The following is a 144179-nucleotide window of genomic DNA, read 5'->3' as shown; positions in this document are numbered from 1 at the left end:
TGGTTGTGAAGTGTTTATACACGGTGCATAAGGATTTCCTTATGCACGGTAACTTTTGCCCTTGGATCACTTGAAGACAACATGTAAGGCGTTTTTTTTCTTCGCAAAACGTGGAAACACAAAATATCGAAAAGATGTGTAGTTAAAAATCATGGAATACAAGGGTAGGGAAATAAAACAACTAATTATGCATACATATCATATGACGATGGATGTACATGGTTATCATGTGTGGACATGTAAACATTATGACAAGAAAACTATAGAGGCATGTAATGCATGATGACATATTATCGACTAATAGTAGTTGGTCACTTTTACTATCTAGACCTCTGTTAGTATTGGCCAACACCTCTGTCTGTATCACTGGTGTACAATCTTGTTGGTACTGCTTATTGGATGAGTGGGACATACCAGTTCCCGATCATCTATAAGGAGGATACCTCGCCCTTTATGTCAAAATTGAAATTTCTATTGATCACATTTCAACCCTTTAATTGAATGATTGATCTAGTTATATCCATATGATAGACTTCTTAGTAGCATTTCTATCAAAGTACACATATTCTTCATGTGTCAAGCCAATCACTTGCATCTTATATCAAAGCTTCAATTTCACATTCATCATCTGATTCTAACAAAATTAAATTTGATCCCAGTAGAGTAACTTTGACAGAAAAATAACACTACATATAAAAAGCCTATTGAATTTTGTATGTGTTGGTCATGCATTTGAAACATTCCCTACGATTTCATGGAGAAATTTGACGGGGTATTTGCAAGAAGTTACAATTTCAATGAGAAATTTGGCTATTTACTCTTTTAGAAATAGTATATTAACTAACATTAACCTTTTTTTGAAGGAGTTAACACTAACCTTTTTTTCTGATGCAATCACGATCTCATGCATTGCATATTCACCAAATCAATGATTGTTGAATTGAGATTGAAAGATTTAAATTCTAGTGCATATAAGTATGAAAAAGAAAACTCTAAATATAGACCATCCAAATTGTATCAAACGGTCACCAAAAAATTTATATCCATCAAATACATTCACTATAAAATTCACCCACTAAACAATTTGTTTAATGGATTGGATTCAATCCATCCATTTAAAAATATGGATGGATCCAATTCATCTATTTAATTTAAAATTTCAATGGATCATCATCTCAAATATTTATAATAAGTCCATTTAATAAGAAATTTAAAGCCTGCATTTGTAAAAAAAAAAAAAAAAAAGTCACATGGACCTATGACTATTGGAGCTCCACTGCAAACCACTACAGGAAAACCATAACTCCGTCGTGCGATGTTGTCGGACCTCCACCGTGAGTCATCAGAAAATTAACTAAAGCTCAGTCGCATACCGCCATGTGGTCGTTGGAGCTCTGCCGCAGTCAACGTCAACGATGGCCGTTGACCACCAGTTGCCACCCTTTCACATTAATTGGACTTCTTGAATAAACATTGGGCTAAAAAAAATCACTAGGCTTTTTACATTAAATATCTTTGGGCTAAAGTCATGAAGAAGAAAAAAAAGATAATACACTTTAACATATAGTTCGGATGAACATCTATCCATTAAAATCTAATAATAGGTATATCATACGGATTTTATTCTTGATGAATTGGATTGGATGGATTTTTAAAAAAAAAATATATTAAAAATTTTAATAGACTAATGGATTATTTTGATCCATCTATTATGATCTAAATTCATATTCATCCAATCCATCGAGCCATAATTCCTTTCCTTGAATTAGAATTCAATAATGTGATCCCAATACACGTGAGATGTGCATTCTCGAAACATATATATATTATTATGAGGTTATGTAAGTCATGGTTTTAATTAATAAGTATTGATAATGTTTGATCATCTTCAATTCACACATCCATGTCCTTCACTTCAAATCAAAAGATTCTTATTTCATCATTAGAATACAAAAAATGAAGCATTTATTATATTCACGACTTGAACCACCATTTTATTAATTAAATTGAAAAACATAATCACTTTTGTGTACCTAATTAGAATAGGACAAATTGAAAAAGTTTCAGCTTGACATTTGGATGAGAAAGGTTTTAACAAACCTCATCTAAGCCAAAGGATATCTTGTATTGGGTGCAATGGCACAATCAAACTTGTCGGATTGTAGCTTATGATTTGTGTGAGTACAAAGGGCCATTATCACTGTGAAATGACATTAAATTTGTAAAGATTTTTGAATCTGATCGATATCACTGCATGTTGATAATTTGCATGAGAATTCAGTGGATGTTATCCATCCCTATAGCATGTTAGCAAGACTACCATTCATTTTGCACTGTCATAAATTTAGCACATGAATAAATTGTGTAGTACTAAATTCCAATACATCATTTTTTTGTTGTTGAAAGAAACCAATACTAATCAATTATCTCCTTAAATTGTAACAAAAACAAAATTAATTTGACTTCTTCAAAAATAAAATTTAGAAATATCTTGTAAAAAGCGACAACGAAAAAACTCAAGAGTGACTTATATTCAGAGACGAAAATATATTCAACTAATTGATGAAGGTTATTTTAGGCAAATGCTAGTTATGAGAGGATAAAATGTTACTAAACTCCTACATATAAGTAACTTATTTGGTGTTCCAACTTATAAATGGATTTTCTCCATTGAAATACTCTCATTTGTTCTTATATATTACATCCCAGCCATCAAACATAAGAGAGAGAGAGAGAGAAAAAAAAATTAGAAAGTAGGAAATCGAGTTTGTAGTTGAGATATAACAATTGAGAAAAATGAAAAGAACTCTAATGGAGAGAATCTATTTCTCTAGGATACTTCTTTTGAAAACGTAATCAATGATGGTTAGTCTAGCTGGTAAGAATGGACTCATATGTCATAAGTTAATGTGTTTAGTTCTACTATGATAAAAATTGATTTTGAATGAACTTGAAAATAAGTTGACATGTTTAGAGCAACTTCAATTAAGAATCAATTTATGAAGACAAACTCAGTTCTATAATCAAAAACTTCAAATTCTATCTTAAAATTAAGAATCAATTTTAATCAAAAGCTGTCGAACATGTCGAAGTTAATTCTACAACTATCTAATCAATTTTTGACTGCTTAAAAATGGCCAGGGAACACTCTTCAAACCTTTAAACTATATTTTGTCTAGTGAGCCTATGACATTCAATTCAACTCTAGAATCAGTATATTATATGCAATAATTCATACCTGATCTCTATTAATTAAATAAACTTGCACAATAAATATATTATTTTTTTTCAAATAAATTTATTATTTTCTGCTATGCCTATGGCCCTATAATATTTAATCCATTTCTTCAATAATTGTTATTCTTTTCTATATATCAACATTGAGAAAACTCTAAGCTTTTAAAGAACAATACATTAGGGAGCATGATATAGTTATTATGCTAATACAAACCCAAAATCATAGCCATATTCTTATCTCTTAAAACAATTATTGCTAATTAGTTAGCCAAAGATTGATCCATACACTTTTTTAAAATATATCAATGAAAAAAAGTCTATGCAAATTGTTATAGAAAACTCAAAATGGCAAAACCTGCATTCGTAAGCAAGTTCCACTTTAGTTCCTATCCTGCATAAAGACAAAACAGTGAAGATTCTCAAATGCAATTACAGTCTTGTAGTCTTCTCTTGTCACTTCTCTGATATCATATTCGTCATCAAGAAGCAAAAGCCAAAGGCCGTGAGAAATAAAATATTTTCTGATGAATGTGTGATTGATATTATAAAACGTAATAAACTAATTTTAAAAAAAAAAATTAGTTTGATGACGTTTTAAGGAGTCAACTTAATCTACTTATATCAAATTGACTAACAAAGTCTTTTTCAATGTAAATAATCACGTTATTTCGAAGAAACTCATCATCTAACTCAATTTTAGTCTTCCTTTGATAATTTTTATTGTTAATAAAGTTCTTGATCCTCTTTAAAAAAAAAAAAAACTAAAGTTTTTATCCAGTCGGACCTGAGATCCTTGAGTTAACGGCGTTGAATGACCTTTGGATAGGACACGTTCGACAGTTGATGCCTTCTTCTTCGCTTCGACCTTCTTCTCCAAGGAAATGAGAGTTGTGTACTTGCACGTGCTTTGATGTTCAAGTCAGTGTGTAACGATAGGTGTATATATGAATAGTGAGTGTACCTGACCTCGGGTATATGAGCCAATACATAGTGGAGGTTTATGCTTCTGGCCTTGTATCTTTACATGGACAACCGTTCTTGAAGGACAGTTTTAGTCCTATAAGGGATAACTGTGGATGTTTTTACCCATTGTATATTTGTCCCTCTGACCCTGCTAGTTGTGCACCATTGGCTCGGACCTTGCTGGATGTGCAGCATCGGTCCATCTATCCTTGTGCCGTAGACCTTGCTGGTTGTGCATTGTCGGTCCGCGTACGCTTATGCCAAGGTCCCTGCTGGTGGTGCACTGTCGGTTAGTGAACTCATTTGTCACAGGTCTCTTTCGACGTTCCTTTGGATTTGTTCGCTCTTATACCACGACCCTGTGTACTCTTTCAATGAGAAGCCATTTTGAACTTATTAGTCGTTGTGCGGCAACCCTTACTAGAACAATTGCCCCCAAGCTATTAGTTGAGGGACTTAAGTGATTTCTTGTGCATAAAGCTGAATAAAAAGCCTTCGTGGTTGAAGTTCGTTTGCACATCGTTACATTTCTCAAACCATCTGATCTGTTAATGCGAGTTGGGCCTCCAGTCTTGTGGTTTCACGAGGGCGTGGTTTCCATTATGGTTCCCTTCGGTTCGGCCAGCTTGTGGAGGATTTTATATGTGATTGTTAAACACATGCCCCAAGACGTATGGGTTTGTCGCATGTGATACGATGTTTGTTTTAAGCAGGGGCGGAGCCAGAAAAAAAAATATGGAGGGTGGCGGAAATATAACATATGATGATAAACAATATCAACAAAAACTAATTATTAATAATTTTATAAAATTTAGTTTAATGATAAATAAAAAAATATATATCTTACAAAAGTTACAATAGAAGTAAAGTTTCACGGTATGATTATGTGGCGGTGTTGCCAATGGTATGGGAAATCGGAAATGTGATTGTGCTTGTTTTAGATTTGAAAATTACTCTCTCCATCTCATAATCGTCGTATTTGATTATTTACACAATTATTTTTTAAAAAAAACAGAGAATGATAATATTACTAAATTATCCTTATTAGTTATTGATGCATTTCATCATATTATTATGGATTATGTTAACCGGGGATACTAGTTAAGAAAACCAAAAAAAAAAAATTTTAAATTAAAAGAAATACTTTTTAAATTTTTAATGAAATGACTGCACAAGTTTCAACGGTGCCCCGGGGCACCGGTTAACATTACCCTACTATTATTTAGAGGGTACAATAGAAAGAATCAATTAAAATTACACTGGGAACTAAATATTTAATATTTTTTGGGACAAATATTTTGAAAAAAATGTGATAATTATTATGAGACAAAGAAAAAGCCTTATTGTAGTTAAATGCTATATTTAAGTGAGTAAGTCAATTATTTTTTCTGGATACGAAGCAAGTGATTTTTTTTTCTCCACAAAAAAATATATTATACTTTAGTTACTAAAAAAAAAAATATATATATAATCCCTTCAAAAAGATATTATATATTAGTTTATTATTTTAGTATATTCGTTTATTGTTTTATATTATATAGGTGAGTGATGTACTTAATTACACTGGGCGGTGAACACTGTATAGAAATATGGGTGAGTGATTCATCTATTAAGGGTGGCGGCTGCCCCAATTTAGATATACTTAGCTCCGTCCCTGATTCGGATGTCTCGTTCGACTCTCCGAAAGGGTGGACCATTGAAGCGCCTCGTAAAGGGACCATATATGTGGATCTTTTGGTTGTGCATTCGCCATGTACAATTATGCCCTTCATCATTTAAAAGCATGTCTCTATTTCTCTCAGTTTGATATAGGGGTCCTGAATTGGTTGCAAGTGGCCCATCACAGCTTCATCCCTAATCAGGGCCGTTCCGGACAATTCGGAGGCCCGAATACAGATTTGACAATTTTCATTTAAAAAGACCTTCATCGGAGCTTGTGAATGTTTCAGGGTGGACGACCATCTAGCAACATTCTTCCTATATGATATTTATCTTAATTTTTTGTGTTAATCCTTTGGGTTTCAATAGAATAAGACTCTGTAGTTCAGAGTTCGGTCGAGAGGTAAGTAAAATCTGATCAATAATATTCATCATTTGGTAGAGCTCATTATCCACTTGAGGCAAATTGCTTGGTTATTTATTTATTTATTTTATTTGGAAAAGAAGGAAATTTTTATTAATTAAAATATCACTAAATATCAATGACCATTTTACAAGTTTCAATTGAGCCTAAAATCATTTGAACTAAAAACATTTGAAATTCATATACCGAAGTTGTAAGATTAAACTCTTTCTTACCATTGAACTAACACTCAATTATTAGTTTATAAAAGTTATGACATGAATCTTTAGGTTGATAATTTTTCTAGTTAAATTATTACTATCAAGATATTTTCAACTTTTTTACTATTATAATTTTTTTTAAATTTAGTTTGTAAATTATTACATGATTTCTTAGGTTGATATTTGTGTCTATATGTTAAGTGTGAGTTCGGATCGGCCCAATAATTTTTATTTGTAGATGAGGTCTAAATCAAATTTTAATACATGGTATTTTTTATTTTTTTTTACAAATTGAGAGATTACATCATTCAACACCGCTAAAAACGTAAAGGATGAATCTGCAAACAAACTCACACTATCCAAGTTAATAACATATAACGACATAATGCCTACAAAAGTAGATGATAAAATTAAAGTGACCGGAATATTCATGCTTCCGGATCTGCCCAAATCTTTGATTGAATATAATTTATCCTTCAATATGAATCAAATGAACACCGCAAAAAAACGAAAAATCAAACAACGTCGTACAAGACGACGAACAACAAACCACCATATTTAGATGATGAAATCACGAAGAAAAAACCTAAATCTATGTGAAAATCACTTATTTATATTGAAATAGAGAGAAAAAGATGAAGATGAGTGATTTCAGATCAAAGATTGACCCAAAACCACCCCCTCAATGAAGAAACTAGAAGAGAAAACCTAGAGAGAGAAAACTATAGGGCCAATTTATTGGAGAGTGAATACATGGTGTTGTTTTATTTGTAAAAGAACCATTTTTGTTTATAAAATCTAGTGAAATATATTTTTTGTCAATCGACCTAAAACAAGGGTTCAATAAAATCTTACCTTTGAGTTGGTCCTGTATGAGTTCGAAGTCACACATTATATAAACAATTGTACTCCATCTCATATTTATTATAAGAAAAAAAATTATTTTTTAGTTTCATTGAAGAATTGATGTATCTGGTTTATATTATAGACGAGACACATGTTAATCAATGAATCCAAAAAGTGGAAAAATTTCTTATAAAAGGGATCGAGGGAGTAAAGTATATATAAATAAATGAAAGAACCATATATTTAATGTCTTCAATTTTTTGATGAACAATTCACCTAAGTATTTAAATCTCCAACTAAATTTTCCAGTTAGATCATTACCATCTTATCTTAATTCCTTAAAGTTGAGAATCTAACTAGAGCAACTAAATCACTATTGTACCGATAATTTCACTCATTGATTTTTTATGATAGACAAACTAACATGGTATATGAAAATATGCAGAGAGAGCTTCTTGTTTTCCGACCAAAATGGTTCACATTCAGCACACCATGGACTCCCAACATTTTACCTAAGAAAAACTTGTCTGCCTCAACTTTTCAGCAGAGTCCATTAAAGGGGCTGTCTGCCTCATACAAAAAATTTATATCTACAAGGGTATTGCTGGCTAATTAATATTCGAGTCAGTTGAACAATGAATTAAGCTTTCTTTTAAAATAAATGTGCATGTATAATGTAGTATATATTATAATCTAGAATACATTTTTTTCTTTTCATAATCTAGAATACAATTCTATGAATTGACAATTATTTTGCTCCATAGCCATAAATCATGGAAACAGTGCTGCGAAACATAAGGCTTATGTATTACTTGTAATATGGACAACAAGTTGCGTAGCTTAATTGTTTACTTTTATTTTAATTAAAAAAATAAATAAATACGTATGTAATATATATGGTACTAATTAGGCTTAATAATAACAACAATAATCCTTGTCAAAAAAAAAAAAAATAACAACAATAATCATCCTTTAAAAAATTAACAACAATAATCTTGATCAAGATGATGATAATAATAATAAATAAGCTAGAAAATCAAGGGATTGATCTAGTGAGAGAAGTTGGCTCCGTCGATGTGGCGAACCAAACTTTAAATCCTCGTTTGAAGAGGTGGCTACAATTTAGTGTCTGATAGCGACTCAAATAAGATTTTTTTTCCATCGAAAGGAACACTATGAAGAAAAACGATATTCAAGCTTAAAATTTAGGTGAGTTTTTGGTTCCAGATAATGCAGCGGCGAAACTTACACACTAAATTAACCATAAATAAGTGTAGAACTATATGTTCGACACCACGTCGCAACATATCAAATGTCCCTACAATCTTTTACTACATGAATTACACTCATAAGAAACTTGACTATTGTATAAACAATAATATCTTATATGTATTTATTTATCAAACAAAACAATTCTCTTATACTAGCTTTCTATCCTAGCCAAGGAGTGTTACTCATATAATAACCATCTTTGTATGTGCAATTCAAAAATATTTGAGCAATCAATTTGTTCCTTCATACCATGTGAATCTGTCTGAAAATAAGGATGTACTTTCCTATGTCAAAGCAAAATCTTCTTTAGTTCATGAACTACGAATTTTTCTTCTTAACTTGGCTTGTGCATTGTAATGGTGACTTAGAGAAGTTGCCGACAGTTTCAAGATAAAAAAATGGCACTTGATGGCAATTTGTCAACACACTTAAAAATATATATAACTGTCTTTATCAATTTTTGCTAACTACTTTGAGGCAGGTTTTCTTTGAAGTTTTTTAGAGAGACTTATAATTAAATTTCCAAGTTGTTGAGATTTTATGGTTGCTTTTCTAAATCAACCCAAGATTAAGTTCCGTTATAATAAAAGAAAATTACTTGCTATGAGAGAAGTTTGACAAAAAAAAGCTCTAAATTCTATTGTAACAATCAAGATTTATATTATAAACCTCACTAATTTAAGGTATTAGTTTTGACTCGTTCAAAGATTCACACAAAATGAGTGGTTTTTAATCCTTTGATGCCATATTCTTTTTGTTAACATTGCTTTAAAAACACAAACAAAATATGAAGTTATGGTTCGAATGTTCAATACAAAATTTCTAAGGTCTTTGTTCTTGGGGGACACAAACAATAAAGTTGCTGAATTAAATTATGACCATGCAAGTATATATTCCTAATATAAAAAAAAGTCAAAAACATGCAAAGCAGAAAGTCATCACCAATTCAATATTTATGAAATATGAATCCCTCCTCTACAAGTTGCTAATTGTTGACTAAAACCTTGATCTACTACCAATTATATAACTAAACTTTTTTTCTTGCGTTAACCCTCCGGTTCATAAGAGATATAGACTATAGTAATTCGAAGTTCGGCTGTGAAGTAAGGATAGTTTGATCAAGAATTATTCCATCCAGAAATCGAATTTGAATTTTTTTGAACAATTCGTCTTTGATGAAACTCATTTACCATTTAAGTTTAGTTGCTTGGTTATCATAACTAACCTTTATATATAGAGAAAATCAGTTTACTAGTAGTAAATAATGTTTTACATTTAAATAAAGTAAGCACTTTTTTATGTTGGTGTTTTGAAATCCTAATGATATTCGGTTATAACTAACCCTCACCAATAACTTTTGGCAAGAGAATCTGCCTTAATCACTTCCTGGCAGGAAACCAAAAAAAATAATTTCATTTTTGTATACTTTAATATCACCAGTATATCGTGTTTGTTTTTAAAAACAATTTTGAGAAGGAAAAAATTATTATTAATTAAATATCATTAATAATTATTTTATAATTGACTTCAAGGATATTTCAACGATATCTCTTAAAGTTACAATGTCAAACTTATCTTAATATTGAAATTGTGCCTCTTACGCAACATATTGTGTGACACACATGATAGATTCTTAAATACTTTAACAATTTGATTAAGCCGTTTGATATCAACCTCTTCAATAAATTTCAATTATCTCGAGAAATTAGTCTATGCAATTGTGTACATTGATACCTAAGTTTATGCAAAAATAAATGAATTACTTTGGTATCACCAAACAAAGCTTGATTGTATAGTTGCATGAAGAAATTGTGAGAAAGCAGCACAACAAAATTCTCATTATTACAAAGTTATCCTTTCCCTTCACATTTCCCAAAGAAAAACATGGAGATATGTACATCTAGTTGCTCACGTTTTTATCATCAATATATACCTTTGTCTAAATGTTAATAATAATGATTATGATGTTCAAAGATTTGGTAAGGGCAACCATACATCGAAATTTATTCCTTTACCCCCTAATTTGATATCGTCATAGGTGACCAAATCAATATCATTCCTTCTCCATGTTTAACCATCTAAATGATGTATATTAAGTTTACCAAAACAAGTATTTACTTGATAAAGGAAGTTCCATCCCTTGAAGTAAATAAAAGTAAAAAGTCCACACGATAACTTGAACTATTTCCCACATGGTTTACTTTAGAAAAGAATGTGATAAATTTAACCAGGTGATCAATAAAGTTGGGTCTAGCGGAAAGAGTTAGACTTCCACAACGTGACGAACTATTGTTCGAATCTCAGCTAGGAGACGGGCTGACGTTTTATGTCGATAATATCTCGAATAAGATTATCTAAACTGAAATTGAATTCAAATTGTTAATGAGTTCTAATTATGGATAATCATTTGGGAGAGCCTTTCTTGAATGTAACGATCTATTATCAGAATTTACTTACCTCGTGACGAAACTCGTAATTATCAGAACTCTAGAAAACCGATGTTTAACAAAGAAAAAAAAAAACAATGTGATAAAGTTGTCCAAGTGTGTAACTCCACAATCAACTAACTTATCACCTTTTTTGGTAATGTAGGGCCACAAAATCCTTCTATATATCCAACTGTGTAGCCATACTCTAACATGAATCAACTATAACCTCTCTTATCCTCTACCCCTACCCTGCATTTCAAGCAGAGTCCTCTGTTTAGTATTCACTACTACAATGCCATTATCATCACAATCCTTTAATTTCTTCCATATGGTTCCTATCTTCACTTTTGTTGTACTTTCACTCACAATATTTGGTTCTAATGCTCAGGGTCCACCTTCACCTGGCTACTATCCTAGTTCCAAAATTAGTCCTATATCCTTTAGTCAAGGCTTTAGAAACCTTTGGGGACCTCAACATCAAAGATTGGACCAAAGCTCTTTAACAATATGGCTTGACTCTAACTCAGGTATGTAAACTAATAAAGCTCAAAGCAGACAATATCTCAGACTGAGATATTGTCTGCTTTGAGCTTTATTATCCGACTCTAACTCGGTATGTAAACTTGTCTCACTAATATATAGTTTAACTTTAAATTTGAAACTTTTGAAACATAGGTAGTGGATTCAAGTCACTTCATTCTTATAAATCCGGATACTTTGGTGCTGCAATTAAGCTTCATCCTGGCTATACTGCTGGAGTTATTACTTCTCTCTATGTGAGTTTGACTAATGTTGAAAATCACCACTTCTCCGTCTCACGATATACGTCATTTTAGTAAACAAAAACGTCGTCTCATTTTATGTCATTTCAGCGGGAAAAATTTCCGCAAAAAATATTTAATTTTATCTATCTCTTAATTCGTATAAAATTTAATAAAACGACTTATATTGTGAGAACGAGTTATTAAATCTATTTCTTGAAATGAAAATTTGATTTTTTATTTTATTTTATATTATTTGTATTTTGTAATTGCAGCTTTCAAATAACCAAGACCATCCAGGAAACCATGATGAAATTGACATTGAGTTTCTTGGAACTACACCTGGTAAGCCATATGTGTTACAAACAAATGTATATATGAGAGGAAGTGGAGATGGGAACATTATAGGAAGAGAGATGCAATTTCATCTTTGGTTTGATCCAACTCAAGATTTTCACAACTATGCTATTCTATGGAAACCCAGTGAGATAATGTAATTAATTTTTTTCATTCATTTTCATGCTCATTATTGATCATTTTCACCAGCATCTCTGTCACAATAATTCGGTTGAAAAAGACCATTTTGTTTCACAAATATAAATATGATGTAAAAATCATATATTCTGCATGACTTTTAGCCTAATAAAAAAACTTTTAGAAATATCAATTCATTGAGTGAAAACAAATAATATATCAATTCATGTCATGTTATTTGAAATGAATTTGTGCATAGTTAAACCTATTCATGTGTCTTTATCAATCTATTTGAGCTTCTGTAAGAGTTTTTTTTTTTTTTTTAAAGGAAGCTTTTGTAAGATTTGTTTATGACAAATAAAAGTTGAAAGAGAAAAAAAGAGAAGCGAGAAATACAGTTGGAAAGAAGAGGAAATAAAAATGACAAGATAGAAAGAAAAAAAAAGTTGATAAAATAAATTTTATGTGGGGTGGATCTGAGAGCTCATCAGAGTAGACTTCAAAATTCTAAAGAACATTGAAAAAAATGATTACATGTTATCCACAAACAAAATTCTGACGCCAGTAGTAGAAATTGAACACATATTTTTATGAGATGTGAATCAACTACTTATCAATCGGGTCAAACCTCCCATGCAGAGGAAAAAAAAACTTTAAACATTAAAATTTAACTTCTATTTAATGACACAATAAAAAAAAGCTTTACATACAAAAATAACTCCTTTTTATGTTATTTATCATTTAAATAACAGTACACTTAATCTAGAGAATAAAATAAAATAATATAGTAAAATATAATTGGACTTTTGTAGAAAGAAGATATTAACCTACTATAGCATGAAAAATGCAATAGATCCACAATTGGATCTCTTTTTTAGGGGCATATTAGGGACACATACCTCTATTGACTATGATTTTTCACCTGCACTAATCATTAAAACAATTTATAATCTTGCTTGTAAATCTAGTTTTGTTGTTTCCTAACTAGTTTGTCTTATAATGGAAAAACAACAAATGCAGATTTTTAGTAGATGATGTGCCCATAAGAAGGTATCCTAGGAAAAGTGATGCCACCTACCCTACAAGACCAATGTATCTCTATGGATCAATTTGGGATGCATCTTCTTGGGCAACAGAAGATGGAAAATATAAAGCTGATTATAAATACCAACCCTTTGTTGGAAGGTACACTAACTTCAAATTACAAGGTTGTACCATTCAAAGTCCTGCCTCATGCCAATCACCATCTGTCTCTCCATCTGGATATGGTAGTCTTAGCCCTCAACAATATATGGCCATGCAATGGGTCCAAAGCAAGTACATGGTGTATAATTATTGTCATGACCCTAGAAGAAACCACAATCTTATCCCTGAGTGTTAAGGGTATTGCTCGAGCCTCGAGGTGTCAAATTTCTATTTGAAAACAAACCCTCTCTTACGCATTTTTCATCAGACTCTCGATGATTGAAATATATACTGGTCTCATATAAATTTCAATATGTAGAAAGAAGTCAGTTGAAAAATGTGTGTTAAAGAGCGATATTGTTATTATTGATTCTCTCTACACATAATATTTTAGTTGTGAGAGTTTGTTTTATTTATTTTAAGGGTGGTTTTTTGTGATGGTCCCGCTTGCAAGTGTAAAAGGAAGAGCGGTTGAACGTCCAAACCCTCCTATGATTGGAATGTTTTTGTTGTATTTGTGTGTGTTGATGTGATGCTATTGTTTGGGTCCAATATATTTCATGTTGAAATAAATTGATTCAGATGCTTTTCTAAATCTATATATACGTGTGCGGGTGTGAAAAGAAAGAAAGGACATGATGTACTATATGAAAATCCTTTTGAAATAAAGTTTTGGATTTTTGTTGCTTGCATTGGACCACCATAATAATCATTGTTTACTCTATAATCTTCATTCCTAATTGAAAAATATAGCATTTAGGCTACTTGAAATTGAGTAGGTAAAGAAATTGAGTTTATGTAGCTACCAAAATAATTTATGCATGAGTTGGGGTTCGAATCCTAAATTCCCCAATTCTTCACATATAACATGTGTGAATCTAGCCAGTAGACTATTTGACAAAAAAAAAAATTGAGTTTAATTATAAATTAAAAATTTAGTTAAAAGTAGGGTGAATATAAAGTATATGATGTTTACATACATTAGACAATAAAAGTGTAATTTTATAATAAACTTTCAAATCTATTGAAAAATTATTTATGATAGCTCAAAGTTAAAATTTATCTTTTCATGAAAGTCAAACTTTTTATCTCATAATCTGTGTACCTTAGGATTTTTGAGAGAACTTTCTTGAAAAATCACTTAACACTCTTAACTTCTTCTATCATGTGATTTTGTATTTTCTCAATTAAATTTGAGTGGGGTTGGGTTTCTCAATAGGTTCACCTTATGACTATCTTTTTATTCAATCAATCAATCATGTGATTATTTATTTTCTCAATTAAGGTACTGAGTGGGTTTTACTCTTTAAGATAATGAAAGAGATTATATTTTAACGACCCCTGTTTTAATTAGTTTTGTTGTGGGGAGATCATATCAGGCTATTTGATTTATGTCATTGGACAATCTCTCATGACGTGTTGCCAAAATAATTAACGATGAATTGGTGATTTAGTTAATGAATGTGTTCATGATTAGTGTTTTATTAATGTTGATGATATTGTTGATCACATGATTAGATGTGTTTACAATGTTATATTGATGATTGTTGTTGTTGATCTGGATGATTAATTTAGAGAGGATTATATTATGTTTCTAATTTATGTGGCTATTATAGGCTTTGGACCACTTAGGTAACATATGTTAATCGACTAGATGCGGGGAAAAAATGAGGGGAAAAGACGGAGATTGATCGATTAGGAAGGAGTACAGTCCAATTGATTAGGCACTAAAAGAAATTTGTCGATGGTGAATAAAATTGTTGGTATAGATGGCATATTTTTTTTAGGCTAAATAGAAAATATATTAAAGAAAAATAAATAGATACACTACACGCATAAATTGGATGGACATTAGACCTGACCCAGGAATAATCAAACGAGGAATACATCGTGAAAGAAGAGTCTAATGGATCAACTCTAATCTATCCTAACAAAAAATCATTAATCACATGCGCAATCCAGCGAACCCGCTTATGCGCGCGAAACCAAGTTACAAAAAGTATGAAGAGTGAAGATCTACACAGAGCAGTTAGAGTGTAAGTATGGCGAATGGATCGACCGCCAACACGGTAACAAATCCAAGTGTCATCGGCTCCCTGATCAACAACAAGCATAAAAAGCTATTTCTAGCAATACAATGCGTAAGAACTCATATCAAGGGATGAGACCAATACGTCAGTAACTAGACCCTTTCGAGTTTAGGAAATGAATATATCCATATATTTCAGACTTATATTTTTTTAAATAATAAAAATGGCAGTTATTTATGTTCAAGCTAGTTTCAACAATACCATTGTGACTGTTACAGATGTACGAGGTCGGGTGATTTCTTGGTCCTCCAAAACTCCCCAAAACTCTCATCCAATACAATTTTTAAGTTACCCCAAATGAGGAGGGTTTTGTTTTATGAAGAAAAATGAACCCTCCAAAACATTCCCCTCTCAATGTCATCTATTTCTTCCACTTGCTCCTTCCTTCTTTTTTTTTCAAACCCCTCCCCTCTCTTCCCCTCCAAACTCGCAAACAAAGCCTAAGTGAATCATCAAATATGTGAAGGTTACTTGCAACTATGGTATGATATACACTAAGAATCACAACAATCAAAACTATGAAGTGTTTGGCTACTCTGGTTATGATTGGAGTGGAGACAAAGATGACAGGAAATGCACCGTGGCATATGTGTTTAAGTATGGTAATGCAGCGGTATCATGGAGTTCTAAGAAGGAAGAATAGTTGCCCTATCTTCCAGTGAGGCTTAGTATATAGCAGTCTCAATGGCTGCTTGACAAGCTCAATGGATCAGCATGCTTATGCTAGAGATGAATATGAAGGAAGATAAGAAAATGGAATTGTTGATTGACAACAAGTATGTAATTGAAATGGCTAAGCATATAGTGGCTCATGGCAGAACCAACACACTGAGACACATTTTCATTTTCTTAGGGATCAAGTCAACAATGGTAAGCTTTTAATACTTGAGGAACAAGTTAGGCATGGTTGAAGTCACTAACTAATGAATTAGGAGGTGTGTTAGGGTGTTATAATTCAGTTGGTTAGTTAGTTAGTTCAAGATTAGAAGTTAAGGGAGTTACTTGTTGAACAAGTAAACTCAGTTAGTTAGAAATTTTGTTGAAGTTTGTTAAGCATTTGTTTGTAGTATAAATATAGATCACTATGAGGTAGTTACATGTAATGAAATTCATTCAATTAATAAACAAATACTTTGATTCTCTTCAATTCTCTCTCAAACCCTTTCTTCTATGATATTCCCAATCTCTCTCTTTGTTCGATCACAAAATGGTTAGCAAAAATACTCAGAATGGTGACAATGCTATCACATGTCTTGCTTAAATTGTAAAAAGCTATCTGAATCGCCATGCGACACAACCTGCTTACTCTACTTTTGCTTAGTTCGAAAGGAGTTTCTTTGCATCTTTTAAGGGTTCCTTTGATCCTGAAGGAGATCTAAGATGGATGAAGATGATGTAGATGATGTCCATACATATTAGTCATGATTGTCCATAAGGGAAAATTGAAAAAGCTAATGTTGTTGTGTGAGTGAAGAAGAAGCCAGAAGCCAATTTCCTGAAGATAATTGGTGATGCTTGCTTTGACTAGAGCTGGAACATCTAAGTATGAGGATCTTATTCAAGGTACATGTCTTTTACAGGGATAAATACTTGATCAAATTTATTTTTTTAACAAAACAAAATGGAGAATATTACTTACGAAATAAGCATTGTGAGATGCACAAGAAGTGTCAAAATTACATAACACAAAATGTTCAGAGTATGATTACAATGTTTTTGTTTTTCTCTCACTAAACCAGGAGAAAGGACATGCATCAAGGGGAAATTACAACGACATCCCAACTAGGTTGGCACCCCGATGAAGCCCCATCCTCTACCGTCAATCTCAAAATATTATTAAAAAAAGGGGAAAATACAAGAGGGGGAATTAGGCCAAAACCCTTGAAGAAAAACAAGAAACAAAAACAGAAAAGAAATAGAAATAGAAATAGAAAAAAAATAAAAAATAAAAAAATAACAACAACCGCCTACGGAAATCTCAACATAGGCAAACCACAGCGGTCCGAACAAAAATCCGGCTGAAAATCAGAAGGTAAAATAGACAACCAAGCTGCACCATCAACCGAGTGACCCCTAGAAGCCAACCTGTCAGCATAAGCGTTAGCTTCACGGAAAACGTGAGAGGATATAACCTAAATACCAAGAGAGCGTGCATTGTGCCACTGATTGCGAAGTAAAACCGGGACCAGCGACGCATATGCCAACACCATGAAGGAACTTGCAAAAACTAATCATCGTTTTAGCCAAAAAAATAATCACAAGCCTATGAGACAAATAATATTTTTTAAGGCAATTCTAGTGTCCGAGTTACCAAAACCACGGATATTCCAGTACAAAACAATCATTGATCAGAAGAAGAATTACCACCCGTAGAACGGGTTTTGTACGGCTTACCCACAGTGGTCTTTTAGAATTATTGTGAACCTCTGTCAAAACCAGCTAGGCAAAGGAAAAAAAAACTACATACCAAAACCCAAGCAAACTAAAGGTTTGAGCTAACAATTGTCAAGTTCTATGATTTAGGTTTAACACATTCAGAACAACGTTGCAAGTGATCAAACGAACAAGAACATGTTTGTTAAAATATCGAAGTACGAGTAAGTTTCCTCGGCCATGTGATTTTAAAAGGGGGAATTGTAGTTGATTTGTCGAAAGTAGATATTCAACTAGGTGTGGCAAACTCATCGACCAGTCATGTTTAGCTTAATATTTTAAGCGGATCGAATTGAAGTTTTGAGCTCGACCAATCAAGTTGGTCTATCTTATGCAACCCAGTTTAAAAAAAAAAAAAAAAAAAAAAAAAAAAAAAAACGGTGGTCGGGTGGGACGGGTTTACTGCCGGGTCAGTTTGAAATATTTTCCCCCTATACATCCTAGTTTAATTCGCCAATGAAATTTAAAATATTTTGAAACTATGTTGAATTTCATTCAGCCTTTACATTTTGAGCTTGTTGTTCGAGTTTATTTTCATGATATTATTTTTAATTATTGATTGAGGCGTATATGGTATCATGTTTAGTTATTTGGTAACTAGTGTGCATGTATGTTTATGTTTCCGGTGTCATTTTTTTGGTTAAAATTTATTATAGTTGATTATTGGTGTTATTTTATTTATTGGTAGAAGTTTTAGTTTGACAGAATGAAGGGCTGGAGCTATTTTGTGAAATTCTCACACACAAATGAGCATATATAACGAGTCATAAAGGAGAAAGGCTGTTAAGGTCAAATACATTTTTTTTATGAATATGGAAGCATTAAGGTCAAAGAAATTGTCACAATGATAATTATGATAAGCAAGAATATACACATTCTTATAACTTATTAGTATTGGTGTTTGAATGGGTGATTAGAGGAATTTATTTGAAAGTAATTAAAAGTGGTTGCAGAGTTTTAATAATCTTGCCTAATGCGAGATTAGGTTTTGTGATTTAAAAGTATAACAGCGGTTAAGAAATCCTTGAATACCCTCTTCCGTCTTTGTTGGAATTAACTCGATTGATTATTAGTTTATGACATGTATTTCGGAATTAAGAAAGTAAAACATGACATAGTGATGAACCATATGAAGTTTTATTATAATATCGTCACAATTCAACCAACTACAATTGCGCCATTCCCTTAAGATGAGTCATAGCCCTAAATTCATACTTAGATTCGATTAAAAGAATTTAAATTAGAAACTAAGCACTTTACAACTGTCTTGCTCATACGGAATTAGGGTTGTCAATCCTAATATGCTCCATCTAAGATATGGTATAGAAACGAACATATACAAATTAAATTAGACTCTAGAAACAGCCATCTAAGAAGAGCATGGAGATCCTATGTCTTGAAGCTCTGATGATTGACCCTTACCTTGTATCGCTAGCTTTTTGAATGAATAAGATAGTGGACAAGGGTCTCTATTTATAGTAGATCATTACTTAGGGGTTAAGAGAAGAAAATTGGGCATTTTCCATAAAAACAACTTGAATAACAAGAAATCCACACTCATTGCTCGTATACCATGCGCAAGGCGCATGAACTGGGGCGCAGGGGTGCATGAGGCAGCAATGAATGTTGTTTCCTGCGTAGGGGCGCATAACCTGGGCGCAGGGGCCCATCAAGCAGCAGCTCTTGTGCGAATTTTGCAGTTTTCGTACCTTTTTGAGTATTCTTCCATCTTTCAATGCCTTGGAACTTGAAATGAATTTTATTCAATTTGTATTGTCTTCGATTACCTTCTAAGAACCATTGATATTCAATCCTCATAACTTCGATCCTCCACTTGGTGTCTTGTTTTGCCAATTTACATGATTTTTCACTAAAAAGACCAAAAACACCTATGGAATTTGATGATTTGTGATAAAATTGAACTACAACGACTCGAATAAAAATAATACAAAAGGTTTCTCAAACCATTGACAACTCCTCTAAATGACTTCTAATTTGCCTTCAAATGCAAAGAAAATAACTAAAAACTTATAAATAAATAAAAGGGTTAATATGTATTTACCCCCCTGTAATTTGGGCGAGTTCCGGTTTACTCCCCTGTAAAAATAAAAGTTTAGATTCCATATAATATGAAGATTCTTTACAAAACACCCCTATAATATTAAGATTCTCCACAAAACACCTATGATCCCATCTAGACGCTGATGTGGCACGTCACTGCGTAATTATTTTAATTTTAATTTTTTTTGAAACCTGACACATCTGTAATGGACGCTGACTGTATAATTATTTTTATTTTTTATTTTTTTTTAAAGGGTACACGTGGCATTTGTGATTTTTAAAAAAAACATAAAAAATTAAATAAATTCTAGAAAAATTAATAAAAATGAAAAATATTCTGAAACATAAAAAAATGACGAAAAAATTAATTAAAATAAAAAATAATCTGAAAATTCTAATAAAAATGAAAAAGAATCTGGTAAAATGAAAAATAATGAAAAAAATTTGGAAAAAGTAATAAAAATTTTAAAAGTTCTAGAAAATTTTAAAAAATAATAAAAAAATCTGAAAAAAGTTAAAAATATGAGAAAAATATATATATTTCAAAAAATTTATATTTCTGGAAAATTCAGGAACTTAATATATTTCGAAATTCATGAATATAATAAGAAAATACATTTTATTTTTTTAAAAAAAAGTTCAGATTTTTCTTTCGAAATTAAAAAGTTTGTTTTTTTTATTTTTTATACAAAAAATAAAAATATTGGAAAATATTTCAATAATTAAAAAAAAAATAACATTAGATCATGAAGAATAGAATTAAGGGCTTGTTATTCAATAGTATAACATGACTTATATACCGGTGTCAATCAAAATTAGGATGGCAATTGGACCCAGACCCAATGGGTACCCGCAAAAAATATCCACAATGGATAGGGTAAAACCCCGCTTTTATGGGTCTGGGCACGGGTACGGGTAATACCCACAAAATTAAATGGGTATGGGCACGGGTAAGGATACTATATTGCCCAGACCCGCAACCCCGCATATACATATTTATATAATATCATAAATTATTTATTTATATTTTATGTATAATTAATTAATTTATTTAGCTATTTAAGCCTAAACCCAAATTTAAACCAACAATTGCTTAATACAATAACAACTCCATCATGCCGGTGTATAATTTTTTAGGGATATTTTGGATGTTATCTATTTGACTAAATACCACGATTCATATTATTTTATGAGTTAATTTTAAAAAATTGGGATCGTAGTTTTATTTCTTTTGTGATATTTTTTTTTTTTCATAGTTAAAGTGCGGGTAATGGATGCGGGTATGGGCACTTAGGTACCCATAGGGTATGGGGAAGGGGACTAAAAATGTTGCCCACGAGGGTACGGGCACGGGTACAAGTATTTTTTATAAATGCGGGTATGGGGACGGGCACTGTAGTACCCTATCCATTGGGTACCCATTGCCATCCCTAAAAATCCATTGTATCTTGTTATTCATCTAGATTATATTTTCGAATGAAATAAAATTCTAGAAATAAATTTTCATAATCAAAATAACTATATAATATTATATTTTCGATTTTTTTATAATTTTAATTTAATTCAGAATTTTTTTATATTTTTTGAAAATTTTGATATATATAAATTTTTACCAGAATTTTTAATTTTTTTTAACTTTTTCCAAATTTTTTTCAGATTTTTTTTTATTAAATTTTCTATATTTTTCATAATTGTTTTTTCATTTTAATTATTTTTTTCATTATTTTTTATTTTTAATAATTTTTCCATAATTTATTTTTATCTTTTTTAAAAAAATACAAATGCCACGTGTACCCTTTAAAAAAAATACAGTCATCACGCCACATAATCAGATATGCACAGTCAGCATGTCAAATCAGCTCGCCACGTCAGCAATTCTGCACAGTCACATAGGTCAGCGACTAAAATCAAAGAATCTTATTTTACAAGGTTGGAATCTAAACTTTTTTTTTTACAGGGGATAAACCGGAACTCGCCTAAATTACAGGGGGTAAATACATATTAACCCTAAATAAAAATATCATATGATATTCCATCATCACAACCCCAAACATGTTTAGTTAAAACATTCTTATATATTTTGTATGAGATTCTTTTAATATTCAAAACATTCCTGAAAATAACTTATTCAAAATTTTGAATCATACACAAGAGTTGATTTAAAAATATAGACCAACAGCGATGAAGAAAAAAATTTGAATGACTAAAAGTAGAAGAAATTTTTTAAAAGACTAAAACAGAAAGTTAAAATATTTACGATGATAAAAAGAATGTGAACTTATTTTAAGTGACTATAAAATACCACCTTAATACTCTATAAAAAAAAAATGTATCATTTAGGTACAATAAATGTTATTTTATAACTAAACAATTGAGCTCAATTAGTTAACGAGGTTCGTCAATGAAGAATTGTTCAGAAGAATCCGAATTCAATTCCTAAATCGAACAATTATTAGTAAGACTTTATTTACTTCCGGTCGAACTCCAAATTATCAAGGTCATTTTCCCTTGAGAATCATATGGTTGACACTATGTGTGTGTTGCTAACTTACTCCCACTTGCTTTTGCCAAAAACTCAACGAGTGCTGCAAGTCACTCTTTAAGGAATTCAAATTATAAAATTATTTGTTAAAAAAGTCAAATATTTCAATTTTCAATGTACTGAATACACAATTTTTTATAAAAAAAATTATCATTTTCGTTAGTATTTCTGAAAACTCAATTATCCGTTTTACAAAACCACTTAAATGCATAGGAAAAAAAATGTCATTTACAACTTTAATTAAAGGAAAAAAAAATGGCAAAAGGATATAATTGTTTTTTCACTAACTAACTAAATCGTTTTTTTACGCAACTACTCTCTCTGTTTCAAAATAAAATACATATCGTAGTTAACATTTTCACATATGTCAATGTATAACTTTGACTGATTCAAAGTAATTGTTTTAATAAGTGAGATATCTATATTAAATCGTATAAATCGGCCCGAATCCAAATCATTCTCTTGGCCCATGATGTCCAATCCATTCTGGCATTTTCCCTTAAAAAAAACTATGGCATTTTTCTCTTCAATTGAAAAGCCAAAAACGTAGTTGAAAAGACAATAATTTTCTCTATGTACGGAACTATGTTTTGATTTGTTGATTTCAATTTGTTTGATTTGCTAATTTCAGTTGTGTATTATTCTCCGGTGTTATTATTGTTGTTTCATGCGCTTTTAGTTTGCTAGTTTGTTCTCATGTTATGTATTCATATTATTGTTCTAAGGTACTATAATGTTATTAAGAAACTAGCTAGTGCAATTGGAAATACACTAATACAATACAACAATTTCTCCATGTTGCAGTCGTCTTTAATTTTTTATTTTTTTTGTCTCATATTATGCATAAGTATAATTAAACTTCGATTTTTTTTAACTAAAATTTTATTATTTTTTTATCCTTTTTTTTTAAGTTTGAGTGTTACAATATAACAATTTGGGATACATGTTTTAAATTTATTTAGAAAAATATTAATGCAAGCATATAGAAATCAACAACTATGAAAAACATTGAAAATATTTGGTATATCACTGTCAAAAACACGAAAACGAAAAGAAAATTGACAAGAAATAAAATGAAGATTAAACGACATGATGAAAACATGTAATGGTGACACAAAAATTTCAGCTATTAATCTTTTTTCAAATAAGACATAACAGAAATTTTGTTCATTTATTCAAACATTAAAAAGACCTGAAAATTACGATGTGAAACACAGTTCATTTATTTCAATATTAAAAAGACTCGAAAAATTATGATGACGAACAATCAAGTGCTAGGGGAGATATCCCAATGCATGCCATTCACATCAGTAGGAAGAGGGAGCATTTGCTGATTCCGGTGAGCCGAATCAGGACCCATGACACCAACATTTGGCGCAAAATCATCAATGGTTCGGGTGACACCGCCATTGAAAACAGCCACCCTATGAAACTCTGGATTTTTCAAAAGAGCGGCTGTAATGAAAACAGCACCAGCAGCCTTGACCTTCCCCGCAACGATTCCACCAAACACGTAATTGCCATAATTGGCCTTCATATAAATGGAAAAAGAGGAAAATGTTGGCTCAGCAATTAATTGGGGAGGAACGCGGCCATGAGTGGCTTTCAGGTAAGTGCCATGTAAAGATGTCATTTGGTATGTTCCTTCAATTGGAAAATTAGGGACACCGAAAATCGGATTCAGAATCGTCACATTAGAAACAAGACCATAAGCACTTAACACGGTGATTCCAGCTTGACGATACAGAGACAAATTTATGAGAGTCTCCACAACATCATTCCCCTTAGGGATCTTAATGGAAATCAATTCCATGAGGTTGTCAATGTTTTCGTTGACAATGATGGGTGCTTTGGCCCTGTTCTTTGAGCCAATGGGTCTACCCCTTGGCTTTTTCGAGGAGGTTGCTTGATGGACACTTTCCATTCTCTTATCTCCTCCCATGACAGAGGAGATACCTGGGAGTGTGGCCGCTATTTTGTTGTGAACAGGTAAATTCATGGATTTTGGAGAGAGTGATGACGATATTTGTTTGTTGTTCATCATAATTGAGGACATGTATATTTTATGAAGTTATTAACGATGTCACCTAGTATTTATAATATTTTCCTTAAAATTTGTACTTTTTTCCTATAAAATATAAATATGTATTAATACCATCTAATACATTTTTTGTAATAAAAAATTGTTACGGTCAAGAAATCAAAGTCTTCGGTCGTCGGTCAACATAAAATGAATCATATTTTAATCTTTTCAAATCGTATTTAAAAAATCAAACCAATTAATAATTTACCTCGGTCACCACCTAAAAAAAACAAATTTGATTTTATGACTACTTATTTTTATTTTATTTTATACTACTTAGATTTCATAATAATTTTTAGGCTTATTACACAAATAGTCCCTTAACTAATTATGAGATTTCATGTTGGTCCCCTTATTAATTTTCGCTCCATTATGGTCCTATAATTTACCTCCGTCCACCACTTAAATTTGTTCCGTCGGTTTTAAATGAAAAAATGTTAAGACTCTAACATGGACGCTGAGTGGCAATATGGGTTGGAGATAAGGTTCTGAGGTGGCATATTTGATCTTTTAGAGAGATTTGTAGAGAGAGGATTAACTTCGTCGGCGTCTCTCTGATGAGGCTAATTCTTGATTCCTCCATTTCCCATTTGATCTCTCCTCTGAACAATCCTCGCCGACCCAACATTCCTTTTCGCCAAGGACTGCTCCGACCTTCTCGCTCGCGACTTTTCCCGTCAAATACTCTATTCTCTGAAGCCTCTAACTATAAGTGGTTTTTGATGATGTTATTCTAAGTCTTGATCAAATAAGATTTATTAGTTTAGCATGTTGATTCTTTGATAGGTTGTCTTAGAATTTATTAAAGCACCCAAGAAATGTATGTGTCCTTGCACTAAATGATTCATTGTGTTCCTCCTTGCTTGTGACCCAAGAAAATTTCATTCCTACTGTCTAAACTGTGTTTTCTTCTATTTGAATCGACTCAGTTTTATCTGAATTGTATCACACACAGTCTCTAACTTTGTGTGAATCGTTTCATAAAATTCTGAATCGATTCATTTTTGAATCGCCTCAAATATGTTTGAATCTGACTTGCCATGAATCGTTTCAAACTATTTTGAGTCATATCAACCTTCTTTCTGGGTATTTTGAATTGACACAAAACCATAGTTATAAAAACCGGATCGGCCGATTCAACCGGTCGGACCACGAACTAGTGGGGTGTCCGGTTCAAGTTATTCATTGGATCGGCCATGTGATTAGACCGGTGTAAACTAGCACAGCTCGGCAAAAACCGGTCAAATCCGATGACTCAGACGGTTTACAAAACCGGACCGGTCCAATACTTAGCATTTAAAAAAACCGAGAAAAGAACGAAGGTTTAGGGACTTGAATCTGAAACACGCAGTGGAAAGGGAGAAGGATCTTGCAACTGCATCACATTATATAGGAAGAGGAAGAAGTAGTAAGAGAGAAACTGAGAAAGAGAAAGAAAGTTGAACCCTTGTGCGGCTGCAGCAGCTGATGTTGTTGGAACTATTAGATATAGGGTTTGTGATAAGCCCAACATTAACACCCGTGTCCAAAAAAAACACAAAGCAATGTTTTTATTTTTTCAATTACAAAGCAAATTTTTTTGTTGTTGATAAAATTACAAAAGCAACAATGTTATGTGCGATGTTATATTTTTTCTAAAGAATGAGCAATGTTATATTTTTAATAAAAACACAATTTTAGTACTTATAATTTTTTTTTTTTATAAAGATCGGGTCATATTATCGAGTCAACCAGTAACTTAGTAGGTCAATCAATGACCCAGTGACCCAACGCCCTTGTCGAGTCAACGTCCGGTCCAATTTTTAAAACTATGCTCAAAACTCATATGATACGTATTAATCTTCATAACTTTCCTCTTCTTTTCAATCTTGTATTTTAGCTACTGAATCGATTCAGTCATTTAGTGAATCGATTCACATAGTTGTTTTTGGACGAAAAATTGCACTTACCCTCCTTTTCTATATATATTCACTTTCCCATAACTTCCAAAATATTGAATCATTTGCATCTATTCTCCCTAGGTCTCAAAAACTCATTGTTCATTAATTCTTTAAAATTAAACACTTTTTCTTAAAATCACTTTGTACATTGAGTCACATTGATTTGCGAGAATGTTGATGGAGGGTCTTAAGCATTAAAACCCATCAGGTGTGGAAAATATGGTAAAGGGCAGTACACTAACCAGTGCAAGGAGGTTGAGATTATCTGCTTTAAGAGTGCCAAGTCCATACATATTAATCATGATTGTCCATAAGGGAAAATTGAAAAAGCTAATGTTGTTGTGTAAGTGAAGAAGAAGCCAGAAGCCAATTTCCTGAAGATAATTGGTGATGCTTGCATATTTGATCATTTGGTTTCTTCCATTTGGGTGTTTTTGACAACACTTCCTTCGTTGTTTCTTCTTCAACAAGAACATAAGGTGGTGCTCTGTTTTCGAAACCTTTCACTTGTGAAATGCTAGATCTTGATGGCTGAAAATATATTGCTTTTTGTTGGTGGTGATGAAGATTTGTTACTACTAGCACAACAATCCCTTTTGTGTTGGCAAAATCATTGCTTCTTCTCTCCATTCTCGCAAGTTCGCAGAGAGGAAGAAGAAGATAATTGTTTCTCTCTCTACGTAACTCTCTAAAATCAAATATGCCACATCACAGCCTTATCTCCAACCCCCACACTTTCCAACTCAACGTCCATGTAAGCAACTTGATGTTTTTTTTCATTTAAAATTGTCGGAATGGTTTTAAGTGGTAGACGGAGGTAAATTATAGGACTATAATGGAACAAAAACTAATAAGGGGGCCAACATGAAATCCCATAATTAGTTAAGGGGCCTTTGATGTGATTAGGGGTGTTCAAAACCGAATCAATCCAATAGAAAAACCACAAACCGAATCAATCCAAACCGAAATCGCATTTAGTTTGGATGTATTCGGATCAATTTTTTACTCAACCGCATGGTTTTGTTCGGTTTGCGTTTTGATTTTACCAACCGAACCAAACCAAACCAAACCGCGATATAAGAAAAACACTAATTAAATATATGTCACTTACACCAATACTCGTATAAACTTAATGAAAACTTTAATAAAATGACATATGTTTTTTCTCTTGTTAAGTTTCTTCTTTGCTTTTTGTTTCAAAAATGTATTTATGTACTACTTGAACTCTTAGAGAATGATAAAAAATTTAGTCTTTTGCATTTCTTACATAATATGATTACTTTTTGTCCACATTTTAATTTGGTCTACGTAGTTGGGGACACTGTTGGATGAAAATAAAATTGTAATGTTGGATTAAATTTAAAAACATTGTTGAAAATATGTAGTGTTTTAGCTTTTTAATTTGATTTTAATGTTGAAAACAAAAAATAAATATTCTATAAAAAAAACCGCACCAACCAATCCAATCCAAACCGCATTGGTTTGAGTTGGTTTGGTTCGAATTTAATTTTAAAAGTCAACCAAACCGAACCAAACTGCATATTTATTTATTTTGCAGTTCGAATGACTTTTAACCTCAAAATCGAACTAAACCGCACCGCAAACATCCTAGATGTGATTAAGCCTAATTTTTATCAACCGTAAATTTGGGTTTCCTCTTTATACCCATTATGTGCTCATGTGATGCGAAAAACAAAGAAATTATATATGAGAGGGGGCGGAGGAGGGATAGAGTGACAGAGACATAGATGTAAAATGGATATAGAATATTAAGAGTAAGAATTTAGAATAAGAAATTTTTCAAAGAACACTTAAAATAATAATTGATAACAAAATTAATCTTTAACATCGTCGTAATAGAGTACATGTACATGTATTACAACTGTTAAAATTTTAAAATACATCTTTGTTAATTTTATTTCGTACTCAAAGATGGTTAATTTAGCAATTAGATTAAATTTCCGTCAAATAGTAAAACTTATAAGTTTGTCTCTACAAGCGTTGTTTCTATTTCAATAAAACAAATTATTTATACTTCAGATGTGTGAGTTGGCAGGATGTACAAGGCATTAAATTGGTTGACAAAAGTATAAGATTGATAAGGTTAGTTTCGATTCATTCCTCTTTCATCACTTGAAATAATGGGGTCCACCTACTACAATTGTTCGCTTAGAATATCGACGAATTAACAAAATAGTTATGAGAAATTATTTGTCGCATAAGTTTATTCTCTAATCATAACATCCTAATTTCTTAGAGGAGTTCATGATAATTGAAAGTTTGATCGTACATTAATACTTAGTATGCTATGGTGATAGAATATCCCTAAAGTTACTACCATTTGAATAGCTAATATTAGGTCGAGCCTCAAAAGCTAGGGTCAACAATAATTCAAAACCTAAATAAGTTTATGATATTCATAAACATATACAATGTACTAAGAATAAATACTAACTGAATAAACTAATCTTAGAACTGTATTCAAAGATACTTAACAATTACATGTTCAAGTACGTAAAGAGAAGATCTTCTTCTTCACCTAATCTAAAAGAACTTGTTTCCAAGTGAATTCCTGTAACATCCCAGATGACTTTAAGCATTGCCGACTAAGCCTACAAACCAACACGAATTTTTTCAGTGTGTTTTGTCCTCACTCGCACGTTTACCGGTAAACTTCCCGGTAGGTCACCCATCCAAAGACTACTTCAAGTCAAGCACGCTTAACTGTGAAGTTCTTATGGAATGGACTACCAAAAAAATGTATCTTGTTGATATAGGTAGCACCAAACAATTCTTATAAGTCTTCCTTCAACCATGCAGTCCCATACCTGCACGGCCTCGGGATTTCCATTCTGGTGTGATTCGGTTCGTCTATAATTTGTCGGGAGCCGCTCATTGTCGTGCCTTCTGCACCGGCGACCACTCCCCGCCCTCATCAACTTGGGTGTTACATGCCGACTAGCTTCCACTAGGTTCATCCCCGAACCACACAGTACTGGGAGAGGTCTGCTCTGATACCATTTGTAACATCCCAGACGACTTTAAGCATTGTGGACTGACCCAACAAACTAACACGAGTCTTTTCAGTGTGTTTTGTCCCCACTCGCACGCTTACCGAGAAACTTTCCGGTAGGTCACCCCTCCAAAGACTACTCCAAGTCAAGCACGCTTAATTGTGGAGTACTTTTAGAATGAGCTACCGGAAAGAAGATGCATCTTGTTGATATATGTAGTACCAAATAATTATTATTAGTCTTCCTTCAACCATGCAGTCTCATACATGCACGACCTCGGGATCCCTCTCATTCCGGTGTGATTCGATTCGTCTATAAGTTGTCGGGAGCCGCTCATTATCGTGCCTTGTGCATCGGCGACCACTCTCCGTTCTCATCAGCCTGGGTGCTACAATTCCACAACCTCCACCTTTCAATATCACCTTCTACGTCTTTTCCGTAAAAAAAATAAATAAATAAATAAATCCAACCCAATTATGTTACGGGTGCTGGTTATTAAAATGAATTGTGATCCACAATTTCAATAATAGCCTAGGGCGACGCCATTCCCTAGTGTGTAATACACATGAGACAGTGGATCCTTATCATGCGTTACAGGTAGGCTTCTCTTGTGTAACGTGCATGAGGCAAAAACTTGCTCTTTTGGTTTTCTTTGTTCCTTGTCTCATTTCTTTTAGTGAAATGTTTGTAATGACTGTACCTCAAGAGTCACTTGACATGTCTTGTAAAATATAATACTTGACCGTAAAGTTGTCTGTTTAAGGTTATTTTGCATGGTTTCAAGGTCTTTTTCACAATATTAGCTCTTGAGAATGAATTGTTCATTTTGTTACCGAAAAGCCTCAAAAAGTGTCTAAAAATATTATATAACTGAGTGTCATAACAACCCTAAATTTGAACTGTTGCTTGTTCTCAAGGCTCTTAGTTTCAAAATAAAATTATGTAGTACAATAAAAAAAGTTTCTTTAATGATAAAAATTCCAAAAATCTTTTACCTCACCCTACAATCGAACTACCGGTTTAACCTCCATAGTCATGTCCATAAAATACCTTCTCTCTTACAACTTTAATCCATATAGATCCAAGAAAATGATTATAGAGATGCTAACTAAACATAATTTTTTTTCGCTCAAGTTCACATATTCTTTCATTATTGAATAGGGATACCATTTGGTCAACTTGTACATGTCATTTAACCAGAGGTTTGAAAACATTCTAAACAACTATTCAAAGTTGGTAAAAAATATACAATTTTAAAGACTTTATGGGTTATAACGTGACTTAAGAACAGGTGAGACATTTTAAGAAAAGTAGGCTAAATTCGAGTTGTATACTACTACTTTTTCCTTCTTAGGAAACCAACAATTACTAAAAGATCCTGCCATTCTAATCTGGCACTAAGAGAAATATTTTATTTTTATTTCTCTTAATTTTTTGTTTAAAGAAGTCATGCTTTGTGAGATTAATGGCTCTTTGTTTTAGTTTTATAAGAGACATTTTTTTATGTGTGTTTTATTTCTCTAGTACGTCTACCCCAATCTTAGAATGTTACTAATTTTAGAAGCAACCCCAAATTTAATATCAAATCATGACAAGGAAATTAATGCTTCTACCTAACTCTAAAGAAGGTTAATATGATATAAAAAAAAAAAGTCCAGGTTAATTAGGCTCAAATGGATTTAGCAAAGGAAAATAATATACAAAGGTGACTTGAAAAGGCCAAGAGTGCCGATAAAAAAGCCTCAGTCTGTATGAATGTAAAAACAAATAAGCTAATAGGGAATGGTAGCAATTTCTAGAAAATAATAGAGAATTGATAAATATTTATAGTCTCAAATTCTCCCTATTCGTGATTTAAGTGATAGTTGTGTTAGCTAGGTCATGCACTTCATCTCTCTTTCGTGTCCTTTTTATTTTGTTGCTGAATTAAGAGCAAAATGACATGTAAGGAATATATACTGTTGGTTTGGTTCTATGGGCAGGTCTTGATTAGAGTTCCACTTTTGTTTAATAACTTTGGTTTAACTGGTAGGTCGTGGTTAGCGTCAAATTCCTTGCATTTTTTTAAGACGATTCTAATTGGTCATTTATCAGTTCAGATCAAAGTTTCGGCTCTTGAAATTAAATGTTATCTATCTTAGATTATCTTATTTTGCTCTAAAAAAATCAGTTCAGAAAACTAAATATAAACAAAAAAACAAAAGATAAAAAAAAAAACTTCAGAAGAAAAAAAATTGGGTAAAAAGCAAAGGTATTCATCCATTTCTTTCATTATTCCAATCCTTGAAGCTTTATTACTACTTTATTTTAATTCACCAATATATTTCCTTGTTGTTCATTCACCAAAGTTCCTTTCATTGTTCAAACACATGAATTCAACGAATCCATTTCCCTGAATTTGGATCCAGTTTTAGAAATTATATATTTTCATCTCATTTTATTAATTATTTACCTATCGTTCCTTGTTGTTTCTTTCCCCAAAGTTATTAATCAACCCTTGATGCGTCTAGTTGTGTAGAATCAATCCAAAGAATCTTACTTAAAAGTCACTCCCTCCGTTTCATAATACTTGTTCATTTTAGAGAATAATTTTGTTTCACAATACTTATCGCTTTCAAATTTCAATGCAACATTAATTATTGTCTTGACAATAATACTCTTACATATTTATTGTAGAGAGAAAAAAAAAATAGAATGAAATAATAAATAGTTAAGAGTATTATAAAAAACACACATAATTTCATCAAAAATAGTCAAAGACATTCAAGTTCAAAATAAGAGGAGTATTCAGATGGAAAGAGTAATGATAGGATGCATAGAGTTGGATCAAGAAGATATAACCATTTCGGAAGCATTAAGATGACGATTCCCGCATTCAAAGGTAAGAATGATTTTGAGTTATATTTAGGGTGTGAGAAAAAGCTTGAACATGTGTTTGATTGTCATAATTATTATGATGAAAATAAGGTTAAATTAGTTGTTGTTGAAGTCACTGATTATGCAATAGCGAGAGGCAAATTGGTACATGGGATGAGATGTAAACTATCATGAAATTATTTTGTGACAACAAGGCTGCAATAAGTATAGTCCATAATCCAGTTTAACATGATCGAATAAAGTATATTGAAATCTATCGTCACTTTATAAAAGAGAAAATAGATTTTGGAATACTATGTCTACATTTTGTGAATTTTTTTTTGACCCCCCTGTATGCCAAAAAAAAGTCCAAATCTGACCCTATCAGATTTATTTCCCAAAATGAAAATAGATTTTGGAATACTATGTCTACATTTTGTGAAATTTTTGTTGACCCTGTATATCAAAAAAAATCCAAATCTGACCTATCATATTTATTTCCCAAAATGACCCACTTTCTATTTTGTCCATTTTTTTCTTGTCGTTTTTCTCATTCCCGCTGTTTCAGCCCCCTCCCTGACACATGTCAAATCATGACTGGCCATACAGGTTTAACTTATTTTTAATTTTTTTTTCATTAACGCCGTTTGAATTGGCGGGAATGAATATTTGATTTTTTCCGTTTTTTTGTTTTTTATTTGACAACATTTGTTTATTTAAAGCACAAATAATAATAAATAAATAATGATAATCAATATTAATTTAAAAAAACACTAATTATTTTATTCAAACGAAATAAAAACAAAAATTACTTTCTCCACATCATCCATTTACGCCAATGTAAATTATGACCTCCCGTAGCACATAATTTATCTTTTTTAGTTCGTACAGGTCGTTGATTTTGCTCTTCCTCTTCCTCGTGCTCTTCCTGTTCCACATCCTCGTCAGGAATTTCAGCATCATCATTAGTTTTTATAGTGACTTCATTTTGCACTTGTTGAGCTGAGTTGGTCCAGATTTCATTAAAGAAGTCATCGTCATTAAACCCTGCTGCCAGATTTTGTATGGTATTAGTTCGTGAATTTGGTCATTGAGGTGCGTAGTTTGTTTGAGGATAGTTTACGATGTGTGGAGGGGTGGGTAGGTTGAACGAGGAGTATTGTGATTGGTCTGGGTAACTAGTTTGTGTGGTGTACTGAGTTGGATTAAAGTCATCAAATGAATAGTTTGATGTTCAGGAGCTTTCTCCATGATGACTTTGTTGAGAATAGCTTGGATATGGGATTGGGGTGTTATGTAAGATTTGGTTTGTGGGTTGTGGCAGTGATTGGTATGTTTGGTTGTAGTTGTAGTTGGTGGATGGGTTAAAGCTTTGGTCAAAGTTAGTGGGTGGAGGTGTCATGAATTTGTTGTAGGGTGGAGGTGTATTTGACCACACATTTTCATCTGGCACCGTATAGGTTTCTGGCGCTGCAGGATAGTCACGCGACAATCGTGGTAAAATTCTTGCACATGCTTGCCTTGGGTTTGTCAATAATACTTCTCTAGAAAGCCACAAATGATTTCGGAAAAATTATCAATACCATGCAAAATATTGACGATTTGGATAAACCTCATGGTTATACCGAACGTCGTGAAGTACTAATTGATGATGTTGGTTCCAATTTTTGGACTTGACGATGATGCTTATTGTAATGCCCTATTTAATTATTTGATTATTTTATTGGATTTAGAGTCTGTTTATATGATTTATGTGATTTAAATGATTATGTGGTGTGTTGTTGTTTTTATTAAGTGACTTATTTTATTATTAATAGAATAAGATTTGAAAATATAATAATATTAAGTTGTGGGGGGCTGTTTTGGAATTTAGAAGAGTTTAGTGGAATAAGTGGAAATAAGATAAAGAGGGTTGGGGAAATAAATAAGAGAAACAAACGTCAAAATAGTTTTCACGTAAAACAAGTTTTTGGAGAAAAAGGGAGAAACCAAGAGAAGAGAAGAACCAAGGAGGAGAAGCTTTTGATCGATTAGCCTAAGGTAAGGGTGGGACTAACTTTCTCTAATTCTAAGTGTTATAACTATGAAAATTGGATTTAACAAGTGGTAGGTTGTAGTTTTGAGGATTTGAGAATTATGTTAAAAGTTGGAGAATTGATTAATTAAGGGTAGGAACCTGTTGAATTGATGTAGAAATAGTGTCCAGACCTTAGACTATTCATAGAACAATGATTAGAATTAGTGTTAAGGTTAGAACCATGGATTTGGGTGAGTTTTTGAGAAAAACTGCATTCTTCCCGTGCTGACATTCATCACTCGCCTTAGCGAGTAGCTATTCTCGCCTCACGAGTGATGAAACTCATCGCTCGCCTTGCGAGTAATTCCCCTCGCCTCGCGAGTGAGCCCAGATGTCGCTCGCCATTGCGAGTGAATCGCTCGCCATAGCGAGTTACCTAGTGAGAAAAACATGATTTTGTGAATTAACGTTTTGGGTCAAGTTTTAGATGGTTTTGAGAGCCTTATCATGTTTAGAAATGATTAGGCAAGTTTTTGGATTAAGTTTGGACTTAGGGAAGTTAAAAATGGAATTTTTGAGTGAAAAATGTCAAACTCCCGAGAGCCATCAGTTTTAGCTCGCCATGGCGAGTAGCTTACTTGCCATAGCGAGTACCCCTTTTTCCTGAGCTCGCCATAGCGAGTAGAGTGTCTCGTCTCGCGAGTACTCAGTGGCAGTCAGCCTTGTTTAGGATTATTACGATCTTTGTCGCACATGATGTTATGAGTTGGTCTTTGGGGTAGGAGTGGAAGTTGTTTACAAAGGTATTGCCTTTCAGAGAGTCTGAATTTAAATGATCAATGTTGTTGGTTATTTTCAATTACATTTATTATGTGGAAAATGTTTGATATAGAAAATATTGATGTTTATATCATTCAAGTTGTTGTTATTAATGTTGCTATGTTGCAAGTTGTTTTATGTTGTTGTCTCTACTGTTATTGATTATTAATATCGTTAAGTTGCAAGTGTTGGTCTAAGTTGCAAAGTTGTAAGTTGTTGTTTCAAAATATTGGATTCATATAAGTTGTTGAAGTTGTCTAAGTTGTAAGTTGCTAAGTCCATGCATACTCTTTTAAAGTTGAAGGCTTGATGTCCGGTGAGCCTTTGCTCTTTATGTTGAGGGCTTGATGCCCTGTGAGCCTATTTGCTCTTTAAGTTGAGGGTTTGATGCTCTATGTGTATATTTATGCTCTATATGTTGGGGGCTTGATGCCCTGGTTGGTACCACATGCATGATTAAGAAGTTGTAGTTGCATTGTCGAGTTGAAGTGGTTGATGTCGCATTGTCGTTGTCGTTAAGTTGTCATTTTTCAATGAGTTGTTAATGAAGTATTATATGAAGAATTATTATTATTAATTGATGATCTCGATGTTGTTAAATGCATTTGATGAAATATATGCTTATTATTATTGAATGTGAAATCTCACCCCTTCTGTTTGAATGTTCCTACTACGTGGGAACGTGCAGATTAATCAAGGATAGCTGTTGAAGTGAGTGACTCTCTCACGTGTCGTCTTAGGGTCGCTCTGATACGTAACGGGGTGAGAATCTTTACTTGTTTTCCATGTGTTACGTAATTGTTATGGTTTATGTTGAAGATTTGCCAAGACTGGATTTTAATAAGTTGTTTAAGTTGAGGTTGTTGTGCCATTCCGATGTTTAAATTAAAAGTTTTCCGTTGCATTGAGATTTAAATTGATGACATGAGATGATTGAAATAAATAGCAATTTTACTATATTTATGTTTGAAAGAAGTGTAACATCCTGTTTTAAATGTTTACTCTGATTTATGCAAAAAAAATCAAGTTGGGAAAACGGAGTGTTACACTTATCTCTCCACGAGCCTTTATTTATTATTATTTGTGTTTTAAATAAACAAATGTTGTCCAAAAAAAACAAAAAACGGAAAGAAAAAAAAATCAAATATTCATTCCCGCCAATTCAAACTACGGTAAAAAAAATAAAAAAAAGGTCAAATCTGCATGGTCAGGGAGGGACTCATTCCCGCCGTTTCAAAAGGCATGAATGAGGAAAACGACAAAAAACAAATGGACAAAAATAAAAAGTGGGTCATTTCGAAAAATAAATCTGATAGGGGTCATATTTAAAATTTTTTTGGCATACAAGGTAAAAAAAAATCATCTTTTGTGCCATCAAATCAACAAACAACATATATGCACCAACTTGATTGAGAGTGTTGATATATATATATATATATATATATATATATATATATATTATTTCCTTTTATTATTATTTTATTTTAATGGTCGTTTATTTTTCATTATATCACTTCTTAAATTAAAGAGGTTATTAGTTGTATTCTCTCCTATAAAAGGAGCACCACTCTCATTGAAATAAAATAAAAAAAAACTCTCAAGTTATAGAGTAATTTCTACTCTATATCATATGCAAAATACATACATTTGGAAGTTATCTCTTGGATGTGTTATGTAAGTACATCCAAAACTAAAGTAAAAGGATAAGTGCTTATGATTAACCTTTGGTGTAATCCTACTCTTATGGAAATAGTCATTAGCCCCATCTTGCATCCTCATATTAGTTGAAACTCATTCATGCACTCAAATATTAGTTGGAACTCATTCATAACTCAAATATAAGAAATCCTAAATGTTTTCTTCTGTGGAGCTTTCCACAAAATCTCGCTAAGCATTCTATCATACGATTTCTCTAAATTAAGGAAAACTAAATGCAAATATATTTTATCCATCTGATATCACTATATCACACGTCGTAGTAAATAGATTGCTTCCATCATCAACCTCTCAGACATAACACCAAATTAGTTATCAATAATTCGAATCTCTTTTCTGTGTATCAGTTCAATCTATTTTCCCCATAATTCCATGATATCACTCATAAGTATAGTTCCACTCAAATTTGCACAATTTTGCATATCACCTTATTGATATAGATCAGAATAAAATTACTTTTTACTGCTCATTCGACATTTGTTTTGAACTCGTAATTTCATTAAAAAGTTCAACAAGTCAAAAGATAAAAAAAAAATGACATGACAAAAATAAGGAATCAAATTGTCATCTAAAATGAATGAAGTTAAGCAATCATATTGTAATTTTGTAAAAATAAAAATAAATAATGAAGTTAATAAAGTGTAAATTTTTGTTTTTAATTTGACCTCGTTAGTGGTATTGTACTATTCTTCATATAATAAGTAGTGTAAAACTTACGAAGTCCATATACATAATACGAATAGAAACTGATACGTTGATATGGGAAAATTTTAAAATTTAAGATACAATACGGCTGGGATACTTCAATAAAAAATTAAATTTAAACTACATATTAAAACTCAAAATACAAAATATGGACTAAAACTCAAAAGCAAAAAAATTGGCACAAAATCTAGACCAAATAGACATAGAAAAACGATAAGGCACAACAATGAATTTGCCTTCACACAACAATCAACAATAGCATCATTCTCAAACAAACAAAGAGACACAAAACAGACAGCGAAAACAATAGAAATATAAATGTAAGTAATGTTGATAATAAAGAAAGCAACAATTAGTCAATTATATATATATATATATATATATATATATATATATATATATATATATATATATATATCCTAAATAGAAAACATCAGGTAGCCCGCACATATCGGTTTTCCACCGTATATCGCTTGTATCCCATATGTATCTGAAAAAGTATCGGATAATTGTTTTTAAAAAAAATAAATAATTTAATCTTTGGATACTCTCCAGATACGTATCGGGAAATATCAGACATGTATCGGTGCAGGATACACAGTGGATACGCTACGTCATTCATTTTAAAGTATATGGGTTTTCCCGTGTAAAACCAACCTACGATTAGAATTTTGCTCTTCACCCAGCACAAAACGATCGCGCCCTGCAGCATTGTCCAAATTACCCTTGCGCAAGTTAAGTCACGCTGCGTGACTTAACATGCGCACGTTGAGTCCTATGCGTGACTTAAGTAGCACTCCGTGAGTTAACTTGCGCAGGTTAATTGAGTCATATTTCAGCAAAACAGAAACACATTTCCCTCATTTCCTAAACTTCCCAACTTCGAATTTTTCCCCCATATCCGATTTTCACCATTTTTGCGCCATTCAAAGCCAATTTCTTCTAAAATATCAAGTAAGTGATAATTACCCTACTTAATTTCACTTTATTTGTAGAAATTTTAGTTTTTTTGAAGAAATTTTAGCATTACACATGTGTTACTTAAATAGCGCAGAGTTAATTGACTAACACATTAATTTACACTTACGTTGGTTAACTAACACATGAATATTTTGGATAAGTCTACAGGATGCAAGCGAAAAGTGTAGGAAAAAGAGCAAAATTTCTACTATTTCTACTATTATCATGCAGAACTAACAAGAAAGAGTGTGATAACACCATAGCATGGTTGGATTCTCCCCAAGGCAACATTGATTTTGACACCCCATACCGTATCCGTGACCACTGACATCCCATTACCTTTCAATGATACTCATTCAAATTAAACTACCATAATAAAGTTCCTGACACAACCACACCCCCACTTCCCATATTTCCCTCTTCTTCCCCTATCTATCTTCCATTCTCATTAATCATTTCACTCACCCCTTTCCCCACATTTATATTCATTTTCCCAAGACTTTTTCTCACCCATCTGACACAATTTACCTTTACCCACTTTCGAGCTACTGTAACAAATTAAAATCTATAAAATAGTAATGTCCAAAAATATAACTTCATCTAGCATGTACAAATGACCTTGTAATATACCCACAATTCTTATTTTTTTTATCGATCCAAAATATAACATCAAAGCATATGATTTCAAAAAATGTATATGTATATTCATAGCACTATAGTATATTTATTTACAACAAAAATGATTTTACAAAATCTACCATACATTAGATTTGCATGATGATTACTCAAACTATTCAGTTCATAGTTCCTTTTCCTTTTCCTTTTCCAAACCGCACGGACATCGAATCAATGCTAGCCATGTCACCATTAATATACTTCGAAGTACTCCTGTGGGTCCCATTAATGTCATCACCCACAAAATTTCCAGCTGTAAACCACTAATAATTTTCCTAATTTTTCATTTATTCTTCTCCATGCAATAATCACAATGTGTGTGAAAATCTACTGTGTGAAGAATCAAAATAATACCAAATACATACCCATTACGTGTCAAATTCTAATTGGCGTGAAACCCTTGAACTCCTATAAGACCTATCCACCTTTTCACTCAAAGAATGTAGGACCTGCCACGTGGCATCTCCTTCATGGACCCTACTATTGAAAAGTAGTGCTTTCCTTGTACGTGGGTCCCACAAATTTCTTTGAATAATGCTAAGATTTGTAGCAGCCACTTTTTCTAATATCTCACCCAGCCTCCAAACATCTTTCTCCGCCACCGTGACTGAAATCTCCGGCCAGTTCACGGCGGAGGAAAATGGTAACCGGATACTGTCTGCTATGATTACCGGCACACAACCTAATGCAACGGATTCAACCAGTCTAGGACTCCATGGGGCCCACCCTAAAGGACATAGACAAAACACCGAACGTGCAATTTCTGACTGGTAACCGGCAAACCTATGTCTCCGTAGGTAAAACCTCCGGTCACCGTTGAATTTTTTCCATATCACTGTCCTCACTTTCCTTCAAGGGCAAAACATGCATTCATTAGAAAATCACTAAAAACAATAATAAACAGAAAAACTTAAAGTTATCTTAACATTTTATATCTTCAAAAAAAAAAAAAAAATTTGTCTCTAATATGAAAATTAGTTCATTGGCTACATGACAGAAAAAATTGGTCCTATATTAATTTTGTCTCATATAAAAAAGGTATAAATAATAATATCGATATTTTTTTTTTTGTCAAATAGTTTAGCAGCTGCGGGTGTGCGGGTTCGAACTTCCGCCTCCTCCGCATATTTTAAGCATGTAAATTAAGATATTAATTAGAGAGATTAAAGATTAAAGTGTGATTACTTGCTGTAAAACCTTCCACTAACGTTCTTAGGATGAACCTCCATTTTCCCACGAAAGAAAACCCAAATATCTCGCCGTCCGTTCACCGGAAAATTCTCCAACGTATTCCGTACACTTTCCGGCGAAACAAACGGTGGTATCACAACATGTTCAACTTTCTGACAAGGATGATCATAAGTAACACCAAAAGTTTGTAACACAATTGAATTCTTCATAATTTCAGGTACCCCATCTTTCATTGCCACGTCCTCCTTCAAAACCCAAAAACAAAAACAAAAAATCATCATTAGAAAAACTCAAAAAAAACATTTGTAACATGAAGTTGTTGGTTTTTTAGTTTTTAGTTTTTACCAGGGTGTGGAAACAAGAACCGAAATCATGTGAAGCTACGAAGACATGGTCTGATCCTGTGCTACGGTTCCAGAAAGGGTACTCGGTGGAGATGAGTTTCACTGCTGAAGAAATCAATGAACGTGCATGACCAATTGCTGGGAAGCCATTAACGGTGCTGAAGTTACAAGAAACGTAAACTGGTACAAAGAAAAAATCAGCTTCATATGGGTCAAAAGTTCTTACATCACTTGTTAATAAAGCTCTATGAATAGCAACTTCTGAAGCAAATAAATGAGTTTTGCATCTTGGGTTTTTAAGCCAGTTTTTGTTGTATTTTGGTGGAAGATCATACACAAATATTTTCAAGTTTTTCAAACTAGTTTTTTGAAGTGTTTGAGGTGATGATGTTGTTTTTTTGATGGATAAGGATTGAGAAAGTGATTTTATTGTTGATGTTATTTGATGATGTTTTATGTTGTTGTTGTGGTTGTGATTGTTGTTGTTGCTAATGAGGTAAGAAGTGAAGAAATAGAGAGAAAGAGAAAGCCAAAGAATCCATTTGTAATATTTATGAAAATGGTTTTTTTCTTGTTGTTGAGGTCTAATACCATGTTTATGCATGAGTTTCATTTTAACATAGTATCCTTTGTTTTTTGAGGGTTTTTTCTTGTGATTCTGATCCATTTCATTGATTGAAAAAAAAAACTATAAGAAGGTGAAGGGAAAGAGATTGAAGGTGAAGGATGTTGAGAGGTTGAGAAGGTGTTTTCTTGGTCTGGTATGGCTTAGAAGTAGAAGCTAAGAAACAGTGACAGGAAGGAAATGAAGGGAAAGGTGTGGGTTAGAACTTCGTTATTGCATAGAGGATAAACAAATAGGGTACTATTTTTGTATTTTATTTTGGACAAAATGGGGTTTGGTTAAATTAATGTTTTGAAAACTAAGTTGTTTGAGCTACAGGGGCAGGAAGTTCATTTCAAAGATGTATCTGGAGAATATCGGATTCGATTTTCAGAGAGAATAATATTTGATCCGTGCGCATGTCTCTATGCATGAACTGGATTAATCGTACATCTTTGGTGGATCGAAAACTGATGTGAAAGAAGAAGAAAAATTAATGTTTTGGAAGGAAAATCGTTATGGCTTTTGAAATTTTATATTTTATTTTCTTATTACAGGGTGTATGAACTGTACTATAGTCTGTAGTATTCCGAATTTCGATTATTCTTTAATTATTGAGTGGACATTTTAATAAGAAAAGGAAAAGAAAGGGAAAATAATACAGATACATAGAGGGGTGAATTATTTTGGAGGTCACATGGATGATGATGATTAATGAGGTAGTGATGGATCGGAAATGAGCTTGGTGAATGGTGTGGCTCTCGGTAATATGCAGCTTTAGCTTTGTTTGTAGATTACTTCAACGATTTTTACTTTCATTCTTTTGCTTAAAATTGGCTGGTTATATTATTTTTAGTGTTAAATATACCAACTTAATACTTTTAAATATACCAACTTTTATTTATAATCGGTACATATATCCGGCATTGGTCAGATTAATTATTATAAACAAAGTTTTGTGCATCGAAATATATATATTTGAATATTCTATTAACCACACAAGCATACATAACATTCAAATTAGCAAAAGATTATCATAGATGGTCTAATCATATAACAAATATTGTAATTCACGTTATCCGCAACAACCTAAACACAATTTAATGGTCATGCAAATTAGGGATCATGAAACCTCCATATTTAATAAACTTGTCACCAATTGACCCCGCTCTCCTATAACTGGACGGTGGAATTTGACTCTGCGAATTAGTTGGTCCCTTGAGCCGAATATAAAGTTGAAAAAAATTAGATTCTCAAGATTAATTTCTATTCATAAAAAAATACAAGATGTGATATCATCGTACCATGTCTATTTTGATAGATAAAAATGTATCATCTGTCTTTAACTCTAAAGACTAACATTCTGAAGATAATTAAAATTCATTTAAAGAATTAACATCTTTTCGTGAATATTTTTCAATACACACCGGCTCAAGAATAAATTAAACCAAGCAATTAAGAGACTTAAATATTATCACACTATGTTGGTTCATACTATGTCGGGATATATGATATGATAAGATTCTATCAAACTTATGAAATAGAGATATATTTCTTTGAACTATCTCTATTTAATATTTATATTTATGTCGAGATTATATTTTTGTTATATTGTTGATACTATTGAAATAAATAATCATGATTAGTTTGGTTTGTTTTAACTTGAAAGCAACAAACATTTATATTTTAATTTTAATCAAAATCAAAATTTCATAAAAAAAAAAAATTGTTCATAATTTTCGCTAGTATTTATAATATTAATGAAAATATTGTTTTTTTTACATAATTAAAAAATGTACTGTAATTGATTATCTAAAAAAATTAAAATACATTATTGTAAATCATTTTTTATCAAATTGATCAATTTATCACTGTTACAAATCAAATCTGTAGACTGGTAAACTGAAATAATTTTTCTAAGCTTTTTAGAAACAATCAATCACTTATTTTGGTTAACCCACCTGATCATTAAAATCTTTGACATCCAATAGAAGTCTCAAGGTTCCAACCGTATTTGGTACCAATCAATCTCCCTAATACTATCATTCATATAATTAAGGCAAAATTACACAATTAGTCCCTTAACTTTATTTTAGGTAACACTTTCATCCTTTATCTTTTTTTTGTTACGATTTAGTCCTTTATATTATAAAATGACAATATCTTATCATTTTTTATGAGATTTTTTTCAAAGAAATTTGATTTTCTAGGCTTGTATGATGAAGATTTACGTTTGCCTACGAGTTTGATGAATTTTTTGGAGTTTTTGATTATTTTTTTCATAAAAAATGATAACTGTGTTGTTATTTTATAACATAAAGGACTAAATCGTGACAAAAAAAAGATAAAGGACCAAAATGTTACCTAAAATCGTGACTAATTGTGTAATTTTGCCTATAACTAAAGAAAACACTTTGCCAAACAAACAAAAAAACAAGAACACACAATTCATGTGCGCAGTGTTGGAGTTGTTGTGAGCTCTTACATCAACCAAATTTTCTGGTGTTATTATCATATCATCACACATTGAAGATAAGGTTGTCTTAAATAGGGTTAACAATCAGCATCAAACTATAAGTTATGACATCAAGACCAAAATTACAACCATTGTCTGGCGATAATTCTTGAGGAAGATAAACTCTCAATAAATTCAACTAATGAGATTGGGTCAAGTATTCCAAAAAAAAATATTAGTTTTAGAAATCTAAAAGGCGAAAATCACATAAATTAAGTGCGAATTGCAAAGAGTAGGGAACGGATCCTAATAGACTTTTCAATTAAAAGAAATAAAAGCAATATCATTCAATTACTTCAATTTGGAGGGGTCCATGTCTGCATGGACCGGTAGGAAATCCGTGGCTCAGATCTGACATGACTCTTCAATCACAAAAGATAATCTGGTTGGATGTTTAAACTCGCACTTCAATATATTAAATTATTAAATATTATCTTACCATATGAGTTGTAAGTACAAGTTGGTTGTTTCAAACCCGAACTAAAGGTAATTTTTTCTTTGTTTTAAAATAAATAATATCTATCTGAAATTCCCTCCTCTAGTAAATATAATTTCTGATTGTCCTCGTGAGTTTAGCTCAGTTGGTATGGATAATACATAATATATGCAAGGTATGAGGTTCGAATCCCGGAAAAAGAATGGAGTTTCTAATTAAATAAACTAAGAGTAGTACTTAGGCATTTTTTTTATTGATACAAAATACTAAATTTGTATTATGGCATCCCACTACATCACTAACCACCCCTTGTTGAGCATGTTTAGACCCCTTAATTAACTATTTCTAAAGGAACCGGTGACATCACTTTTTTAATCATTTCTTGACCTATTCAAAACACAATTATTAATTACTATCTAATATTTTGATTATTTTTGATTGTATTCTAACAAAAATTTAATACCAAACAAAAATCTCATCAAATTTTGAAAAAACCAATTATATAAAGGTGAGCACTCAATTCTTAAGCTAGTTTACTCTAAAAAAATCGTAAGATCAACATATTCGAAGCAAGGACAAATTCTATTTTGACGTAACTAAAAGTGTCCTTGAGAATCATAAAAGAAATTATCAAAGAAATCAGTTTCTGATACAATTCGAAAATTCAAATCACTTTCATTCAAAGTAATTACCAGATTAAAAACATGCATGCAAAAGAAGTTTTAAAAGCTGGTTACAATGAATGTAGTAATAAGAGGACACCTAATACCAAAATTCAAAGATTAGAAGAAACTTACATAAATACTTTACGAATTTATAACTTATGAGTTTGTTCTATTTAACTCAACTTTTTTTTTTGAAGGATTTATTTAACTCAACTTAACTAGTTAGATACATATTTTTTATATATTAAATATAAAATATAATAATAAAAACAATTATATCCGATGTTATAATTAGAGCTTAAGCTTGGATTGATGATCTATTTTGTATGTGTAAATTTCGAATGACTATTATTATTTCGTGAATCTATATAAAAAGAAAAAGATTAAATTGCATTTTTGGTCCCTTAATTAAAATTAGATTTATTTTGGTCCCTTAACTTCTCTTTATTACACATTTTGGTCATTTCCATTAGTTTTAATTCAAAAACGTTAGGTTTTCTTCATCTTTTTCATCTTCATGTCATCTCCATCAACCTTCAACAACACGAATCCCAAAAAAATCCAGAAAAAAATGAAGAAAACCTAACGTTTTTGAATTAAATTTAACGGAAATGACCAAAATGTGTAACGGATAGAAGTTAATGGACCAAAATAAATCAAATTTTAGTTAAGAGATCAAAGCGATGCTACCTAAATAATTAAGGGACAAAAAATGTAATTTAGCAAAAGAAAAAAGTTAAAGGTAGTAGCCACAATGAAAAGTGGCCGTAGCTTTTGTGATACGTGAGTGTTGGAAAAAAGAAATTAAAGGAGAAGCATAGAGCTAGATTTTATGTATGATATTAACAAGTCTCGTGTATACTAGTATTTATCTGTTTTACGAACACATAAAAATGGGGAAAATAAAATAGGTATTGGTGGAATTTCTCAAATTGAATTATTAAGATAAGATCAATTATTTGAACCGATCAAAGAAACTATATGATAAAAAGTTGGTACACGGGGACACATATTTATTCAGCAGCCAAGTGGGTTTATACATGTTTGTTACGTATTCATAAAGAATAATAATAAATGGTTGATGAAAAAAAAATCAATTTGGTTGTATCTTGAGGTCAAAGGCAATAGGATTAGTATGGGGTCACCTGAAATGAAATCAAACAAAGACATTCTATGTGAAAACTGAAATATATGATGTCATTGGAGGAATTATTTGGTAGGAGTTTTGGTCAGATAAGCATTCAAAATACGTTTAGATTACTTGATTAAGAAGCTACTACATGACCCAATCCTAGTCACAAAAACTACCCAAAAATGCGTCTAGCCTACGTTCCCATCATTAATTGCTTAATCATTAAACTTTCCCAATGTCGTGGATGTCATTAATTAGCAAAGCAATATTAAAGTCGACCGCCATATAAACATGCTTCATTTTTTAGAGAGGGTATGCTTCAAAAAAAATCTCTTTCATTTTTCAAATTTGTTTTGGTTTTAAAAGGATCTCTTGCAAGTAGACGGTGAGATTAATTTCACTGGATTAATCGGTTTTTAAGCAAAATTTTGAAAACAAAAATATTTATATGTACTATTAAATTAAATATTTTTTACATCATCACTGTATTTTCAGTTGGTTTGGTTTCTATACTACGTTCAATGGTCGGGTGTTAGAGCATATCAATTTGGTAGTTTAAGGGTTTTCAGTAGAGTTTAATGCTTTTTAAATGTAATTTGGCTTTCGGTTGTTTGAGTCATCCGGAAGGAACGTAACAGATGTGTATTTTAACGGAAGGAGAAAAATCTGCAGATTCTATGTGAAAGAGTAAATCTTCGGTTTTATTGGTGGTTTAAGTCGAAATATGTTTTACTCGATTTTGAATATCAATTATGGAGGCAAAATCCTATTTACTGTTTAAGTGCAGCTACCTAGCTAGTTTAAGTTTGATTTTTTTCCTAATTTTTTTATGTGTTGTACTCTGCTTCTTTGTTAGGCTTCTTGTGGCACATCTTGTGTTGAAGCTTCTTGATTTTGATTGTTAATATATATGTTTTCTTTGTCCTTCTCAAAAATAAAAATTCGACCACTTTAATGAAACTTTTTACTTTAAAAATTATACAAAATGATGACTAGGTGATTGAATTTAAGTTTTTAATAGAGAAGAATCTGAATTTTATTTATAAATGTAAATCTTTTGATCAAATTTTACTTACATTTCATTCGACAACTAATTACCAACCCTTTTCTCGAAAAGTGGAGGATTAAAACTAAAAATAAATTATACAAATGTTAAGTTTGAGTAGTTTATGTGTAAAAACTTTTACAACAACATTATATCGTGAAAAAGTTTTGTTCTTTTCAATTTTTTTCTTCTTCTATTGATCTTTACATGACAATTCTTTTTCCCTTATCGATTAAGTAAACAACCAACGGCCAAAAAAGTAATTCATGAATTGTGTTAAAGGTGAGACTTATTTTTGGGTGATTTAAAAAGTTTAAATAAAGGTGAGAGTTATTTTTGGGTGATTTAAAAAGTTTAAATAAGTGACCATAAATTAAAAGTTATTTAAACACGTATCTGTATATTAGTGTCAAAATTGAACACTCATTTCCTCTTTTTATTGGTGGCATCTAGATTGCACGGTGAATCATATTATTTCGGCACAGTGGATAAACATAAGATATAGAAATAACACAATTTTGTATCCAAAAAAAGAAGAATAGGAACACGATTTCAATAATGATTTTGAAGGGGTCGATGTGGTGCTTAGGTTATAAATGGCCAAATCTCATGATGCATTACTCATTGTTGTGTTCTCTTTGCTACTTGGAGTGGGTGCTCATGTCACTAGTTCACGTGAGATTATACTTCCTAATTCTATATATCATAAGTTTCAATGTAACATCATTTTTAAACAAATCCTTCTTTTTGGTTTTTGAGCATCACTACAATAAAATTAAAGTAATCTTTTTTTTTTTTTTTAAGAAATATACATTGTGGTTTATCTTAATGAAAATTTCAGAGGGTATTATATTTATAATAAGATTGATCTTTCATGTAAAGAACAAATACGAATCCATCTCCCCTAAAAAATCAAATTCTCATTTTCGTGTTGTGATAAGATCGCTACATTTTACCTCATGTATGCGTGTTCAATTATTCTCATCGTTTTTTATTTTATTTTTAAACTATAATAAGTATATTCTTCTATAGGTAATTAAAAAAAGGAGAAGTACAATTCCCTTTTCGTATGGTTCTTAACTAAAAATACATATTTTTTGATATAACAAACTTCGAGAAAATTATGGATTTGAGGAAATCATGGTGAATTTAGTTAAGAACCATACGAAAAGCATCTAACGAATTGTACCTAAGTTTTCTCCTTAAAAAAAACCAGAAAATAAGAGAGATACATGAGATGTAGAGAGAGGCGGCGGCCATAGGAATTACATAGGGCAATCACACGGGCAATCACCATCGGCCATAAGGATAAAGTTTCAACTATGGTGGCACAAATCGGGTGGATAGGGATGATTCACAAATCGGGCGGATAGGGATGATTGGACTGTGGTTGGCTCAAGATGTCGGAAAGCGATGAACTGTGATTGGACTGATGTTCGAAGAGATGAACGGAATTCGCATGTGCACCAAATCGTACGCAAATAATAAAAAGGTAAGTTATCGTCTTCACAAGGATTGTTGTTCAACTTGGTAATTAGCGGAATTTATTAGAAATAAAAGAATTTAAAGAGATGAAGTGGTTGGCATGGTTTTAATCGTCATGCATAATGCGAGATTAGGTTTTGTGATTCAGAAGTTTAACAGCGATTAAGAATCCTTGAATTCCCTTCCATCTTTGTTGAAATTAACTCGGTTATTTATTAGTTGATGACCTCTCTTTGGATTTAAGAAAGTAGAACATGACCCGATGATATATAAGTGAAAGTTTTATTTTAATATCGTCGCAATTCAACGAGTTACGATTGTGGTGTTCCTTAAAGATGAAGCATAACTCTAAATTCATACTTAGATTCGATTACAAGAATTTAATTTAGAAACTAAGCAATTGACTACTATCTTGATCAGACATAATTACGGTTGTCAATTCTAGTATTCTTCATCTAAGATATAGTATAGAAACGAACATATATAAATTAAATAAGACACTTCAATCAGAAACTGAATAAACAAAACTTTATTTATTGAATTAACAGATAAGAATGAGTTCATCTTGAAACCCTAATCAAAGAGGTTTAGTTGCACATGGCAACCAACATCATTACAAAACAATAAAAAAAAACACACCTTATAGAGAATAAGAGAATGATGGAGAATTTTGGGTGTTAAAAGAGTTATTGTTGGGATCTATTTCACTAAAAAGATGTTTAGAGCTACAAATAAGAGTTTATTTGAGGCTAAATAAAAAAAAATAGAGGGAAAAATGTTGTTTTTTCTGTGTCCAAATCAAATGAACCAAATCTCTATTTATAGACAAAAAAAAAAGAATTTTGGTGAAAAAAAAATAAAAATTAATTTACTATGAAATAATTGACCTCAGATAATTATGATGAGATAAAAATCTGATAATCAGAACAACCATTTTGCCAGATGTATTAAATTAACCAATATGAAATAATTAGACCCCACACCCTCCCCCACTATCTCCTCATTCAACGGTTGAAAAAATTCAACCTCAAATAATCCATATACTTTTCAATATGTCATTGCACCAATTCAATAGTTGATATTTTTTTCAACAACTCCATTGTAAATGGTCTAAGATGATCTTTTATGTGGAGACTATTTTGCACCAACCTCCACACAGAGAAAGACCTTCAAGAGAGTATTTTCACATGAGACATTCTTGTGCGCGGATATGACAATAACATCTATTGAGCCCCTTTGAATGAAAAATTGTCACAGAGATTATTTCTCTAACTCCATTTTTTTTTTGTTTTTTTCTTAGATAAGGTCAGAGCATAAAAACATCAAGAAAGAGAATAGGTGATTAATCAGCTACACCTTTAATCTTGTGTCTAGTGCTCATATATATTATTAAAAAAAAAAGAAAAAAACATGGGGGGACATAGACCTAACCAAGTAAAAAAACACAGTGCAGGACAACCCAAACATGCATTACAAACATATTAAACCACACAAATGATACCTCCAATGGTTAATCCTGATTAAACAAAGGTCAGCCATCAGGAGTATGAACTAACTGTCAACACAACATAGTTCAAGAACCAACAACTCCATGCAGCAAGGCAACAAGCACACCAACTCTTTCAAGTCCAATTAGTCCAATGTCAATTATACGAATGACTAGGATTCCAAAACAGTCTGAAGTCAGTCACAACAACTGCGACAAATATTCAAATAGCATCGACGTGTCACCATATCTTTGAAACCTGCAGAACTCAACAACTCTGGATCATAATTAGCGAAATCAAAGAAATGACCACATGGACGACACCAAAAGTAACCAAGATAGGCATGCCTATAATCAAACCAAACTTTTTTTGAAGAATAGTGTATGAATCAACTGCCAACACAGAAGGATTCACGAACTAATATCCCCTGCAATAACACAATAGTTGTACCAGCCCTTTCGAGCCCAAAACCATCCGAATCTTCTGACACATGAAGCTCATTACCCATAAACTAGCACCTGCACCACCACGAATTGAAGAAGGCCAAGAGAGCTACCGAAGGACATACCGGATTTGAAATCAATAATGGTGGTGAACCCGATCGCCAACGCGATAACAAATCCAAAACCAAACAACTCATGTTGATCAACAACAACAAGCTAACAACGCCATTTATGGCTTAACCATCTGAATCTTTAAACGCATGAAACAAACACCACTGAACCTGCTCCACCACGAAATCATGAAAGCGGCCAAGAGAGTCGTCGAAGGACCAACCAGATCTGAGAACAGAGCTAAAACCGAATATAAGTACCGTTTTAGCCGTCGGCGGCGACGACCATAACATACCCAATTAAACATAAACACAGACGAACGGATCTCCAAATGAAAATCACGCATGTTTACAGAACCATCTCTCTTCATAGAGTACGTGTGAGAGTTCAGAGCACCCACAACGGCGGGGCCGGCGGTGTGCAGGTGGTGCTTCTAAGGCAGAGTACACCACTTAGGTCAAGGGCTACATCAGATCGGATCAGATTTGTTTGGATGTAAGTGGAGAAAGGACGGAGGTGGAACAAAAGGGTTTCAAAAAGGAGCGCATCAGGAAAAAGCTCTCAATCAGATTTGTTTGGATGTAAGTGAAGAGTGGACAGTGGCGTCTCTAACTCCACTTGTCCATTGTGTTTTTTTTTTCAAAAAAATAAGATTATCAAACAATAAAGAATACTCGATTCATCTTTCCATCAAAACAACTTATATAATGATGAATCAACAAAGACATGCAGTTCTGTCCGCAAGCATTTCAGATTTTATAATCCACACTACATTTAAATTATTAAATTTAAAGGGTATTTTTAGAATAAAATAGAGCGCACGAGTAACACATAGGATGGGATAAATAATACTTACTCCGTTCCATTTTAAACGACTTACTTTAAAAATATGCACTATTCACCTCATATTTTGACCATATTTTTCCTACAAGGACAAATTATGGCATATAAGATGTTGAATTTGTGTCGACAAATACTATTAAAATATCAAATTTTCATAATTTTTCTAATATACTATTTCCGTTTCAAAATGAGTGTCGCTTTAGGCTTTGACACAGATTAAGGAATGGAATGAAATAATCATTGGATATAAGGCTTTTATTAAACTGCCCTTACTTTATAAGAAAAAGACAAAATTAAAGTTGCATTGAAAATTGTGTGAGAGAAAAGTTGGAAGAAAAAAAATTAAAGTTGTATTGAAAATGTAAAGTGACATTCATTTTGAAACAAATTTTTTTGGCTCAATGACACTCATTTTGAAACGGAGGAAGTATTATTCAAAATATTCAAGCTCAAAATTATGTATTGACATGCGTAATAGAGTCAACTGTATTATATATACTATATAAGATGGAAGAATTAGCAAAAAAAATACTCCCTCAGTTCCTTTTTAAGTGTCACTTTTTGAGAAAATTTTTGTTCCTATTTAACTGTCACTTTCAAAGTTCAATGCAACATTAAATGTTGTTTTACCAATATTATCTTTAGTTATTTATTGCGGAGAGAGAAATATATGCAATGAGATATTAAATAAATAAGGTCATTATAGTAAAAGTATAGCTTATTGCATCAAAAATAGTATCAATTGTTGATTGTCTTGGTTTGTGTAAAATGTCAAAATGTGATAATAAAAAGGAACGGAGGTAGTAATTTATATTTATATTTTATCAAAGTTCATTTTTACCATGAAAACCGGGCTCCATGAAATAAAGGATTGAATTGTGGAGAAGATTTTCCCTCCAACAAAACACGTTAAGACACATTTTGGTGCTTTTCTCTTCTCTCACACGATTCAACTTTCGAAACCTCCATACACAGTTACCAAAACTCTCCTCTCATGGATGACCCTTTGGATTTCGAGCTACAAGATGACCTTCTCGTACCACTTCCTATCAACAAGAAGCGGTACTCCTTCAACTTTCAATTTTTACCGTTATTTTTCCCTTTTTCGGATTTAGGGTTTCCCAAAATTTAAACTTTTATGCAAAATCTATGTTTTTTTCACATGGGTTTCACTTCATTTAATTAAAAGAATGAGTTCTAACTTATGTAGTAGCGCGGATATTTCAAATTGAATGTGTGTCTGGTGTCCGACATGTGTTGAATCTATGTTTTTTCGTTAAATGGGCTTCCCTTTATTTGATTTAAATAAGTGATTCAAATAACAAGTTTTAATTTATGTAGCAATGACATTTCAGATTGAAAGCGTTTGACACTTGTGAGTGATTTTGAGTGTCTTGTATATGCGTCTGTGTCAGTGCTTCGTAGGTTCTAACGAGTAATTAAAATTTATGTGAACCAGGAAGAAGGTTATTGGGTTGGATGATCTTCTTAATGAACACTACAAAGAACAGGAGAAGCTTGCAGAGAAGCAGAAGAAGCAGGCAAAGAAAAAGGCTAAGGCAAATGAAAAGAAGAAATACGATGATGAAGATCGTAAGGAAGCTCATTTGAATAGGCTAGTTGAGAAATGTCACAATCAGGTATAATATTTTCTTTCTTTTTACCCTTTCTTACATTTGTTTTTTATTTTTGTAATTGACATTGTTACTGATTACCTTTCCATTCTTATCCAGTTGAAAGCCTTTGGAGAAGAAAATGAAATTCCAGTTTGGGGGGTAGAAGTTTTTGGTGAACAGGTCATTATACTAAATCAAATGCTCAGTAGTTCTCTATGTATACGGTTGTTTTTATCTCTTAATCGTTTGTATACTTCATATTAGTAATGTTTTCATTTTGTGTGCTGCAGAAACCCTTTCCCCGTTTGGACTTTCCTGACCTCGGAAGTTGTAACTTTATACAATCTTTTTTGAACAACAGACTAAATTCTGTGGTCGAGTTGGCTGCTGACAAAGGTTGCTATGATGTTTTTGATTTTTGAAGCTATAATGTCATTTTTCTGTGTTTTTCAATTTATAATAAACCATCTATCTTTAATATTGCAAAAAGTGCACTAAATTAAGCCATATTTAATCCCTTTTTGGGTAAACAACTTAATGAAGTGCTTATAGCATAGACGCTTATCATTCAAGTGTTTGTGTATAAGTTATTTCTATTAACAAAAGATAAATTATAGTTAAACTGTTTTCATAAGCTATCCTGAAGAGCATATGAAAATACACTGAAAACAGCTTATGAACGTGTCATAAGCTGTTTCCATAACCTCTCCCAAACAGTCTCACAAGTTTCATGCCTGTAGGTAAACTCAAATAAGTCAATCCAAACATTCTATTATATCAGGACACTGCTTATATACCCTATCGGATGAAACCAACTTATTTGTTGTAAGTTGTTATTCACTTGATACCGTGTGTCCTTTCAGGTGATAGCTTTCTTGAAGGGTTACTAGTCAATGGTTGGCTTTCAAAATTAGCTTTTCTTTCCGGCCATGTTGAGAAACCTGTAGCTTTATGGGCCTTTAACTCAAGTAAGTAAAAGCACGGTTTCTTTCATGTTTATATTGACATTAGCTGTGAGCATGAGAGCATGATTGTCATACATCTGTTTTGCTTTGTTATTTCAGTGTTATATTCATCAAAAGAAGAGCTCCAGAACTCTTCCAGCGACTTTTGGTGTGAAATTCTCTCTTCTGGAAATGAGGTAAACTTGTTTGTAATGTTAAACTTAGAGCAAATTTACTGTATATAAATGATGATCTGGCATGTTTATCTCGACGCCTTTATTCTCTAATAATATTAATTTGTTACTACTCATGTTCATTCTTTACCAGGCTGATCAATTTTCTGTCAAAGTTGATTGGTTTCCTGAGTACAAAGATTTGAGAAGTGCTCTTGACACTTACGGGTTTCTCTTTAAGTTTTCATCCAGTGCTGCGCATGAAAGTTCAGGTATCTTTCCATAAGAGATTTGAATACATTAAGTTTCAGTACTCTAGAGCTGATATGTTGCTATGTTTTCACTAATATATTCCATTTCATGAATATCTTTTTTTTCTTTTCAATTACACTTAATTTAGAGATGTTCGCATTATTTTTCATTTGGAATGCAAATATCTTGCTATATCTACTACTGTGCTTCTAAGAACAATATATGTCATTGTCTTTAGATTCTAACAATGGAGGTCCACCCCAAAATATTAGAGCCTGGATCAGATTTGTCACTTACTGTTGCCGGATAAAGTAAGCAGCAGCACAGAGTCTACACCATATATAACCCAAATGATTTTTCTGTCATGTTTATCTTTTGTCTGTTATCATTTGAGTTATAAAGTTGCATCAATAAGATTACTCATCAAGTGCAGAATGTTGAAAGTATGATATTGGTAACTCATACCTCTTGATTCTAATCACAGGAGTAAAAAAGCTATCCTCTCTACTATTGAAGCTGAAGAGATAGTTGAAATTATTATATGTATGTTCCTAGATCGCCGGTTCCAGGGGTTGTTGGTGCTTTTATATGACTGCTTGCAAGCAGTTGTTGATTATTTTACTGACCAAGAATGGTGCTCAAGCTGCGAGAACGTAGCGAAGTTCATTGCTTGCAGGTTATTACTTCTATTGATTGTTCTTGCTATAAGCTACCTTTGCTTCATTTCTCTTATTCTTGTTGTCTTGGATCTGCAGAGTCTCGGAGGATTTGAATTGCATCCGGACTGTTGAATGTGTTTCAGAAGATAGTTCTCGTTGTAGGCAACTTAGGAGCGCCATTGCCTATCAAACCATGCTTTTTTGTTTTGACGGAGTATGATACTTTCCCCTTCCATCAAGTTTATTTATTGTTGTGCACATATGAAGTTAAATGAAGGTCTGGTTTGTGTTGAAAGTTACTTAGCATGCATGTGATAAAATCAAAAAATTTAACACCGAAAATCCACTGTTAGGACTTAGTATGAGAGGGTATTTTAAGTAATTAGTAGGTACTTAATTAGGTTCAAGTAGATTATTAGCAGATGGCCCATTGGATCTTGGAGAGGCTCTAATACTATCTTAGAATTTGTGGTTGTGCCTAACATAACTTCGCAAAACCGGTTTGTGAGGTGAGGATTTTCCCCACTTATAAACACATGTTTTGGCCATCTTTTGTCCGATGTGGGACTCTTTAAAATATATAACCCTAATGGGCCTCTTATTATTAAATCCTAATGGGCCTCTTGCTATAAATCTACTTAAACCTAATTAACTACCTACTGATAACACCCTCTCATACGAAGTCCTAACATCCACTCTCAAATTTTTATTGATGAAAATCCAAGCATTCTTCATTTGTAATGTTTGAAAAGTACTCTTGTTCAAAAAAAAAGTTTGAAAAGTACTTTATTTCAATTCATCAGTGTGTTAAATGTAGTTGTTATTCTTATTTTAAAAAGGGCTGCTTTGTTGCTGAAATTTTTCTGACCTATATGCGGAATGTTGTCAGCTCTTTTTTCGCAGTTCAATTCTTGGCATCGACAAAGAACACTAAATTATATTTGGTGTTGAAACTTTTGTATCACATGATATTTCTAATAAGTCCTTAATTTCAACCATAGTGTTCAAGCACAGTGGATGAGATATTAATTTTGTATCACATGATGTTTCTAATAAGCCCTTAATATCAACCATAGGATTCAAGCACAGTGGATGAGATATTAAAATGCTTCGGTTGTGATCTGATTTGTGATAGAAAAGTACCGCTTTCATAGCTATAAGACTTACGATGTTGTATGAGCCAGCAAGAAATTTAGTGTTGTAGAGATCAAATGCTGTGATGAATGAGTAACTATACAAAATAGTATTTAGAATGAAGTCATTAGAGATAGTCTCATCTCAGGTAATTTTAAAATGTGTGGAGATAATGCTTACATGTTTGGAGAAGACCTGGAAAAGCAAGCACTAGTAAGAATTGTAAAGGATAGTCCATTACTTCAAGATTGAGGGGAGATCGAGGAAACTACAGGTTAAATCACCATGACAACTTACGATTTATATAATCTATCGGTACGTAGACATTCTTGAAAGGACATTACAATGTTGTTTGATCCCTGTAGTCAACTCCATCTTGTGAGAGAAGACTTCAGCTGCTTTTATTATATTCCTTGGAGAATCCAAAGAGCGAAAAAGGTGTTTCACTGCAAGGATCAAGTTGAGGGTGTGTTTATTAGGAGGACTTGAAGTTGAACATCTGAAATGTGTTTCTGCTCGTCAAGAAACTCGGGGCAAGAGTCATGTCACTAGTAAGGGAGAAGCCAGCAAGGAAGAGGATGACATTGTCTGCTCACAGAAGAAAAAAAAATCGAGTGCAGAGCGTACACAGTATCACTATAAAATGTAGATCTAAGGGCAGTGTTATCGAAAATCGGTCGCCACAATGGTAAATATCGGCCGATATTGCGGTTTTTTTTGCCACAATCCGTTATGACGGCACCACAAAGCGGCCGGTATGGCGGGATTTTGGCTCTCCGCCATGGACCACACTGTCTAAGGGTTAATATTGCTTGTGCACCTTGGACCACTTATAAAAGTGGTCCATATTTAATAGCCTTTGCCTCTTAATATTTTTATGGTCGTTAGTTCTATGTATTATGCTATTTAGAATATAGTCCTGTTTTAGTGCCCTATAATATAGATATATTCTTTAATGACAAAATGCCGTGAGAAAATTCTTTCAAACAAGTTAGCTATGAACACCAAATTTAATTGCAGTAGTATCTGTGATTGCTATCGTGATTTGCTTAAGTAAGTTACATAGATATTGTTTTCCTCAGGCTTAAATAAGTTACATTTATATCATTTTCTTCAGGCCAACAATGGAGAAGAGATCCTCAAATCACTTGATGCAATTAACTTGAAACACAAAAGCTGTGATTTCTTCAAACTCTACATTCACTTGGTCTTGGCAAAGAATTGGATTTTGTCCAACAACTCTGTTGAAGACAATGAAGTAATCCATGAGATGTTCTGTTCTTTTCTTAGAAATTGTTCTACCTTTATTTCACCAACTGACCTACGATCTTATGCGTCAGAGGTGAATGGAATTCTTTTCTTATTTTTAATCAGTTATTATTTGGTTACAATGTGATTTGACATAGAGCTATAATCTGTTTCAGGTTCGTCATAAGGCTTCATATCTTCTGAATTTCTCCGTCTGAAAATGATTATGGTACAAGGTATCTTCAGTATCATGGCGAATGTCAAGTTGTTGCTACTTGTTGACTGACATGAATCAAGATATCTTGCACAGCATTGTAGGATATAATTGTAACATCACGGAAAAATTCGCTGGCTTGTCTGTGTACATTAAGGTCCAGGTGCATCTTAGGTTAAAATTGAAGTGTGCTTTCTCTGGTGTCTTTTGTGCCCTCTACTTCTATTCTGGACAACTCTCCCAAGTTTATAATAGACTACAATGAGGAAGGTTTGAGTTTTGAAGGGGAAAAATACTCTGATTGGACTCATCTTTGTTGATTCTAAGTTTTAACTTCAGGATTTGTATTCTTGTTGGATTTTAAACCCGTATTTAGATTCATTATGATACTGTCTGTTTCTTTTGGAGAGTCAGACTTTGTTTATCTAATTGCCATATGATTAGTCGGATATTCTTGCATTTCTTGCTGTTTCAATTTTTGTTTGTTGGTCATTGTTGTTGAGGAAAGTAGAGGAAGTGAAGTTGAAGAAAAATGTTATGCTTTACTAGCGAAAAGACCGGCATTAATGTGTCTGTTATTCCACACTTTTTATTGTGTTAATGTTTGTAAATTATGAATTATGTTTTTTATGAAATTTTGATTTTGATTAAAATGTAAGTATAGATGTTTGTGACTTTTAAATTATAACAAGCATAAAACCCAGGATTATGTATTTCAATGCAACAAATATAATATAAATTTTTATCTTTTCTAATGACAACAATAAACATTATTATGAAAGTTTGTTTAGAAGGATAATTGAGATAATAAATAAGGCAACCCAAAATCTCATATCCCCTTTAATATTAGGTTTAATTAATGATGTGATCCCTTAAGTTATTTGCTGGTTACATTTTAGTCCTAAGTTATTAACGTTATAATTTAGTCCATTTAAGTCATCTTCCGTCAACCAAATAAATCTCCACCGTCAAAACCGTTAAGCCAATGTCTATGGTGGATATACATTGCAAGTTGTCGCGTCACTGTTCTCATGTGCATATTTAACATTTTGGCAAAAGATTGATGGTGATGATTTATTTGGCTAACATATACTAACTTAAAGGACCAAATTGTAACGTTAATAACTTATTGAACCAAAATATAATCAACAAACAACTTAAGGACCAAATCATTAATTATCCTTAATATTATTAGCATTCTGAAGTATTTATTGCAAACAGTAAATATTGGGCCAATGGGTATAAAGAGGAAACCCAAATATACTGTTGTTAAAAATTAGAGTAAATTACACTTCCCGATGCTTGAATTATTTTCTCCTCACTTATGTTAAAATATATACTCCCCTCCCCTTTTATTTAAAATATATTAGAATTTTTTTCACTCCCCTCCCCTAAGAGAAGCTTGAATTACATTTTTCTTCCCTCTTATGTTAAAATCTACACTTTACTCCCTCAATATTTTTTTATTTCTAATAATCTAGCAAAAAAATAAAAATCTAACACACTTCGGGAAAAAATAGTATTGCGGGTCTATTTTAATATAATCAAAATTTAAATACGTATTGCGGGTCTATTTCATTAACGTGTAGTTTTAAACCTATAATAAAATATGAAATAACCCATAATAAAATTAAAATATGTGAAAAATTACTAAAAATAATAAAGCATGGTTATTTAAAATTTAATTTTATACTCTAAATTATAAAATTAATAGCAAAATATTTAAATTTAATTATCATTGCCATTTAAATTATAAAGAAATGAATTTTTTTTCTTAAATGGTAGTTCAAAATTAGTATATATCATAAAAATATTTATTTATGTTAAAATAAATTAAAGTGTAGTGCATATTTAATTATTAAGGGAGGGAGTTGTAATTCAAGAATCTTATAATGGAGGGGAGTATAAATTTTACTTTTCAAGGGAGGAAAGTGTATATTTTAACATAAGAGAGGAGGGGAGTGTAATTCAAGCTTCTCTTAAAGAAGAGGAGTATAATTTACTCTAAAAATTATTACGCAATATATGTAGTTATAATATAAAATAAATATGAAGTAGTCATTGTACCAAAAAAAAATTATTAAGTAGTCATAAAATCAAATTTGTTAAAGTAACATAACACAATTCTTGTATATTTCATTAAAAAAGTAATCTCGTATTAATTGGTTTGATTTTTTAAATCCAATTTGACGAGATTAAAATATGATTCATTTGATTTTTATTTTTTTTGACAAAATATGATTCATTTGATGTTGACCGACGACTAACGACTTTGATTTCTTGACTATAATAATTTTTATTACAAAAAAACATATTAGTGGGTATTAATACAAATTTCAAGACAAATATTATAAATACTAGGTCACATTGTTAATCTCTTCATAAAAATACATATCCTCCATTATGACGAACAATAAACAAGTATCGTCATCACTCTTCCCAAACTCCAAAAATTTATCTGTTCACAACAAATTAGTGTCCACACTCTCAGGTAGCTCCTCTATCATGAGAGGAGATAAGAGACTAGACATGGTCTCTCAACCAACCTCCTCGAAAAAGCCTAAGGGTAGACCCATTGGCTCAAAGAACAAGGCCAAAGCACCCATCATTGTTAAGGAAAACACTGACAACCTCATGGAATTGATTGTCATTGAGATCCCTAAGGGCAATGATGTTGTGGAGACTCTCATCAATTTGTCTCTGTATCGTCAAGCTGGAATCACAGTGTTAAGTGCTTCTGGTCTTGTTTCGAATGTCACATTTTTGCACCCGATATTACGTACACCTAATTTTCCAACTAAAGGAACATACAAAATGACATCCTTATTTGGAACTTACATGAATGCGACATATGGTCGTGTTCCTCCCCAATTAATAGCTGAGCCAGCATGTTCCTCCTTTTCTATTTATGTGAAGGCCAATTATGGCAATTACGTGTTTGGTGGAATCGTTGGGGGTAAGGTCAAGGCTGCCGGTGCTGTTTTCATTACAGCCACTCTTTTGAAAAATCCAGAGTTTCATAGGGTGGCTGTCATCAATGGAATTTATCAGGAAATTGAAGATGAGAACACAAGATGTGTTGGTGGTGTCACCCCAATTGCTGAAGATTTTGCGCCAAATTTTGGTGTCATGGGTGTTGATTCGGCTCACCTGAATCAGCAAATGCTTCCTCTTCCAACTGATGTGAATGGCATGCATTGGGATATCTCCCCTAGCACTTGAGTGTTCGTCATCTTAATTTTTCGAGTCTTTTTAATATTTGAATAAATGAACTATGTGTTTCACATCGTAATTTTCAGATCTTTTTTATGTTTAAATAAATGAACAAAATTTCAGTTATGTCTCATTTAAAAAGAGACTAATAGTTGAAATTTTTGTGTCACCATTGCATGTTTTCATCATGCTGTTTAATCTTCATTTTATTTCTTGTCTATTTTCTTTTCGTTTTCGTGTTTTTGACAATGATATATACCAAATATTTTAAATGTTTTTCATAGTTGTTTTTTTTTTTTTGAATTAATAGTTTTCTAAATAAATTTAAAATATGTCTCCCACATTGGTATATTGTAACACTCAAACTAAAAAAAAAAAGATGAACAATAAAATTTGAGTTTAAAAAAATTAAAATTTAATTAAACTTTAAATATTTACGTATTTTGATACAAGCAATGTCGTTCCTAGTGTTTTATAGGTTTTAGTTATAATATGAGAAAAGTGCTCCTTATACAATGCATCATAAAAGTAGACTGGAATTTTAACACTCGAGAAAAATAGCACAAAAAAAGGAGAAATTATTGTATCAATGTATTTTCGATTACACCAGTTTCTAAATATCATTTTGGTACATGAGATCAATAATTGGAATACATAACATGAGAACAAATCAGCAAAGCAAAAGTGCCTGAGAAGAACAATAATTGAACCTGAGAACAATACACAACCGAAATCAGCAAGTTAAATAAACCGAAATCAACAAATCAAAATACCATACCGTACAAAGAGAAAAATGTTGTCTTTTCAGTTACGTTTTTGTCTTTTCAATTGAAGAGAAAAATGTCACAAATAGTTTTTTTTTTTTTTGTTTTTTGAGAGAAAAGTCCAGAATGTACATCATGGGCCAAGAGAAAGGTTTGAATTTGGGCCCATTTAAATGATTTAATAGATGCATCCTAGTTATAAAAAACATTATTTTGAAACCGTCAAAGTTGTAAATTGACATGTATGAAGATGTTGAATGCGACGTGTATTTTGAAATAGAGAGAGTAGTTGTGTAAAACTCAATTTAGCTAGTTAGTAAAAAATCAATTATATCGTTTTGCCGAAGAAAAAAAATCTTTAGTTAAATTGTAAATGACATTTTTTGTCCATGCATTTAAGTAGTTTCATAAAAGCTGATATTGAGTTTTGGGAAATGGTAACGAGTTTTTAAGACAATTTTTTTTGTGTATCCAGTGCATTGGAAATTTAAATATTTGAGTTTTTAAAAAAATAACTACACAATTTGAAAATTTTAAGGCTTAATTACAATTTTGGTCCTTGCATTTTGACCAACTCACGAAATTGGTCCTATCTCTTTTAAATCGAACAAAATCGTCCCTGAACTATATTTTTTTTTGCAGTTTTAGTTCTATCTCCCTATTTCCAACTCCAGAAACACACAAAAATGACAGTTTTAGTCCAACCACCTATGCTCAACCATGAAATGAACAAGGAATAAATCATGTGGGTACAAGGAATCTACTTTGTTCGGCACACAAACCAAGAAAAACCCTAATTTCTAAGACATATTTCAGATATGTAACATGTCTCGGAAATTAGGTTAGTGTGCTAAATAAAGTAGATTTCTTGTACCCACATATTTTATTCTTTGTTTATTTGATGGTTGAACGTAGGTGGTTGGACTAAAACTGTCATTTATGTGCGTTTATGGAGTTGGAAATAGGGAGATATGACTAAAACTGTAAAAAAACATATAGTTTAAGGACGATTTTGTTCGATTTAAAAAAGATAGGACCATTTTCGTGAGTTGGTCAAAATGGTAGGACCAAAAGTGTAATTAAGCCAATTTTTAAAGAGTGACCTGAAACACTCGTTGAGTTTTTGGTTAAAAGTAAGTAGAAGTAAGTTAACAAAACACACGCACACATATATATAAGTCAGGATCCGTTGACATCATTGTAAATCTAAAACACTTATATCAAATCTGACTTAACACATACATGTGTTCCTTAGAAAAGTACTAATTAGTTGTACTATCTATTTTAAAAAGACAATTATCTACAATACAACATTATCCGTCTGTTTTTCTATTGAACTATTGTGAGTAAGAAAAATATCAATTATATGACTTGTCAAATATGTTTTTTTTTTCTCAAAAAGAATACTTATCAAATTCTTTTGGCTTCACTTCAAAAAAAAAATTGGCTAATTAAGTTTTTTTTTGACAAGTGGCTAATTAAGTTAAAATTAGCTTATTAGTGTCCAATTCTTTTTTATTGCAGTTGTGTTGTTACTATTTCAATGTGATTTAACTATATTTTAATTCCTTAAAAAAACTATTTTAATTAATAATTAAAATTCTTTTTTTTTATTTGATAAAGAATAAAAGTTTCAATTCTTATTGCAGTGGTGTTGTCCTATTTTAATGGGATTCAACTTATTTTTAATTAATAATTTAAATAATGTTATAAAAAGAATACGATTGAAAGAACGTTTTTGTCTCATCTCCAGCAACCCTCAATAAATTGTCATCAAACCATCTCCCAATCGTGAACCCATCACCCCTACAAATTTCTCCCATCTGCCTCCACCAAACTTATCATAATCGTCTGCCTTCTCTAATACAATCCCCATTCGCCCTATACTTTTGTTTCGAGCACCTTAACCCATAAACTATCCCTATCACATACAACCTTCAACACCTAACAATGACAAGTTGAATTCCTGAATCATCTAAACCTCTAATCCTCCTTTTCTAAGCAAACAATTTCACATTTAGTTCAAGGTATTTTTCTAATTTTCTCCCCCGCAAAAAAAAACAAAAAACAATAGATTTAATAGAAGAGAAGATACATGTGGAAACCTTGCAGAAGGAAAGAAAATAGAGGGATAGAGAAGACAATGCAAACTTCAAGAGAACCAGACGACCCTCCATTGATAAATAGTGAGTTGTCCATCCTAAAAGCCATTCTTTAATTCGGTCAAGCAAAGGGCTCGAAAACCGTAAACGACGAAAATCTCCCCAAATCGTCAAGTCTAAATACATAAAATGGCATGTTTCCCACTTTTGCAGTTCACCAAAACTGCCTAATTTAACCACAACTCAGAAACATTTACCTCAACCAACATACTTTTATGGAAGTTAACTTTCAAACTCAATATTACTTCAAACATAATAAGAACCTCTTTTAGAGTTCTAAAATCTTGTGTGTTTTAAGAAAACAAATCATACAAATGTTTTTGTAATTTTTTTTTGGTACCTGTGCAATCTTACACATAATCTTTATTAGTTCTTTTTTGTTAATCCTTCGATTCACAAGAATCGTAATCGGATTCTCTTGTAAGGAAGTTCATTAACCACTTGAGTTCCATTAATTCGTTAATTTTTTTATTGGTTTTAGTATAAAGACAAAAGTACATCACCTGTTTCAATTTGTTTGAACAATAAGTGCGTGGTTCTGCTATGGTGAAGGTTGAAGTTGTAACTTCAAGTTCATCTTATTTTTACAAGTTCACTTAAGGTGGTTTCAAATACAAAGAAGTGGGTTTATTTACAATATATAACTACTGCATTAATAGAGAACAATTAACAAAATAGCTTGCAAATTGTATTGCTTGAGTAATAACTAGAATATCATTAAAATTGAGTAAGTTATAAAGTAGTGAATTAAATGGAAGGATGTTGCACAAAAAATATAGTGAATTAAATTTTATTGCTTAAGTGTCATTTTTAGTTTTACATGGTTATTTAGAAAATAACTAGTACGTTGATTTTAAGTAAATTGTGTTTTATTTATTGAAACACTTTTTTATTTTGTGTTAATATTTGATTTTTAATAATTCGAAGTTCGATTTGAAGGTAAGTCTGACAAAAAAATTGTTCAATCTAAGAATTGAACTTAGATTTCCTTTAATGATTGTCTTTAGGTAGAACTTATTAACCACTTTATTTTCAAATTACTTATACATATTTTATAAAAATACTCTTAAATAAATGGGTGGGTTTTCTTAAACTTTGATATCCGTTTTGATAACTTAATTGTCTAGTTTAAGTGTCATTATTTAACTTGCTTATAAAATGTGTTATTATTTAACTAAAACATTAATTAATTTTAGAATAGCAGCAATTGAAAAAGTAAATAGATTTAATATGATATCTAATATTTTAGTAAAACATATTTGAAATCATCCAAAAATTTATAAAAGATGGTTGGAGGCAATAGATAATATTCAAAATGGGGCTGAAAATTTGTTATAAAGAAAAGTTTTTATATATTTTTGACGAATATGAAGAAAAGCAAAAAAAGTGAAAATTAAGGAATCACTTTTTTAATTTCATTTAATTTGAACCGTTGTATCGGATAAAAAGACACTGAAATATTTGAAATTTAGCTTCGAACAACACAACGGTTACTTTATTTATATTCACTTTTCTTTCCTTTCCTTTCCTTTGCTTCCTCTTCACTCCTTCTTTTCTTCGCACTCTGTTGAAACAAACAGTTGAATTTACAGTTACAACGGTACTAACTAACATGCCAACGGAGAATCAGAAAATGGCGAAGAAATCGATCGGAAACTTAATGCGAAAAAGACTTTCTGATATTACAAATTCTTCTCAGACAATTCAACAAGAAAATCATAACAACTACAACACACTCTCACTTGATAATGATTCCATTCAACAACTTCTCAAGGTGACAATAACATACATTACATTACTCTATAACACTTTTTCTCTCTCTCATTTTTCTGTTGTTGAATTTTGTTACAGGAACGAGCGAATTTAATCAACCTTCTTTCAGATAGAAAGTATCCTTTGTTAATAATACGAAACTTTTGTTATTTTAAATTGAAATTGCCTGTACTCGTTGTTACAGTCTAGTGGTTTGACTCCGAGGACATTTTATAGGTAATCTCAGGTTCTAACCCGGGTCACCACATCTGGTATGTCTTGGCGTTGTGGCCTTTGACATTGTAAACTTTGGTTATGTTTAAGGGGGAAATGTGACTAATTTTTGTTTGATAGGGAAAAAGTGTTTTTTTTTTTTTTTTTTTTGTTTCCTTGATTTAGTTTGAACAGTAAAATGATAGAAAGGAGTGGAGCTGAATTGCAGAGACTGAGAGCTGATATGAAGAAGTTGCAAATGCAAAATTGGAATCTTGCTCAGTCCAATAGTCTCATGTTGGCAGTAAGTTTTTTCATCATCTAACAAATCGTGAATTTAGTGGATTACTGATGATTATTCGACAGTGGGTAAAATATGTGTTTAGCTACATAGCACCGACACTTCTTATCAAAGACGTGTCTGGTCAGACATGTGTGAGTGTAAATATTCCAGTATTTGTGTCGTGTTCGGAGTCTGTACTTTATAGGCTTTCAGTCCTTATAATAATGTTTTTAATTCTTCTATACCCGCTTTTGGGTCCTGCATCTTACAAAATTGCATGTTTTAGTACTCTTTTTAGAGATTAAAAGCATATAGTTTTGTAATTTATACACTAAAAGTGGATATAAATTCGACAAATATGTTATATCATATTGACATTGAGGGTGACGATAGTGATTTTATGTTTCTTATGGTTAATTTTGCAGGAGCTTAACTTGGGGAGGGATAAAGTGAGTTCATTCCTCCAAATTTCTTTTTCTCACCCCTTTTGAGCTCGAATTGGTTATCTCATTGAAGACTTTTTTTAATTTGATTTTAACGGTACTCGTGTTTCAGATAAAAACACTGCAGCATGAACTTTTGTGGAGAGCTGCTTTGATTAATGGCAACACCTTCAAAATGCAGGTGTGCTTTTAAGCCTGATTTTTAGTTACTAAGTTTGTGTGTTTAGTTATGCATGACAATAATCACGTTTGGAGGTAAAAGCAATTAGTTTTTAAAGCAAAAATAACTCTATTTATTAACCTCCAAACATATTAAAATCAATTTTATATTTCTAATAGATGAACTTCAATAATTGGAAGTTTATGTGCTGTGTAAGAAGTTGTGTTTGGGAAGAAAATGTGTAGAAAGTTTGTCTCTTGGACTAAATATTCTTGTCCTCTTTTTTATTGCTGCACTGCTTAAGGAAAATGTGAAGAAAAAGTATATCTATTCTTTTCCCTTCTTTATGGAAAGATTAACCGCCAATTTATTTTAAATTATGATTCAATAAGCATTGAAGAGTGTTGCTTTTTATTAATGTATCTTTCAGTGGTCTGTGTATTTGTTCTTATGAAGTTTACCAATGTGGTCATTCTATGTACAAACAGCATAGGAGCCGTTTTAGATCGAGTAAAATGATCCAAATTCAGTGTATCAATGTGGTCTAAAACACTCCCCTACAATGTGCAATATAGGCCTAAAACAACGGTCTCCGTTCGCTATTTTTGGCCGTCTTCTAACAACCCGTTTTTGCAGGAAAAAGTGGAGATAGACACTGAAAAAGTGGAGATAGACACTGAAAAGAATGCATCATTATCACAATTACAGGTACCTGATCTATAAACCCTTCACTTATATTTCTCATATTGGAGGTATTGATGGATGGTATTCCTCATTTTTTCTTTGTTGTATAATTTGGTTGGCTCAAGGAAGAAGATGAAAAAGAAGTACAGCAATCCCCGAGAATTAGCAATGATGATGAAAAACAATGTTGTTTAACCAGGAGACGCGTTAGGAGTAGATGTAAGTGCTAGGACTTTACCTTCTTCATTAACTTATTTTGCTCACATTTTCTTAATTCTGCTTAACTTTGTTATGGAACTTTGCAGCTATTGGTTCTTCTACTGCTTCCAGAAAGAATAAAAGCAAAGAAAAGGTTAAAGACAATAGGTTAGTTCTTATGCTCATTGGATAACTTAGCATAGCTCATTGAACGAAGCACCTAAATATAGTTCTGATGAGTGATTGAAATTAATTACATCCATGAGATTCCAGAGTTCCAAAATAATAATCTAATATGAAAAATTGCTGTGTGAATAAACATTAGTAGAAACTAGTAAAATAGTCAAAATAGTCCTTGAATTGTGAATCAGCAAATACTTATGTGGCACATAAAATTCATGCATTTCATATCAACTATAAGGCTGCTACGTCACGCGATTCAAACATGTTAAATAATTTTTACCTCGTAAGTTTCTTATGCAATTTAATCCCTAGTAATGTAACATCGACAATAGGTTTCACGTGGAAGGCTACATGTTCATTTGGCACCTCTCTACGTGTAACGTCATAGCCTAGAAGTTAACCGAGAGACCATTTTGACTAACACGCAGTAACTTTAGGGATGTATTTTCTATTTCATAAAATTCAGCGACTATTTTGATGGATGTACGCAATTTAGAGGAACGATCGACTAATAGCTCTAAAATTTCACTGTGATAAGTTCCTGCTTTTTTGTTGGTACAGGAGAAGTTTGAGGAGACATTCTGCGGCGTCAAAGGTCCATGTACACGAACCTCTAGAAAACTTGTTTGAGATAGAGGATGCTCAATATGCTATCACTCAATCTGGACATAATATCAAGCTGAGTACTCCATCTGTGAAAACTGAAAGAGGAGAAAGCTCTAGTTTAAGAAATGAAGCACCAAGACATTCTTTTGGAAGACCGTTGCGAAGGGCAGCTGAGAAGGTTCCATCCTACAAAGAGGTTCCTCTTAATGTCAAGATGAGAAGGCTAGCATAAACCAAATATTGTAGGAAAATATTCTTCCTTTAGCCATTTCTGATTTTACATCATAAACTGATGTTGATCTATGCATGTTGTATGTATCCTATGTTGTCATTTGTTTGTTAAGTTTTCATTCATGAAGTTTATACAACTTCATTGTATTTTTCATGAAATGAAAATAGTTGACACACATTAGACAAGTTTTACTATTTTCTATAGTTTGATTTATGTTTTTTTATGTTTTACTAATCAGTTTTTTAATACAGAAACGGATCAGAATGGGCCCAATGTGAAACACACCCATCTTATCTTATTATAAAGAAAGATTATTGGTTTAAGCGAGCTTCTTTTCCCACCCCTTGTGATTCTTAAAAACCACCATCATGCGGATAAAAGCAAAACAATACCGTTTTTATTTTCCGTCCAATTTTTAGGCTCAATTCTGTTGGGAAATGACTCTTCTCCCATCTGTTTTTGCTCATTCCTGTCAAAATAGCCAAGCGTGTGACGCAGATGTTGAAGTTAACTCTCAGCGGGGATGAACAAAAACAGATGGGAGAAGAGTAATTTCCATTCTGTTGAAGTTTCATTTGCAACTCAAATTTTAATCCTAAGCTAAATCCAAATCAGAATTATTTAAATTTTACCATAAAGAAGTTGGTCCCAAATTTAAAATCAAAAAGTAAACAAAACATTAAATTAAAGAAAATGACACAAGATATAATTTTCAGCTTTAAGGTCTTAAAGCCATGCTAACTTTTTCTTGACAAGTGATTTCTCACCAAATCGAAATTGTGCAACCATGTGACACTAGACTTATAGTCAATAATTCCACAATTCTTTGGTACTTTGTGTGTGAGTAATATCATCCATGTTCTTCCAAGAATCAAAACTTTATATAGAAACCGTGTGGGGCCTACTATTGGTCGTTTTTCTTTCCATTTTTATGCATAATTACAATAGTAATCGTTTTCTTTTGGTGTTTCTACAGAAAATGATGATGTGCATCGTATTATATTATTATAATTTTCAAAGCTCTTGATCACTGTCTTTATGATGGATTACTTTATCTATAAGAATCAGAATTCACCTGAATTTTCATATGCTTTTCCCCCCACTAGTCTATTACAATATTAGAAATCAAATATAAACTTGTTGGATGAGATGACTTAGTAAAAATGTGTTCATGAATGAGTGATAATGTTTAAGATAAGTTGAGTCATCGCTATTGATCTATTTGAGTCACGCTTCATATATTCAATCACAAATATGAGGGATAATGTTTTGAAAACCAAACATTAGATAAAATAAGATATTAAAATGTATTTGTAAGTGAAAATACAAGATGTATAAAAGATGAGTTATGTCGGGTTGTATATGACCTAATTCGATCCTTGCATTAAAGTGGATCAATTTTTGAACTCGACCAAATATGGTGAGGTTCAGAACCAACAAAGACAGGACAATACAAAGACAATATCAATTGGTCCAAGACAAGTCACAAATATATACATTTTTTTGGAAAAAGAATCAATAAAAATTCAATACACATACTACAATCCCGAGGCAGAAACACTCTCTTTTCTTTTTGATTGTTGGTTTGGAAATCAAATTGGGCCATGAGACACACGAGGCAGCATCTAAGCAAAACTCTTTTTTTATTGTTCTAACAACAGTTTTTTTGTCGGTATCTTAAAAAAACTGTTTAACTATTTAATTATATATAGTTTTGAGATTTTAATATTAAATTTAAGTTATAATATTTTTGATTTTCTATTTTTGTTGTTACTATGTGGTTCTTAGAGAAATAAAACACTGATAATTTGAAGTTCGACAATGAAATATCTATATTCTAATAAAAAATTGCTTTATGCAATGATCGAACTTGAATTCTCCCAAACAATTTATATTGTTGATTGTTTTTCTAAAATTGTATTTTATACATGGAACAAGTGATATGGAGTAATTATTTGGTGAAATAAGTTCACGTATGTTATTTATTTACTAAACAATATTGACTTAAACAACCTCTCAAATAATATTAACTTAAACAAGATCTACCTATGTTAGTTTCTAATGATCGAATTCATGACCTCCTTCAAAATCATTTAACTCACCAACCAAACTACATGCACGAGGTTGTTTACCACTTGCTTTATAAAACAAACAAAAAAAGGTTTACTTAGCTCTTACACTAATCATAAGTTATTTAGTAATATTTTTAAATAAATTGTGAAACGAAAAATTATTATTAATAACGTGACACCAATGATTATTTTACAAGTGTCCAATATTATATTTGAACTATCTCCTTTAAAATTACAAAATCAAATTGTTATCTTGTCAAAAAAAATCAAATTGTTATAAAAGAAGTGATATATTGAATTTTTTTAATCGTGTCCCTTTAATTATTTAGTAATTGATTTAAAGCTCTTGTTAACATAAACACTCTTTAAATATTTTAAATTAAATAGCTATTCTTTATAATGGTAAAAAAAATCAATTTTCAATACATCGAATATACTATCTATCATAAAAATTTACATATTACAAATCCTTAAAAAAATGTTCCGAGGTTAATATTTTCTTTGATTTAACTGTGCTGTAAAAAAATATATGAGTTGATTTAATTTAGAGGTGTGTTATTTGAACAATCAATTGAGTGACAACTTTTGTGACAACCACTAATTTACAAAGAAAAGTAGATAGTTATACGGAAACCAAAGCAATAGAGAGAGAAAGTAAAAAAATAATGTGAGTAAGAGAGATAAAGTTGTCACATAAATTGTCACAAAATGGTTGTCAAAATATCATTTCTCTTTAATTTAATGTTAACTTTAGTTCCTAGGCCCTCATTTTTGGTGTTGATGACTGCCTGGGATTCCAAAGATCAGCAAAACACGAAATGATTGGTGATGCAATTGATGACCAACCAAAAGACTTTAAATAAATAAATAAAGGTTTTGGCTTTTTTTATTAGTTTTCTACCTGATCTTAATTTCTTTGATTTAATGGAGTCGACACGGTTTAATCAAAGTTGGCATCCATGATTCTCTAGGGTTCCTCTCCCGACAGTTATTAACCGTTAGGGACCCTACACATGGAGGACTGAGTACCCCTCTTTACCCTATTGCTAGATGGGTTAATATATTCCTACTTAATCAAAAGGTATATTTGATTTGATGTAATTTCAAGCTCATGTAAACTAGCTCTTGTTTGTTTATTACTTGGCAATAAAAATATTGGTTTCTTTTAATAAATCAAAGAATAATTTTGAAAATAGAACATACATTATTGACAAATTTGATATAACAACTATTTTTTTATTCGAATTTCATTTGGCATTCAGGCATCCGATTAAATGTGTCTTTATTTGTTTAGCGTCATCTCGACAATAAGTTGTCCATCAAAGATAATTTATTTAGACTAGATGACATCCCTCATGATTCACAGCTTTGCGTGAGTTGATGTGGTAGTCATGAATCAACATATCATTTGTTTTCAGCATGTGATAATTTCGGTTTTATAATGTATTTAATTTGACTCTCATGTACTTGTTATTTGGAATGAAAGGAACAACCGAATATTTCACAATAAGAAAAACTCAATTGATCAGTTTCTGGATAAAACTAAGTTGCTTTCTTTTTTGTGGTTGAAAGCAAAATATGTTGATGCTTTTGGTTATCAAAGTTGGCGCCCGTGTCCCTTTTCTTGTTCAGACATTGGTTAATTCTCTTTAATTTTTGTTTATTGTCGCCTTGTATGTGTTGTTAAAGTTTGATGTTCTACTCCAATATGTCTTATGCTAGGGAGAATACATTTTTCAATAATAATATATTTCATTTTGGTTTGTTAAAAAAAAAAACAACTATTTCTTCTACATAACCGGTAGATATTAGTACTATCTATCTATGTAATTTTCTCGTATTAGTACTATCTATGTATATAAGCTTCTCATTTAAGCTATGTGTGTGATTTTTAATAAAATAATCAACTATGTTGTTTTTGATAATAAAATAAATTTCATTTATTAAATATATTTTATTAATTATAGTTAGTGAAGAAGTCTGATAAATTAAAATACTATAAATAAGAGTATAAGTACCGGAGAAAAATTAATAATATTTTAAAGTGATAATTAATTTGAGATAAAGACTCTTAAAAAAAAATTGAGATAAAGAAATAATACAAATGAAACATTCATGGAGTAAATTGGTAACACAATAACTCCAAAGACTTGATCTAGTGGTAAAAAGATATATCTTGAATCTTAGATGTTTCAGATTCGAATCCCACTAGTATCTATAGAGAAATGTAGCATATAAATATCTTTGTAAGTATTTTTTAAACCTGAATGTCTTATCTATCTTGGACTAAGGCACCATCCCCTCATTCTAAATTACTATATTAGCCGGCCGGCAAAGTACTGCTCCTAATATCTGAAAATTGTGACCCAATGGTGGCCCCTAAATTCGTATTTGGATGAATATTGGATATCTTGTAGGCTTTTCAAGGGATCAAACTTATGACCTCTCATCAACACCACTAGAATTATGCACTCCTTATTTCCAACCGGATCATAGCCTTTGATAGCTTATATACATTACAAGTATATATGTGCTCAAAGAAGGGGGCACCATAATACACTAATGTGGGGGCCAATGATATGAATGGGTCTCGCACCCACCATGCTCGATATTGTAAATCTAATACTTGTAGAATTATATAACAATTTTATTTACTTTACGTATTAAAGTATTGATAATGTATTGTTGTTTGAGTGGGCAACTTTCTTAAAGATTTCTTCTACTATATTCTTCAAAGGTTAACAAAAGATTAGGCTCAATTTTCTTTTCATTTCTTTTAGATTTGAAGAACTATTCCGTAATTAAGAAAATAAAATTGAAGAATTATATATAATGGTACATGTAATCATAAATAACCTATTAATAAAAACTATACTAATTGTCCCCGCGATCATAGCTCAGTTGGCAGAAACATGCATTGTTATATCCGGGGTTGGGGTTCGAACCCCCGACACCCCACTTATTCACCTTGAAAAAGGTGAATTCTAACCACTAGGATAAGAAAGTGTTGTTAAAAAGCGGACTTACGTGTTAAGTTCGAAATATTTTATTGAATGTTAATGTAAAACCATTAGAACAACAATCAATTTTGAAAGAGAAAAGAAACGGTAATTGTAAACTATAGACAAGCAAAGTTGGGTTAACGGTGTTTTATCCCTTTGTAATATATGACACTTTTGGTTTTGTTCTGTGTAAAAAACTTAGTTGGGTTAATAGTGTTTTACCCCCTGCAATTGTAAACTATGACATTTTACAAGGACGGAATCCAAAACTTTTATTTTACAAGGGGCAAAACCAAAAGTGCCTGAGAATTGCTGTTCCCACATTTGGTTTGGCTGTGCCACACGAGTAAATTACTCAAATGCCCCTCGGCAGTTAACTGCCGAAGTTTTAGAAATACGGCTGCAGTTAACTGCCGAGGAAAACCTCGGTAGTTAACTGCCGAGGAAATCTGAACTAAACCAGAACGCAAAACCAGAACTTCCCATTTCCAAAACAATTTCTAAATTCTCAATTGCTCTCCAATCTTCACCAAATCCATTTTCACGAATTGCAAGCAAATCAAGTGCACATTATCACAAGTAAGTTGTGTCAATCATTTTAATGTTAATGTTAATTTGTTTAGGTTGATTTTTTTTAAAAAAATTGAGTAGTTTGTATGTGGTTAGGGTTGATTTCAAAATTGACAATTTGATGATTGCATGTGTAGTTTAGGAATTGATAAATGAATGTAGTTGTTGTCTATGTTGTTTAAATCATAATGTGGCTTTGAATGGTGGCAAATGAACACAATTTGAATATGTTTTATACTTTGCACACAAAGTGTTTGATAAAATGCCTCAATGACAATTTTATTGATTATTTAGTTAGTTTAGTTATGGAAATGATAGAAATGATGTTAATTATAGTTTGGTTAAGTGTATATTGATTTTTTAGTTAGTTTAGGTTACGAGAATTATGATGGACACAAATGATTTAGTTGTATAGAAATGATTAAGTGTATGTTAATTATTGAATGATGTTTAGGTTATTATCGAAATGATGGACATAAATTTTATTGTAATGATGATTATATTAAATGATTTTAGGTTATAGAAATGATGTTCATTGTTGTACTTTTAATGAGTTTGATTTTGTTTATGTTTAGTTTAGGTTTAATGTGTTTGATTAGGTTATGGAAATGATGTTAATTTTTTTTTTTTTTTTTTTTTTGTAGATATGGCCGATCAGGACCCCATTGATCCATCTAAGATGATTGGTGGTAGGCGTGCGATGACTCAGAGCCACCGGAGGGAGAGGCAGAGCGGCCACATCCCAAAGAGGGGTAGAGGTCGGAGGGGAGATGGTTCAGGAAGCTCTCAGACTACACAGCCTGAGGAGACACAGTTTGTTGACCCGTCACAACTTGTTGACCAGTCTGGGGTGGAGTACCTGAACTATCAGGATCAGGTACATCATGATGTGACTGATGGTGGATATGACCAGGATCATATACCACAGCAGCAGGATGTAGGAGACGATGATGACATTGCAGCAGCTGCTGCACCAGATGTGTTACCTGTGGACCCTCCCTTTCCTGGTGGACTGGCGGACTTATCTTTGCTCCACTCTTATGCCGGTCATGTGGCGTTGCCACTTTGGTATAATTCAAATAATGTAAGTGTAATTTTTTTTAAATGTTTTTTCTTTATGTTTAATTATTTTCTTTAATTTAAATGTGTGTTTGTTTAATTATTATATCCACTTTTATATGTGTGTTTTTTTAATTCTATTTTTTATGTTTAATTGTTTTCTTTATATGTGTTTTTGTTTAATTATTATATCCACTTTTATATGTTTTTTTTTAATTCTTTTTCTTTATGTTTAATTATTTTCTTTAAATGTGTGTTTGTTTAATTATTATATTCACTTTTATATGTGTTTTTTTTTTTAATTCTTTTTCTTTATGTTTAATTATTTTCGTTAAATGTGTGTTTGTTTAATTATTATATACACTTTTATATGTGTTTTTGTTTTTAATTCTATTTTTTATGTTTAATTGTTTTCTTTATAGGGTTAATATGTTTTTACCCCCCTGTAATTTGGGCGAGTTCCGGTTTACCCCCCTGTAAAAAAAAAAGTTTAGATTCCAACCCTATAATATAAAGATTCTCCACAAAACACCCCTGTAATATGAAGATTCTCCACAAAACACCCCTGACCCCATCCAGACGCTGATGTGGCACGCCACTGTGTAATTATTTTAATTTTAATTTTTTTTAAATCTGACATGTGTGTAATGGTTTAATAAATTATTTTTAAAAAGATAAAAAAAAACTGAAAATTAATTTTCAAAAATTTAAAATCAAGAAAAAAAATCAATTTTTTTAAAAAACAAAAAAAAAATTGGATTTTTTTTTTCAAAAAATAAAAAATTTAAGAAAAAAAATATTAATTTGGATTTTTTTCGAGTATTTTTAAATTTTTTATTTAATTTTTCGAAAGTTTCAAAATATAGTAAGTGTATGAATTTTTTTATATAATATTTTTGGAAATATATATATAAAGAAAACAACCCCTTTCAGCTTTTGGGCTGGCTGTTTCTTTTAAAAAATGCCCACAATTTTTAATACAAATAACACATGTAACAAATAGATAAGAATAAATTTAAATATTAAAAAAACTTCCAGATTTTTTTTATCCTCCATTTTTAAATATTAAAAAATATTCTCAAATCTGTAACACATCGTAATAAAAATTTCTAAAAAAAATCTAAATTTTCCTAAATTTTTAAATAAATTTGTATCCAGATTTTTTTTTGTTGAGAAAATTTAAAAAACTTTTTTTCGAAAAAAAATCTGTTTTAAACTTCAAAAAATATATATTCCAAATTTTCGAAAATAATTTGATATTTTTTTTTAAATATATATTTCAACATTTTCGAAAATAATTTTAAAAAATTTTGAAATATATATTTTTCTTAAATTATAAATTTTGGAATTTTTGAAAAATATATATTTCAGAAAATATTTTTTGTAATAAAAAAAAAAATCCTGATTTTTTTTAAAATTTATATATATATTTTAAATAAATTAAAAAAATTAATTATACAGTCAGCACGCCACATAATCAGATATGCACAGTCAGCATGCCACTCAGCTCGCCACGTCAGCAATTATGTACAGTCACATGGGTCAGGGGCTAAAACCAAAGAATCTTATTTTACAGGGTTGTCATCTAAACTTTTTTTTTTACAGGGGGGAAAACCAGAACTCGCCCTAATTACAGGGGGGTAAAAACATATTAACCCTTCTTTATATGTGTTTTTGTTTAAACCATATTTATTTTTCTATTATTTCAGGTTCGTAAGCTCCGTGTGCTTAAACTGATTAATCATGGGGCCAAGATTCTCACTCTATGACGCCCAAACGGGAATGAGAATTGGTTTTTGGATCCGCTTAAGCAGAGCGGGTTACATGACTTGGTTTACTTGGGGTACTCCACCGTGCCTCGTGCCTCATGCCCTGCTGATGACTTTATGCGAGAGGTGGCATCCTGAGACCAGCACCTTTCACATGCCCATGGGGGAGATGACTGTGACATTGGATGATGTCGCATGTCTCACGCATCTTCCGATTGAGGGGCGGATGTTGAGTCATGGGAAGAAGATGCCGAAACATGAGGGAGCGGCACTGCTTATGAGGTATCTGGGTGTGTCGCAGCATGAGGCGGAAAAGATTTGCGGGCAAGAGTACGGTGGGTACATTAGCTACCCGAGGCTGAGGGACTTTTATACCACGTACCTTGGTAGGGCCAACTAATTGGCTGGTACGGAGGATCCAGAGGAGCTTTAGGAGTTGGCGAGGGTTAGGACTTACTGCGTCCGGTGTTACCTTCTCTACTTGGTCGGATGCTTGTTGTTTGGCGATAGAAGCAACAAGCGCATCGAGTTGATATATCTGACGATCATGGAGGACGGCTACGCAGGGATGCGTAATTATTCCTGGGGAGGGATGACCCTCGCTTACCTATACGGCGAGTTAGCTGATGCATGTAGGCCTGGACTGCTCACTGTAAGAAAACTTATATTTTATATTTATGTTAATTTTATTTTTTTGTTAACTTTTATTTTTTTTGTTATATTTTTCCGTGCGTAATAATTTATAAATGTTATTTGTTTGGTTTGTGCAGGCATGGTTTTTGGCGCATTTTCCTGGGTTTTACAGTGTTGATCCCAACACTGACTACATGGAAAACTATCTGGTTGCAGCGAGGTGGAAGCTCCAGAAGGGTCATGGGGAGGGGATCACGTATCGGTCATTGCTTGATCGTATACAGTTAGATGATGTATGCTGGAGGCCGTACGAGGAGCATAGAGAGATCCAGGACTTAGAGGAGGTTTTCTGGTATTCTGGCTGGATTATGTGCGGTGTCTGTAGCGTGTACCGTCACTTTCCCGAGAAGGTTTTGAGGCAGTACGGATACGTGCAGACCATCCCCAGACATCCGACTGATGTTAGGGACCTCCCACCGCCTTTCATTATGCAGGTGTTCGTCGACTTCCGCACTCACACGCTTAAGGCGGACGATCGGGGTGAGCAGGCAGGAGAGGAGACATGGCGGATGGCGGATGGCTATGTCCTATGGTACACTAGGGTGTCTCACCCTAAGATCTTGCCACCTCTTCCAGGAGATCTTCCGAGGCCTGCAAATGAAGAGCAGATCATTGCAGAGTAGTGGGAGCGGTATGAGGCGAGAAGCTCGCCTGACACCTATGACATGGTTAATGGCGCTGTTGCCTACGCTGATGCGCAGTTAGGCCAGGAGGAGGTCATGAGCATGACCCCTCAGCAGTGGTTTGAGGCCATGACCCATATGAGGGAGCAGATCGCGCCGATTTTGACCAGGAGGCGAGCCCAGAGGCCGAGGAGGAGGCACCATCAGCAGGATCAGGACCAGTAGTAGTATTTTCATTTTTAGGACTTGTTTTTTAGTTTTCGTTTTTTGATGACACTGATTTGTATATTTCTACTTTGATGACATTATTTTTAATTTCATGGGCTCTTTTTACTTTGTTTAATGTAGAAAAATGTTGCATTAATTAAGTTGTGCACTTGCACCAATATTTTTTTGTTATTTGAACCGTTATGATGAATTTTAAACGTTTGTGTAAAAATTCGGCTTTCAAAATAATTTAGAATGATTTTGAAATGTTTTAGAATGATGCAGAATTCCTCGGCAGTTAACTACCGAGGTTTTCTTCGGCAGTTAACTGCTGAAATTTTGAAAAATCCGGCTGCAATTAACTGCCGAGGAAAACCTCGGCAGTTAACTGCCGATGATCTTCTGAGCTACAAATCTGGCAGAATCTCCTCTCATCTATTATTCATCTTATCTTTCAAATAATTTCTTCAAATTTCTCTCAAAATCTCTCTAAAAAAAACAACCAAATCCAACCAACTTTATTCAACAAAATCACAAGTAAGTAATTATAATGCTATTAACTTACATTTTAGTTGTTATAAATGTTATTATTTTTTAGTTTTTGAGTACATTTATTATTTTTTAGTAGATTTACATGTTATAGTTAATTTTTAGGGTAGATGTTAGTTGATTAATGTTGTTAAAATATTTGCATGATGTTTATGTTATATGATTAATTTTTTTATTTTAGTAAGAGTATATGATTTATAATTTTAGGGTTATTTTTATGAATTTTAGAGTCTATGTATAATGTGCACATCAAGTGTTCGATGAAATGTTTGAATGAGTTTTTCATTGATTGTTTTTAGTTTCTTATTGTGTAGATTTAAAACAATGGCCGGGTGGATCGACGTTCATGCGCAATTCAACGGCGGAGAACCTCAGAGGTTGAAGGTTCGGTGCCTTGGTGTAACGTTAAGAGGTATCAAGGATAAACTGACTGAATTCAACCAAGGAGTCAACCCCAGAGACACAAGGATGGTGGAACATGTTTGGTATAAACGTCCAACGCTCGACGAGGGGAGAGTATCATTCACTTGGGTGGAATTAACGAACGACGAAAACGTGACGAGCATGTTTTGGGAGCACAGCATGTTCCAGTGGATCGATATGCGGGTGAAGTTGCTTAGATCAACTGAAGATATCATCAAAAGTTTGATTCCGCCAGAAGATTTTCATTAGTTAGGGTAAGGTGCATTCCAACTACAACAATTGTCTTCCTTTGAATGGGGTAATTCAAACTTGTCAAACAACATGACTCAAGCATTTCGCGAGCACCTCATGTTTCTCCTTTGAAAATATTAAATTCTTGTTATGCTGGTTTAGATGAAGGTATTAAGTGTCAAGGATTGAACCTCAATTCGGTGGCACTTGAATACCATCATCTAAAGCAAGCCTCACAAAAATTTATTCTTTTCAAAGGGAAAACATGAAGTGCTTGGCGAAATGCTTGAGTCCTGTTGTTTTGCAGGTTTGAATTTAACCCATTCAAAGGTAACACAATTGTTGCGGTTGGAATGCACATTCCAACTGCAACAATTGTCTTACTCTGGATGGGGCAATTCAAACTTGTTAATCGGCAGGACTCCAGCATTCGATGAGCATCTTGAACAATGGTATTCAAGTGTCAAGGAATGCACCTCATTCTTTTGACACTTGAATACCAGCGTACAAGATGCTAATCGAATACTGGTGTCCTGCTGCTTAGCAAGTTTGAATTTGCCTCATTCAGTGGTAAGATGATTGTTGCAGCTGGAAGGTAAATTTCGGAATGTAATGTGTAATGCAATGTAATGTGATAACATATATTTTGTTTTGAATGGAACAATAATTATCTTATTTTGTTTTCAAATTTATTTATTCCCAATGCAATTTATTCTAACTACCATAATGTCAAACAAAATGTGTGCGACACAAAAATAAAACATAAAAAAATCCAAAACAATTAGGCATTAAAAGCCATTACATTCATTCTTCCTCGTCACACAAATCAATCGGCTTGCCCGGTACAGTCCCTGCGGTACCTTGTTTTGGTTGAGGACCGAAATAGCATGTCCTCCCGCTCCTCCTCAACATCGAGTGATTGTACACCAGCACCTTCGAACCCTTTTTTTTCCGGAACCATCGCAAACAATTCCATGCCACGTCATAGGTGATTTTTCTTTTTTCTTCTCATCACCCTGAACGTTACCCTGATTCTGATTCTGAGACATATCTACATTAAAAAAAATGGCGATCAATTCAACCTATACTAACCTAAACTATCCTAACAATTCTAACCATTCTAACCTAAACTATCCTAACATATCATAAAATCAACAAATCAATATAATCGAACCTATATAATCAAAATTTAACAAAAAATAACATACAATTCGACCACAAAGCAACAATGCAATAGGATTCAAAAAACTTACTTGTTTTTGTGATTGAAATTGGCTTGGAATGGCTTCAAATGACTCAAAATCGCACCTTGGATAATCAAAAACGCAACAATGGAGTTTTGGAAACTCCTATGCAGTTCTGTTCTTATAACGTTTTCCTCGGCAGTTAACTACCGAGGTTTCCCTCAGCAGTTAACTGCACCCGTATTTCTAAAACTTCGACAGTTAACTGCCGAGGGGTATTTGAGTAATTTACTCGTATGGCACAACCAAACCAAATATGAGAACAACAATTCTCAAAGTGCCTTATATTACATGGGGTAAAACATTATTAATCCAACAAAGTTTCGTAAAGTTTAGCCAAATATACGTGCATCTTGATCTACATGGCACTTATAGTTCTGTTTGTCCTTAGTAAAAAGATTAGGATTTACAATGTATAACATGTGCTTAAATACTATCGTCCAAATTAGAACATAGAGAGTGATAGTTTAAATATGAGAGTATACTCATCCTTAAGTTTTCAGGTTCAATTCTCTCCAATGTCAATTTAACTCTTTAAATAAGTGACCATGAGTTCGATCTCTGTTTATTAGTATAGAGAAAATTTAATTTGAAAGGGAGAATCCCACTTTAAATGCACCTACAAAAATTTACATGATAACTAAAAAAACTAGTATGTTATACTGTATTATATTCAATGAAAAAAGAAAAAAAAAAATATGAAAGCTTTCAATGTGTTAAATGTAGGGCCATTTTTGAGATTTTAATGGTCTAAGACGAATCTATAATTTGGATTCTAAATAAGAGTATATACAAATTTTAAATTTTCAAAGTGTGAAAGCAATTTGCTTGAAGAGTATAGTTTTTACTACGTTACGAAATTATTTAACAAAACATTAAACTTCATATAAAAAAAACATTGAGTTTTTTATTTAATATTTAAATGCTCATATAAAACAATTTCTACGGACATTTCTGGACACAAAGTCACTAAGAATCGTGTCTACATCAACATGTTCTATCATATCTATCTCAATACCTAAAATGGCTAGACCATTCAATCTTTCTTGTAACATTGACAATCTCAAGTAGTTTTTCAATAATTTTAACTTCTAAAAACTTCTTTCTACATATCCAACAATCATAGCCATTGTTAAGAGAGTTTCAATAAGCAACTAAAACGTTCAGATAACAAATTGCAGCTTTGACAAACTCAAGAATTTCAAATGCTGACATCAACATATTTGACAAAGACATTTGCAACACCTTCGATTTAGAAAAAAAAAAAAGGATTAGTTGCATCAACATCCGACATATCCTTTTGAGAAAACGTAACCTTAAAGGATGTGCAAGTTTTTTTTTTTTTTTTTGTTGATTCAACACTATCCAATAATTTCAACATTGTTGCAGTGTGGGATGATTTCTTTTGACGGAAGTGTTTGAGATGGGGGAACGCTAACTCCCTTCATAACATCACAATAAATTATAAATAGGTCAACAAAGAACTAAGTCGATTACTAATAATCACACATCCCTTTAGAATTGAATTATCTTTTTTAGTGTTTAATGAACTCTTAATTTTTTTGTTGGGGCCCAAATTTCATACATATTTTTTGGAGTCTAGGACGGTCGCTCTCCTCGTTGTACCTCAAATACAGCCCTGGTTGAACGTATCATTTCTAAAACAAAACTTTTTCTTTAGACATCTTAACAAGTGTCTTGGGAAAATTCAAGGTGCATATACCTCTAAACAATACTTCTAGTGTCACATTCCCTAAAAAAAAAAAAAGCAATGTTATTTGAACAACCTTTTATTGTGACAACTTCTTATACAACCAAATTATACAAAGGGATTTAGATAGTGGTACGTTGTCACAAAAGTTGTCAAAAAATGATTGTTCAAATATCATTTCTAAAAAAAAAAATGCTTCTAGTGTCACAATTTACTAATAAAGATAAAAATGAGTCTCAATAACATAACTATGGTTTTGATACCTTTTTGTCTGGCATTTCCCCCACCTAGCTAGCTTGCTTATATATTTACGGATTATAAGGTGCACCTGAGCTATCATCCTTTTCTATTCCTTCAATTTGCCGCATCCTATGCAGCAATAATCCACACTCTTAGAACATGCAAATAATAATTAGAGAAAAGGTAAACCCAAATTGGAATTGCAGAGAATCTAATCAAAATTAGATGGGACATAAAGGTTGTGCCCCACTCAACTCCTTTTGGATTTGGGTTTTGCATTGTCAATTTGGATTTACTCTTTTCTTTCTTGAAAGTAGAAAAACATTGATAATATGATTAATGATATTATATTTTTCCATAATAGTACTACTATAATTAACTTTGACAAAATGAAGTACTCCTAAATTAGGTAGCCTATGATAATAATACATAATGAAATTAACTAATTTTCCCTCATTATAGGTTTAACGGTCAAAATGAACAAGTGTCCCACCCTAGAGGGTAGGGTTATGTTGTAGGATTACCCTCTAATCAAAATATAATTTGATATTCTTACAACATACAGTGTTGAGTTATGATTTCGTCAAATGTAAGCAATGCATTCTTTTCCATATAGTAGGACTTTTTACAAGGGGTGCCTCATCTATGGGCAAATAGTAGTGGGAAGTTTGGTTACCAGCTCCTTTTTGTGACCACTAAAGCCCTCTATCACTTGACCACTATACCATCATATTACCATGTTGATTGCTTAGTTAGTTGCAGTACTATTGTTCTTAAAAGAAACGTGCATCTCTATTTTTTTAGTGGTTGGGGTTCGAACCGAGCTAAGCTCACGAAGACAAACGTACATCTGTATTGTTGATGAAATAAGTGTTTCATACTAATGTTAAAATCCCAATTTAATTTTAGCATTGAAGATATTTTGCTAATATCCTTTTTTTTTTTAAAAGGAAACTATTTATTTTACAATACATTGCTAACTATTAAAACAACACATTTTAAGTGGTTAAGTCATGATACAAATTATACTACTATCTTGTAAATTGTTTTTATAGCCAGGGAAGAAAAATCAAATGTGACACTCATGTCATGTCATGTTAATATAATTGAACCGTTTGGAATTGTGCAATAATAAAAACAAAATAATTGTTTGGATTTACTGCAAAATGCAGCCCATGCGTGAGAAAAAAGAAAGAGCCAAATTAGCTTAAATATAATATAAGTTTCAAATTAAAAACAGTTGCTGTATAAATAAAAAAATTAAATTTAAAAAGTTTGCATGACTTTAATCTTGCAATGTTTAGAAAGTAAGGTTGGAAATGTTTGACCAACTACAATGTTACAGTAACAAAGATCTAAAGCTTAAGAGTGTGTTTGGATGGACGAATGTTTTGAGGGAATTTAAATATTTTGAGGTGAATTCCATTGTTTAGATGGGGGAATGTAATGTAATGTTGAGGAAATGTAATGTTATGAGGGAATTCAAATATTTTGAGGTAAATTGTCTAGAATTTTAAATTCTTTAAAATTTTTAAATTACCTCATCCAAACACACTCTAATATTTTTCCAATAAGAATTTTCTGAAATCGCCTATGGACATAATTCAGGTTATTTTCTGTAAAGTGTATGTTTGGTTTAACCTAGGAACGTTTTTAGATCAAAATGGTACTGTATTTCCTATAATATTGAAAACGATGTTGTATTATAATAAAAATAACTTTGGATGGGTGCAGTTCACGACGGTCCAAATTCTTTCATCCGGTCTGACCCACACTTGTCCACCGAGAATGGAATGGGCCACCTGCCAAACTCGTCTAACTGTTTGATTCAACTCTTTTTCTTTATTTCTTTGGTTTTCGAATGGTTGGGTCGGGTTCGACCCACATGTCCACCCTTGGTGTGTGTGTCTATATATCTGTGTATATATATATATATATATATATATATGTATGGTGTGTGTTGTAGTATCGAGTTCAATTTCTGGTCATAAAATAATGTGAATTAACTCATTAAAAAAACCTACCAAAAATACTTGTTAACTTTTGTGCCTTTCTAAAAATGAGAAAGAAGATTGAGTAAAAAAGGAAGGAAGGAAGATGATTTTAGTATAATTGGCCTTTAAGTTACATGTGTTAGGTTATTATCGTTATTTCGCAGTTGAAAAAGGTTATCACTGTTTTTTACCGTCACTTTCCAAGTTTTTCTCGTTCAATAGTATGCAAAGATACCGGAAAATCAAAGTAAGAGACCTGAATAGGACTTGTCTATTATGGGAAGTTGATTAAAAAACGAAGAAAAAAAACATATATGACTAGTTTTGTATAGTTGTGCTTTTTATTTCACTGTTCAATTTGGTTCCATATATAGTACTTATGCACATACATAACATAACATATAAACCGTGTACAAGTGAGATAAATATTACATCATACATGAGTTGTTATCTCAATATTTAATCAAGTGAAATATGTCAATTTAAGTTAGGTTTAACTCAATATTTACAAAAGCGACATATGAGACGAGGATCATCCTCACACTCAGAATCGAAACGAAATTTACTCTAAATAGTAAAAACTTACCAACAATTCAACCAGTTGAAACATATCACAGAAATAATCTAGTCTTACAAAATAGAATTTGTATGTATTATTAAATAGGATTTTGTAGAGCATAGGGTAGGGAGTTAGGATTTGGCCACAGATTTCCTATTGTCTGTTTTTTTCTCCAACCCCCGGTTTATAAGGCAACCTTCCTTATACAGTAACTTGGACTACTTCTTATAAGACACCTTCCATTCAACCATCCCTCATAACACTCCTAACTCTCTCTCTCTCCCTCTCCCTCTCCCTTTTTCTTCTTTTCTCCTCACTTTCTTTCTATACCCTCATTTCTCTCCCACCACTCTTTCTAAGAGCATGGACACTCAACAACGTAGCCCTCTTCTATCTTGGGCTTACTACTACCAAGGAAAGGTACCTACTTCTTTTCTTTCATTACAAATATTGATTCTTCATAGTTGCATTTTATAGGCATATAAAATACTTGTAATTTGAGGACCAACTATTCATCCAAAATGTTTATAAGACTAAAAGAGAAACCGTTGTAAAATGATCATTAGTGTTTTTTTTTATTAATTTCATTGCAATTTTTGTGATATAGTCAATGGATGAGTTGAAGCAAACCTTGATGTACACAACAATGGAGCTAGAACAAACAAGAGTAACAGTACAAGAAGAACTAAGAAAAAGAGATGAACAACTACATAACCTAAAAGAACTTTTCAACAAAGTTATAAGAGAAAGAGATGAAGCACAAGAAAAATGCCAAAGACTTTTCTTAGAAAAGTTACTTTTCCAACAACAAAAGCAACAAAACCAAGATCCTTTGTCTGGAATCTCAAGCATTGAAGATGAACAAATACAAAAGAGAGGAATTGAATCTTCCAACAATGGAATATCACTATCAGATTGTGAAGAAAGCATAGTATCCTCCCCACAACAAACAAGAACAGAACAACCAATGATGATGATGATTGATTCAATAGCAAAAGATAAACCTTTGCCTGAAAAAGGTAAACTTTTACAAGCAGTGATGAAAGCTGGTCCTTTGCTTCAGACCCTTTTACTTGCAGGACCATTACCTCAATGGAGACATCCACCACCACCATTGGAGTCTTTTGAGATTCCACCTGTCACCATTCATTCACCACCACCACAACCACCACAGCACCAGCATCAACTACTTCCTCAAGAGTCCTTTGTTAACAGTAACTGTGGAAGATTCAATAGTAGGAAAAGGGTTTTTTGTGAAGGTTCTGATTCTCCTTCTGCAGAGAATAAGTACCAGAGGATTGTACTCCATTGACTACCAAGTACCTAGCACTGTTACTATTGACTTCATTCAACAAGTACTAGAGGATTTTATTATTGTGTATTCTGAACCGTCTGATCTTAAATTAACGATTGAGATCGCTTGCAACGAGCAACTAAATCCTATTTTACCAACTTAGTTTTTAATTGATATATAATATGTTTATTAGTTAGTTAATTAATAGCATTAATGACTAGCATTAGCAGGCTGAAGCTGGTATTCTACTAATCTAGCATATGTATAGTGGTGGAGGAAGAAGAAACTTTTCTTGATTTTGGGTTTTTGGTAATATTTGGAGTGAAGGGTTTTCCTTGGCATTTTCCTCTATTCACATTCTAGTTTTGTTTCTTTGTGAAAGGAAATGGTTTTTGTAATATAATTGTAATGTAACTAAATTAATGTAGTGCAGCAAGTGATTTGAGTGTGTATGAGATTTAGATTCTTTATTATTGTTGCAAGGTGTAATAACTTTTACAACCATTAGAATTAGTTCTAACGGTTTTAAAAATCGTTCCATAGTACATCAATGTAATAGAGATCTTTATAAGTATATATGTCAGATTCTTATAGGTATGTATGTCAGAGAGATTTTAATTATCTATCGTCAGTATATCGATGGTTGTTTGATAGATATCGAACTGCACGGATTTAAATTTCAATATGCTAACTTTAAAATCTAAATTATTTGAATTAGACCAAACTTTTATTTATGAGGTAATCAAAATCTTATGAGAGGGATTGATCTACTAGACTATAAGATCACATCAACAATTAAGAAGAATAGTTAATGAGTGAGTAGTCGTTAGGATTGGAAGATGGTATGGCCAACAACCAAAGGGTGAAGTGAAGGCCCTTAGCTCTGCATGTTGGGTCCACAAATCAGAATCAGGATCTAGTGTTGGTGTGATGTATGATTATATATTAAACTTTTGTTAGACAAGTTATCATTATCATTATTCAATTTCTAATTATTTATAAAGATATTTCTTTTCTTCTCTCTTGCAATACTAATGCTAATTATTATTCACTAAAGCCTCTTTAATTTTATTTATTTTATCTACTCCCACTCAATTTGTTTGTTCTTCATTCTGAAGAGGCAGAAGAAGAGAAGCAGAAAATGTTGACTAATATATCTCCATTTTACCTATCATGTTCCATTAAAGCATGACAATGAAAGCAAAATTCATAGACTCCCCAACAAATGAAGCATGCTTGAATTATTATGGTATAAAATAAAAAGTTTAATTATATTCAATAGCCAAATAAATTAATTAAAAGAGAGGTTATATTTAATTTGGTCAAGTAAGATAGTTATCCAAGATAATTTTGTTGTTACCCAACTATCATAACTTTTTTTGTCCTAGTTTTACATATTTCAAGATTCAATAGAAGTGTGTAGCATGGAAAGAAACACAGTTCATACTTAAAATGTTTGTAGCCATGTTCTACAACAGTTATGCTGCTTGCTCAAGGGTCATATAGTCAAGGACAGGTAAAGAGAGGTCACATGGATAGTCTTCTCCATAGGAGACAAGTAGATGAGGAGAGTGCATGGCATTGTTCAAAAATAGTTTGCAAGGTTTTAAATTGTAGGAATGGTCCTATAGCTATCTATGATCATTCAAAAAATTGTTGTGATCAAATACAATTAATGAGGGCTCAATTGCAATCACGTTGAAGTTGCGGCGACGGTGAAAATCTAATGTCAAGAACCAAATCACACCTTAATAGCAATCGTTGCAACAACAAAAACCTTGATGTTAAGACTCAAATCATGCTTCGATTGCAGTCACAATGTAGTCGTGGTGACAACAAAAACTATAATGTCGTAGATCTATTTTTAAATGATTTAATTCATATGCATTATTGGTGTAGAGTTTTTATACCGTCAATATCATAATCATCAAATTATGAAAATTGTTTACTTTAATCATGACTATTTTTTTAAAAGTCACAATATAAATGATTGTGATTTGTTCATAGTATAAAACTCTTCACACCAACCGCATATTAAAATTAAACAAGAATGTTACCAACATTCATTTTAACACACTCTTTGTAACACTCACTTTCTTATTTGAGTGAAATATATATAGGTCATACCACTTTGGAAATGAATCTCACATAGTATAATAGGACTACATGTATTTCATCCAATAAGACATCGGATATTATAACGAAAATGTTAAATGAGTTTTGCTAGCATTGCTTAAAGTAAGTAAACACATTTTCAAAACATGTGCACCACACTTAATTTCCAAACACTGGCCTTATAAACCATATCAAACTATTGCTAGCATTTTGACTACACTAATCGCTCTTGAAAGGTATACTTCAAATTGCTTTCTAAGTCGTTAAAAAGAACAAAAAAGGGTTACTTTCATCCAGCTAGTTTATCTCTGGTAAGGTACATAACATTACATCAAATGCATATTCCCTTTCAGTGAGGGTAACGATGAAGTCCAATAAAACACGCTAACACACTTATGAACGTTGAACACGGGGTTGCGCAAATGACGCGTTTTATCCTTATAAGACAAATTTTATTGGAGGTTTTGTCAATTGTTGGCTAAATAAAAACAACTCCATCCATGGACCCGACTTGATTAAAATCACACAAATCAGGATCAAGTACAAGCCCAGAACCATAATTAAACAAAGTATAGTGCTTAAGAATTAAGTCATTAACCAAACAATTTGCTCAAGTGACTAATGAACTCACAAATAGAATTTGTGTTCGATTTTTTACTACAATAATTCTTGATCAAATTTTACTTAACTCTCATATGAATTCCAGATTACTAATAATACAAGTTTTTTTTTTTCTCTTCAGGATGTGCACATCCGAGATATTGGAAAATCTCATAAAAATTTTAGTTCTTTGAATTGTAAGAAATTGTCAATTTTTTTGTCTCAACATGGAATCTGAGTATGTAAAATAGTAATAGTCATTTAAATTCAATAATGTCAATCATTCTAGTCACTTTTTCTAAATTTAGTACCACAATTTTAAAAGTTATGTGTTGTCTTGACGTAGACTATTTAAATCAATACATGGATCATTCATTGGTTTTGATGGATGTTTGTCAAAGAGGTATTCCAATCAAGTTATTATGGTGTAATTTGAAAGAATAAATTGTTCGATGTTTAAACTTTGAGGGCTTAAATGTTAATTTGCACCATAAAAATTAGACGGATTTAGATTTAGTACGCGACTACTTTATTTTTGTACCTCAACCGTCCAATCTCAAATTAACGATCAAGATCACTTTATATTAATTTTATCATTGTATAATTTGAACTACCCAGCAGGATTAACGGCCGAGATAAAAGATAATTTTTTTTTTATGTAAACACGTGCTGTGCTGTAAAGTAAAAACAGTTTAAGGAGGCTTATTCTACAAAACGAGGAGGCTTGAAAATGGTCACTATCTTGACTAGACTAGTAGCAGTTACTATACACACCCCCATAGTTCAAAACATTAGGCAGGTTTCTACTAAAAAAGACAGGTTTCTACAAAGTGTCTCCTTCACGGCAATCATTGAATTGAACCTAGTCCATTTTTCTTTCTCTAACATGTTTCCAGAAGACTCAGGACTCGTCCACCACTCCATGGTGGTGGGAATAATATTCAATCTTATCTTCCAAGTCAAGTTCACTGGAGAATTACAATTAGCTATTTGAAACAGTGACATCAACAGAATGAAAGCAAGCACAATACATCAATACAATTGAAAAGCCAAAGATAATGACTCCATGTGACATTGGATAAATGTTGAATACTCCCATAATACTGTGAACTCTTTCAAAAAGAAGGCTTAGTTATACTTTTAATGTAGGAAATTTCAAGGGTGTGCGTGATTTCAATTGCTTAAAATAAATAAAAAAATTTCAACCGTGTTTGGATTGACTACTCTACCAATTCACTTTATAGGGTAACTTAGGACATCTCAATCATTAATTTTCTTGAAAAATTGAGATGTCCTTATTCACTAAGGTGAACTATTCAATTTGAGGAACCAAATCATTAATTCGAAAAACCAACTGTATAGGCAATCTGTGCACCATATTGGATTGGCTGTTCTTCCAACTCATTGAATACAAAATCCAAGTCTTTATCTAACTAAGTGAGGTCGGCTTTCCAACTAAAAATGAAAGGTGAGGAATTTATTTAAGCAATTCGACAAAGAAGAAGAATTGATTTAAGCAATTATTGAAAATGTATGATTGAACCTTCAAAAAATAACTGTCAATTATTTTTATACCGTTTTTTCTTTCACTTTTCGCATGGATAAAGTACATAAGTTTGTCTTTGACCAAAAAAAATACATAATATAAGAAAAAAATAACAAAGGTAGGATCATGATAAATGACCTACATATTGAGATGCTATGAGCATGGACAAAATGTAAGTGGTATTGTCATCACTAGCACCCTTAAGTGCAGTATCATGATAAAGGAACAATTTGGAAAAATGAGAAAACACTGTACTGTCGCACAGTTCGCTAACTCTAGGAATTGTAGCTTTAGTAAACCTACGTTGAAACATTATCGGGTTGCGAGAAAATAAAAGATAATGTGCATCCAAACACTCTATAATACCTACACAAGCAGTACCAGGCACATTGGGTCCCTTCTGAAAAAATACCCAAATTCCAAATGACATGCTTGATGTGCGAATACATATTGTTTGGAGTCTCCATGAGCTTAATTACACTATGGTGTATGCCAAATTCCTAATCATGTTGGATAAGAAGTAATGTACTCTGACCTAGCTCGAAGGTAAAGGATTTGCATCTTAACATTTACTCACATGGGATTATCAGAATAATGCTCCGATTCCATAGTTTAACAGCATGAAAAAAGCAAGAAAACTCTTTCCCTCAATCGTCTTCATTGTCATCCTGTTTGTCATTGTGATTGTGTTTTTGAGCATTATACATTTCAGCAACCTGAAAGAAAGTGGTTAAAGAATGACCAAATAATTCAATTTTAATTCCAACATTACTCTTTCCCAATCTCCTATCATATATTGTTAGTCGGATAATGAAAGATTGGACTGTACTTTACCTGCTCAGACGAGGAGGCCTGCTCGGGTGCTTTGTCAGGCCGTACTCGAACTAGACGCGGAAATCTAAGAGATATGCCCTTTATTCAGAAAATATAAAAGTACCATCAATAGAAGTTAAAAGCTATCATTATCAACTACACAATGTTAACAGGCAGAATTTCGAAGTAAGTTGTACCAGTTTTATCATCAATTCAAATTTTTATCAAATACCTTATTGGAATCTACTATGCCCACTGCAGCTCGGTAAACGGGGCTAATGGTCAGGTCTGCAGCTTTCACCTCCCACACCTAAATGAAATAAGAAAATAATATATAACTAATGCAAAAAAACAAATTTGCTTCTGAACATCATAATGCATTTTTATTGGATAATATTACAAAAAAAAAAATGCCATTTGCAAAAAAAAAAAATTTTACCTCACTTGCGTCAAACCATACATCAGGATTGATTGATTCTCCACATTTATAGTATGCCTGAAATAAAGGATCAAGTTTGAATTAGTTCATAAAATACTAAGCAAAACTCAGAAATGGTGGTTCCGAGAGAAACAAGAGCCAGCAACCTTTGGTTTGGGAATCACTTTAGAGCGAAGGCTAGTAGAACGTTCTTCAAGCACTTCTTCTTTGAATCCAGTTCCTACCCACATGAAGAATAAGTGAGAAAACTATTGGTCACAGAAAAAGTGAGAAAATTAAGTTCAATAAACAAAAGAGCTCTATACAACATAAAACGCTCACCTATCTTACAAATGCTTTGAAACTCCTCATTATCGTTGTCATAGCAAGCAAGGAGAAAAGCACCATACACTCCTACAAGACAACATCATGCCACTAACTCATTTCAGACCACCGAGTTAAATGTATAAATTAACAGCACAAAAAAATCTCCAAAGGCCTGCCCATATTCAGATGCAGGTGAAATATCGGCTTTAAAATGATACAAAAATAGATATCACAACATTAAAGACTACTCCCTCAGTTTTTTATTATAAGCAAATTTTGACTTGTAGGTTCATTCAATTAATGATGTATGTGGTCTATAATGTAGACCATATACATCATTAATTGAATGAACTTAAAAGTCAAAATTTGCTTATATTTAAGAACGGAGGGAGTATGTTACATGATTACCTGTACGTTTCCCACGACCATGGAAAGCACCAATAGGTACCAAATCTAGTGAGTCCCCTATACTGCAAAGTAGAGCCAATCAATAAATTGAAACACATCAATATAAAAGTGAAATAAGAAAAATAAATAAATAAATATCAAGTCCCTTACTTTTCCATATAATCTTTCTTCAGTTTCAGCCAGTTGAGTGACCGCTTGGAGGGTTCATATGTGGCGTCTTCATGTAATGTTTTAATAATTAATCCCTCACAGCTGAAAATCAAGAGATAAGGCAAATGATAAAAAAAAATTGTTCAAATTATCGCAAGAGAAACCAAATTTGGAAGAGTTGTGAGTTAAATATACAATGAAGTGTTACACTTCCTATCAAATGTTTTTGATAGCAGTGCAATCACATGAAGACGACAACTAAAGAGTATACTAAATTAGGTAGAAATGGTGCCATATAACTTAAGGGCAGCCCGGTGCACAAAGCTCCCGCACACGCAGGGTCTGGGAAGAGGTCACACCATATAATTACAACCGAAATAATGAAATTTCAATCTACATCTTGAATTAAAATTAACTAGAATTAAAATAAAATAAAAAACCTTGCATCAATGGCTTTGTCAAGAAATTTCTGAATCTCCTCAACATCATTTGATGTTGTTGATGTTGCAAACTGAAAGAATCCAGATTCTTCGTCGAAAGAGGTATAGAGATGCTGCAGAAAATTAGGCACTAGTCAACAAACAGTTCTTATGAAGAGAAAAAAAAAAAGAAGAGAAGATCGCTCATTCCAGATGCATGATATACAATATAATGAACTACTTAACATTAACAGTTGATGATAAACAAGTAGAAAAGAGATTCAATTGGCCTGCTTCCCTCAAAATCAAAAAGAAAAGACTCTTCCCATGGGATAATAAAGCTCTTGCTTGGTCCTCTCAAAAATAATATTTCATCAATGCTTCATTTATACTATTTCCCTCTATTTCTCAAATCGAGTCTCCTTTAACTAACTGCCTTGATCTATCTACTTTAATTCCTCTTTATTCTAAACTTCTACCTAACACAGCTCCTCTTATATTTACGTGGACAGTAGCTACAAATATTTTGTCTTGGAATGTAACAGCTTCATCAAGGCTTCCACCCTTCGGCCAACTCTATCATGGATTCAACTGCTTAATAAAGAAAACAATAAAATGAAACTATTAGCAATGCAAAGATAAAAGGTGTTACCTCTCTACGGATTTTCAAGTTTTCCTGAAGAAGTGCTTGGCCATTAAGGTACAACAAATCAAAAGCAAAGACACAAACATCAACCTTTATGTCACTCAAAGCTACATTTTTGCGGGCACGGGTACTAAGCACCTGTCAAGATATAAGATTATAATAACATTATCTAATCTCGACTCATAACACAATATCAGAAATTGGAAAGCTGAATCACCAATAAAGGTAAAACAACACAGACATTAGTTGCAAAAGGATTTTATTTTGATCGCTTCATAATTTAAAAGTTTTCAGACTATAATTAAATGATGTATTGACACCCGTAAAATAAAGGACCGGCAATGAGATTACCTGGAAAGGAAGGATTCTCTGTTTTGTACGATCATATGCAACAAGTTCACAATCAAGGATAAATGATGTTACAGATGTTTTCTTTAACCTGTTCAGTGACAGCAAATATCAGAAACTATGATGTTTTAAAACTTCTATTTGAAAGCAACTGGCATACTTGTTTCAATATAATCATTAGTAACTATGCTTCCTTCAATAGAATATTTGAAAAATATCTCAAAATATTAGTCCTATAATTAGGATTCGGAGTCTGATATCTCAACCTGACATCCAACATGTCACTCACAGCAAATCAATTATATTATTCTGATTCTGAGTATTAATTTCATCCCTTTACATCGAAAGGAAAGGACTAAAGACTATAATTTCAACATAGTATCATTATAGTACCATCCTATATTATCTGTCTTTGTCAAAATTCCACTGTCGAGTTTCTCCAAAATCTTAAACTCTAATATCACAATGTTCTAATCTATATGATTCTTTTCTTTTACCAGACGAGCATGAATTCCGATCACCCTTAATATACATTTATCGCAAATAGCCTGTTTGCCCTCTTTTAGTCGGAGTTGACTTTCAATCATGTTTGGTTGAATCCATATACATTTTTCTTTTTATAGCTTAATGAGCTTTGCTTTAAGGAGGACTGTAAGAATAAATTAAAAAATTGCAACACAACAATATTTTATCGTAACACATGTTAGAGTATCTCAAATTACCTCTTTACAATTGATTTCTAAATTTCCTTATATATAATAGTTTGTCCAAACATCACATGTATGATGTATCATTCAAACCATATCCATATTATCTTATTATTCCGGATATTATTTTTTCTCCTTTTGTAAGGGCAATTCTACGGTGCACAAGGGACATATGTCTTGCACCATTCACAAGGTTGTTTTTACCAATGGATCAACAAGTCAGCTATTAAATTAAATGTAATATGATGAGATTTAATGATCCAACGGTGGAAAACAAGCTTGTGCATGGTGCAATACTAATTTGCTTGCGCACATTAGACAAAGCCCTGTTCTAATTAAAAGATTAAACTCTAAAACTTCAATAATTTCGTTAAATGCAAATTCAAGTTGTTCGGAAAATGTTCATAATTTGCATGAAAAGATGCTACCAGACCTCAAACATAATATTCACAACTCAGTTTGATCATTTTTACCTTGAAACTGCAGTAACAACATCAGGAAACTTCCCAGTGTTCCGTTCAGCATTTCTACTGTAAATCTCTACCGAGCCATTCTCCAAGAAATGTATCTGTCTCAATACAACTAATGTTATTACACAATAAGTATCATAAGCAGTGTGTTTCTGATGGAATATATGACCATGAAGCATCACCTGAGCACGCTCTCCATCGTATTTGTATTCACACGTAAACTCTACATCCTGAAACTTATTTAGAATTTCAGATACACCCTTGGTTGCTTTTGACAGCATAGGCCCAACTGGAACACCAGGAGTAAAATCACACTTCTTTGGAAGTTCCCATACACCATCCTTAAGGAGTGCAGACACAATCTTGTCATAATCAGGAAGAACAGAATATACTTTTTTAACAATTTTAGCAGCCTGATGCAAAATGAAACAAAAAGTCAAAAACATATAGGTAAAAGGAAAAGATTGGTATCACGACCAACATCATAATGCATTGACACCTATCTCAGCGGCGGCTACCCGTCTCCAACTTTTTGAGCTGATGCACCCGAAAGGTCAAAAACAAAGCACATATCACCATTCACCCTACTTCAATAAAATTAACTTACCTCTTCAAAAGGAGACTGAATTTCAGGAGGTGGTTTAGAATGTTCTTCAGTGTACACAGCAGCTTGGCCTAAGGCAGTTAAGAGAGTTTGCTCAGCATATCCAATTCGCAATTTTGTCTGGAAAACACATCCAAGTAATTAACGGAGTGGAGTAAACCCACAAGATTATTTTTATAACAGAAGAATTGCAACCTGTAGCAAACGGATTATATAGAGAGGTTCACAGTCAGTTGCAGCAACAAGAAGTGACTTTATGTGGTTCTTTTTCTTCTCTTGACTGTCTTTTCCAGATTCCTGTGAACATTTATAATTCAGGGCAAATCAGTAGCAAACTCTAATAACCCTCAACTAAAAATTGTTCCAAATTCCAACAAATTCATCTTTTCTTATCTAATAGGAATCAGAACATGCATATTAACTTGCAACATAAACACAAACACAGAACAACTGGTTTAAACAACAAAAACCAACATTCAGCAAAAAATCATTAAGCCTTAGCTTTTAGCAAAAGACATATGCCTGCAAGATTATAAAACTACAACAAATGAAGCTCTCGTACATGTCACATTGGTGTGTGCATTATAAAATTTAAATAAACTCCTAAACGTGATTGAGTATCAATATAGCGAACTGAATATGGTTGTTTTGTTTTATTGTAATATCAAAAGACGAAGAGATAAACGGTCCAAGTCTTCAAAATCAGATTATCTCAAACTGATATTTGCGAATTTGATATTTTTACCAGTGGCCACATTACGACTAATTACCAAAAAAATGGCATGTGCTTCAATTTGTTTGTTCAAGTTCAACCAATTCCAAAAGTGCAGCCAGTGTTATCAATGGAGGATGGAAGACCATGACAGAAAGCCTAAAATTCAGCATAAAACGCCATAGCATAGCACCGCCATCCTTCAGAAATTGACTGTGACGTTTGTCAAAAAATCCGCCACTGCAATCCTCCATAGCCGATATTCGGCTACATTGACAGTATAATCTAATAACTTAAAGGTTTATCCTATGCATTGAAAAACCAACTTTCATTGATAAGTTACTCTTCTGTACACAAAACTAAACACCAATATCTCAAACAACAAACCCACTTAAGCTCCAAAATTGACAGTAAAGTACCTTTGCAATAAGATGAAATGTTTTGAAAACCTTCCTAATAGTCAAAGCATCAGGCTTCCGCATCATAGACTGGGAAGAACGGCTAGCTTTTGCAACTAAACCTAAGTCACCTTTTTCCTGTCAACAACAAAACAACAGTTAGCATCTTCTTAGATAACATAACAACAATAACAATCAAGCTTTATCCCACTGAGTGGGGTCGGCTACAAGGATCAAACGACGTCATAATGCTCTACCATATGCCATATATTTATTCAACTCATTAAACTCTAGATCTTTCTTAATAGTTTATATTATAGTTTTTCTAGGTCTTCCTCTGTTTCTAATGATTTAGTACTCTTCTTCTGATCTACTCTCATTACTAAGAATCTACACACAAAACACCTAAGCCTAGTTTCCACCATCTTTTCTATTTTCTAGTATAGGTGTTACCCCAACTCCCTATCTAATATTATCATTTCTAATCCTATCTCGTCTAGTCTTACAACACATCGAAGGTGATATCATCACCTCGGCTACGCTTAATTTATCTCTATGTTTGTTCTTGACAGCTCAAAACTCTATCTCATACAACATCGTCAGTCTTACAGCTGTCCTGTAAAATTTTCCTATCTAAGTGGTTTTTTAACCTAGCAACAACAATAATATTAAAATTGGAACATCAAACAACCTTATACTGAATCTTAATCTGTTGCTCAGTCCTTCCACACGCCTCGGCAAGCGCCTTAATAATCGAAGCATCACCAATTCCCAATTCCAACCCTTCATGCGCCGGCGCAATTCTATTCGCTGATAAATAAACAACAGGCACAAGATCTTCCGGTGTAGCATGTATCACAGTTCTCAACAAATTACACACAATGTCAGTGATCACAATCCTCCCACTCTCTTCGTTAATCATATCAAACGCCAAACAGAGAAACAAAAACGGAACAGGTTTGTCTTTCTCCCAGCAAACAACCGAACTCGGATCGAAACTCGCCGGTTTCTTCTTCAGCTGCGGAACCTTTTCCTTCAATTCAGCGACTATTCCCTTCGAAGATGATGATGTGTTTCGGATCTTGCTCGGCGGTTCTTCATGAACAGTTTCTTCGGGTTTTTGAACGGTTTCTAGGGTTTTGAGGTTGTTATTAGGGTTTTGAACGGTATCTGGGGTTTTGAGTGGCGATGGAGGAGTAGGGGATTTTCGTTTCTTAGGAGATGAGGAAGGTGGAGAGGGTTTTTTCTTGGCGGCGGCGCGTGCGCCGGACATGAGTTTGTCGAAGGCGGAGGGTGGTGGTTTTGACGACATTGCACGGCGAGGAATGGAGGAGAGAGGGAGTGAGAGAATGAAAGGGAAGAGTGAAGAAGAAGATTTGACGGAAATGCGAGTAGTGAACGGAAGAGAGAAACACGATTTGAAATGCAATGCCAACATCCACTCAGAAATGGTGTTGCGGCGGGATAGATGTAATTGGCGGGAAGATGGATTTGGGGAATTGTGATGTGATTACTTGATTTATGTGTCAAGTAGCGATGGAAATAGGTCGGACCGAGTTATCTATGGAAATAGATAAGTTATAATTTGATTTAGAATTTTTTTTTTTAAGCCTATGTTTGTTTTAATAGTAAAGTTCAATATCCAAATGTTGTTCGGTACAGACTTATTTTTAGGCTTGAGTATGGTCACGGCTTAGGAGACACACCATGTAAGTTCGCAAAAAAACTTTGGGTCACCTCAACACCTCCTTAAAAACATATATCTCTATGACTCTACGGTTGTAGTTGCGCACTAAATGTTGTGAATGAAAAGAGTGGTTGAGATGCAAAGAGAATGAAAGAAGGGGCATAGTTGAACCCCGGATAACAATAGATATTCAAAAATATCAAAGTTTAGAAACAGAGAGTGAAGCCTTGTCCCAATGTCCACCTCGAAAGAAGAAGATGCAATGCAACTCAGTCTTTACGAGAAAGATCAACGAAGAACCAATATTAAAGCGCTTTATACTTCTCGATATGGAGGAGTATGACAGAAGAGCAAATCCACATTAGCATTTAGCATCCTTCAACGCTAAAATGAAATTTCAATGAACATCTAACGCTCTAAAGTGTTTCGTCTTTTAATGTACTTTAAAGTGGGTTGCCCTATTATGGCTCACCCACCTTCTGAAGAGATCTATAAAGTCATGGAAATAATTAGCCGAGATGTTCGCGTCTCGCTTTACTATAAGTCGGATAACACATACGAGTTCAAGTTGCTTGATTGAACTCAGGTAGAAACCATATGAGTTTCTAAGTTCATTCATGGATCATTTCAACTTTCAACGATGTGACATCCCAAATCACAAGCTTGAATCTAACTGTGGTATTACACAATTAGTAGCAGGTCTAAAAACAAGACCATTTGTTGACTCTTTAGCAAGGAGACATTTTCAACATGCTTAACAAAATGCAGAAGAGAGGCGTGATACATTGCAATGGAGGAGATTGTGGCGATAAAGCGAGGAGCGTACAAGTGTTCTCCAAACACCAATCAAAGTTGGAATTGAGGTCGCAATTAAAAAATCAAAGACAAAGACCGAAGGAGAGAATACTTCTCCCACTTCACTCCATTTACATATATACTTAGGATGGTCTTCTGAGATGCGTACGACTCTAATCTCATCATTTTATTCGTGGAGGATCCAACAAGGAACTTTTTTTTTTTCCATTTTATTATGAGTAAATTTTTTATCCGGTATGTAAGCCCTAGTGTTAGCCATTCATGATCAATCAAAAGAAACGCCAGCATGTGATGTATAACATCGACACCCTGATGTGACAATCTACAATGGGTCAGTTATTTAAGTATGATGTCTGACATAGACATCCTGGTGTGACAGTTCATTAATGTGTCAATTATTTAAAATAGTTGCTCTTTTGGCTCCCCATAAATGTGAAAACCGTTCAGGAGATAACTCCCTAACGACAGTTTTTGTGTTTTCAATGGCTTCGGGAGATAACTCTCGAATGTTATTTTTCAAGATAAAGAGTAAATAGCGTCCAAAAGAGCACAACTCATTATTTAAGTTCAATGTCTGACATCAACACCTTGAGCACACTCCGTCTATGGGTCAATTCAATGAAAAGTTCAAACTTAAACTCCACAAAAATTCATCACATCACTGATATACATACACAAATTCAATATTCCATTTATTTATTTCAATTTATGTAACATTACAATGTATGAATTTACATCAACAATTATACAAACAAAAAATACAATGTACTAGTTCCAAACCCTACAATTTCTAGATGAAGACGTGATATTAAACATGACTACCTCGGATCCTCCCCAATGTATCCACTTTAGGAGTAAAAGATGAAGCACAACGGTTCCACATTCACGCTCCAGGGATCACTGTCAGGGAAGAATTCATTCACAGCTAGAAAAGGTGACGGGACATCCCACGACTTATGAGAAAGGCTTCATCAGTTGTTTTTAAACAAACCCAAGAGTTTTTCTTTGGTCAAGCATATTGTTCTCAAACATATGGGCACAACGGTTTCCCTGCTGAACAACATATTGTTCTCAGGATCACCATTGACTGGTGGTAAGAACAATATGATTGACCGACAACAATCTAGGTCAATTTCAACTCACAGGCTTCGTACGTCTGAGGAAATCAAGTAATGAAAAATTGGAAGATGGAATGAGTGTGTGAGTGTGACACATACGGAGAAGGAATTAAAACCATATGACAGTTTTTTTTTAATCTTCACTTCTCTCACGTCACAGATAAAGAAACTAATAAAGAAAAATAAAGAAAAACAAAAGTGTCATGATTTTAGTAACCTACAACGAGAGGTTTTAACACTTGTTCATGCCATGGTAAATCAATTTAACAAATGAACTACAATATTGAGATGCCATGAGTATGCGCTAAATGTAAGTTGTTCTAGTCATGGCCAGCAGCCTGGAGTGTAGTGTAGCAGTAACATGATAAAACGAACAAAACTAAATGCAGAATCCCGATAAAAGTGAGGAAACAGGGTAACTCCGCACGGTACGCTAAGTCGAGGATTTGTAAATTGAGTAAATATGCGTTGAAACCTTATCGGCGTGCGAGAAAAGAAAAGATAGTGTGTATCAAAACACTCTAATACCTACACAAGCAGTACCGGGCACATTGTGTCCCTTCTGAAAAAAGACCCAGATTCCAAATAGCATGTTTTAAAGCGCAAATATCTACTGTGTGGAGTGTGGACAGTCCATGAGCTAACTGTATGTTGTATGCCAAATTTCCAATCATGTTGAATAAGCAGTTATGTTCTAAGAATAATGCTGAAATTTCCAAGTTTAACAGCACAAGAAGCAAGGAAACTTTTTCCCTTAATCATCTTCATCGTCATCCTGTTGGCCGGTGTGATTGAGTTTTTGAGCATTATACATTTCTGCAATCTGAAAGAAAGTGGTTAAAGGATGACCAAATAATTCAGTTTTATGTCTTCCAGTGCTCTTTCTCAATCTTCTATCAATATATAGTCGGATAATGAAAGATTGTAATGTAATTTACCTGCTCAGACGAAGAGGACTGTTCAGGAGTTTTGTCAGGTCGAACTCGAATGAAACGCGGAAATCGAAGAGATATGCCCTTTATTTAGAAAATGTAAAAGTACCACCAAATAGAAGTTAAAAGCTATCGTTATTCAACTAAACAATTTTACAGGCAGAATTCCGAAATAAATTGAGACACTTGTATCATCAATTCACTTTTTTCTAATACCTTAACGGAATCTACTTTGCCCTCTGCAGCTCGGTAAACAGGGCTAATGGTCAGGTCTGCAGCTTTCACCTCCCACACCTTAATAAAATAAGACAATAAATAACTAACCCAAAAATATTTGCTTGTGAACATAATGCAATTTGATTGGATCAAAATAATAAAATAAAATAAAATAACAAAGTATTAACAAAAGTGCTTGCTAACTAGTCAAGGATTTTGTAACCTCGCTAGCTTCAAGCCAAACATCAGGATTGATTGATTCTCCACAACTATAATATGCCTGAAATAAAGGATCAGGTTTGATTTAGTTCATAAAATTATTATTAATCAGGCTTTAGAAAAGGTTCAGGGAGAAACAAGAGCGAGGGACCTTTGGTTTGGGAATCACTTTAGAGCGAAGGATAGTAGAACGTTCTTTAAGCTCTTGCTCTTTGAATCCAGTTGCTGCCCACCATAACATGAAGAATAAGTCAGAAAATTAAGTTTAATAAACAAAATAACGCTATACAGCATAAAACGCTCACCTAGCCTGACAATACTTTGAAATTCGTTGCGTTCGTTGTCATAGCAAGCAACGAGAAAAGCACCATACACTCCTACAAGACATAATGTCACTAATTCATTTCAGACCACTTTGAGCTAAAGGTTTACATTGACAGAACATAACAAACTCCCAAGGCCTATAGCCTTATTCAGATGTAAGTGAAATATCAGCTTTAAAAATGATGAAAAAAGTACAAAAATAGGCATCACTACATTAAAGAGTATGTTTCATGATCACCTGTGCGTTTACCACGACCATGGAAAGCACCAATAGGTACCAAATCTAGGGAGTCCCCTAAACTGCAAAGTATAACCAATATATAATTGGAACCATATTAATACAAAAGTGAAATACGAAGAGCCACATTAATACAAAAGTGAAATACGAAAAAATGAGTAAATCAACATTTTAGTCATTGAAGTGGCAAGAGTCGGTCAATTTAGTTCATCAAATTTATGATATAGCAAGTTAGTCACTTAAATTGAACAACATTAATCAAGTTAGTCCAATTTCCAAATTTAGCACCACAATTTCAAAGGTTTTATGTTTGTCTTGATGCACCAAGAGATTATTCTAGTCAATATATAGGTCTTTAACTAGTTTTGATAGTTGTTTACTAAAGAAATATTTTGATACATGGTTTAAATAGGTTGGCATTCTTCAATTTGAATTAAAGGACTAACTATTTCGTAATTTGAGGGACTAAATTGGTCAAACCTTACAATTTTGATGATTTACTATGAGAAAAATTGATATCACATCCTTACTTATCGGTATAATCTTTCTTCAGTTTCAGCCAGTTGTTTGACCGCTTTGAGGGTTCATATGTGGCGTCCTCATGTAATGTTTTAACAATTAATCCCTCACAACTAAAATCAAGAGATAAGGTAAATGTTAAATGATAAAAATCATGGCTTCAAACTATTGCAAGAGAAACCAAAGTTGGAAGAACTGTGAGTTAGATATACAATGCCAATCAAATGTTTTTGATAATAGTATAATGACAAATGAAGAGTATGCTAAATTAGGCAGAAATGGTGCCATATATTTTCAACTGAAATCATGAAAATTATATCTACATGAATTTAAATTAACAAGAAGAATTTAAATAAACCTTGCTTCAATAGCTTTGTCAAAAAATTCTTGTATCTCCTCGACATCATTTGATGTAGTTGATGTCGCAAACTGAAGGAATCCAGACTCCTCCTCAAAAGAGGTGTATAGATGCTGAAGAGCAAAAATTAGGCCCTCGAATAGTTCTTATATAAAAATATGAGAAGACAACTCATTTCAAAGACATGATTACAATCAGGAATTATTTCTTGTCACTAACATTTGATGATAAATTATAAAATCTGCACGATTCCAATCTCGTGTTTCCCAACCATTTCCACCATTCAGACAATTCTATCATGGACTTAACTGCTTAATAAAAAAAACAATAAAATGAAACTATTTGCAAGGCAAAGATAGATGTTACCTCTCTACGGATTTTAAGGTTTTCCTGAAAAAGTTTGTGGCCATTAAGGTGCAACAAATCAAAAGCAAATACACAAACAGCAACCTTTATGTCACTCTTTGCTACATTTTTGCGGGATCGAGTACTAAGCACCTGTAAAGATATAAGATTACTATAAACTTAACAATTTCAACTACTCACATACAATACCAGAAATTGGAAAGCTGCTTCACCAATACAGGTAAAACAGCACAAATTAAATGATGACTGACACCCATAACACTAAAGGACCGGCAATGAGATTACCTGGAAAGGAAGGATTGTCTGTTTTCCATGATCATATGCAACAAGTTCACAATCAAGGATAAAAGATGATACTGTTGTTTTTTTTAATCTGTTCGTTGATAACAAATATCAGAAACCATGATGTTGAAAAAATTGTATTGGAGAGCATCCAGTATACTTGTTTCAATAAATCAACAGTCACCAAGATTGTTTCTGTCAGAATATTTGAAAAATATCTCAACATATTACCTCGTAAAATTGGTTCTCATACTTCCTTATATTTCATGGTTCATTTCCTTATATCTCAACATAGTATCCAACACATCATACAAATGTTAAATTTTATTATCCTGGGTATTAATTTCCTCCCTTTACATCTAAATAACTAAACACTATAATATCAGTATAGTACCATCCTATATTATCTGTCCATGTCACAATTCCACTGCTGAGTTTCTAAAAAATCTGAAACTATCATCACAGTGTGCTTATCTATACGATTCTTTTCTTTTACAAGACCTGCATGAATTCCGATCACCTTTAATATAGATTTATCCCGAATACAGTGAAGCCATGGTCTGCCCACAATTTTAGTCCAACTTGACTTTCAATCATGTTTTATGGAGTCCATATACATTTTTCTTTTTTATAGCTTAGTGAGCTTTACATTAAGGAGGACTGTACGAATAAATTAAGAAGTATCTCAACGCAACAATATTCTATCATATAGCATGTTAGAGTATCTTAAATTACCTCTTACGGTTGATTTCTATATTTCCTTATATAGCATAATTTGTCGGAACACCCAATGTATCATTCACATCATATCAATATAATTTTATTATTCCAAATATTACTTGTCCTCAGGAGTGGAGGGTTTCATGAAAATGGGGTAGCATTATCTACCCCAAAAGAAAAACAAATCTTGAATAAGTAGCATAGTTTTTATATGCAGCTGCCTCATTAATGTATGTTTGGCTACTCCAAGCAATTTTGTTTGTTCGAAGAGATGTAATAATTAAAAAATATTGATAATCTATTTAGTAGAGTCAACTATGGATAAATTTGACTTCTTAATTAAAAGGCCGTCAAGCTCAACTTTTATAATTAACTATTGTTCGTTTTTATTTTCTTTGTTTCCGTTTCATTTAAGTAAAATTATGTGAATTTATTTAGCTTATTGTTGAAGCTTAATATATCAGTTTTATAAATATATTTAATTTTTTCTTTGCATTTGGCCCCCTTGTAAACATTGTGCAAGCTTCTCCACTGTTTGTTCTCCTTTTGTAATTTAAAGATTAAAACCCTTACTTGTTCAAAAAAAAGATTAAAACCCTTAAACTTCAACAATTTTGTTATATGCAGCTTCAAGTTGTTCGGAAAATGTTCATAATTGGCACAAACAGATACTATCAGACCTCAAACATAATATTTACAACCGAGTTTGATAATTTTTACCTTGAAACTGCAGCAATAACATCAGGATACTTCCCAGTGTTCCGTTCAGCATTTCTACTGTAAATCTCTACTGAGCCATTCTCCAAGAAATGTATCTGTCTCGATACAACTAATGTTATTGCACATAATAAGTATCATAAGCAGAGCATTCTAATGGAATATATGACTATGAAGCACCACCTGAGCACGCTCTCCATCGTATTTGTACTCACACGTAAACTCTACACCCTGGAACTTATTTAGAATTTCAGATACACTCTTGGTTGCTTTTGACAGCATAGGCCCAACCGGAACACCAGGAGTAAAATCACACTTCTTTGGAAGTTCCCATACACCATCCTTAAGGAGTGCAGACACAATTTTGTCATAATCGGGAAGAACAGAATAGACTTTTTTAACAATCTTTGCTGCCTGATGCAAAATGAAAACATATACATATAAGAAAAAGGTTAGTATCATCATCATAATGCAGTATGCACGGACGCCTAGGTTTAAAACTAAAGCACATATCGCCATTCGTAAGATTAGCTTACCTCTTCTAAAGGAGACTTAATTCCTGGAGGCGGGTTAGAATGCTCTTCTGTGTGCACTGCAGCTTGGCCTAATGCAGCCAAGAGAGTTTGCTCAGCATATCCAATTCGCAATTTTGTCTGGAAAACAAATCCAAGTAATTAACATCGAGAAGTTAACCCACCGGATTATTTGAATAACAGAAGAATTGCAACCTGTAGCAAACGGATTATATATAGAGGTTCACAATCAGTTGCAGCGAAAAGGAGTGACTTTATGTGATTCTTTTTCTTCTCTTGACTGTCTTTTCCAGATTCCTGCGGACATTTATAAATAAGGTCAACTCAGTAGCAAACTCTAACTCTCGACCAAAGATTGTAACAAATCCCCAACAAATTCATTGTTCCCTATTTTATAGAATACAGACCATGTATATTAACTTCCAACATAAACACAGAACAACCGATTTAAACAACAAAAACTAACATCCAGCAAAAAAATTATTAAGCCTTAGCTTTAGCAAAAGACATATGCCTGCAAGATAGAAATAGAAAATCTATAACAAAGGAAACTCTCTCAGACACATAATTTTGGTGCATGCAATATACAAAACAAATAAACTTCTAACCGTGATTGAGTATAAACAAAACGAACTGAAAATGGTTGTCTTGTTTTAACGACAAATATCAAAAGACGAACAGATAAAAAGTCCAAGTCTTCCACATCAGATTATCTCAAACACATCTGTGAATTATATATTTTGACCACATTAGAGAAATAAAACTAATTACCAGAAAAATGGCATGCACTTCAATTGGCTTCTTCAATCGTTGCCAATTGCAGATAGTAGCTGATTGTTAAAATTCCGCTATACAATAGGGCTATAGCCGCTATTTGACAACATTTTGTACTAAATAGTGTGTCTCGGAGCAATAGCAGTTTATCTAAATTCCGCTATACTAAAGTAGTATATCGCTGCTATAGCCTCTATTTAACAACATTAACCATTTACTAAATTGTAGTAAGTGATATCAATGGCGGATGACAGAAAGCCAAAAATCCAGCATAGACACCATAGTACTGCCGTCCTTTCACAAATAGACCGTGACATTGTCAAAAAAAATCCGTCACCGCTATCCTTCATGGCCAATATTTAGCAACACTGACAGTATAATCTAATAACTTAGGTTTATCCTATGCATTGAAAAACCAACTTTCATTGCTTACTGTTCAATACTAAAACAAACCATTATCGCAAACATACAAACCCACAAACTTAAACTCCAAAATTGACAGTAAAATACCTTTGCAATAAGATGAAATGTGTCGAAAACCTTCCTAATAGTCAAAGCATCATGCTTCCGCATCGTAGTCTGTGAAGAACGGCTCGCTTGTGCAACTAAACCTAAATCACCCTTTTTCTGTCAACAAAAATAAACAATTAGCATCTACTTAGGGTCAGTTTGACAAGACACGTTCTTGCGCTTATAACTTATGTCTTATAAGCTCATTTGACTAAAAAAGACACGTTTGGTAACCGTCACTTTCTCATGAGCTTTATAGCTTATTTTTACTGACTATTAGCATTTTTTGATAAGCTAATTCAAGTAGCTTATAGCTTATCATTTTTTATCTCAATTTTAACCCTTTAATCTTAATTAAAAAAATATTAATTAAATATATCTTTTATACGTCATTTTATATTTATAAGTTAGTTCAATCGCAGATTTCACCAGACACCGTAAATTCAATCAGTTAGTTTATCCGCAATTACCTATAAGTTAGCTTATTAGCTATCCACTATAAGCTAACTTATCAACTATTCACTATTTTTTACCAAACAGAGCCTTAAACAATACCGCATCCACAATAACTTCCAAGTTAAAACAACAAAAAACCTTATATTGAGACTTAATATGTTTCTCAGTCCTTCCACACGCATCAGCAAGCGCCCTAATGATCGAAGCATCACCGATTCCCAACTCTAACCCTTTATACGCCGGCGCAATTTTATTCGCTGAAAGATAAACAACCGGAACAAGATCATCAGGTGTGGCATGTATCACAGTCCTCAACAGATTACACACAATCTCAGTGATCACAATTCTTCCCCTCTCTTTGCTAATCAAATCAAACGCTAAAGAGAGAAACAAAAACGGCACAGGTTTGTTTTTCTCCCAGCAAACAACCGAACTCGGATCGAAATTCTCCGGTTTCTTCTTCAGCTCCGGAACTTTTTCCTTCAATTCAGCGACTATCCCGTTGGAAGAAGATGAAGTGTTGCGGATCTTGCTCGATGGATCTTCATGAACGGTTTCTTCGGGATTTTGAACGGTTTTGAGGTTGTTATTAGGGTTTATAACGGTTTCTAGGGTTTTGTGTGGGGATGAAGAAGGGGGAGGAGTAGGAGCTTTTCGTTTCTTGGAAGATGATGGAGGTGGTAGTTTCTTCTTGGAGGCGCGTGCGCCGGACAAGAGTTTGTCAAAGGCGGAGGGTGGTGGTTCTGATGACATTGTGTGGCGAAGGGTTGAAGAGAGAGGGGGGTGAGAGAATGAAAGGGAAGAGTGAAGAAGAAGATTCGAGGGAAATGCGAAATGTTGACTGAAGAGAGGAAAAAACGGTTTGAACAGCATTATATAATTGGCGGGAAGATAGATTTGGGGCATTGTTGCTGCTGACCGAGAAACTCTACATGACCCCAAATAAAAAAGATTTAGGTGTGTTTGGTAAATTAAGTTATAAGCTAACTGATAATGAAAAATTATTTTATAACTGATGATCGATAGTCGAAAGCTTATAGTCAAAAAGCTTGCTGATTTAAATTAAAGTGTTTGGTAAAATTAATTTTTTAAAGTTATTAATAAATATAAAATGACTTAAAAGTAAATATATGTTAAATATATTATAAATTTAATTTTTAAAAAAAATTCAATTTTTTTTACCCATTAATATTTTAACTAAGAATTTATCTTAATAATTTTAATTTATTTCAAAATATTTTTATGGAAAATTATTTCTTTTGATTTATATTATTAAATATGTTAAAAGAAAAAATAATGATAAATATTTATATATACTTTTTTGAAGGAATAAATAAATATTTAGATATGAATTTAATAGAAAGAGAGACCTAATAAAAAAATCAAATCTAGACCAATATTTCAACCAACAGTAAAAAACAAATCAAATAGAAACCAACAAACTGTAAAAATAAAATAAAAAATAAGCATTACGTGGGAAGTTTATTTCTTTAGCGTGGGTAGTTTTTTTAATAAAAAATAATATTAAAGGTTACAAATGGAATAAAAAGTGGAAAGCTACAAGCTATAAGCTCAAAAGCTACTTGAATTAGCTTCTTAGAAAACTCTATAAGCTAGTGAGAAAAACTTCTTGCTAGAGGTGTTCAAAACAGAACCAATCCAATAGAAAAACCGCAAACCAAACCAATCCAAACCGAAACCGCAAAAAATCGCATTTGGTTCGGATGTATTCGGATCAATTTTTTACTCAACCGCATTGTTTGGTTTGGTTTGGGATTTTGATTTTACTAACCGAACCAAACCAAACCAAACCGCAATATAAGAAAAACACTAATTAAATATATATCACTTGGACCAATACTCATATAAACTCAATAGAAACTTTAATAAAATGACATATTTTTTCTCTTGTTAAGTTTCTTCTTTCCTTTTTCTTTCAAAAATTTATTTATGTATTACTTGAACTCTTAGAGAATAACAAATTTTTTAGTCTTTTGTATTTCTTACAAAAAAATGATTACTTTTTGTCCGCGTTTAAATTTGGTCTACGTAGTTGGGAACATCGTTGGATGGAAATAAAATTATAATGTTGGATGAAATTTAAAACATTGCTGAAAATATGTGGCGTTTTAGAAAGAATTATTGTCTAAAAAAACCGCACAAACCGATTCAATCCAAACCGCATTGGTTTGGTTTGGTTTGGTTCATATTTTATTTTATAAGTCAACCGAACCAAACCAAACCGCATACTTGTTTATCTTGCGGTTTGGATGACTTTTAGCTTCAAAACCGAAACAAACCGCATCGCAAACACCCCTACCTCTTACCAAACACATCTCATTTTATCAAAACAAGTTTATAAGTTAGTCCAACAAGCTATAAGTTAGCTTATTTATGTTACCAAACACAGCCTTAGGCACACTCACATAAAATACTAAAAATAAAATCATTTTTATTTGAGGTTGTGACCATAGAAGAGTTTCTCTGTTGCTGCTTGATAAGTCGAGGGTATGGATGGAATTCATGGAAATAGGCTCGATCGAGTTAATTTTGCTGACTTTTTGTTTTGTCAAATAATTTAAGGGTTAATAGTGTTTTACCCCCTATAATATATGACACCTTTTGTTTTGCCCCCTGTAACTTTTTTTTTAGATTCGGTCCTTATAAAATAAAGATTTTTCAAATTTGCCCCCTAAACTCATTAACTCCGCAGAATCTTTGATGTGGCACTTACGTGGTTTTTTTTTTTTTTTTTGTACTTGTCACACTCACAAAATAGTTTACACGTGATTTATATTTTAAAAAACTAAAAAAAAATTAAATTCAAAGAAACGAATATATTTAAAAAAAAAATTGGAAATTAATTTTCAAAACTTTAAAAAATCAGAAAAATAAAATTCTATTTTCTTAAATATAAAAAATCAAAAAGTATTCAGATTTTTTTTCAGAAATTAAAAATAATCAGAAAAAACATTTAGATTTTTTTTTTGAAATTTAATAAAAATAGAAAAAATTTCTGATTTTTTTTTAAATTAAGAAATTTAATTTTTGAAATTATAAAAAATTCTGACCTTTTCAAATTAAAAAAGTTTTTTTTCTACAGCAATTAAAAATTCTGGAAAATATTTTAATTTTTAAAAATTCCAATTCAAAAATTATATAATCTAAAAAAATTCGATTTAATTATAATTTTTAAAATCTTAACTTCAGATTTTTTTCTAAAATTTTAAAATTAGAAAGAATTCAGATTATTATTTTCGAAAAGTTTATTTTTGAATTTTTATAAAATCTTGAAATCTTTATCCAGAATTTTGATGATTTTTTTATTTTTTAAAATCAAATCAAAATCTTAATTTCAGTGGTTCAATGGTTCTTAGAAAACATTTGAAGACAATACAAAGTGAAGAAAACTCATTTGAAATTTCAAGACAATGCATGACGGAAAAACGCTTGAAAATGGGTCGAAAATTGCAGAATTCGGACAGGAGGGGCTACCTCATGCACCCATGAGCTATGCGCCCCTACGCATGGGACAAAAATACATGTTGTCTCATACGCCCCTATTGTTTTGTAATGATGCCGGTTGTTATGAGTAACTGAACCTATTTGATTAGGGTTCCATGATGAATCCCTTCTTATTTGTTGGGTTCTTTTAATAAAGTTTTCATTCAGTTTATAATATAAAGTATGATTTAATTCACATATGTTCGCTTTTATACCGTATCTTTGATGGAGCCTGTAGGATTGAGAACCCTGAATTCCATTGAAACAAGGCAGTAGTGAATTGCTTAGTTTCTAAAATAATTGAACTTAAGTATGAATTTAGAGTTATAACTCATCTTAAGGGATCCCCGCAGTTCTAAATGGTTGAAATGCGAGGATATTAAAATAAAACGTCCACATATTCACCACATAGTTATGTTCTACTTTCTTAAATCCAAACAAATGGGAAGTTATAAACTAATGATTTCTCGATTTAATCTCCAACAAATACGAAGGGGGGATTCAAGAATTCTCTAATCTTTGTTAGACTCATGAATCATAAAACTCAATCTCGCATTGTGCATGACAATTAAAACCTTGCAACCACTCCTATCTTTACTTTTATTTTCTTTTCTAATAAATTTCGCTAATTATCGAGTATAACACAATCCTCGCGGAGACGATTAACTTACTACTTTATTGTTTGATATGATTTGATGCACTTGCTTAAATTATACCATGAGTTCATAAACACTTTTTAACAAAGTTGTCTGAAAACATGGGTAACTATGTAAATATTCTATGACTTAAATGACTAAGGGCCCTAAAGGCATTTGTTAACAAGACCCAATTTTATTTTAGCCTCTTCAAAAAAAATCATAAAAATTATCAAAAAAAAAAAATTATTCAAAAATATCATGTATGGACTCTTTTCCTACCGCACATAATTTGATTTTGAAGTTAAAAAAAGGCAAAATTACACTTTTAGTCCCTTAACTTAATTTCAGGTAACAGTTTGGTCCTTTATCTTTTTTTCATTTCAATTTGGTCCTTTTTGTCCATTTTCATATACATTTTCAAGCTTCAAATTTAATATTCTTATGCAAATTTAGACAAGGATCATAGATTTGAAGACTGAAAGACCATAAGAAAATAAAATCATGAATTTTAAGCTTAAAAATTCATATGTAAATGGATCAAAAGGACAAAATTGAAATGAAAAAAAGATAAAGGACTAAATTATTACCTAAAATAAAGTTAAGGGACCAAAAGTGTAATTTTGCCTTAAAAAAACAATGTAGTTAATGAAAAAGTACAAAAAAACCTAAAAATCAGGTTAACATTATAAAATGCGGTGTCATAACTCATAAAACACATCAAAATCAGAAAGACCAAACACAAAAAACAAAAAAACATATGAACTCTCAAATCAAATCCAATTATCAAGTCCAGCCAAAAAACACCCTTTACCCCCACTCTTGTCTCTGTTTCTTCCTCTTCCACAATCACTTCACTGTCTCACTTCAATTTACACCATTCATTCCTCTTTTTCTTCAAAACCCAGTTTCTAATTCAGCTTTTTTTGTTCTCTATTATAACAAAGTTTCCATCTTTTACTAGCTACTTAGATCTGATTTTGACCCACTATAAGTTATTGTGGTGTAAAATCTTCAAATTGACCCAGTTGCATTTTTACATGAATTGAAGTAAATGAGAAAATGGGGTTGATTTTTGTATTGTTTTAGGGTGTTGTAGTAGAAAAGGTTCAATTTTGAAGTAGTCTTGTAGTATAGGTAGTGGTGGTGTTGTGCATGTGAGAATGGAGGGTAGGATGAAGAAGTATAGACAAGTGAGTCCTGATAGGGCTAAGGTTTGGACTGAGAAAGCACCAAAATATCAACATAATTTGAAGGTGCCTGTGATTTATTATCTTTGTAGAAATAGGCAACTTGAACATCCTCATTTCATGGAGGTTCCACTTTCTTCTCCAGATGGGTTATACTTGAGAGGTACATAATTGAAAAAGCAGTTTTTTTTTTTTTTTTTTTGAATTTTGGAATGTGGTTGTTGATTTTTATTCTTTACGGATGATGATTTTTGAGGGATTTTTGTGTGTGTAGATGTGATTGATAAGCTAAATGCATTGAGAGGTAGAGGCATGGCTTCCTTGTATTCATGGTCTTCTAAGAGGTGAGCAAGTTATTTTTACATTCTCAATGTTCTTATGTAAGTTCAATTTGTTTGTTTGTATGTTGAGAAAAGATAGAGAAAACGGACGGGGAAAAGATGAAAAAATAGATTTTTTTTTGGGTCTTAACCCTCCGGTTCCTATAAGAAAGGACCTCGTAATTCAGAGTTCGATTGGAAGGTAAATAAAGCTTGATCGATGGCTGTTTAAGCTAGAGATTGAACTTGGGTGCCCTTGATGATTAGACCTTAGCTGAAGCTCATTAGCTTCAATTAGGACTTAGGAATGGAAACTTGATTGGATTTATCTTTGGCTCTTGTTTTCTTTTTGAATGTTAGGAGCTTTATTATTGGATACAATTCTCAACATTTATATATTTGTTTTTCCTGTAATTCAGAAGCTACAAGAATGGATTTGTGTGGCATGATCTTTGTGAAGATGATCTTATTCAACCGGCCCATGGAAACGAGTATGTCCTTAAAGGCTCTGAGCTCTTTGATGAATCCAATTCAGGTGAACTAGATATCTAGTTTATTTATCTTCGAAAGACAATAATTTGCTAGGTCCTGACTGGTATTGAATTAATGCATTTTCCTTTGTAGATCGTTTCAGTCCCATTAACGATGTCAAAATACAAAGCGTGAAGATGTTGCCGGGGCCATCCTCCTGTCGGAGTCACGATGAAGCCTCATCCTCATCTAGCATGAATGGAAAAGAGACGAGATACTCTCAGGATGACGAGCAATCCCATGAACAACATACGGGTTCCTCTGATGTTTCTCCGGAGTCGAGAGCTGAAAAGACCGGTCCGCTAAGCTTGGCACTGACGGAGTACAAAATTTATAAGGCCGATGGATTGGCAGATGCTTCAACTCAAACAGAAGATAGTATAAACCGATCCAAAACTCGGAAAAGTTGCACAAGAGGTGTATCGACCGATGATGGGTCGTTAATATCTGAATGCCATGAAATATGTCAAACCGAAGTTCCACAAGTGAAACATAATCCAGAAACCTGCAAGGATACCATTTCTCCTTCTCCAACAACTTCAAGTCCCTTATCTTTTGGAGGGAAGATGGAAACTTTGGAATCTTTGATTAGAGCTGATGCTAGTAAAGCGAACAGCTTTCGGATTCTTGAAGAGGAGGATATTCCTATGCCAACCAACACAAGGCTGAAGGCTTCAAATTTGTTGATGCAACTAATCTCTTGTGGTTCAATATCAGTTAAAAACCACAGTTTTGGCCTTATTCCTTCTTATAAGCCCAGGTTTTCGCATTCAAAATTCCCTTCTCCGTTGTTCTCAACATCTTTTGTGTTAGGCGAATACGATTGCTTAGTCGAGAATCCAAAACTGATGAACCTCAGATTGGAAGACAAAGAATATTTTAGTGGGAGCTTAATTGAGACTAAACTGAAGGAAGGTGATGCACGTAATGTTCTCAAACGCTCTTCTTCGTACAACAATGAGAGGTATGTTGTGTTTTTAACCTTCTCTTATTCATTGCGGTTTTTTTTTTTTTTTTACAAAATACGATCGTGGAAATTTATCTTCATAACATGCCATTGAAAATGACTTATGGTCAAGAACTATTGTAGTTGGTTTGTTAGATTCATGTTTAAGTTCATGTTTAAGAGTTCTGTAGTTGGTTATGATTGGCATTAGATTAGAACATGGTAATCACGACATCTTTGCCAATTCTCGAATACGCAGGACAAATAAAGAACAGAAACCAAAAGAAAACGAAGAGGAACCATCCTCAGGACATTCAAAATGCATTCCACGATCAATTAAAGCTTCACTAACCAAGCATCCAAGAGGAGAATCCATGAGATCCCCTATTTCCGAAGGACCAAGAACATCATCGGATAGAATCGATGGCTCTTGCATATCAGCAATATCATCTAACAGCAGCAGCCAAAGAATCACCGAACCTTCGTCAGGGAAAAAGCAACCAAAGAGGGTAGATTCATTTCGAGAAAACGAGGTGATCAAAATCGAAGAAAGTTAAGTGTTGACTCCGTTTTGTTTATCATTATGTTCTTATAGCTTTCATCATCATAAGACTAATAAAATTGATGTTTATTTCACAACAGGCTGGCTTCAGGAGCTCGGGTTATAATCCAATCTAAACCTTTTTGCGACGCAGCGTCTAGCAGCCATTAAGAGATTAATTTATATAGTTTATCAGGTTTAGTTTAAACTCTATATGATTGTATATAATTTGGTTGGTTCATGTGACTCATGGCAAGGAGAGCTAGTAGTGTAGGTTGGTCCCAGTGGTCCAGTTCTTATAACTATATTGTGCTGGCTAGAGAGGGACTTGTGATACTCAAATGAAGTTATTGCACATTTTGCTGTAGCTTCAAGGCAGTTTTTTGTTGTGGGTGGTCAATTACTGACTTCAAATTCTAACCACTAGATTGATATCTAGACTGTAGTTCTATCAAATCTAATTGTGGGTCCCTTGCATTGAATCATTCCTTTACTAATTTCCTTTTTATCCTTGGTTGCTGCAAGTACATGCTTCGCCTTCAGCCATGCTTTCCACCATGCTGCATTGTCTTCATTGGTGGTGCCACCGTGCATTTGTAGTTCTTATTCATTGTGAATTGGTTAATGATTTTGATAAATTAGTGATTTTTGTGTAGTAAAAGAAGCAATATTGAGGGCGTTTTGCTACAAGGCACACTAGAAAATATGGTATAAAATTTGAATTTCCGGCGGTCAGAAATCTCACACAAGCACCACATCGGTGTTCGCTGGATTGACATCGGTCAAGAATTAGGTAAACATTTTAACATGTTTTAAAGATAAATAACCAAGCTTTAAATTTGAACCGTTCGAACTCGATCCAACAATCATTAATGTGGTGATCTTGTAGATCACTGCATGAGTTTTTTTTGTCTGCAAGATTTATTATAGATGCAAAATACTATTCCTTTGGCATTGGCACACCCTTTTTACTTTGCTTCAAATGTTGGTTACCAACCTAATTAGGGTAAAAGATGTGGTCATTTTCAAACCCATCCCTTTGCACAATTGGCGCTGATGCTGTCAAATGCCATGATTGTGATTTGACATAAATTAACATTGACTTTGACATTGGATGTGTTTGTTGTATTCTTCAAACTAACATTCCCTTTGATGATAGATTTAATTATGAGATCTTTAATTATCAAAGCTAAAAGACTCTATAAAGCAACTTTTATTTATGACCCTTTTCAAGCCCTAAAGTCTAAAAGGGAGTTTGCTCCATATAGTAAATTCAAAAGCTGAGGTTTTCTTTCTCGAAAACCAAAATATCTGTTGACAAAATATGGGATTTTCACTCTTCTAGCTTAGAGGCCCCCCATTAAAATTGTGCACAATGATATTAATAGGGGTGGTGATTGGATAGGTCATTTGAATTGCTGTCATGCTTCTTCTAGGGGTAGTTTGTGCTTGGATTTGAATTTGAATACATGATTATATCAACATTTTAAAAATTGAATGTACATTGAATTATGAAGATTTTTGAGTCATTGTTCAACCGCTTTAAATCGATAAATTGGTATAAAATCGCAATCGAATGACTCAAACAGTCAAATTGTAGACAATGTCGTTTCTTTATTCAATCGATTGAACCGTTCGGTTTGATAGTGTTTTTAGAGTTTATATTTAAACATGATATTTTAGTGTGACTGGTTACATATCAAATGATATCATTTATTCTAATCCATGCTCAAATAACTTTTGTAGGAAGACATTTATCCTACACAACATTAACAAGGGTATTAATATTCCTCAAAAAAAGGTATTAATATTCCTCTAAAATAAAATAAAATAAGGATATTAATAGTAATGTTAGAGAGTTTTGTTCCAAAAATGTATGGCTACATGAATAAATATATTCAAATGTAAGACTACCTTATTAGAAGGCTTCATGCAGAAAAGATAGATATAGGAGTCTCAAAAGCTGAGTCTTGTATGATGTATCCTATGGCTATGGGTCCCCACACTGTCTATTTCTTTGCTGCAAACAGAAAAATAATAGTCATAATTTAAAGCTAACAATCTAAAAGCTTTTTGTCTGGAAAGGTATATCTGGATATAGTCCTTTCATGCTTTTGTCTTGTTATTGAGATCTTATTGTGACCCTTAAAATCATTCCTTCCCCAATGAACAATTCTTGGACTTCACTCAAAAGCAAAGGACAAGTAGACTACTATTATTATTATTTATTAGTATTATTGCTACCAGTATCTATCAAGAATTTGCGTGTGTTCAGCAATTTATAGCTAGACCTGACCTGTACAAAAACATTTATGGGATGAAGATGATGGAGTAATCAACACTTTAAAATATTTCAACCATGTACAAAAACATTTCAATTTCAACTAAATGTGTAGACACTAAATTAAAGTTTACCTTTGATAAAGATTGCAAATCACTATCAAATATATCATTCTATGATACTACTAGTTTATAGAACGATAATTACTTCAAATTGTGGATCAAAATATGTGGGAAATGGAAGGAAGAGATTATGAATTCTTTGAGATTATGAATTCCAAGGACAATAGATAATTATATAACCAAGACTAATTAGAGGACAACCCACTTTTGTTGGCCAGATTCTTAAATTTGTTGAATTGTTTGTGTTGTTTTGCTTGAAAATGTACATGTTTAATTAATTATATTTGATCATCTAATCGATTAAATGCGACTTGAAAAAAGAAATTAATAATAATTACTCCCTCCGTCCAAAATTATACGACGATTTGAATATATCATACGTATTAAGAAATGTAATTAATTTTATGTGAGAAAGAAATATTATGAGTTGTTTTTACAAAACTATCCTTAATAAATGATATGAAAAAGATAAATGAAAGAATTGAAATAAGATAGAGTAATAAATAGTTAAAGATATGAAAAGTATTTTAAAACCACGTAATTTGGTACAATTATTTTCTTCTTTAAAACGGTATATAATTTGGGATGGAATGAGTACTAAAATTTCAAGCTAGCTTAATCTAATATGACCCTACATCAGATTAGAGATTAATGAGTTTGATATGGATATGGATATGATGTTGGAACAAAATTTGTTTAGCAATGATAACCCTTGAGAGTTTTGAAGATAACAAAGTATTTAAGATTGTCAATTGGACACGCTAATATTTGTTTAAGTGTACAGAACTATAGACAAAAATTTGATATCTATTTTTGGTCTTGGAAGAACAAATAAAGAGCATATACATCAACAAAAAGGGAAGCTTAAAGTGTCTGAAGAAAGCGTATGAAGTTTTAAGTGCTCCTGAAGACAAAGTGCTTCTGAAGTGATGACGTCATCAGAAGCAAGTTCACCAGAAGCTGCAGATCATCAGAAGATCAACATAAAGCTTCAAAAGTTGTTTCAAGGATTCAAGCTCGCCAGAAAATTGCAGAAGACTTGGAAAGTTAACAACGGCTATTTTGAAAAGCATTGGATGCTTATTCCTCAAGGAGCGTTGACATAGTGCGTTTGTACGAAGTGTACAACCACTATCTGCACTACTCTGTTTTTGTCTCTGCTACAAGACAAGAATAACAGCTCTGCCTGCAAACAATGTTTATACACATTGGGAACACATTTGAAATTGATCCTTCATAGGACAATAACCATATCAGGCAAAGGATCAATGGTGAATTATCAAAGCTTCAAACGACTATTTTGGATGTGCTGGCAATTCAACGTCTCTCTCAGACCTCTATATAAGGGACTGAAGACACAGAGTTTCATAAGAACAATATACGCATCAGCTAAGCAAAAAACTCTGTTGAATTTGTTCTCCACTCCAAAGTTCACTTAGAATTTCTTAACAAAGCTTACATCTTAGGAATTCTAGAGTCTTTAAGAGTCTGTATCTGATTTGTATTGTGAACACCACTAATTGTATATCAAGTGTTCAACCTCAAACATTTTTCATTGTAATTCTGTTTGAATTAAGAATTCTCTTGCAGTTGTGCTTGAGCAATAGAAGTCTCTTGATCTTGTTCAGGAGCATAGGAAGTCTCTTGCAGTTGTGCTTGAGCAAGTTGAAGTCTCTTGCTAGTTTTAGCAGTGAGCAATTGTAATCAGATATTACATAGTGAACTCCTCTTGGAAGTGCAAGGGGGACATGACTGACTTCCGGTTTGTGGAAGGAACCTGTATAAATTGCCTGTATCTTTCTTCTCTCTTTTCTCTCTGTTCTTATCTGCTGCATCTTGTTCTAAACATCTATTCAAAAGTAGAACTCTATCTGCTTCTGAACTGCTTGTTTCAGTTAGGAGAAAAAGAAAAGAAAAAGCAAACACAATTCAACCCCCCCTTCTTGTGTTTTTCTCACCTTCATATGATATATGACTGAACATTATGGTGGTGTTTGGTCCATGTAATCAACCCCACTTAGTGAAATAAAACTTGGTTGTTGTTGTATTTTTGTACAAAGACATCATGAAACCATTACTTGATGGAACTTCATCTTCAAGGAAAATGTTGTCATGACACATTTTTTGAGCTACATAACATTCAGCATAAAACTGCATTATTTGGAGCAAGTAGCAACTGGAAATAAGACCCCTAAATACAGACGAAAGAATCATTTATAGTATAATAACACTCCATCTATTCACAAAATTTGGAGCTTGACACTTTATGCAACTATTTATGCTCATTTAATCATCTCTTCCACCCTAGATGAGCAAGAACTAGAAGGTACTATTTGTATTTGCCTTGTGTTGTAGGAGTTGCAACTTAAACACTTATGTGCCACAATGTGGAATTGCACATGAGAGTTTACACCACAATCATTGCACAATATCCATACCTGATTTCATACAAGTACCACTAGTTAGAAATGTGTGACTATGTAGCATCAACACCAACAAAGTATATAAATCTTCAATCTTACTTCAATCATCATTTCAATATTCCGCTTTTGATCCTTTAGTCCCTAGTTATATGATCAATTTATTCTTTGCTTCTTCTGTTATTTAGAATCCTTCAATTACTTGTTAAAAAAATGCATCCTTCAACCACAAAGAAGAAAAAAAATGTGTTTTTTTTTCTCTTCATTATTTCCTGATTCAGTGCTTCCTCTGATTGTTTACTTCTTCTATGTTCCTTAGTCGGAGTGACCTTTTTTTTGGTTCCTCTGTGTGTGAAAGAAACCATTGTGGTTTGATATGGTGAAAAAGATAACCGAAAACGTGAGGATGATGGAAGAGAGGTAGAAGAAAATGCTAAATGAGATCCCACACGCAACATCATCACACAATTATCTTATTCTTTACCAATGATCAGGAAATGTTGGTGCTAATGGTCATGGTCATGATCATGTATTGGTGGTCATATTCATTACAAAAGATATATACATGATCGTGATCATGATCATCACCACCGACACTTCGTTGTCATTTGTAAAGACGAAGAAGATTGTGTGATGATGATGCGTGATGGACCTCATTCAGCAACTTTTTTAGGTCTCTTCCAACATCCTCACGTTTTCTCATATCTTTTTTACCATATCAAAACCACAATGGTTTCTTTCATACACATAGGAACAAAAAAAACCCAAAAAAATAAGTCACTCTCTAACTAAGGTACACAAAAGAAATAAAACAATCAGATGAAGCATTGAATCAGGAAAAAAAAAAATGAAAATAATGAAAAAAAAAAAGAACCACATTTTTTTTCTTTAAGATAGCGGTTGAAGGAGGATTTCTTTTACACAAGTAATTGAAAGATTCTAGGATTCTAAATAACAGAAGAATAAGAGGATAAATTGATCATATAATTAGAGACCGAAGGATATTTCAATTTTGTATTTTGTTTTTGTTGTTGTTGTTGTTGTGTGTTTTGATTAAATTACTTAAAGTCTATTTATAAGTTATATACGCTACTATCAAATAGAAGGTGTTGACTCAACTTAACAACCTTTTTAATTTCATATGGTCAATATTTGTAAAAAACAAATAAATTAGCATTAACGTATGTTGATTGCTTTTTACAAAGATTGACCATATGAAATTAAAAAGGTCATTAAGACGAGTCAACACCTTCTATTCGACAGTAATGTGTGACTTATAAGTAGACATTAAGTAATTTAGTCAAAACACACAACAACAAAATACAAAATTGAAGGTGGAATATTGAAATGATGATTGGTGTTAGAATTGCATTTGCATTTGAGAAATATGACATGGTTACATTTAATAATTCCAATTTCTTAAATTATTATCAGTGTCAATGTGTCAGTATCGTGTCCGTGCTTCAAAGGCTTCAAAGGTTAACATTGATTCATAGATAAAGAGATCCTTGGAGCTAGAGTTGTTGTAACTTACCTTCTTATTTTTGTATGATTCAGACATTGGAGTTGAGGAAAGCTGACCAAAAGTTTCAACACAAAAATGTCACCATTATATGAAGTCCAAATACAATGATGTAATCAATGATAAAAAAAATTCAAATTCTACATACCATTTCATCAAGGTTCTTCCACACACTTGACATATCACAGATAGATTTTGAGCAAACAGGACACGAGTACCTGAATGTTCAAAAGAGTGAATTAATACCATAAGCTAAAACTTATAAAGTATAACATTTCAATCCTTCATTTTAAACATATATATTCCCTTACCTATGATGTTTTTCCATCTCTTTAACACACTCAAAATGTATAGTGTGGCCACAAGTTAAGACACTGATTTCTCTCAATGTATCAAACAGATACTGCAAGGGAGATAAAATGAAATCATCTCAATAAGAATCAGATAGAATTCTTTCAAAATTTTCGGACTAGAATATATACTAATAGCAGTTGGTTTTGGTCTTTACCTCAAAGCAAATAGGACAATTATGATGCATTGCTCTTTCTACACAATTATGCCCCTCTTTGATTTCGACGGAATAGCAACATCCTAAACAAAAATATACATGTTTACAACAATCAGGTGATAGCACTGACACTTCACATTGAAGATGTGTCTAGTGTCTGATACGTGTCAACTCGTCAACAGATATATGTGATTACATTCAATTATATCATCTTCTCAAATTATTAACCGTGTCGATATATGTGAACCTACTAACTCACCACATTTTTTGCAATGGAAAAAGTTATCACTGCCACCAGTTCTGTAAAAGCAAATACGTAGAAGAGAAAATCGATCAAATGCTATCAAGCAACGTCGAATAGGAAATATTCTGGAATTATCAAATTGATTGATGAACTTTAATTACCTGCAGATGCCACATTCATCACAGTGGTATTGCTGCTTTGAAATCTGAAAGAACGAACAAATTTTCAATACAATGTGCCGAATTAAGGCCTGAACTAAAAGAAACAAACATGCATAACTCAATTTCTAATCATCCTAGAGAACTTACATCATCATCAAAGAATTTGCATGTACCACAAAAGTACTTTCCCAAGCATACTCCACAGTTTATGCAGTTTTGTTGAACCTGCAACATTGAAAAATAATCAGCACATTAACACCTACATTCAATACCTAAATACGAAATATATACACATTGATTATTAATGGTTCATATTTTAAGAACTCACATCTTGTTCTGTGTCACATAAGGTGCAAATAATCTGAAAAGTTACAAATGAAATAGGATTAAGTAAGACAGTGAACAAACATGGTCTGAAATTATGTCAAGAATCATAAAATTATTAATAATCTAAGTATTCTTCTCCCTAATCAAAAAGTAGAAGACAACTCTAATCAAATGCGAACCTTTTTAACTTCATGACGCGGAATATCATGACGACAATCTGGCTTAATCTCATCTGAGTTCTGCTCACATAAGAAAATTCAGTAAGAATCATATCTATCTACCTATATATGCGCATAGACCACTTCTGCGAATTTTTACATAAATTACTTCATATGTGATCGCGATGTATCAAAATTAACATTGTTTAATAAAAGTGTTGGTGAAAAGATTTTAGATTTAATTAAAAACGTACGCAAATGATCCGTATGATATAAATTTTGTATAATAAGCATAAACAAAAAAGTTATTGAGCGGTGTAACATTATATGTATCAGAGAAAAAAAAATACCTTAGCTTCGTTGTGGCAGTGCCTACAGTCAAAAACTTCATTACAACATGGTGCTATGATCTTGCATCTCCTTCTGTAATGTGTGCATCTAAATTGAAAGAAAAAAAAAATAGAGAGAAATAATATAAGAATATTTCCTCCATTTTTCTATTATAAAACCATAAGACTATAGTTCATGAAAAATGAAAGTGATTAAAAAAAATGAAGACATACCCAAAATTTGAAGAAGAGTGTGTATTAGTGGATTCATATGACTCTGGCATGGTTTCCATAATCTGAGGAAAAAAATGTCTTATCCGTTTGTTTGTTTGTTTAGAGAAGAAAAATGAATAGAAGTATTTATATGACGAGTAATTTATGGCATTTAAATGTAACAGCTCATAGCACATTGTTAGCATGGTGACATTATTAGCACATTGTTTCGTGATCAGTCTCATTCAAATTGCTGACTTGGCAACAACTATTATCCTTGTAACAGGATAATATCAAATCAAATTAAGAAAAGAAAATATCTACCTATACCTTATAAGAAAAAAGTCAGATCGAGAGAATATCTTGAATTTATGCTCACCTAAACTCTAGTCCAACTTTTTTCAATGCACATTTTTTTTTTATCGATTTAAATTCATATAAGTTCATCACATTAATGTTTAGTTATGCGATCAAAAGAATTGATTTTAATTACTCAAAAAAAATTTTGATTTTAAGAATTGACAAAAAAAAAAAAAAAGATTTTAAGTGAATTGATGTTGTAAAACTGCAAATGAGTTGAAAATTCACTTTCTGAAATATTGTCGGTTTGGTGAATGATATAGAGACAGTCAATTTTATGGTTTTGGTAAATCAAAATCCTATAAATTTAATTGAAATTGAGATCGGAGTGATTATTAGACACATGCATCCATTGTTACTCTTAGGTTCAAATTTTTTTTTTCTTTAAATAAGATTCAGAATAAAACGAATGTGGCGTACTGGCGTTAGAGCGCTAGAGAAGAAGGCCCATATGGGTAAATTTAACAATCAATATCGACCTTTGATTAAATAAAATAGATAGATGGTTGAGATTTGTGTCAAACTTTAGTTTGACATAACTCATTTCATTTCAATCCGAGAGACATGAAAAGATAAAGATGAATTGTTTGGTTGGGTACGTCGACAAACAAATAAGGATGAATTTACGGTTGTCATAAAAAGATCTTGTGCAACAAGGAATCCAATGTTGAAGTTGGTATGTGAAAGAAGTGGCGAGCACAAAGTACCAAAGAAAAGTTTGAAGCATGAAGCAACAGGATCAAGAAAATGTGGGTGTTTGTTCAAGTTGCGTGGATATGTTGTTAAGGAAGAAAACACTTGGAAGTTGGCTATTTTTAATTGTGTTCACAACCATGAGATGTTGCCATATTTAGTAGGGAACCTTCTTACGGGAAGATTAATGGAGAACGACAAGGAGATTGTACGTGACTTGACTAAGAGTTCAGTAAAATCGAAAAATATTTTGACAAATTTGAAGGGAAAAAGAAAAGAGTTCATGGAAAATATAAAGCAAGTATACAATGAACGTCATAAATTCAAAAAGGCTAAAAGAGGAAACTTAACGGAGATGCAGTTTCTAATCTCAAAGTTGGAAGAGAATAAATATGTTTATTTCATAAGAGAAAAATGTGACAGTGATACAATTCAAGACATATTTTGGACTCATCCACAATCGGTTAAGTTTTTTAATAATTTCCCGACTGTTTTGATAATAGATTCCACATACAAAACCAACGTGAACATGATGTCATTGTTTGAGATTGTTGGATTCACCTCAACCGATATGACATATTCGGTTGGTCCTGCATTAACGATGGCGTAAAAGGAGGATAACTTTACTTGGGCTTTACAAATGTTGCCTAAGGTGGTTGTGACTGACAGAGACACAACTTTGATGAATGTCGTAGCAACTATTCTCCTTAAAAGTAGTGAAATACTTTGTTATTTTCATGTTGGGAAAAATGTTAGAGAAAAATGCATCACCGATTGTTGAGTGAAACCAAAGGTTGTCATAGTGGATGGGAAAGAGAAGATTGTCAATGAGGTGAAGCCTAGTGAGATAGTTGATATCATATTTAGTGCATGGGAAAAAGTGGTTGAATCTCCTACTTAAGAGTTATATGCAAGTAATGTAATGCAATTCCAAGATGCTTGTAAAAAAATTTCAAAGTTTCTTGACTATGTTCAAAGTACCATTTTGAACGATGTTGAGGACAAAATAGTGAGGCATGGACATACCTTGTGTTGCATCTTGGGTGCAGGACCACCAATAGAGTTGAAGGGGCTCATGGTATAGTGAAGGAATATTTGACAACCTCCAAGGGTGATTTAGGTACTTGTTGAAAAAAATAGATGAGATGTTGGTAATCCAGTTAGGGGAGATACATTCATCATTAGTAGAAGCGTTACTGTATTGGAACATAGATACAAAGATGTCATTTTGTACTCTGGTTTGGGGGTTAATATGTATAGACAAGTCATGAACAATATTTTTTTTTAGAAGAAGATCGTGCTAGGTAAACCTTGTGCATGGACAAGAAAACTTGTGGTTGTGTTCAAATGACATTGTATGGCCTACCTTGTGCATGCTTCGTTGCTATGAAAATCCATCACAACAAGCTTATTCGATTGGATGAGATAGACTATGATTGACAAAAGTTATATATGGTTGAAGAAGAAAGTAATGAAGAATTTTTTCTATCGCGGAGGAGTTGAGTCGTATTCAGGAACGTCTCCAAAGAGTCCCATACCAAATGAAACTACAAATCAAAGAGGGTTTGCGGTTGTTAGTGTTTCCGGAGACCACAATGATGTCACCACCTCCAAGAAAGGTACTAACCAAAGGAGCCAAGAAAAAAAATTCAAATCTAAACCAAAAGTGGCATCAACTAGTCAGATCCCATCTTCGTGGGAGACTATTGATTCTCAATTTCCGGATAGTCAATCTTCACCAAAAAAAGTCTTCACAACCAAGACAATCCAATTTTGTGTGATACTCCTGAAAAAGCAAATGAAGAATAGAAGTTCTTTCAGAACATGAAGATGATTTAATTGCATTAGATTAAATACTAATGCTCAATTACCAGATTTATTACTCAATGACATAATTAACTTTCTGTGCATCGCACGGGTCCAAGTATTGGTAGGAAAAAAAAATCTCTTTTCAAGTTTTTGTAAGCAAAAGTTTATTGATGAAAACATAAGAGTTACTCAAAACCCATTATAAAAGAGTTGTATTCCACACCTAAAAGATAAGATAAAGGAAAATTTAACCAATCCAAGAATACATAATTTTTGTGTCTACCCTGTTAACTAATGAACCACACCCAAGACAATCTCTTAATGCTATCAATCAACTCTTTTGAATTGGTCATTTTCACATTGAAGAGAATGTCATTCTTTTCAAACCAAATGAATACTTGCAAATAGTTAACAATAAATTTGAGATACAATATGCTTCTTTTTCTCCTTTACAAGAGATTTGAATGACACAAAATTTTCCACTTCTTCATCCCAAATTCCTTTCGCACAAACCATAAAGAGTTGAATGACACAAAATTTTCCACTTCCTCATCCCAAATTCCTTTTGCACAAATAATTGTTGATGGATCTCTATTATCACTCCTTTTTGCCATAAATCAACACATGTTTCTCACCTCCCTTGTAGCAAACGCCGTCCGATGATGCACACTTTTGACAAAATTCAAGTTTCCCACTGCAACATAGTTTTGAAAGCCTTAGTATTAATATCAACACCAAGAATGAATATTCATAAACTCAATAAGTGAAATGAATAAGGTTCTATAAAAAGTAAATAATTTTAGCGCCAAAGTTTGCGAGTTTCTAAAAGTCCTATGTCTGAGTTTCCTCTATACATCAAATATAAAGCAAATTTTTGTATTGCAAATTTTTTATGCCTGAAACAAGAATCAATTTCTTTTCTATACATCAAATATAAAGCATGTACATACGTCAAATGGGTATTCTGCTCAACACCCTTATTGAGATGGAAGGACCAACTTCTTCTGTAGTAACGACGTCCCTTCAAATATCATCAAATTATGGTAGAATTTCCTAAAATTGTTTATCTGCCATGATAATGATAGTTAGTTTTAATAAGTAATAACAAATGAAACTCCACAAAAAACTTAAAAAAGTTACATACCAACCCTTGGTTGGGCTCTGTGAACCCGAATTTATCTATCCACATTGACTCTGCTTCATGAGCTGCTGGTAGGACTAACCTTTCTACTTTTAATTCCTTAAGTACATTCTCTATGCAGGAAAGTAGGCACTTGAAGAAACCCTAAAAGAAAACAGTAATATTTTCAGTAAATAAATATTTCACATAATCCTATTTGACTTCAAATAATAATTCAAATAAAAAAAATCATCAAGGAGAAATGTAAAATTATTTTCTAAAGTGAATAAATTAACCTGTTTTTGGTATTCAGCCTTAGTTGCAATTAAGGAAAGTTCCGCCACTTCTTTTCCAAAAACACGAAATATCCCAGCTGATACAACCACTTGGCTATAAAACAATGAAATTCACACCAAAATCAAGCATTGTTTTAAAAGAAATATGCAATTAACAACAAAATATATATACTTCAGACTCAGCCTTACTTGACAATGAGCACTGCACAATACATTCCACCAAAATAATATTTATCTTTGATCTTCCTCCTATAGAAATCCAACCAAACAAAGAAGAGAATTTTATTCACTTATCTGACAATGTCCAAAAAGAAAATCAATAGTACAAAATGAAGTAAAGGCTTCTTACCCTTTAACCATTGCTGGAATTAAATCAATTTTTGTTCCGGTAACAACTATGGAATCAAATTGTTCCTAGACAACATAGATTCCAATCCTTAATAAAATTGCACATTCAATTGGATCAAATATGTCAAATATCTATAACTAAAGTAAAACACATAAACAACAGTACACTTACATGAAAGATAGTAACAACATCGGAAAGCAAGGAACTAGTAATAATTTTAGAAACAATCAACTGTCGGTTGAAAACCTTCCATTTTATATCAAGACCAAATTCAGTTTCTAAACCTTTTTGTTCCTTCTTATTTTTAATCAAACTTAGGAGGGAATCTGAAAGAAGCACATCCCCACGAGCCATAAAATTCTTTAGTTTCATGTGAATATCATAACAATCCACGCCGCAGAACCAATAATGTTTAGGTACTTTCTGGCAAAAAAAATTTGTTTATCAACAATTGAATATAATATTGAAGGAAAAAGCACAATTCACAGTAAAAAGGGGAGATTTGGTACCTTTAGGTTAGCCATGTTATGATCCTTCAAACACCCAACATGATAGTCCTTCTCACACTGCAAGAACATATAAATAAGTAATTTAATCAAAACATTTAGTAATGTGAAAATTACAACAAATTTACGAATAAGGCAAAACAAACAATGATTTACATGAACCAATACCTGGTCACAAATCATTACTGTCCATGGACTAAACTCACCATTGTTGAAATGTCGTTCGCTAAAACATTGAAGAAATTTAGGTTAAGCCACTTGAATTTTTTACCGTTGATAAAGAACATAACAACAAATAGATAAAACAATGAAAAATGTTCACGGCATAACTCACTCATAAAATAAAATAGGAATTACCTGCACAATGCACATGAACTATGCTCAACCTCTTTATGTTTTACCGAAAGAGTGCATATCTTGGCTATTTGTTCCGAAGGATCACTCTCTATAATCTTTTGAGTTGTCACAACATTTTCTTTATGCTCTACATTTTTGTCCTTCTGAAGTTTATTACGACAATATTCACAGTACCACTTCTCTTTTGGTGGGGATTCAACAGGAATACACCCTGCAAATGAAAAAGTAAAAACTTGTTATTCTAGATCTTGATGAAATAAAGTATAAACACATACTATATGCAAACATTATGATGAATGATGCAATAGAAACCTTAAGTTGCAATCTTGCAAAAATATAAATAAAGTAATCAAGACTTCACCTAAGTGAAAAGCTCTTTGGCATCCATCACAACATAACAAATTCCCTCTTTGTTTGCACTTACTGCAGTGTTCATCACTATTGGAAATAGAAATTCTATGATTAATGGCCAACTGATGTAATGAGACTCCGTCAGTTGTGCGTATGTGAAAGTAACTACAATAAAGAAAAAAATTGTTGATTCCCAAAACACCATACTAGAATTCTTCGTGGCATAAACAAATAAGAGCTAAAACATTGAACTTGAGGAAAAAAAAACAATATAATTAGATGAAGATAAAATCCAATGTATAAATATAACTAGTCTTTGATTGCAACGATGTGCATGTAATGACAACCCTAGGCTTGTTGAGGAGTGTGTGATTTTCCGCATATTTTCACGGACTCTACTAGACAAAACTCAAATATATATACAAATAAAACTATTTTTTTTTTTTATGCGCAAACATGCTTCCATGACTGACCTATTAAAAGTTATGGCAACAAGTTCATATGAACTCAAATCTAAGGGAATAATATATGCACCAAGTATCCAACATCTAGTAATACAGGTTAAATAAAAACTCACGGTTTTCGTCGCGATGCCCAACCAGCATGTGCTTCAAACTTAGAAGGGCTGACCTGTTCATCCAGTTTTTTAATTTGGCAAAAAAAAAATTCTAATATCTGCTCGAAGCTGATAGATGACATAACATATATTAAATAATAAGATAAAATTACCACTTCTTTACAACAATCACACAAAATACCAGATTGCTTTATGTTTATTTCTCCCTGCAATTGTTTCTGCAAATACATGAAAAACATAATCAGAAAAGTCAAGGGTGAAAAAAATGTATGTAAGAACAATTTATCATCAAACCAACCTCTTCATAAACAAAGTATCCTACTGCAGCTCCATCTTCCAACACATTTTCTTGAAAGACCAACTTATGCAAGCATTGATCCCTTTAAAAATTTAAAACGTAATAAAAAATAAAACAATAAAATAGGAGATTAATACGTCCATCAAATAATACTTTAATATGATGTAAATTTTTATATTCGACCAACAAAATCAAACATACTTTCTTTTTAGTCTTCGCGATCTCTTTTCACAATATGTGCTGCACTTCATTCCTTTATATAATGAAGTTTGAGGCACAATTAGTTCGGGGGATCTGAAATAATTAACGGACAATTGATGTTATATCATCAACACAAAAAATATATTTTGCAACGTACCAATATATAGTAAATAAAATTACGACTATGAAACAAACAAAATACCTATAATTAATGGTTGTTGGTGAGGCGTGACTATTACTAGTCTGAGTTGTATGTTTTGGACTAGGTTGGAGATTCTTTGATTCATTGCTTCGTAGATTTGATTCCTTCTTATTCTTATTCTTCTTCTTCTTCTTATTTTTCATTTTCTTCTCAACATCATCACCATCTTTTGCGACAGCTTCAACAACAATATTGTCCTTTAGTTCTTCATGTGAACAAGACATTCTTGTCCTCTTAGGTTTAGGAGCAGAAACCATATTCTGGTTCTTACGAGGTCGGATTATACTCAACGAGGTCCCGATCTCAAAGTGAGAGTTAAGTGCAAAGGCAAACTCTCTCTTGTGCCCTGTATGTACTTAAGACTTCATCACGATCTGTTCAGAATGAATAACATCCGTCAATTATACTATATTAAATGTTCAATTGAATGAAAAACAATTAATATAAAAAATAGATCGGATCAGAAATATTGTAGCACGCTCCCAATAAGATAATGGAATAAGAAGCTCGAGAAAGAAGAAAGGGGAATTAGGGATTGAGACGGATTTGGGAAATTTGAGAATTGGGTTGAAGGGAACTAAAGTGAATGAGACGGAGAGAAGAAAAGAATTAAAATGAGACAGAGTTTGTTGTTAAGACATAGTACCTTTAAAGAAGATGAAATTTTGTTTTCCAATGTATATATTTCTGTCACAAGAAATGTGGGTATTTATATATAATTATAAAAAATCAAACTAACCATGATTATCTATTTCAACGACACCGACAATAATACAATATAACAAAAAATATAATCTAAATTCTTTTTTTAATGACACCAGCAACAATTTTACTATAGAAAAAAATTGTTTAAGGGAATAAATGTAATGATGAAAAAGTAAGTATAAATATGTTAATCTAGTTTGTTACACTTTTTAAATGTTAAAGGTAAAAAAAAAACAAAAAAAAAATATATTCATATCATGTTTGTTACATTTGGTTTAATATTTAAATTTATTCTTATCTATTCGTTACATGTGTTATTTTCATTGAAAATTGAGGGTATTTTTGGACGGAAAAATTCAACCCAAAAGTACGGAAAGAGGTAGTTTTCTTCATATATACTCCCTCCGTCCCATAATAACTGAGTCATTTGCAAAAAAATATTGTCCCAGAAAAATTGACCTATTTCACTTTTCAATACAATATTAATTACTTTTTTTCTTCTTCAATTATAAGACTAATTAATACTACTTTCACCACTTCCAATTCGATATATTCTACTTTGCATTTACGATAAAGAAGAATGCACCAATAGTTGATAAAGACACGCAAACTCATTTTTCTCTCTCTTTCACTTATACACTTTTTCTTAATAAGTGTGAAATGAGTCAAGAGCTCAGTTAAAATGGGACGGAGGGAGTAATATAGATGAAATAAATTATTATATCATTTTGGAGAGTTTAATTACCAAATGCACTTGGTCTAAATTTTAAACCAAATACATTTGACTTTTTTCGTCTCATTTTCTGATATTTCCTTATGAAATTGTTAATTATACGTAGAAAATTAAATATGATTAACTACTATTCTTAATCAACATGATTTTGTCTATTGTATTCTTATTCGAATAAAATAATCGGGAGAACGAAATTTTGATTTATGGGTGAAACAACTTTTTATAATACTTTATTTACCTCTCAGATGTTCCAAATTATCAGGGTCTCTACTCCTATTTGAAATTTATGTCACTGAAAATATTATTATTCTACTTTTGAGCTTTGAAGATTTCTTTCATATTATTATTTCATAGTGGAAATAAGAACACTGCAATCAGTTTAATTAAATACATGAAGTACTATTTTAAAATTGGGTTAATAGGTCTTTACCCCCCTGTAATATAGGGCACTTTTGGCTTTGCCCCCTGTAAATTTTTTTTTTTAGATTCCGTCCTTGTAAAATGAAGATTCTTCAAGATTGTCCCCTGAGCCCTGTGACTCAGCAGAATCTATGATGTGGCACCTACATGGCATTTTTTTTTTATTTTTCATTTTTTTTTGGATGCCAAGTGTAAAAAATAATTTACATGTCATTTAAATTTAAAAAAAATAAAAAAAATCTATTTTTTTTTAAAAAACGAAAAATAATTTAAAAATCAGAAAAAAAAATAGAAATTTTTTTTCAAAAATTTAAAAAATTGAAATTTTTTTTTAAAATAAAGTTCCAGATTTTTTTTAAAATACTTCCTAATTCTTTTTAAAAAATCGAAAAAAATTTAAAAATTCAGATTTTTAAAAAAAATTAAGTTCCGGATTTTTGTTAAAATCAGAAAAAACATTCAGATTCTTTTAATTTAATTTTTAAAATAAAAAAAAATATTTTATATTTCAAAATCTTTATTCCAGAAATTTTATAAATTCTTTTTTGAAATTAAATAATTAGAAAAAAATTCAAATATTTTTTACAAATTCAAAAAAATTAGATAATACTTTTTTTTCCAAATTGAATCATTTTAATTGAATTCGGATTTTTTTTTAAATTTAGTATAATTTTTTTGGAAAATTTGGAAATATATTAAGTTCGAGAATGGAAACGGTATACCATATGGGTTTTCCTGTCATTGATGGGAAATATATTAAGTTAACATTTAGAAAAAAATTCAAAAAATTCTTGAATTTTTACGAATTTATTTTTTATTTAAAAAAAAAATCATTTTTTTTCTGAAATTAGGAAGTATTTTTAAAATAAAAAACTGAATTTTATAAAAAATTTCAAAAACAAATCAGAATTTTTTCTAAATTTAAAATTTTCGAAAATATCTAAAGTTAAGATTTTAAAAATTTAAATAAAATCAAATTTTTTTTTTCAGATTAAATAGTTGGAATTTAAAAACATTTATATCCAAATTTTTAAAAATTAAAATATTTTCCAGAATTTTCATTCTTTGTAGAAAAAATTAAAAAAACATTTTTATTTCGAAAAAAATCTGAATGTTTTTTAATTTCGAAAAAGATAAGACAATTTTCTATTTCAGAAAAAAAAATCTAAATGTTTTTTAATTTTTGGAAAAAAAATTTAATTTTTTTTCGATTTAAAAAAATAGTTTGAATTTTTTCAGATTTTTTAAAATTTTGGAAATTAATTTTCAGATTTTTTAAAATATGATTTTTGGTTTTTTAAATTTTATTTTTTATTTTAATTTTTTTAAATAAAAATGACGTGTAAACTATTTTTTACACGTGGCAAGCAAAAAAAAATAAAAAATATAAAGAAAAAGCCATGTAGGCGCCACATCATAGATTCTGCTGAGTCACAGGGCTCAGGAGGCAATCTTGAAGAATCTTCATTTTACAAGGACGGAATCTAAAAAAAAATTTTTACAGGGGGCAAAACCAAAAGTGCCATATATTACAGGGGGTAAAGATCTATTAACCCTTTAAAATTTTATTATGTACCAAATAACAATATTGTGTTTGAAACATTACAATATTATTTTTATTAATAATATTTAAAACACAATCTATTTTACTTTTTGTTCTGAATATTTACTTTTTACTTTAATCTGATATACATATTTTTTAAAAATTACAATATTTTAAAACTATATATACTATCTATTTTGTATTGAAGAAAATGTCTATTTATCTATTAAAGACAAAATAATTTATGGCATATTTAATTTGTGCAAATTTGGAAGTGAGTCATGTGGAAGCACAATTAATTTTTTTTTTTGACAAAATAAAATATATTCATTTATTCAAATTGAAAGAGTACATCGATATAATGCAAATTCGCTATAAGCAAAAAGGATGAATCTATGAACAGGCTCACAACATCCATGTTATTAGCATAAAACGGCAAAGTACAAATGCCTACACATATGAATATATTTAAATCTCCGGAATAATCATGTTTCCGTATCTGCAACGTGGATGACGTCAAAGTCATTGATTGAATCTGCACTGGATCGAAGTTGATCTGACAATCTGAAGCGATCAAATACCTGAGAGAAACAAGACGAAAAACCAACGTCGTACAAAGATGACGAACAACCAACGTCGCACGAAGACGATGAAATCACAAAATAAAACGAAATAGATGTGAAAATCACTTATTTCAATAAAAGGGAAATAGAAAAACAAGTAAGAGCAAGAATTTTTAAAGAATATCATTTTAAAGAATTTTTACTTTTTAATAATTAAAGAAAATTAATTCTAAATAAAGTTACTTTAATATTTATATTCGGAAACTAGTAGAGTTTTTTTCTTTAATGTACTTTTCGGTTAGGATATGATAGACTTGATACAATAAGTTATTATCCTTCTTTAAGTTTCATAGGTTCCCTATACTTTTTGAATAAGCTAATTTAGACCATCGAAATTGACACTTGTGAAATTCGAACCTGAGACCATGAGAAGAGTACACTTTAAGATCTCAAGTCAACACCACTAAAACAACTCAAGTGGGTTCATAGGTTACATATATTATAAGAAATCATACTTGTAGAACTATCCCACACCTTCTAAGTAAGATTTGAACCCTGATTCACCATGATGTAGGAGAGACTCCCTTTCCAAATCCAATGAATCCAACCCGCGTTGATATGTTTTTATTTGTTAATCATTTAAATTTAAACAAATACATGAATAAGATGATCAAATTTATCATCACATTGTATCTTGGTTAAATTTGTTGCATATGGTAAGGACTTAAACATAATTAAATAACATAAATTGAAAATTCATCATTCATAATATCACTTTTGAAAAATGGTCTTTCATTTGTAGGAGAACAATTATGAAATATATATAATAGTTTTCGCATCTCTTCCTTGTCCTCATATGCCCAACTATTAGTTTCACTATTAAGTATCTTCGTGAGCTTAACTTAATTGGTAGGGACGACGCATAATATATGCAAGATCTGAAATTCAAACCCCAGCCACCACCAAAAAAAGTTTCACTATTAAACTTATCCTTCCAAACACCAGGAAATAACCATTCAAATATATTAAACCAAACCCACATTGGTAAGTTGTTACATTTTATTTTATTTATTTATTTGGTAAGGAAATAGGAAAAAACTTAACAAGTTACGTCTTATTGGTTTACTATTTAAATAATAAAGCGAAAAAGATAATAAATTCATTATTCCATTATATATCGGTCAAAATTGTATCAAGAGGTAAGGAATTAAATAACATAAATTAAAAATTCATCATTCAATGTATCCCTTTCTAATTGCCAGATAGACGCTGTCTGTATGACTACAATTCTTTATAAAACATTTTTATGAATATTCTATTTTTATGCTTATTTTTTGTGCTAAAAGTTTACTATATTTTCCCTCATTTATATAGTTTAACAAGAATTATGATGCATTTTTGAACTGTCAATCTATCCTTAAGGGCTCAGACGTCCTCCAGAATGGCTCAATCACGCTCTCGAAGGGATCCTGAAGCCCCAGGCGTATTCCCCTAAGGGCATCGCCTCAACAAGCTTCTAGAAGCATCTAGAATGCTCTAGAGTGACTTAGGGCCCAAGTTGCTTGGGACTTAAAACACCGAATTCCAAGCCCACAAGAGACTATAAATACCCCTCTTGAGAGCATTCTCAAGGCATGACCTAAACAAACTAAACTCTAGTTTTAGATATTGTACTCACTACAAGTACAGTTGGCGCCCACCGTGGGGCCTCGGTAAAACTAACCTCGATCATACCTCTGAATCGTAATCGCGATTTAGAAAAACAAAAACCGCAATCTCTAAATCGCAACTCTAATCGTGATTTAGAAAATAGTAAATCTTAACCTCTATATCGTAACGCTCATCGCGATTTAGAAACCCCTTCTCACTCTTCCATCACCATGATGACTGGCTCATCTGATCACGACACCGTTGAGGCGATGCAAATTCAAATTGCACAACTACAAGAGAGGAACGAAGCCCTTCAGGCTTCTATGGAGACTATTCAGCAGTAACATCACGAGCAAGAAGAATCGCAACAGGGCGACCAGCATAAATATGGAACGCACCCATCCGAGAGAATTTCAAACCGCCATCCCTCACCTCTTTCAACAGCAAGGGCGGCTCAGTGGAGCAGATCACTGTGTACAACACCTGCATGGCCATAGTCAGAAACCTGCAGACTCAATGGAGGAAATCATGGAAACGGCCAAATGTTATATAAAGGGAGAAGATAGCAATGAAGAGAAGAAGGCCAGAGACACCGAAGAGTGAGGAAACACTAACTCTGATAGAATAGGTTATTATTCGCCACCCATAGGAGACAAGACAAAAGACCTTACGGTGTGGACAACTTTACCCACTAAACACAAGACCTGAGCGAATATACAAGGAAGTTTTTCACTCCAAACTGATCCTTGATCCCCCAGAACCATAGAGCAATCACACTCGATCAGAACACATGGTGAAAATACCACACAATAAGAGGCTACATTACCGATGATTGCATACATCTAAATAGGGAGATCAATAAGTTAATATAAGATGGAAAGCTCTGAGGTTATGTAAAAGGCAACCACAGTGAGGAAAAAATACACCCTGAGGAATCCAACAAGGACAGAAAGGATGACCGAGACGGGGATCACAAAGAAAGACACACTCTCAACACCATTTTCGGCAACTTCGCAGGTGGCGGTGAGTCAAGCTCTTCCCGAAAAAGGCACGTAAGGCCAGTTATGTTTATCGATGATAGTGTTAATCAAACGCGTGGGCAAGAAACCAACATTACCTTTTCAGCAAAAGATTACGAGGGCATCGTCCCCCACGACGACAATCCAATGGTTATTATCCTGCAAATTGATAACATGCAAAATGCACTATCTAAATAGTTTATTTTTCATTTATTTTAGAGTCAATTATTGTGTTTTGCACGGTTACAGACTGATATTTTGATGTGTTTCAGGAACATAGGGTATAAAAAGAAAAAGTAAAGAAAAAGAAAGAAAAGAAAGAAATCATGACCGGCGTTACAAGCCCAACAACATTTGACAATTTTTCTGCTGGAGAACTAGAGTATAAAAATACATTGAGACACTCATCGTAAAGAACCCTAGCTCCCATACAATTTAACATAATTTTAAACCCTAGTTATTTTGGATTTTGAGTTTTATTTCATTATTTTTGTTGAAACCTTTTGGCTACCGTATTTTTATGAAGTTCTGAAGCGTATTTTCTTAATCACAAGTTCCTAGTTTTCTTTACGCTTAATTACACTTTTAGTCCTCGTATTTTGGCCTACTCACGAAAATGGTCCTGCCCTTTTAAAACAGAACAAATATGTCCTTCAATTATCATTTTTGTTGCATTTTTGTCCTACCCCCATTTTATCCTCCAAAAACGCACATTGACAATTCCCACTTGGAAAATGTCATTTGAATCAATTAAATAATAAATTTAGAAAACAATTAAAAAAAATAAAATGCTTAAAATAAAATAAAAAAACCTATGTTGTAAATCAAAATCGAGAATTATTAACATTGATTCATCTATTCTCTTCATCCATTTACAATTCATCCCTTCCTTAAATTCATCATCCCTTATTCAAAAAAATAAATTCATCATCCCTAAATTCACAAAACCCTTTTGAGAGAAGTTGGAGTTCTCTGTTATCTCTTCTCTTTGGCTTTATTCCGGCGAACACCTAACCTCTCCGGTGATTTTACGGTGAAGAAATTTCATGGTTTCTTGATAGTTTATTCCACTTACTTTGCCGTTTTCACTCTCTACTGTGTGTCGAGCTTTTCGGGTTATTTTTCTCCTTGGATTCATCTGGTTCAGTCTCTCTCCGATGAAGGTCCTTTTTTCGGTGATATCTGGGTCGTAATCGTTACTTCGAAGCTTCGTCTTGTTTATTTCAGGACTGCGATTCCTTCTTTTGAGCTACTTCTGGGTTCGTCACTCTACGATGAAGATGCTCTGCGTTTTCAGATCCCTTCTGGTTTGAAACAACTTAATTTTATTCCAATCAATGATGTATGGATTTGTGTTTTCCCCACTCTGAAAATGCCAAAATAGTGGTATCATGAATATGAAAATATGGATCTGAAAATGGTATGTTGGATGTTGATGATGATGGTGTTGGTATGATGAAGAGGGATTATGAATCTATGGGAAAATGAATTGAAAATGGATGAAATTTTTTTAATTACAATTTTTTTTTTGTTTTAATTTATGACTGTTTAAATTGTTTTTTAAAATTAAAAATGGTTGTTTCAATGATATGTAAATGACATTTTTCAAACTAGATGCCACATAGGCGTTCACTTGCCACCTGCGCATTTTTTGAGAATAAAATGGGGAGTATGACGAAAAATGCAACAAAATTGATAATTGAAGGACAATTTTGTTGTGTTTTAAAAGAGTATGACCATTTTCGTGAGTAAGCCAAAACTCGAGGACCAAAAATGTAAAAGTGTAATTAAGCCATTTCTTTATCACCCATTTTATTCCAATTGAATTCGGTGCCGTTTTACAAATCTGTTTTGCTATGTATTTCAATTTGAATTACTTTGTTTTTGCTGCATTTATTTATTTAATTCCATTGCTGCATTGTTTCTTTATCATATATACTCCCTCCGGTTCTATATATAAGAAACAATTTATTTTTTTGATTCATTCAATAGTTGATGTATTTGGTCTATTTCTAGGCTAGCTACATCAATTATTGAATGAATCTAAAAAATTAACATTTTTTTATAAATAGGACCGGAGGTAATATTCAATTCCAATTCTTGTTAATGCTCCATCGCTACTGTTGAGTTATTTGATTCCAATTCCTTTACCCTATCATAAAGTCTAATGAATTTATCCATGTAATTGGTGACGTATTTTCCTCTTATTTTGTGTATTTTTTTTTTATATTTCTTAGTTTACCGGTCCCCTCTGTGTAAATGCCTATGAGAAGAAATTTTGAATGATTTTTTTTCACACACATAGAGAAGGATATTTTTTTGAGAAATAATATTTGTACAACCATTTTACTACAATTTTTTGATAACTTTCTCTCTCATGTTCACATGATGTTATTATTCTTTCTCTTTCTTTTTCTCTCTTCATTGTTTTTGACCAATCAAAAGAGAGAAAAACAAAGTTGTCATTAAATAGATGTACAAATATCATTGCTCTATTTTTTTAGAGTGTTGCAAATGAACAAAATTCCACAGTAATAAAGACACATAAAGAACAATTTTAATTTGTAGATGTAAATTAATATTTTATTTTTTTTAATATATAATAGTAGTGTTTATAATCCCAAGTATTTTTCTCAATGACAATGATGTTATTAATTGATCACTAAAACATTCCTTAAAATTTTGTATAAATATTTACTATATAAAATCTTGCCAACACCCGTCAAAATTTAAGAATCCGTCACCGAGTGCAATACAATAACCAAAATTTTGCAGGTTATCAAGAACCGACTTAAACCGTCCTTTTTACATCTGTAAGCGTATTTTGAGTATTATTTTTAAAAAAAGAGTTAGAATGCAAAATGTAATAAAAGGGTATGAGATGTTCCCGTAGCATAACCCAGTTGATAGAGACAATTCATTATTATATGTTAGAGTTGATGTTCGAGCCCCGAGCACCCCACTTATTCACCTTAAAGATGAATTCTAACCTCGAGACTAATTGAGAAATAAAAATACTGAGATTACATTTTCATTTCAAATCTAGAAGTAGAACTTGAACTAGAATACCCATTTTTATACTATAACATCAGTATAGATTGTTATCGTTGTTGTATGAATTGTGATTATTATAAATGAGACTTATGGTCAATTAGTAGTAGAATAGGTCATTGAATTTGTTGGGTGTGGTTTGTGGCAAATGAAAAACGAATATTGGAACGAGCACGTGTAAGCTTCAGCCTCATGTTGTTTCCCACGTTCCATTTCGTGTGGTCCATATTCTTCTTTTAAGTTTGGTCTTTACATATAATCATTTACTTATTTTTATATTTTAACAACTTATTATCAATTTCATCGATGTATTTCACTACTTACTTTCAATTTATTTTTATAAGGTGAATAAGTGGAGTATCCGAGGTTCAAACCCCAACCTTTACATATAATAATACATTGTCCTATCAACTGAGTTATGCTCACGGAACTACTTTCAATTTATTTTATAACTACAATGAACAATATGATACAATGAACCTCTTTAAAATATTCCTAATCTTAAAGACGTATTTAAGAACGTTAAGAGATGATTTTAATGATTTACGTACTCATTATTTTTTATTGCTAGAAATAAAAACCCAAAACTGTGATTAAAGCATGCTTGCTTACCTAAGTTTAGTTTATATTGTTTTTTATAAGCCAACAATATTATTACTAGACGATCTAGAACTTTAGGTCAATGAGAGCAAAAATGATAGAATTATTGCATAAATGTTTCAAATAGTGGCCGTCGTCAATAGCAACTAAACAACAAATTAAATCGGATATTATAGCAAGTGAAGGTGAAGGTGACAGTCATCCAGAAGCGGATCTAGACTTTCGATATTGGTGAAGCTAAAATATTAAAGAAACTATATACATTAAACTTATCAGTAAAAATGGCATAGGCTTCACACTTTTACCAATGTGTTATATGTTCGATTCCCTCCAAACAAATGATAATAGCGTTTATGATGCTTTTGTAAAAACATCTACTAACTATGCTACTCACAATATTTTTACGATTATTTCCTGATTGTATTTCGAACATTTTATTTTATTAAATGAAATGCATTGATCTTTAGTTTATGTTATGATGTCTTTGTATATATAGACTCTAAAATATTTAAATTACAGTCTTTTTCTGTTACATTTATATTACCGTTTTTTTTTTTAGGTTCGAACGCCGGACCTTGTATATATCATGTATTATACATATCAACTGAGCTAAGCTATCAAAGACACGTTTATATGTTTAACTACGGTTACGAGAGCTTCAATTTATTCTGTATTTGTAGTGTTCTATTAATTCTTTATTCTCAACTTGATATTTTGATTTGGAATGGGTATACACGCTTTGCATCTTCACTTGCATTAGTTATTAATTAATTAAAACAAAGCAGATGGATCACTTGGCTAACTATATAATATTTCTAAACGTTAGTTCCTTCTTGCATGTAGGTCAGCAACTACGTAGTGTTAAATTTTTAATTAGTATAATTTAATTATTTTGTTACTTGAGTTGCTATCCGTTGCTTTCCTTCACAAGACTTCACAGTTATTTTTCTGATGGAATAAAATAAAAAAAGTTAGGAGTAACGTCATTATGTTCCCATACATGATTCTCTTCACACACATATTCTTATTTTATTTTTATAAAGGAACAAACATACAATAGATAAGAGACCACGTGTCTACATAAGACCATTGTTATGTGTTTCATATTGAGTCGATAAAAAAGTTCATTGTTATACTTAAGTCATTAGAGTGTCGCACTTAATGGATTAATTTTTTAAATTGGAATTTTCTTGCGAGCTTAAATCTTTACGATTGATACTTTAATTTCGTTGAGAGTAGGGTTAAAGAAGTGCTTATCCAACAAAATACTAATAGATGAGTGAAGTTGCTATAGAGAAAAAGGATACAAACAATCATGGATGTAAAACATTAACGGGTGCGGCAATGTTATAATTTACTCATTGAATATATAAGAAAGTTAAACTTTGACAATGTTATTACCCTTTCTTGCACCTGACGCTCTCCGGACTCCCTCAACAAAATATGATATTTAAGCCAAAAGATTCTAGTAGAAGTGTTTCCTATAGATCCTACCAATGAATATATAGTAACACATCCTATCAATGAATATATAGTAACACAACCAAACAAAAGATGAAACAGATTGGTAATTAAGGAAAATATGGTGCTTTATTGATAGTAATTAAAATAGTATAAAAGAGAGTTTCTCTAACTACTCCCAGAGCAAAGCTCCGACACAATTCGAAGAAGAATCCTACTCTAACCCTAAAATAAAAAAACTTATTCCTTCATATTCTAGAACTCCTAAGAATTCCTCTTTACATACAAATAAAGATAACATTTTAGTATCGAGTATTTAACTCTAATGGACCTCCTCCTTAAAAAAAAAAAAAAAAAAAAACCCTTTAATGGACCTCTTATTATTTAATCTTAACAAGCCACTTACTAATAATCTAATTAAACCTAATTAACTACCTACTAATTAACACCACCACATATTGAATCCCAACACCCATTGATTAAATCAAATTAAAGGACGTTTTTAATTAACTTAACTGCTGATATCGAGTTTGTATCTAATAATGTGATTGTAATGGAGCGTTATTTTATGGTGTATATATTTTCACTCTGTCTTACTTAAAGGATTAGTCTTTATAGTTGTGATCGACAAAGTTCTCACCAAAAAAAAGATTAGAGACCTTATTGTCCATCACTTGTATATCCGGGGAAGTATTATGTGTTAATGATCTGAAAGTGACCATAAAAGCAGTCCTGGACATGACAATGATTTTAATTAACTACAAAATCTGTGAAGTCAATTATGCACTGAAACATCAATCAGCAAAATAAAATAAGACTATCAAAGCTAACAGCATGATGTGAAAGTGAAATTTATGACTAC

The 144179-nt window shown here is 32.4% G+C and overlaps 12 protein-coding genes across 17 annotated transcripts; 6 read left to right on the top strand and 6 right to left on the bottom strand.

Annotated features, from left to right (window-relative positions):
* The first annotated feature begins 11237 nt into the window (after positions 1-11237).
* LOC11407977 (probable xyloglucan endotransglucosylase/hydrolase protein 32) lies at positions 11238-14142 on the top strand. The gene is made up of 4 exons (XM_003606294.4): positions 11238-11557; positions 11706-11806; positions 12067-12284; positions 13286-14142. Exons 1-4 carry the CDS (start codon positions 11323-11325, stop codon positions 13644-13646), a joined length of 915 nt encoding a protein of 304 aa, XP_003606342.2. The 5' UTR covers positions 11238-11322; the 3' UTR covers positions 13647-14142.
* A 9701-nt stretch (positions 14143-23843) lies between these two features.
* Positions 23844-24575, bottom strand: LOC25492374 (AT-hook motif nuclear-localized protein 28). The gene has a single exon (XM_013600474.1). The coding sequence runs from the start codon at positions 24573-24575 to the stop codon at positions 23844-23846; it is 732 nt and encodes a 243-aa protein (XP_013455928.1).
* Positions 24576-39365: 14790 nt separating this feature from the next.
* LOC11407169 (probable glucuronoxylan glucuronosyltransferase IRX7) lies at positions 39366-41726 on the bottom strand. The gene is made up of 3 exons (XM_003606299.4): positions 40898-41726; positions 40547-40797; positions 39366-40210 (listed from the first exon to the last, which is right to left on the bottom strand). The coding sequence occupies exons 1-3, from the start codon at positions 41561-41563 to the stop codon at positions 39730-39732; spliced, it is 1398 nt and encodes a 465-aa protein (XP_003606347.2). The 5' UTR covers positions 41564-41726; the 3' UTR covers positions 39366-39729.
* Positions 41727-48762: 7036 nt separating this feature from the next.
* On the top strand, positions 48763-58485 carry LOC25492372 (uncharacterized). Of its 4 annotated transcripts, none has more exons than XM_013600472.3 (13): positions 48763-48785; positions 52638-52724; positions 53122-53302; positions 53396-53458; positions 53569-53674; positions 54142-54246; positions 54343-54419; positions 54550-54667; positions 54886-54958; positions 55132-55323; positions 55403-55520; positions 57558-57782; positions 57865-58485. In XM_013600472.3, exons 2-13 carry the CDS (start codon positions 52657-52659, stop codon positions 57904-57906), a joined length of 1368 nt encoding a protein of 455 aa, XP_013455926.1. In that variant the 5' UTR covers positions 48763-48785; positions 52638-52656; the 3' UTR covers positions 57907-58485. The 4 variants fall into 4 exon arrangements, 3 of the variants coding, with proteins under 3 accessions (XP_013455926.1, XP_039689565.1, XP_039689564.1); XM_039833631.1 differs by lacking the exon at positions 48763-48785 and adding an exon at positions 51314-51400; XR_005645876.1 differs by lacking the exons at positions 48763-48785; positions 57558-57782; positions 57865-58485 and adding exons at positions 56589-56714; positions 56806-57050 and having other exon boundaries at positions 52507-52724.
* A 1946-nt stretch (positions 58486-60431) lies between these two features.
* Positions 60432-61124, top strand: LOC25492371 (AT-hook motif nuclear-localized protein 28). The gene has a single exon (XM_013600471.3). The coding sequence runs from the start codon at positions 60432-60434 to the stop codon at positions 61122-61124; it is 693 nt and encodes a 230-aa protein (XP_013455925.2).
* Positions 61125-65520: 4396 nt separating this feature from the next.
* Positions 65521-69018, top strand: LOC11407170 (shugoshin-1). Its single transcript, XM_003606301.4, has 9 exons — positions 65521-65815; positions 65893-65930; positions 66202-66310; positions 66715-66738; positions 66845-66913; positions 67529-67600; positions 67702-67795; positions 67882-67942; positions 68519-69018. Exons 1-9 carry the CDS (start codon positions 65654-65656, stop codon positions 68793-68795), a joined length of 906 nt encoding a protein of 301 aa, XP_003606349.2. The 5' UTR covers positions 65521-65653; the 3' UTR covers positions 68796-69018.
* A 16966-nt stretch (positions 69019-85984) lies between these two features.
* On the top strand, positions 85985-87505 carry LOC11406428 (uncharacterized). Its single transcript, XM_003606296.4, has 2 exons — positions 85985-86161; positions 86349-87505. Exons 1-2 carry the CDS (start codon positions 86105-86107, stop codon positions 87051-87053), a joined length of 762 nt encoding a protein of 253 aa, XP_003606344.1. The 5' UTR covers positions 85985-86104; the 3' UTR covers positions 87054-87505.
* Positions 87506-91395: 3890 nt separating this feature from the next.
* LOC25492370 (DNA ligase 1) lies at positions 91396-99244 on the bottom strand. Its single transcript, XM_013600470.3, has 17 exons — positions 98408-99244; positions 97738-97854; positions 96802-96903; positions 96610-96726; positions 96185-96415; positions 96006-96100; positions 94829-94916; positions 94484-94615; positions 93853-93965; positions 93413-93514; positions 93263-93324; positions 92870-92941; positions 92695-92768; positions 92549-92605; positions 92342-92419; positions 92131-92208; positions 91396-92012 (listed from the first exon to the last, which is right to left on the bottom strand). Exons 1-17 carry the CDS (start codon positions 99152-99154, stop codon positions 91944-91946), a joined length of 2334 nt encoding a protein of 777 aa, XP_013455924.1. The 5' UTR covers positions 99155-99244; the 3' UTR covers positions 91396-91943.
* A 2278-nt stretch (positions 99245-101522) lies between these two features.
* LOC11410741 (DNA ligase 1) lies at positions 101523-109396 on the bottom strand. 2 transcript variants are annotated; one of them, XM_003606289.4, is made up of 17 exons: positions 108640-109396; positions 108046-108162; positions 106957-107058; positions 106765-106881; positions 106412-106642; positions 106232-106326; positions 104795-104882; positions 104510-104641; positions 104144-104256; positions 103797-103898; positions 103267-103328; positions 103010-103081; positions 102856-102929; positions 102709-102765; positions 102486-102563; positions 102276-102353; positions 101523-102160 (listed from the first exon to the last, which is right to left on the bottom strand). In XM_003606289.4, exons 1-17 carry the CDS (start codon positions 109372-109374, stop codon positions 102092-102094), a joined length of 2322 nt encoding a protein of 773 aa, XP_003606337.3. In that variant the 5' UTR covers positions 109375-109396; the 3' UTR covers positions 101523-102091. The 2 variants fall into 2 exon arrangements, with proteins under 2 accessions (XP_003606337.3, XP_024637551.2); XM_024781783.2 differs by lacking the exon at positions 103797-103898.
* A 3968-nt stretch (positions 109397-113364) lies between these two features.
* Positions 113365-116676, top strand: LOC11410740 (protein UPSTREAM OF FLC). The gene is made up of 6 exons (XM_003606288.4): positions 113365-113993; positions 114105-114174; positions 114570-114685; positions 114775-115645; positions 115887-116180; positions 116270-116676. The coding sequence occupies exons 1-6, from the start codon at positions 113804-113806 to the stop codon at positions 116337-116339; spliced, it is 1611 nt and encodes a 536-aa protein (XP_003606336.3). The 5' UTR covers positions 113365-113803; the 3' UTR covers positions 116340-116676.
* Positions 116677-120592: 3916 nt separating this feature from the next.
* On the bottom strand, positions 120593-124630 carry LOC11412063 (E3 ubiquitin-protein ligase RZFP34). 2 transcript variants are annotated; one of them, XR_005646029.1, is made up of 13 exons: positions 124475-124630; positions 124262-124349; positions 123933-123992; positions 123755-123787; positions 123574-123651; positions 123427-123470; positions 123281-123321; positions 123022-123104; positions 122825-122916; positions 122662-122731; positions 122526-122567; positions 120755-121009; positions 120593-120721 (listed from the first exon to the last, which is right to left on the bottom strand). XR_005646029.1 is itself a non-coding variant. In XM_003606286.4 (12 exons), the coding sequence occupies exons 1-12, from the start codon at positions 124531-124533 to the stop codon at positions 120854-120856; spliced, it is 846 nt and encodes a 281-aa protein (XP_003606334.3). In that variant the 5' UTR covers positions 124534-124630; the 3' UTR covers positions 120593-120853. The 2 variants fall into 2 exon arrangements, 1 of the variants encoding a protein (XP_003606334.3); XM_003606286.4 differs by having other exon boundaries at positions 120593-121009.
* Positions 124631-127478: 2848 nt separating this feature from the next.
* Positions 127479-132185, bottom strand: LOC11411059 (increased DNA methylation 1). The gene is made up of 16 exons (XM_024781101.2): positions 131573-132185; positions 131371-131463; positions 131170-131251; positions 131024-131089; positions 130872-130924; positions 130305-130459; positions 129944-130154; positions 129755-129812; positions 129590-129646; positions 129252-129503; positions 129081-129145; positions 128921-128980; positions 128732-128825; positions 128460-128600; positions 128266-128382; positions 127479-128009 (listed from the first exon to the last, which is right to left on the bottom strand). The coding sequence occupies exons 1-15, from the start codon at positions 131827-131829 to the stop codon at positions 128293-128295; spliced, it is 1734 nt and encodes a 577-aa protein (XP_024636869.2). The 5' UTR covers positions 131830-132185; the 3' UTR covers positions 127479-128009; positions 128266-128292.
* Between the last annotated feature and the right edge of the window lie 11994 nt (positions 132186-144179).

Source organism: Medicago truncatula, chromosome 4, assembly GCF_003473485.1.
Source record: "Medicago truncatula cultivar Jemalong A17 chromosome 4, MtrunA17r5.0-ANR, whole genome shotgun sequence".
Lineage (NCBI taxonomy): Eukaryota > Viridiplantae > Streptophyta > Magnoliopsida > Fabales > Fabaceae > Medicago > Medicago truncatula.
Note: the sequence above shows the minus strand (reverse complement) of the source record. Positions and strands in the feature narration are given on the sequence as shown.

Bases quoted from the DNA above. Each gene is read 5' to 3' on its own strand.
- LOC11410741 (XM_003606289.4), bottom strand. From the start codon at position 109,374: ATGCTGTTCAAACCGTTTTTTCCTCTCTTCAGTCAACATTTCGCATTT. The intron at 108,163-108,639 runs GTTTTTTGTTGT...TTTTGTTGACAG, and splicing joins ATATTAAGTCTCAATATAAG to AAAAAGGGTGATTTAGGTTT. The intron at 104,257-104,509 runs GTAACATCTATC...TTTGCTCTTCAG, and splicing joins ACCTTAAAATCCGTAGAGAG to CATCTATACACCTCTTTTGA.
- LOC11406428 (XM_003606296.4), top strand. From the start codon at position 86,105: ATGGACACTCAACAACGTAGCCCTCTTCTATCTTGGGCTTACTACTAC. The intron at 86,162-86,348 runs GTACCTACTTCT...TTTGTGATATAG, and splicing joins CTTACTACTACCAAGGAAAG to TCAATGGATGAGTTGAAGCA.
- LOC11407977 (XM_003606294.4), top strand. From the start codon at position 11,323: ATGCCATTATCATCACAATCCTTTAATTTCTTCCATATGGTTCCTATC. The intron at 11,558-11,705 runs GTATGTAAACTA...TTTGAAACATAG, and splicing joins ATGGCTTGACTCTAACTCAG to GTAGTGGATTCAAGTCACTT. The intron at 11,807-12,066 runs GTGAGTTTGACT...TTGTAATTGCAG, and splicing joins GAGTTATTACTTCTCTCTAT to CTTTCAAATAACCAAGACCA.
- LOC11407170 (XM_003606301.4), top strand. From the start codon at position 65,654: ATGCCAACGGAGAATCAGAAAATGGCGAAGAAATCGATCGGAAACTTA. The intron at 65,931-66,201 runs GTATCCTTTGTT...TAGTTTGAACAG, and splicing joins AACCTTCTTTCAGATAGAAA to TAAAATGATAGAAAGGAGTG. The intron at 67,943-68,518 runs GTTAGTTCTTAT...TTGTTGGTACAG, and splicing joins GAAAAGGTTAAAGACAATAG to GAGAAGTTTGAGGAGACATT.
- LOC11407169 (XM_003606299.4), bottom strand. From the start codon at position 41,563: ATGGATCAGAATCACAAGAAAAAACCCTCAAAAAACAAAGGATACTAT. The intron at 40,798-40,897 runs GTAAAAACTAAA...TGGGTTTTGAAG, and splicing joins GTTCTTGTTTCCACACCCTG to GAGGACGTGGCAATGAAAGA. The intron at 40,211-40,546 runs GTAATCACACTT...TTGCCCTTGAAG, and splicing joins AGTGGAAGGTTTTACAGCAA to GAAAGTGAGGACAGTGATAT.
- LOC11411059 (XM_024781101.2), bottom strand. From the start codon at position 131,829: ATGGTTTCTGCTCCTAAACCTAAGAGGACAAGAATGTCTTGTTCACAT. The intron at 131,464-131,572 runs GTATTTTGTTTG...TAATTATTTCAG, and splicing joins CCAACAACCATTAATTATAG to ATCCCCCGAACTAATTGTGC. The intron at 130,155-130,304 runs GTGAAGTCTTGA...TTTCATTTGCAG, and splicing joins CCAAAGAGCTTTTCACTTAG to GGTGTATTCCTGTTGAATCC.
- LOC25492374 (XM_013600474.1), bottom strand. From the start codon at position 24,575: ATGAATTTACCTGTTCACAACAAAATAGCGGCCACACTCCCAGGTATC.
- LOC25492371 (XM_013600471.3), top strand. From the start codon at position 60,432: ATGGTCTCTCAACCAACCTCCTCGAAAAAGCCTAAGGGTAGACCCATT.
- LOC25492370 (XM_013600470.3), bottom strand. From the start codon at position 99,154: ATGTTGGCATTGCATTTCAAATCGTGTTTCTCTCTTCCGTTCACTACT. The intron at 93,325-93,412 runs GTAAGGGACTTG...TCTACTTTGCAG, and splicing joins AAGAAAGATTATATGGAAAA to TATAGGGGACTCACTAGATT. The intron at 92,606-92,694 runs GTTGCTGGCTCT...CCTTTATTTCAG, and splicing joins AAGTGATTCCCAAACCAAAG to GCATACTATAAATGTGGAGA.
- LOC11410740 (XM_003606288.4), top strand. From the start codon at position 113,804: ATGGAGGGTAGGATGAAGAAGTATAGACAAGTGAGTCCTGATAGGGCT. The intron at 114,686-114,774 runs GTGAACTAGATA...TTTCCTTTGTAG, and splicing joins CTTTGATGAATCCAATTCAG to ATCGTTTCAGTCCCATTAAC. The intron at 115,646-115,886 runs GTATGTTGTGTT...TCGAATACGCAG, and splicing joins TCTTCGTACAACAATGAGAG to GACAAATAAAGAACAGAAAC.
- LOC11412063 (XM_003606286.4), bottom strand. From the start codon at position 124,533: ATGGAAACCATGCCAGAGTCATATGAATCCACTAATACACACTCTTCT. The intron at 124,350-124,474 runs GTATGTCTTCAT...CTTTCAATTTAG, and splicing joins CACTCTTCTTCAAATTTTGG to ATGCACACATTACAGAAGGA. The intron at 122,732-122,824 runs GTAAGGGAATAT...TTGAACATTCAG, and splicing joins GAGATGGAAAAACATCATAG to GTACTCGTGTCCTGTTTGCT.
- LOC25492372 (XM_013600472.3), top strand. From the start codon at position 52,657: ATGGATGACCCTTTGGATTTCGAGCTACAAGATGACCTTCTCGTACCA. The intron at 52,725-53,121 runs GTACTCCTTCAA...TATGTGAACCAG, and splicing joins CTTCCTATCAACAAGAAGCG to GAAGAAGGTTATTGGGTTGG. The intron at 54,959-55,131 runs GTAAGCAGCAGC...TTCTAATCACAG, and splicing joins ACTTACTGTTGCCGGATAAA to GAGTAAAAAAGCTATCCTCT.